Source organism: Plecotus auritus (genome assembly GCF_963455305.1).
Source record: "Plecotus auritus genome assembly, chromosome: 3".
Lineage (NCBI taxonomy): Eukaryota > Metazoa > Chordata > Mammalia > Chiroptera > Vespertilionidae > Plecotus > Plecotus auritus.
Genome location: NC_137772.1, coordinates 163,105,981 through 163,231,861, shown reverse-complemented (window position 1 = coordinate 163,231,861; position 125,881 = coordinate 163,105,981). Strand labels below are relative to the sequence as shown.

General features: G+C 45.0%; 2 protein-coding genes across 6 annotated transcripts; one reads left to right on the top strand and one right to left on the bottom strand.

Moving 5' to 3' along the window:
• The first annotated feature begins 41,800 nt into the window (after positions 1 to 41,800).
• On the top strand, positions 41,801 to 125,382 carry RASSF3 (Ras association domain family member 3). 5 transcript variants are annotated; one of them, XM_080660033.1, is made up of 5 exons: positions 41,801 to 42,068; positions 114,085 to 114,192; positions 117,364 to 117,601; positions 119,545 to 119,654; positions 122,695 to 125,382. In XM_080660033.1, exons 1-5 carry the CDS (start codon positions 41,958 to 41,960, stop codon positions 122,842 to 122,844), a joined length of 717 nt encoding a protein of 238 aa, XP_080516159.1. In that variant the 5' UTR covers positions 41,801 to 41,957; the 3' UTR covers positions 122,845 to 125,382. The 5 variants fall into 5 exon arrangements, with proteins under 5 accessions (XP_080516159.1, XP_080516162.1, XP_080516160.1 ...); XM_080660036.1 differs by lacking the exon at positions 41,801 to 42,068 and adding an exon at positions 113,283 to 113,395; XM_080660034.1 differs by lacking the exon at positions 41,801 to 42,068 and adding an exon at positions 113,390 to 113,442.
• Positions 57,806 to 58,261, bottom strand: LOC308244429 (large ribosomal subunit protein uL24-like; the record flags this gene model as incomplete). The annotated part of the gene is made up of 1 exon (XM_080660390.1): positions 57,806 to 58,261. The coding sequence occupies exon 1, from the start codon at positions 58,229 to 58,231 to the stop codon at positions 57,806 to 57,808; it is 426 nt and encodes a 141-aa protein (XP_080516516.1). The 5' UTR covers positions 58,232 to 58,261.
• Positions 125,383 to 125,881: the final 499 nt, after the last annotated feature.

The following is a 125,881-nucleotide window of genomic DNA, read 5'->3' as shown; positions in this document are numbered from 1 at the left end:
AAAAAGAAATGAAAGGCTGGTCCAGGAACAGAGAAACATTTCAGTTTGGGGTGCGTTTTAGGAGGGCACTGGGGTGCATCTTTTTGCACTGATCCCCAAAGACTGAAGAGTCTTGCTGATAGAACTCTATCCCGAATAAGAGAGGAGGGAAACTTCTCTAAGAATGCTCACCATCTTAGACACTTCTGCTTTTTTTCCCTCCAAGGAATGTGAACCATCATGTTTTACATTTTTTATTTTATCATTTAATCCATTTGCAGGGCACTGTTGCAAAGCATCCGAAAAACATTCCAAAGCAGAACTCATGGGAAGGAAGCCCGTTGGCCTCAAACCTCGGTGCCCAGCGGTGCGTCGCTCCTCATGAGCCCCTGCCGGTGTGTTAACCAGCCCCAGACCCTGACAGGGTCCTGAAAGGAGACAGAGCCCCAGTTCCCAATGGCTGCGGCAGGAGGCTCATTGCCCATGTTACCCAGAGTGCAGGTAAAGGTGGGGGGGCTGAGGTGGTAAAAAATAAATCCTAAAATGGCCACGCGGAGAGCTCTGGAACAAATACACATTGAGGGATCCACATGCAGCCACTCAAGAGTTCTCTAAGGCAGCGGAGCACAGGCCATTCCTACCAGAGCTCATGGTGAGACTTTTTAAGGATGGCAAACAAGACCTCTTACTTCTCTAACCACTCCGTGTCCCGTGCATCTGTGAAATGGAGATGACTGTGCATGCCAGTCCCTGTCTCCCCCGGGGGCTAGGGGTTTCTAGACTCCGGGAGTCTGAGGTGCTGTCGCCAGGTGGGGACCCCAGGGCAGAAAGCAGTTGTTGATGTGATTAGGTCCAGATTAAGTAGAGGCCTCAGGGCTGGGGCCGAGGTCTTGAATCCTATCCCTGGCAGATCAGCACACAGCGCCATTCACGAGGGCAGGGATAATTGATTCTCTCTCTGCTGGCGGAGGAGGAGAGGAGCAGCTGGGGTTTGCAACTGTTGTGGCAGATCGATTTCAAGCGGCCCTGGTGAGAAGAAGCCTGCTGCCGAGCTGGGCTGAGACAAAGGCGTGGTGCACAGCCTCGCCCCGCGGGAGGAACCTGGGTGGGTGCACCTGAACCCGAGAGGGTGACAGCCGCACCCTAGTTTCTCAGTCCTGCCTTATCAGTCCTGGCTGCGGCAGCCTCGCCTGAGCAAGCACAGGTACAGAGGGAAGGAAGGAAACCCCTCCCGAGTGGCTACACCAGCACTTCCTCTCTGTGGAGAGCAGCAGCGGGCAGCTCTCGCTTCTCCATGCTCGCTCTTCCCAGGCTCACAGCTACGTTTCCAGGCTCCCTTGCGTTAGGTGTAGTCATGTGACTGAGTTGAGTGCACAACCATCCCTCTCTCTCCTCACCCACTAGCTGAATGGAGACAATTTAAGGAATTTATTCTTTTCTTAAATATATTTTTATTTTTTTAAATATATTTTTTATTGATTTCAGAGAGGAAGGGAGAGGGGAGAGAGAGATAGAAACATCAATGATGAGAGAGAACCATTGATTGGCTGCCTCCTGCACTCCCTACACTGGGTATTGAGCCTGAAACCCAGGCATGTGGCCCTGACCATGAATCCAACATGACCTTCTGGTTCATAGGTAGATACTCAACCGCTGGGCCACGCCAGCTGGACGCTGTTTTTCTTCTGTTACAACAGAGGGCTCTGGGCCTTGGTGAGGGTCACCAGTCCACCTCCAGTTGGGATGGGCCTTTTCCCAAAGCTGCTTTTCCTCACACGCCCACACAGCCCATGGTGCCATGCCTTCTCTCCCTGTTTCCAGAACAGCCTCTGGGCTCCACCGGAGCAGGTCGGCACTTCCTCACCTGTCTGGGGGGCCCACTTGACAGAAAAATCTCAAAAGGTATCTCATTTTCATTCACCCACTGGTCCCAGCCCTAAGGTGTCACAGACCTCAGTGAGTTGACTGTGGTCCCCTCCCCGCAGTAGCCAGGTCAACCAAGGGTCCCCATGTGGACCGCGAGGACAGTGGGTGAGGAGGACCCAGTTTTGCTTGCAGAAGTTTCGGTCGGGACAGCTTTGTTTATAACTGCTTGAGTGTCCAGTGACCCAGAAACGGAATGTGGATGTGGATGGCTGCTTCTCTCTCGCCTCTCCCCCAATAATATCCTCTTCTGCCAAAATGACGTCCTGCTCTTTTAGAGAAGCCCTTTCTAGAAAAGCCATAACCCCTTCTAGAAAAGTCACCTTTCACTGTTGCTATGGCAGAGTTCCTTGGAAGACATAGTTTTCTAGACAAATTAGAAAAAGTCTCCTCCTCAGGCAGCCACAGCGCCGCCTGGAGCCCTGGCCTGGCTGGTGGTGGTGGTGGCGTTGGGGGGGGGGGGGGGGCGGGGTGCAGGCGGGCAGGCTGGCCTCCAGCGGGTGCTTGTGCAGAGCGTGACCTGCACACGTGCAGGGTAGCCCCTTACCTGGCTGCTGCAGTCTCCCCCACAATGTTCCCATCAGCATAACAAGTCTTCCCCCCTCAGCTCATCACTGTCACTCCAGGGGCTCAAAGGCCAATCTTGAGGATCTTAAGGGTGACTGGAGGTGCCTTTAGTTACACTGAGCCAAATACAGTTCTGTGGACAGATAAGAGGACACAGCTCTCTTCACATCAGTGTTCCTGTGGGGAAACTTATTCCTCGGTCTTTTTAAACAGCCAACTTAACAATTAGTCTTTAGCTCTGGCGGGTGGCTCGGTTGGTTGGGGCATTGTCCTGTGCACCAAAAAGGTTGCGGGTCGATTCCTGGGCAAGGCACATGCCTAGCTTGTGGGTTTGGTCCCCAGTTGGGGTGCATATGGGAGGCAACCAATTGATGTTTCTCTCTCACATCGTTGCCCCCCCACCACCCCTTTCCTTTCTCTCTAAATCCAATAGGGAAAAAAACACACACATATCTTGGGTGAGGATTTTTAAAAAACTATTTGAGGGACCATCTGCCCATTAAAAGCACAGGGCCTGCCTATCATTGACTGCCTTCCTCTCACCCGCAGGCCTGGGAATGTCTGTCACTTACTCTAACGTTGGCCTTAGCTGGCTCGGATTCAGCCTTGGCTCTCAGACTTTGCCCTACAAGTTGCACAAGCTTTGGAGAATAGGTTTCTGCATGTAGTCATTTCTTTGAAACTTGAACCCCAAGCACACGATGTATCTTTGCAAATGATTGAAGTAATTAAAAAGTGGACAGACGCTATGTATATGCATTTCTCCCCTCCAGATGTTTATTTTGGTGCCGTCCTAAAACTAATGTTTAGTGGCTGATGGGTTAGACAGTGGTCGGCAAACTGCGGCTCACGAGCCACATGCGGCTCGCAAGCCGCGGTTTGCCGCTCTGTTGACTAATGAGTTTGCGGACCACTGCCTTAGGGAAAAACACTTAAAAAACATTTTAATAATGTACTAATGTCTTTAACCTGAAGTCAAAACTTCTGGGTAGGGGTAATGCCTTAGCAGTGGTCGGCAAACTCATTAGTCAACAGAGCCGCAGTTTGCCGACCACTGGTTAGGAGCACAGATGTTTTAGGTCAGACTTTTCCCTCTGATAGTTCTCATCTGGGCATCATAATAATATCAAGGGACAAACAAAGCTGAACTCAACACCATCATTTGACCTCATTCCTGATTTATAATTCTCCCTGCGACCATGCAATTTGAGCAGAAGGCCATCTCTGAAGTGTGTTTTTAATTTTAATATCTTTTTGTACTAGCCTCTTTGTCATCCTCCATGTGTGCATCTGGCTTAACTTGCTGATGAGAAAATTGAAACATACTTCTAGCCGGCAGCGAGAAACAAAGGGAAAAATTGTCTGAAGAGCCATTTAGCTGCTTGCATTCACCGCCCCCCCGCCCCCCACACACACTCCCTTGCTTATATGAACAACCCCCACAAAAATCTGAGCTGTTTTTATATTAACATCAGCCATGACGTTTCTCTCAGGGTGTGTTTAGCATTGAAGAGGCGAGGGCTCTGCAGGTTCAGCGTGGTTCCTCACAGCCCAGCCAAGGGCTCTGCGCAGCCACGGGAGGGACTTGAGGGGCCTCAAGCCAGCTGGCAAGGAAGATTCTGGGTTAAGAGGTGTCCAAAAACCTTGCTCAATGTATGTCCTTTTAAAAGTAAAAAATATATATATATACTTTTTTTATTGATTTCAGAGAGGAAGGGAGAGGGAAAGAGAGAGAGAAGCATCAGTGATGATAGAGAATCATTGATCAGCTGCCTCCTGCACGATCAGAGCCCGCAACCCAGGCATGTGCCCTGACTGGAATCAAACCGTGACCTCCTGGTTCATAGGTCAATGCTCAACCGCTTGAGTCACCACGGCTGGGCATTGGACATCCTTTTAATTCTGCCTGCTTCCCAGCTTCTTAAGAGCCGATCAGAATGGTTTCAGGAAATTGGCAGCAACTTCATCTGGAAGCATTTTCCTGAGGCATGTAAATATTTGTACTTCAGGGGACTGTCCGACTCCAGGAAGGTTTATACCAATGTGCACTCTGTGGAGGTTAAGCAAAACCCACAGGACACTCTGAGGAGAGACCAAGGTTTACCTCACCCGTGAGAGAACTGAATTCCGGGGACAGGAGTAACCCATCGCAGGAAAGGTCTGTGGGAACAGGCAGTGCCTGAAAGTCAGGCTTCCAGCTGGAAACTTGCTCGTGGAAGTGGCACCAGGAAATGCCCTTGAGAATCATCATTTGTCTCCCAGCTTGTCCTGCGCTGGGCTTTGTACAGATGCACTGCAAATGCTGGGCCCAGACATGGCAGCACAGAGAAGGGAAGCTGTTGAGATTTTCAAGACAAGGGCTTCAGAGGACTGTGAGGCCACTGGGCAACAGGAAATGGGAGCCCCCTCCCCCAAGCCTCGTGCAGCTGTGGAGCCTCATTATTACCTGGCAACGGTGGAGAAAGCTGGCAATCCGACTATCTGGAGATCCGCCGGGAGGGGCTGAGGTTTCCTGATCGTTCAGCACCCTCCTGTGTTTTCTTTAAGACACCTGTGTTTTTTGGCTGCCACACGGGGAAAGGAGCCAAGCGTTGGCAGCGTCCTCTGATCTGGCATCAACAGCATCACACTAGCCATTTCCAGCAATTACCTCCCCATCATAGATGTGCTGTGCAGAGATCGGGCCTTGCTCTGTGGGGTGCCAGTGCAGACGTTAAAATCAGGAGATGAAATCTGTTCGGATGGTCTGTCCTCTCTTCTCCTCGGACTCCCTATGCTGGGATGAACACACAAACCAAGGAGCGGGCAGGGACAGTGGGGCAAGTGGAGGGGATTTCTGAGATTCTGCTGCTGCAGGCATCCCTCCCTTCAGTCTATTCTTTCTGACAGCTAGAGGGCAAAGGTCCTTCCACCAGGCTCAGAGTTCATAGATGATGACCTTTATAAGCTTCCTCTTACCTTGGATTAGGCCGGGTTTCCTTCATGACTCACATCAGAGTTTACAACTATAGATTTGTCTGTGTGATTAATTACTTTATGTCTTCCTCCCATTGACCACATCAATTCTGCCCCTGCCTGAATCCCAGAGACTGGCATGTAGTTGGAGTCCAGTAAATAGTTATTGAATGAATGGGTAAGTGAATGAATGAATGGAGCTTGAAGAAACCAGAGACTGTGCCTTCACTTAATAGGTGAAGATACAGACGTTAAATGACTTGTCCAAGTCAATGAAGTTTTTTGTTTTTTTTTACATGTATGAAGACAGATTGAGTTTGTCAATTCCAAAGTATTAACTTGTTGTAAGTAAAACACGGAAATTAAACCAGAACACGTGGTTTTTCCTCTGGGCAGGATGCAAAGGTGATTTCCCAGTTCTTGTCCAGGTGGATGTGAAGAATGAAGCCACGGACAAAAGTTGGTATAGGACAGTGGTCGGCAAACCGCGGCTCGCGAGCCACGTGCGGCTCGCCAGCCGTGGTTTGCTGCTCTGTTGACTAATGAGTTTGCCGACCACTGGTATAGGAAAAAGTGGGACTTTTTTGGGAAACAAGCACAGACTCCCACGTGGGGAGGGGGAGAGACCCACCAAGTCCCTCTTCCCTAAGGTTTATAAAGGCTGCAGTTCTTTGTGTCCTGATATCCCCTCTGACTGGTCACTATTGCGGCTTCGGAGCTCAAACCCCACGTGGGGCTCCCTCTTCTTCTATTCCCTGTGGCCTTCTCCTTTATTCTGTGAATGAGCGTCTTCCTCTCCCTTTATTCTGTAAATGTGTACCTTTTGGCAGCTCCCAACCCCCTTATTCTGTGAATATATGTCTTCTGGCCGCTCCTAGCTTTGCAGCCCCGCAGTTCTCCCCCATGAACCCCTTAATTCCTAAAACTCCCTAAACCTGCCTTTTTTTTTTTTTTTTTTTTTTTTACCCCTAAAACTCCTTTCATAAGTATTAGGGAATTCAAAGACGAATAAAACTCAATTCGTACTTAAAAAAAACAGCAGTTAAACTATTAAGATAACAATAGTGATTCATGAAGTGCTTACTAATGATTATTTCACTTAATGTTCACAACAGTCCTATGAAATAGGTCTTATTATTACCATTTAACAGATATGGAAAAGTAAGCTCAGAGATAATATTGCTAAACTGTATTGAGCTTTCCCCAGAGCAAGGGCTGAGAGAGAGACAAACAGATTGAAGTTAAAGTCTTTATAACTTAATCTCAGAAGTGACTTCCCATCACATCATTGTTGCCATTTTTTATTCATTAGAAGTGAGTAGAAATTGGGGTGGTGAACACACAACGTGGTGCACTGACGATGTGTTGTGGAATTGTGCACCGGGGACCTGTATAATCTTGTTAACCAGCATCACCCCAATTAAGTCAATGAAAAGGAAAAAACAAAACAAAAACAAAGAAGTGAACAGCACGGCCCAGCCCATACTCATGGGAGGGTGTTACACAAGGCTGTGAACACCTGAAGCAGGGATCGCAGGTCGTCCCAAAGGCTGCCTACCACAACAAGGTTAGTTAAATCCCAAATCATCAGTGTAATCCAGCATATTAATAATAGAAGAAAAAGACATGTACCTCAATAGATGCAAAAAGAAGTATTTGATGAAATGTGACATCCATTGATGATAAAAACCCTGAAACTAGAACTCGAAGGGATTGATCTTGTTCAGATAAAGACATGTGATGGAGTGTATTGATGGCCTCACTTCCTAAACTAAACTAAAACAAAGATTCTAGAGGATATTGTAAGATGTCCCCATGATTTAGAGGCAGAAAAAATTTATTAAATAGGATGCAAAAAGCACTAACCATGAAGGACTGACAGACTAGGGACTGGCAAACCACAGCCCACAAGCCTAATCTGGCCACTTGGTTCTTGTAAATAAAGTTTTGCCAGGAGGCAGCCAAGCCCATTGGTTTACATGTTACCTCTGGTTGCTTTCACACTACAAAGGCAGAGTTGAGTAGTTGTGTCAGAGAACTTATGGCTAGCAAAACCTGAAGTATTTACTATCTGGCCATTTTCAGAATGGTGCCAAACCCTGAATTAGACTAACTTAAAATAGGAAATTTCAGGTGATCAAATGGCAACATTAAGAGAGTGAAAAGGCCCTGACCGGGTTGGCTCAGTGGATAGAGCATCAGCCTGCGGACTGAAGGGTCCTCGGTTCGATTCCAGACAAGGGCATGTGCCTTGGTTGTGGGCATATCCCCAGTAGGGCGTGTGCAGGAGGCAGCTGATCTGTGTTTCTCTCTCATTGATGTTTCTAACACTCTATCCCTCTCCCTTCCTCTCTGTAAAAAATCAATTAAATTTTTTTTTAATTTAAAAAAAAGAGAGAGAGGGTGAAAAGGCATCTCAGAGTGGGAAAAACATATAATTGACAAAGGTCTCCTATCCCAAATATGTAATGAACTCCTATAAATCAATAAGAAAAAAAACCTCAGTAGAAAAATAGGAAAAAGACACTCATGTCACAAAAGAGGAGTGACCAAAAAAACTTTAAGATGTACTTGACATCACTAGCTAGGAAATGCAGCTCAAGAAATTGCTAATTAAAACCATAATGAGATATCACTACACACTCATCTGAATGACAAAATTAAAAAAGACCAAAAATAACAAGTGATGACAAGAATATGGAGCGATGGGAACTCCCATTTGCTGCTGCTGGTTGTGTAGATTAGCACAACTACTTTGTTTTTTTTAAAATGTATTTTATTGATTTTTTACAGAGTGGAAGGGAGAGGTATAGAAACATCAATCAGCTGCCTCCTGCACACCCCCCACTGGGGATGTGCCCACAACCAAGGTACATGCCCTTGACCGGAATCAAACCTGGGGCCCTTGAGTCCACAGTCCGACGCTCTATCCACTGAGCCAAACCAGTCAGGGCGGCACAACTACTTTGAAAAACAATTTAGCAGTATCTACCAAAGGAGAACATTATCTCTTCTCCTAGATATGTACTGAATAGGTAAGCATATGTTCACCAGAATTCATGTACAAGATGTTGCTAACATCTATATTATAAAAGGCCAGTGGCCGTAACACCATAATGACCAAATATGACTGGTCACCAGGAGGTGCATTGATGGGTCCCACCAGTGCGGTGGGGGTCTGGGTCTGGTGTGATTTTGTGTGCTGAGCCTCTAGTTATTTATAATAACCAAAAACTTGTAACAATTCAATGTCCACTAGTAGTCAAATACATTGTGGTAGTCATACAACAAAATACAGCAATAAAAATAAGGAAACTGCTACACTTAACACTATGGATTAATCTCACAAACTGAGTGATTATAGAAGCCAGACTAAAAAAAACCCCAAAACAACATAATATGATTCCATTTATATTAAGTTGAAACTCAGCAAAACAAATCTGTGATGTGTGAACTCTAGTAGATTCCTTTGGGGGAGAGGAAGGGATCATGGCTGGGAAGGGGCCTGAAGAGCTTGATGCTGCCAATGTTCCATGTTTTGTTTATTTTTAATGTACTTTTATTGATTTCAGAGAGGAAGGAAGAAGGAGAGCGAGATAGAAACATCAATGATGAGAGAGAATCATTGATTGGCTGCCTCCTGCATGCCCCCTACTGGGGATCATGCCCCGACCAGGAATCAAACCATGACCTCCTGGTTCATAGGTCGATGCTCAATCACTGAGCCAGGTAATGTCCTATATTTTACTCTAAGTGGTGGGTATGTGGGTATATTTATTTTGTCATGATTGCATGAGTTGTACTCCTAAGAGTTATGCACTTTTATGTATGTAAGCTAGAGGCCCAGTGCATGAAATTCATGCATGGGGGGGGGGGCGGGGTATCCCTCAGCTCAGCCTGCACCCTCTCACAATCTGGGACCCCTCGGGTCCATAGGCCTGGCCGGCGATCAGGGCCTATTGGGGCTTTCCTTACCCCGGCTGCTGGCAGCTGGACCCGCCCCCACTGCTGCCACTGCTTGCCATCTGTGCAGCAATGCCCTCCCTTCCCCCGCACCGGTCACCTCCCTCTGCAGGCGACAGGCGTGGGTACCATTGCTTGGCTGGCCTGGGCCTCCCTCTGTGGGGCAATCGCTGGCTGGCCCCGCACACCCACCACAGCAGCACTGGCCACTGGCCTGGGCTTCCCTCTTTGGGGTAATCAATCGTGGGGGCCCCCAGATTGATTGCCCTGTAGAGGGAGGCCCCACCCACCCAGCCGGGGCTCCATGATTGATCGCTGCACAGAGGGTGGCCTGGGCCTCCCTCTTTGGGGTGATTGCATAGTCCTCTCGCCCCCAACCCCCCTTTTGATAGCCCCAAAGAGGGTGGCCTGAGCCTCCCTCTGAGGGGTGATTGTGGGGCGATGGCGGGGCCCCTTGACCAATCGCATCGCACCTGCCTTGGCTGGCCTGGCGCCAGTGTGTGTCATAGCAGGGTCAGCCAGAAGGTCGAGCAGATGGTCATTCTGCTGTTCAGTCGTTCAGTCAATTTGCATATTACACTTTTATTATTATAGATTACACTTCAATTAAAAGTTGTCAGTTTTGAGTTGCCAGGACTGAGTAGAGAGGAATGGCAAGGTCTGATTGGCTGAAGACTGGGTACCTGAACCAATCACTGTGGAAGGGATGATGAGACCGTGTGGATGGTTTGTAGACTGTATTTTCCTACAGGGGTGCTGCTGGCATTTAGAGAAGATAGTTCTTCATGGTTTCCATATGCATCCCTGGCCCCCTAAACACTAAATGCCAGTAGACACATCACCCCTCCCCCCATTTCCCAATTTGGTGGAGGAAGGACACATTCTGCTTTGTCTGAAAGCAATCTCTTTAGACTAATCAGGACCACTTTTGGAGCTGCAGTCAAGCCCACCAAAGCCACAAGCTGATATATAATAAGGGAGGGTGGAATGGCTTTGGGGAGAAACGCACAAAGGCCATTGCACACCCATGAAAACTGGGAAGGAAAAATCACTCACCCCTTCAGTCTGCACCATTGTTTTTCAATACTGTAGGGGGGATTCGGTTTTCTGAGGGAGGTAGTGTGTGCAATTAGGAAAATACTGATGTGATTGCTTTCATTGTGAGAAGTAGGTAAATGAAAAGTAATTGGTGATCTGGTAAGCCTTTCCTTATTTGCAAGTTAGTCTAATACCTTAAGTGTCAGTAAACTTGCTTCTGCTCACACAAAGAAGCAAGTCTGTTTGCCACACATGCTGTTGGGAATGTGCACCTACTTCCTGAAAACTGACTTAAATGACCAGACAGTAGGGACTGGTTTGGTAGAGGGTAGCACACTCACACAGTGGTCTTAGATGCAGCCATTAAAAATGATCTTGCTCGGCTGGTGTGGCTCAGTTGGTTGAGCATCATCCCATGAACCAGGAGGTCACGGTTCAACTCCCGAACGGGGCATAGGACCAGGTTGCAGGAACAATCCCCAGTAGAGGGTGTGTAGGAGGCAGGGCAGATGATAGATGTTTCTCCCCCTCCCTTTCTCTCTCTGAAATCAATAAAAACATATTTTTTTTAAAAAAATTACTCATAATTTTAAAAAATGGTCATTAGGATAAAATGTAGGAATGTGGGAAAGGATCTATGATATTATGCAAAGTACAGGATGCAGGATGCACAGAGGCACACACACTCTGATGGCAAATATAGCCATCATAGCAGGGTCGTCCAGAAGGTCGAGCAGATGGTTGTTCTGCTGTCCCCCAAAATGTATACACACATGTTGAATAATTATAAAGGCAGTGTTTATTAAAATAAATTTCATTTTCAAAATTGAGCTATCAGCTGTTAAAAGTATGTATGCATTTTTTGGGATACCCTGTATGTAAAATGTAAGTGCCTCTGACCAAGGACTAAAAGGTGTTTTGTAAAAACAAAGAGTTGAGCCTGGCTGATGTGGCTCAATGGTTGAGCATCGACCTCTGAACCAGGAGGTCACAATTCGATTCTGGGTCAGGGCACATGCCTGGGTTTCAGGCTCGATTCCTAGTAGGGGGCATGCAGGAGGCAGCCAATGATTCTCTCTCATCATTGATGTTTCTCTCTCTCTCTCTCTCTCTCCCCCCTTTTTTTCTCCTCTCTGAAATCAATAAAAAAAAAATTTCCTATACGTCTAAGAATATTCCTGGGAACACCAGGGTTTGAATATCCCAGTTTGATGATTTAAGAAATGAAAATTTACTCTGTGAAAATGTCTTTCATTTAAAAATTATCTCTAGAATAATTTATTTTTAAATATATTTTTATTGATTTCAAAGGGAAAGGGAGATGAAGAGAGAGATAGAAACATCAATTCATTGATCAGCTGCCTCCTGCATTCCTCACATTGGGGATGAACTGGGGCATGTGCCCTGACCAGGAATCAAACTGTGACCTCCTGGTTCATAGGTCAATGCTCAACTGCTGAGCCATGCCGGCCGGGCTCTAGAATAATCTATAATAATAAAAAGGTAATATGCTAATTAGACCAAATGTCCTTCCGTGCATCATTCTGGACAGAGCCGGGGCTGGAACGAAGCAGCCCAGGTCCCGGGTGACAAGGGAAGCCAGTGTTGGCAGCCAGGGGAAGGCAGGCCTACTCTTGCATGAATTTTTGTGCATCGGGCCTCTAATTCTATATAATAAAAGGCTAATATGCAAATAGACTGAATGGCAGAATGACCGGTCACTATACATGCACTGACCACCAGGGGGCAGACGCTTAACTCAGGAGCTGCCACCTGGTGGTCAGTGACTCCCACAGGGGGAGTGCCCTCAACCAGATGCTGGGCTTACGGCTGGTGAGTGCAGCGGCAGTGGCAGGAGTGGGTGATGGGGAGTGGTCCTAAGCCAGCAGTCAGACATCCCCCGCAGGGTCCCAGACTGCAAGGGGGCATAGGCCGGGCTGAGGGATTCCCCCTGCCCCTGCTCAACCAGTGCACAAATGTCATGCACCGGGCCTCTAGTCCTATCTAATAAAAGAGTAATATGCAAATTAACCATCACTCCGCTACACCCACAAGCCACGCCCACCAGCAAATCAGGAGTGAGTATGCAAATTAACCCAACCAAGATGGCTGCAGCCACTGAGGGAGCAGGAGGCTTGGGTTTCCCCGGCAATGGAGGAAGCCAAGCTTTCCACACATTCTGGCGGGCACAGGCCTCCACTCAAGGTTACAAAGTTTCAATTATAGAAGATAAATAAATCCCAGATACCAGGGCCTCCGCTTGGGTTGCTGGGGGGTGTGGCTGGCCTGCAAACCACCACAGGCCCCTCGCCCAGGCCGCCCCACACCCCAAGGGAACCCCCACCCTGATCCGGGACACCCTTCAGGGCAAACCAGCTGGCCCCCACCCATGCACCAGGCCTCTATCCTATCTAATAAAAGAGTAATATGTAAATTGACTGTCACTCCAACACACAAGATGACTGCCCCTATGTGGTCAAAGATCCTGCCCCCATGTGGACACAAGATGGCCACCACAAGATGGCCAGCAGGGGAGGGCAGTTGGGGGTGATCAGGCCAGCAGGGGAGGGCAGTTGGGAGGGACCAGACCTGCAAGGGAGGGCAGTTGGGGGTGATCAAGCCTGCAGGGGAGGGCAGTTAGAGGTGACCAGGCCGGCAGAGGAAGGAAGTTGGGGGCGACCGGGCCTGCAGGGAAGGGCAGTTGGGGGGGACCCAGGCCTGCAAGGGAGAGCAGTCGGGGGGGGGGGGTTTCCAGGCCTGCAGGGGAGAGCAGTTAGGGGCAAACAGGCTGGTAGGGGAGCAGTTAGGCATCAATCAGGCTGTCAGGGGAGTGGTTAGGGGGTGATCAGGCTGGCAAGCAGAAGTGGTTAGGGGCAATCAGGAAGGCAGGCAGGCAAGCAGTTGGGAGCCAGCAATCCTGGATTGTGAGCCTAAACGGGCAGCCAGACATCCCTCAAGGGGTCCCAGATTGGAGAGGTTGCAGGCTGGGTTGAGGGACACACACCCCCGTGCATGAATTTCATGCACCAGGCCTCTAGTATAAAAATAAAAATCAAAGAGTTGGTAGTGATCATTTTTTCTTTCCTCCCAAATAATCCCTATAATTTTGTTGCATGGTTTTCCCATGAATGAGAAAATTAAAAAGCCTTTCTTCCTTTTGAGAAATCCCATTTGCCCTAGAATTGTACCATCGTTTGTTAAGTTCCTCTTGGATGAGATTCTTTTCAGGGCTGTGCTGTGTGGCTTCTGTTTGCATCCCGGCTGACACACTAAATATGGAACTCACACAAGTCCTTTAACTTTTCCCATCTTTGAAGCGGAGAACAGTTCCCCTTGCTGCTGCCATTTCAATTAATGAGCTGCATTTAATGCCATGAAGTTCATTGTGCAATCTGAGATGATAGCCTTCCTTTGAGAAATAGGTGTTGTTTACAAAGAAGAAAGAAACAGTGGGAGTGCTGTTGTGTTGTTGGAAGTGAAATCCCTCAACCAATATAATTGTGCAACTCCAGTGTGCAAGGCGCTAGGCTCAGAATTAGGAGGTATATATACTAAGACGACTAAACTGCCATCATGCTTTCCAGGAGCTTACAGTCTTATGATGATAAAAATACCCAAGAGTTACTCAGGGTTTACAATGTGATAGGCACCACCCTTTATGGATTCTGTACTACTTAATTATTACTTGTAATTAATATTATTATGTATTAATTACTATGTAATGAATTTAATCCCAACAACAACCCCGGGGAGATGGGGGTTATTATCATCATTTAAAGAGATCAGTAAACTGAAGCTGAGAGAGACTCAGTAAGAACACAAAGTTGTGAACCTAAATCAATGGCCTTTCGGTCACTCTCCTGTACTGTCTCCCAAGCATTAGCCAAGTTGGGACGCAACTGTCTGTCTCAGCCTGCTTGCAATCCGTCAACCCTGAGGTAGGTTCTGATCCAGAAAATAAAGCCTTTTTGATGGAGGATGAGTCAAATCTACTGGCCAAATAACCAGGTTGAAAAATCTGTACCACTACTCAACTTCAGAGGCATTTGTATTGGGCTGGAATTGTCAGTTTAAAAAAATTTTTTTTTTAATATATTTTATTGATATTTTACAGAGAGGAAGGGAGAGGGATAGAGAGCTAGAAACATCGATGAGAGAGAAACATCGATCAGCTGCCTCCTGCACACCTCCCACTGGGGATGTGCCCGCAACCAAGGTACATGCCCTTGACCAGAATCGAACCTGGGACCCTTCAGTCCGCAGGCCGACGCTCTATCCACTGAGCCAAACCGGTTTTGGCAAGTTTTAAAAATTTTTGAGATATAATTGACATAACATTGTGTAAGTTTAAGATGTACAGCATGTTGGTTTGATACAGGTATATACTGAAATATGATTCCCACTGTAGCGTTAACTAATACCTCCATCAGAGCACAATTATCTTTTTTTTTTTTTTTTTTTTTTGTGTGTGTGTGTGGTAAGAACATTTAGGATCTAGTCCAGGGGTGGGCAAACTTTTTGACTCGAGGGCCACAATGGGTTCTTAAACTGGACCGGAGGGCCGGAACAAAAGCATGGATGGAGTGTTTGTGTGAACTAATATAAATTCAAAGTAAAGGAGCGGAGGGGAGAGCAAGAGAACCCTCCGCTCTTTCGGCTCCGCAGGCCGGATAGAACAGCTAAACGGGCCGGATCCGGCCCGTGGGCCGTAGTTTGCCCTCGGCTGAGTCTCTCAGCAACTTTCAAGGATGTCGTACAGTATTGTTAATGATAATCCCCATGCTGTGTCTTAGGTCCCAGAACTTATTCCTCTTCTAACGGCAAGCTTGTACCCTTTGACCAGCGTTTCTGTAATTGTCAGGTAGTCTAGGATGTTTTTAGGTTACAATTAGGTGTTGTTTGGGGGGGAAGGGAACTGTTGTTAAAAAACAATCTTAATATTATAATTTTGTGTTGTCTAATGTCAAAATATTTGTCTTTTTCCAGAATCTATAGGGATTTCAGGGTAAAGATTGGCTATGCTAGAATAGGATACAAAACCAGGTCATTTTTGTGTTCTGATCTATGTCCCATTTATGCCCCAGAGGGTCACAGACTCTCAAGTTTGGAAAGAACCTTAAAGCACATTTCTAGTCCAGTATGTTTCACACTGTGGATCACAACCCGTTAGTGGGTTGTGAAATCAATGAACTGGATTATGGTAAGCGTTTTCAAAAGAAAATAAAACTGCACCTGGTAAAGGTAAATACCATTCAGAAAACTTTTACTTATTGTCTTAGTTGCATAGGGCTGCCATAACCAAGTGCCCCAAACCAGTGGCTTAAAAGCAGCAGAAATGTATTCGCTCACAGTTTCAGATCAAGAAGTCCGAACTCAAGACGTCCCCGAGGCCATGCTCCCTCTGGAACTCTGGGTGGAATTCTTCCTTTCCTCCTCCAGCTCTGGTGGTGGCCGGAAGGCCTTGGCTTTCCTCGGCCTGTAGCAGCATCACGCCCACCTCTGCCTCTGTTTTCACATGGCATTCCCTTTCTCTGTGTGTCTGTGTCCACACTTCCTTCTTCTTCTAAGGACACCTGTCATACTGGATTAGGGCCCACCCTACTGCCCTCATTTTAACTTGATGACATCTGCAAAGAGCCTACGTCCAAATTAAGGCTCATTCACAGGTACTGGCTGTTAGACGTCAACGTATCTTTGGGGAGAAACACAATTCATCCCGTAACAATTATATACATGCAAGACCTGTATACTGAGTCAAATGTAAACTGTGTTTAATACTAGTTGTGATTTTTTTTTAACTTGGTAAATAATACGGCTCATCCATTTCTTGATCTTTCTGTAATGACCTGACAAGGTACTTGGGGCTACACTGAGCCCACCGACAAGGGGCTGATCATCTCAGGAGACACCCCTTGGCTCTATGGACAATGCTGACTGTCAGCCGGGCTTTCATCAGGGAAGAATTTGTCAGGACTGTAGACATAGCCCACAAGAGACCTAACAGCCCGTTTTTAGTTGCAGTGGGTGTAGGTAAAGTGCTCTTTGAAGCAAAGTATAATATGACTTGAAAATACTCAAACATAGTGATGGAGAGGATAAGGATTTGGAAGACCTCATTGCCAGAGCCTCATGAAGGATGCATTTATTAAAAAAATCTGAAAGCCTTTCTTTTCTCTCTCTCTTCTCTCTCTTTCTCCCCCCCCCCTCCCCGCCCTTTTCAGGGAAGGGCATACGGAGGGGTTGATTAGAAGGACTTGGGACACTTGAAAGCCTTTCAAAAGAAATGAAGGCTTTTTTCTTTTTCTTTTTTAGAAGACAGAGGAATGAACTAGGTCAAAGTTCCCCCAAACCGATAATCGATCAGGACCTGCTGTAAAATGGGGAAGCCTTACCATGCCACGTGTCTCAGCATGTTCCCGCCGTCTGCCCACCTCTCTGAAATTTGCCACATTCACTCAGACACGTTGATGCAAGCACCAGCCTGCCCACCCTAGTAGAAATGCCTTTCCCCCCGAAAAGGTTACCTAGACTGACCTTTCCTTAGGTAATTCCTAAATAAATTAGTATGCTTGCTTTTACATAGAAATGCTTTACTATTTTATTCACAGAATATAATTTTTTGAGTTTGAAGATAGACATCTTTTTTTTAACTTTAGCTCAGTTTGATTCTTTTTTTTTAAATATATTTTTTTATTGCCAAAACCAGTTTGGCTCAGTGGATAGAGCGTTGGCCTGCGGACTGAAGGGTCCCGGGTTCGATTCCGGTCAAGGGCATGTACCTTGGTTGCGGGCACATCCCCAGTAGGGGGTGTGCAGGAGGCAGCTGATGGATGTTTCTTTCTCATCGATGTTTCTAACTCTCTATGCCTCTCCCTTCCTCTCTGTCCCTCTCCCTTCCTCTCTGTAAAAAATCAATAAAATATATTTAAAAAATAAGTAAATAAATAAATAAATATATTTTTTTATTGATTCAGAGAGGAAGGGAGAGGGAGAGAGAGAGAAACATCAATGATGAGAGAGGATCACTGATTGGCTGCCTCCTGCACGCCCCCACTGGGGATCGAGCCCCCAACCCAGGCATGTGCCCTGACTGGGAGTCAAACCGAGACCTCCTGGTTCATTGGCGACACTCCACCCCTGAGCCGCACCAGCCACGCCAGGCAGCCACCTTTTTTCTTGTCTACATGACTTGCAGGTTGGAACCGGTGCTACCAATGACAACTCGTTTGGGGGGTGTCCTAGAACGAGAGGAAAGAAGGCATGGGGTTTGAAAAGTTCTCATTCTGAAACAACCTCCCCTAACGCCCACCCTCACGTTTGTTGGGGAATCAGCAACCCCTCGCCTGCTCCTGGGAGGGAGACACCAGGCCTGGGCCTTCTGGGGCTCCCCGCTGGGCTTGGGGCTTCACACCACGCGGCTTCTGCTCGCAGTGTCCCTCTGATGTTGACCAGCTTGTACAGCCCTCTTCCCACACCTCCCGCACGAGGCCAAAGTGTGGGAGCCACTGCTCATTGTGAAGCGCAGGACCACAGCGAGCCCACAGCGGCGTCCACCCCGGGCCTCTGCGCACGCATTTCTCAAAGAGCTCTGTTCCTTCTGTCCATTTGCAAAACAAGCGGCCTCGCCCCTCCAGAGGCCTCCTCCCCGCACCCCAAGGCCCACCTCTCTGCAAGCACCAAGGCCACGGGAGGTACTGGGGAATGCCGATGTTTTGTTTGGCTCTTTCTGAAATTACAAAAAAAGAATCCCCCTTTTTAGTTACCGTTAAGAGGGTGGAAAGCTCAAGCGTTCTGTGTCAAGGAGGGGCAATCAGATTTGTGTTTCACATAAAACCAGCGGCTCAGCCATCCACAGGATCTCTGCGGGCACCGGGCACAGGCTGACGGCCTCCGCCGCCTCCGCCGCCCGCACTCACTGGCCGAGAGGAACCCAGGCTCCTGGGTGGAGTGTGCAGCCTTCTCGTCCCCAATCACAACCGCTTCCTGTTTTCTTCTGAGCCTCACCGGCAAGGTCCCATTTTGCCTGAGAAACACGGTGGGTTTACCTGTGCTCTGTTTCTGATACCTCTGCTCCTTCGTTTCTGTGGGCCAGTGTTCCAGCGCTAAGCTTGCTGAACCGGCGCTGCACAGCTCTAGCCCAGAAGTGGTGCCGTCCAACGCAAAGCCTGTATCCAGGCGGCGGTTTACACTGAGACCCTGACCTTCAGCTACGCGGCTGTGCGGTAATCCAAGCCATCTGCACTTGACAACAATTAAAACCTTCAGATCTCCCAGGCGTTTCCTTCCTCTGATTATAACGTAGGGGTTGCAGCAACACTCTGAAGGGAAACAGAGCAGGCTTTGTCGCAGCTTGATTTCTGCAGGGCACTTCTGACAGAGAAACCCCCACTTGATGAAACAGCCTTTTTTTCTCAGCTGAAATCCAGGTACTTAACATCTAACAAACCCTGAACTTTTAATTACTCTGCTTGCCTCGTTTGCCCAGAGGGCCAGAGGGACCTCTTGTTTATGGAGCCAGAGTGAGGAAAATTATGAGGTAAAGTTTGTTCTGGAGATCACCTATCTCCCCTGTTTCCCACATCTTCCTTTAGGCCTCTTCAGCCTGCTTTCCATACCTCACAGGTCTTGCTGCCTTCTACTAAACAGGCACAAACAAACAAGCAAACAAACAAGCAAAAGGAAAGAAAGTCAGTGTTGCATTCCTTACCTCCTTTCTCTCCCCTCAAATTCCTACATCGCTGCCTGGATGGTGTGGTTCAGTGGTTGAGTGTCGACCTATGAACCAGAAGGTCACGGTTTGATTCCCAGTCAGTGCATATGCCTGCGTTGTGGGCTTGATCCCAAGTAGGGGCCGTGCAGGAGGCAGCCGATCAATGATTCTCTGTCATCATTGATGTTTCTATCTCCCTCTCCCTCTCCCGTTCTGAAACCATATATATATATATTTAAAAAATTTCCACATCATTATGGTTGTGACCTTGCCTATGAATTATAAAGGAAATGCACACAATAAATCAGCTGTGGGCAAACTACGGCCCGCGGGCCGGATCCGGCTGTTCTATCCGGTTCTCTTGCTCTCCCCTCCGCTCCTTTACTTTGAATTTATATTAGTTCACACAAACACTCCATCCATGCTTTTGTTCCGGCCCTCCGGTCCAGTTTAAGAACCCATTATGGCCCTCGAGTCAAAAAGTTTGCCCACCCCTGCAATAAATACATTCTACCAAAGTGTCCAAAGATACACTGTTGCCCTCAGGAGGCAGAGGTGAGGAGTGGTGAGTTCAAGTCCTTTCAGGGAATCGATTCCTAATGGACAGCATCAAATCCATGGCATCCTTGGGGTGAGGAGCTTTGGCTGGCTGGAGCTAGGGGACCACACTCTCCCTCCTGCAATGTTATTCTACACAAGCTCTCTGGACAAGTACAAAAGGGTTCTTTGACTCGGGTTCTCCTGCAGAATGGAGGCTGCCAGCCTCAGTCTAGGACACCAATGAGGATTGCTTGGGTGACCACTGAAAAAGTCAAGATCATAAAGATTTCATTTTCTGACTGGGCACCAGGCTGGGGAGAGAACTCTGGGGATGTAGAGCTTTTTCTCAAGCACTAAGATGTGACAGAACAGCTCCTAACAGATACCAGTAAGTGAGGAAGGGGGAAAATGAAACATTTCTTTCCCTTATACTTAGTCAACACTCTTACTGAGTTTTGCTAGATGTATCTTTAACAGTAATCATGGTAGAGCATTGGTGTCTACAAAAACTTTTACATTCATTGTCTCACTTAATCCTCTTTAAAACCTTATGAAATAGGTTTTTCCATTCTCAAAGAAAGAAAATTAGAAAGTGCCTGGCCAGTGTGGCTCAGTTGGTTGGGTGTTGCCCAGTACACTGAAATGTTGCTGGTTTGATCCCCCACAGGCACATGCTCAGATTTCGGGCTCCATCCCTGGTGGGGGCATGCAGGGGGCAGCAGCCCATGGATGTCTTGCTCCTGCATCAGTGTTTCTCCCTCTCCCTCTCCCTTCCTCTCTCTCTAAAAATCAATAAAAATATTTTTTAGAAATCTATAATTTAATTTAAAAGGCCTGGGTTTTGATACGTGGGTCACCATCCATAGGATGAATATGTCTGAAGCCTGCTGGTATCACAGTCCCCCTCCCCCTTCACTTGTGGGGTATGACAGATGCTTCTAGTGGAGGGGGTGGTATTCTGCTGGTATTTGTCAGGTGGCTGAGCTGCAGTTGTAGCTTCTATACTAAGATACCAAGTCCTGGTTGGTTTTTATCATTCCAACCACTTACAACATGCAACTGAAGAATATGGAAACTGTAACAGTTCTATTTTTATTCCAGTTAAAAATACTTCACCATGCCCTAGCTGGTTTGGCTCAGTGGATAGAGCATCAGCCTGCAGACTGAAGGGTCCCAGGTTTGATTCCACCCAAGGGCACATGCTTGGGTTGCGGGCTTTATCCCCAGTAGGGGATGTGCAGGAGGCAGCCAATCAATGATTCTCTCTCATCATTGATGTTTCTATCTTTCTTTACCTCTCCTTTCTTCTGTGAAATCAATAAAAATCTATTTTTAAAAAATATTTCACCATACGCTATGTCAACATAGACAACCCAGTATTTTTTCAAAATCATAATATTTGTTTGTTTCATGGTATTAACTAAATGAACACCACCCCCTGGCTGCATCTTTAGGTTTCTATATTTTATCAAACCCCATTTGCTAAATTAGTACATCAGAAAAGAGCAAGTCATTCCATTTTTTTCTCACATGATTACTGAAAATATAGAGGAAATAGAGGGAAAATGTCACAGGGAAATATTTCTTTGCATTTGGCTTGTACTGCTGGATTGGATGAAAGATTGAAAAAGTGAATTGTTGAACTGTCCAATCACTGTACATTTCTTCATGTCCCAGGCTTGCTGAGAGCTATGTATAATCACTATTAAAAATACCCATTATTGTGCATTAAAACCTGGGATAGAAAAACCTTAAAATGTATTTTTTCTTATGATAACAGTAAACATATCTATTTTAGAAAATCCATTTCAGGTTCACCCCCAAAAGCATGGTGTAAGAGGACACTTCTGTAAGCTGAAACAGTGTAAAGTGAAGAAGCAATTGCCATTAATTTATAAGGAACATTCCCAGACCCCAGAAATCACCTGTCATAGCATACCCACTAACACACATAACCAAAAATAACACTAAAGTATAGCGCTCAGGACTCACGCCGCCTCTGTAACAGTATAGTGGTTCATTGCAAAACAACCACTAAATGCCATTTTCACTTTTCGTCTTTCTTTTGTGAAAGGAAAAATCCTCTTTGGATTTCTTTCAGTTAGTGAAAACAGGTACTAATGTAGATATTTTGTAACAGCGGAGTGGTATAACTAGAACTTTAGAAAAGCAGGAGAGCCCTTGCTGTTTTGGCTCAATGGACAGAGCGTCGGCCTGCGGACTGAAGGGTCCCAAGTTCAATTCCGGTCAAGGGCACATGCCCAGGTTGTGGGCTCAATCTCCAGTCAGGGAAGTGAAGGAGGCAGCCGATCAATGATTCACTCTCATCATAGATGTTTCTATCTCTCTCTCCCTCTCCCTTCCTCACTGAAATAAAATAAAAAAAAAAATCCTATATAATAAAAGCCTAATATGCAAATTGTCTCCTCGACCGGGAATTCGACTGCTCGCTATGATGTGCGCTGACCACCAGGGGGCGGTGTGGAATATGGCGGGCATAGGTGACGTGGCACTGCCAGCCCCAATGGGCCCTGACGAGAGCGGATCACGGCAGGATGGTGGAGCAGGTGAGCGGGTGGTGCTAGGCCAAGGCGGGTGCGACCAGCAGCAGTGATGGTGAACAGGGCTGCCACCCAGCTCCCAGGTACTGAGGGAGCTGGGCGGGTGCCTGGTGACTCAGGCAGAGGGGGGGCGCACAGGGGCCTGGAGGCCCAGGTGCTGCCCAGGGCCCAGAGGTCAGCTGGGACCTGCCCTTCCATGCCAGATGCTCGTGCTTCGATAGCCGGCCAGGCCTAGGTACTGCACCCATGCATGAATTTCATGCACCGGGCCTCTAGTATGTATATATAAAAAGAAAAAAGCAGGAGATACCTGTAAATGTAGAAAAAAGTAAATAAGAAAAAATGACCCATAATTCCACCAGGCTAAAATAATGTTTATAAACATGGTGTTTTTCCTTTTAGCCCTTTTTCTATGCATAAATTATTTTTAGACAAAATTGGGGTCATGCTGTATATTTAGTTTTGTATCCTACATTTTGGACTTGCTATTAAATCATCAATATTTCTCCATGATATTAAATAGGATGATTTTAATGTCTACATAATATAAAAACTCATTTCTATGTAACTTTAAAAAAATATATATATATATTTATTGATTTCAGAGAAGAAGGGAGAGAGAGACAGAGATAGAAACATCAATGAGGAGAGAGAATCATTGATCGGCTGCCTCCTGCACACCCTACACTGGGGATCGAGCCCACAACCTTGGCATGTGCCCTGACTGGGAATCAAACCTCGACCTCCTGGTTTATAGGTGGACAACCACTGAGCCATGCTGGCCAGGCTCTATGTAACATTTACTGTGTTGAATATTTTAATGGGGTCAAAATACATACCTTTCATTCCTTTAATTTTTCACATATCTTCATTTTAGTTTCTAATATGCAAAAAGATGCTATGACCCAAATTAAAGAAAACTTGAAGGAAAAATAAGAAATCATTACACTACCTTTTGAAAAAATAATAGAACAAAATATTCAAAAATACCAAAGTGCTACATAAATCAAAGAACAAAGGCAACATGAGAATTTATGTTGGAAGTTGCTCCTCTTTTTCACATTAAAAATGTCTGAATAATCTAATAGTTACAGATGACACTCCACAGTTAAAGACTAAAGATAGTAGTTGTATAGTTATGGTCTTTCCACATGCCAATATTGCTTCAACAAACATGAACATAATTTTTTTTGTTAATCCTCACCAGAGGATATTTTTTCTATTAATTTTTAGAGAGAATGGAAAGAAGGGAGGGAGGGAAAAAGAGGAAGAGAGAGGCGGGTAGAGAGAGAGAGAGAGAGAGAGAGAGAGAGAGAGAGAGAGACTTTGAATCAACATCAATGTGAGAGAGACACATGGATTGGTTGCCTCCGCACGGTTCCCAACTGGGGCCAGGGTGGAACCTGCAACCTAGGTACATGCCCTTGACCAGGAATCGAACTCGAGACCCTTTGTTGTGTGGGCCAGTGTTCTAACCGCTGAGCACACTAGCCAGGGCAAGCATAATTTAAAAATATTCAAAGGTGCTATTTTTTTTAAATATATTTTATTGATTTTTTTACAGAGAGGAAGGGAGAGGGATAGAGAGCTAGAAACATCTATGAGAGAGAAACATCGATCAGCTGCCTCCTGCACACTCCCCACTGGGTATGTGCCCGCAACCAAGGTACATGCCCTTGACAGGAATCGAACCTGGGACCCTTGAGTCCGCAGGCGACTCAAACCAGTTAGGGCAAAGGTGCTATTTTTAAGTCAACTTTTTTTTTCCAATGAAGAAAAGGTGTCCAAAACTTAGGCTTGCCCTGTAACAATGCATTCTGTGACTATTTGATGAACTTATTAGCTTAATTCTTCTCTATAGGAAGGAATGGGGCCAAGATGGCATAAACACATTCAATAACTATGTGTTCTACCATGATTACAGACTTTCAAATAAAGGAAGGGATTCCCTTGACTTCATAGTAGTGTTGAAAAGAGAGACAGGTGGATAAACACACACACACACACACACACACACACACACACACACACACACGCAGTAAGAGCCCAAATTCATAGTAAAAATTTTCACTTGTTCTAGACCAGCCGTGGGCAAACTACGGCCCGTGGGCCGGTTCCGGCTGTTCTATCCGGTTCTCTTGCTCTCCCTTCCGCTCCTTTACTTTGAATTTATATTAGTTCACACAAACACTCCATCCATGCTTTTGTTCCGGCCCTTTGGTGGTCCAGTTTAAGAACCCATTGTGGCCCCGAGTCAAAAAGTTTGCCCACCCCTGTAAACTATCCATTTCATAATGAAATTTAGGGTATTAAGGTGATCTTTCTAATATTTATACTATTTAACCAGAGGTCTGAAGTAAAAGATAAAGTATTGTGAATTTAATTTCATCTCTTTTTGGTAATCTCCTCTGTAGTCTGAATTAAATAATGTAATAGACTGATAGGAAACCTAAGTCCCAATGCTGGTTCAACTGTGATTACAGACACATTGCTTAATTTCTTCGAGACTCAGTTTCCCATCTGTGAAGTGGCAGTAATTACAAAGCCCTCAGGTGAAGCTGAGATAACTATGTGAGAAAGTGTCATGAGTATTTAAAAAGCATTCCCAAGACACATCAGGCTATTATTACTATACTCCTGTTATTAATTTCCCCAGGTAGAAATGCAGCTATTAACTGAATACCACTCAATGACACAGTGAAGGTCTATCTTTAAGATTTTTAAAGAGCTTTGGAGATGAAAGGATGCTAAGAGGTTTCTTCCCAGGGGTTCAGATCTGGTCCCAGTTGAATGTGTTTTAGTGTAAAGGGTGGTGATTGTGTTCCAGTGGAGTCACTAAAAATAGAGATCTTATGCTTTTTTAAAACACTTAAGAAAGATTTTTAATTATAAAATGTAACATGAGAATACATCACCATAGATCCATCACTAACATTCAACAGTTGTCAAGATTCCATTCCCTTTTATTTTCTTATGCTCAAACAACTCCCAGACAGCATGTCCTCCCATCCATCCATACTTTAAAATTTATTTCTAAAAAATATGTACATAAAAACAATGCCATTAGTTTCACTTAATTACTTTATCCTACAATCCTATCTAATAAAAGAGTAATATGCAAATTAACCATCACTCTGTTACACCCACAAGCCACGCCCACAGGTCACGCCCACCAGCCAATCAGGAGCAAATATGCAAATAAACCCAACCAAGATGGCTATGGCCACAGAGAGCAGGAGAGAGGTTTGGGTTTCTGTGGCGATGGAGGAAGCCAAGCTTTCCGCCTGCCCTTGCCGGCCTAGGCCTCCACTCAAGGCTACAAAGTTTCAATGATAGAAGATACATAAATCCAAACAGAAATGGCGGCAGCCATGGAGCTGGAAAGAGGAGGAGGCTAGGGTTGCCCGCAGCGATGGAGGAAGTCAAGCTTCTGCAGCCCTGGCCGTCCCAGGCCTCCGCTTAAGGCTACAAAGTTTCAATTATAGAAGATACATAAATCCCAACAGAAATGGCTGCTGCCACGGAGCAAGCAGAAGGCTTGGCTCCGCTCCAGGCTACAAAGTTTCAATTGTAAAAGATAAATAAACCCCAGATACCAGGGCCTCCGCTTGGGTCACCAGGGGGCGTGGCCGGCCTGCAAACCACTACAGGCCCCTCGCCCAGGCCACCCCACACCCCAAGGGAACCCCCACCCTGATCCGGGACACCCTTCAGGGCAAACCAGCTGGCCGCCACCCGTGCACCAGGCCTCTATCCTATCTAATAAAAGAGTAATATGCAGATTGACCATCACTCCAACACACAAGATGGCTGCCCCCATTGGTCAAAGATCCTGACCCCATGTGGACACAAGATGGCCACCACAAGATGGCCAGCAAGGGAGGGAGTTGGGGGCAATCAAGCCTGCAGGGGAGGGCAGTTAGGGGAAAACAGGCTGGCAGGGGAGCAGTTAGGCATCAATCAGGCTGGCAGGGGAGTGGTTAGGGGGTGATCAGGCTGGCAGGCAAAAGCAGTTAGGGGCAATCAGGAAGGCAGGCAGGCGAGCAGTTGGGAGCCAGCAGGCCTGGATTGTGAGAGGGATGTCCGACTGCCCATTTAGGCCCGATCCTACCGGAATCAGGCCTAAATGGGCAGTCGGACATCCCTCGAGGAGTCCCAGATTGGAGAGGGTGCAGGCTGGGCTGAGGGACACACCCCCCATGCACGAATTTCGTGCACCGGGCCTCTAGTCTACACTAATAAAAGAGTAACATGCAAATTAACCATCACTCTGCTACACCAAGCCACACCCACCAGCCAATCAGGAGCGGGTATGCAAATTAACCCAACCAAGATGGCTGTTGGCCATGGAGCTGGAGCAAGCAGGAGGCTTGGGTTGCCCCGGCAATGGAGGAAGCCAAGTTTCCCGCCTGCCCTGGCTGACCCTGGCCTCTGCTCAAGACTACAAAGTTTCAATTATAGAAGATAAATAAATCCCAGATACCAGGGCCTTCGCTTGGGTGGCGCGGGGCGTGGCTGGCCTGCAAACCACCACAGGCCCCTCGCCCAGGCCACCCCACACCCCAAGGGAACTCCCACCAGCCAGCCCCCACCCGTGCACCAGGCCTGTATCCTATCTAATAAAAGGGTAATATGCAAATTGACCATCACTCCAACACACAAGATGGCTGCCCCCATGTGGACACAACATGGCCACCACAAGATGGCCGGCAGGGGAGGGCAGTTGGGAAGGACCAGGTCTGCAATGGAGGGCAGTTGGGGGCGATCAAGCCTGCAGGGGAGAGCAGTTGGGGGGGACCAGGCCTGCAGGCGAGGACAGTTAGGGGTGACCAGGGCAGCACAGGAGGGAAGTTGGGGGTGACTGGGCCTGCAGGGGAGGGTAGTAGGCGGGGACCAGGCCTGCAGGGGAGGGTAGTAGGGGGGGACCAGGCCTGCAGGGGAGGGCAGTTAGGGGTGACCAGGCCTGCAGGGGAGGGCAGTTAGGGGCAAGCAGACTGGCAGGGGAGCAGTTAGGCATCAATCAGGCTGGCAGGGGAGTGGTTAGGGGTGATCAGGCTGGCAGGCAGAAGCGGTTAGGGGCAATCAGGAAGGCAGGCAGGTGAGCATTTGGGACCCAGCAGTCCTAGATTGTGAGAGGGATGTCCGACTGCCCATTTAGGATCAGGCCTAAACGGGCAGTCGGACATCCCTCGACGGGTCCCAGATTGGAGAGGGTGCAGGCTAGGCTGAGGGACATCCCCGCCCCCCATGCACGAATGGCAAGGTCAAAGGCAAATGACAGGACCTGTTGGTCTAAATCTTGATATTGGTCATGGTGAGTTACACAGTTGTATACATTTCTCAAAACTCCTTGCACTGTGCTCTAAAAAGGGTGAATTCTGCTGTACATAAACATCCCCTGATTTTTAAAATGAGGGAAAGGCAATTAACAAACCAAGAAAGGGTGTTTGCAAATTTTGTCACAAACAGCAAATATCTATAATCCATAAAGTGCTCCTAAACTTCAAGAAGAGCAATAACCCCCCAAAAATGGACAAAAGATAAGGTCACAGAAAAGTAAATGAAAATAGCCCTTAAACACAGAAAAAAGATGCTCAATCTCATGCAAATTTAAATTACTGCAAGATACCACTCTTTTCCATCAAATTGGCAAAAATTGAAAACTTAGATCCTTTGTTACTGAGGTAGCAGGGAAACAGGCATTCTTGCTTATGGTTGTTTGAATGCAAAATGGTCCTACTCAAGAGGATAATCTAGCAATATCTAGTAAAATTACACATGCATTTCTTCTTGTGGGAAACAATTTCAAAGGCACACTGGCAAAATTATAAAACATCTTATGGCCAAGGTTAAGACTGTACATTATTTATAATAATTTTTTAAATATAAACAATCCAGGACTGATGGCTCCCAACTGCTCGCCTGCCTGCCTTCCTGATTGCCCCTAACCGCTTCTGCCTGCCAGCCTGATCACCCCCTAACCACTCCCCTGCCAGCCTGATTGATGCCTAACTGCTCCCCTGCCAGCCTCTTTGCCCCTAACTGCCCTCCCCTGCAGGCCTGGTCACCCCTAACTGCCCTCCCCTGCAGGCCTGATCGCCCACAAACTTCCCTCCCTTGCAGGCCTGGTCCCTCCCAACTGCCCTCCCTTGCTGGCCATCTTGTGGTGGTCATCTTGTGTCCACATGGGGTCAGGATCTTTGACCAATGAGGGCAGCCATCTTGTGTGTTGGAGTGATGGTCAATCTGCATATTACTCTTTTATTAGATAGGATAGAGGCCTGGTGCACGGGTGGCGGCCAGCTGGTTTGCCCTGAAGGGTGTCCCGGATCAGGGTGGGGGTTCCCTTGGGGTGTGGGGTGGCCTGGGCGAGGGGCCTGTAGTGGTTTGCAGGCCGGCCACGCCCCCTGGTGACCCAAGCAGAGGCCCTGGTATCTGGGGTTTATTTATCTTCTACAATTGAAACTTTGTAGCCTGGAGCGGAGCCAAGCCTTCTGCTTGCTCCGTAGCGGCAGCCATTTCTTTTGGGATTTATGTATCTTCTATAATTGAAACTTTGTAGCCTTAAGCAGAGGCCTGGGCCTGCCAGGGTATGTGGAAAGCTTGGCTTCCTCCATCGCCGGGGGCAACCCTAGCCTCCTGCTGTTTCCAGCTCCGTGGCTGCTGCCATTTCTGTTTGGATTTATGTATCTTCTATCACTGAAACTTTGTAGCCTTGAGTGGAGGCCTAGGCCAGCAAGGGCAGGCGGAAAGCTTGGCTTCCTCCATTGCCGGGGAACCCAAGCCTCCCTCCTGCTCTCTGTGGCCGTAGCCATCTTGGTTGGGTTTATTTGCATATTCACTCCTGGTTGGCTTGTGGGCATGGCTTGTGAGCATGGCTTGTGGGTGTAGCAGAGTGATGGTTAATTTGCATATTACTCTTTTATTAGATAGCCTTGATTTCAGAGAGGAAGGGAGAGGGAGAGAGAGATAGAAACATCATTGATGAGAGAGAATCATTGATCAGCTGCCTCCTGCATGCCCCCTACTGGTGATCGAGCCCACAAACCAGGCATATGCCCTTGACCAGAATTGAACCCGAGACCCTTCAGTCCGCAGGCTGACGCTCTATCCAGTGAGCCAAGCTGGCTAGGGCTACAGCCATGATTTAATGTAAACAGATTCTTTCAACAAATAGCTCATAATTCTCTTGCTGTGTTTAAAACAAACAGATTATATAGCCTGAGTATACATTCTACCTGGGGAGATGAAAACACATGTAACTAATAAAATACTTTTTCTGTTCTGTTAAAGGAACTTCTAAATTTAGAAGTTGGAAGTTTAGGAGTTCCTTTAGCAAAGCTAAATAGAATTGCTCTTTTTCATTTGAGGGGCTGTGGGTAAGCAGTGGTTGAAGAAGCGAAAAGGAGTGTGACAGCCTCTAAAATGACTTCTGGTTGTTGTGCTATTTTCAACATATTACTGCAAGGGACCAAGATATACCTACCCCTCCCCCTGCTCCCCAAACATGCGCTTTGACATAAGGATTATCTTGAGCTGAAGGTAACTGAGAAACAGCTGACTTAGGAAAAGCTTTAAAACCAGAGGATAGGCCCTGGCTGGGTAGTTCAGTTGGTAGAGCATCGCACTAATACACCAAGGCTGTGGTTCGATCCCCACTAATACACCAAGGCTGTGGTTCGATCCCCACTAATACACCAAGGCTGTGGTTCGATCCCCGGTCAGAGCACATACAAGAAGCCACCAATGAATGCATAAATAAGTGGAATAACACATCGATGTTTCTCTCTCCTTTCCTTGGTCTGTAAACATCAATAAATAAAAACATTAAAAAACCCCAGAGGATATAAGTTTGCCTTTTGTAAGGGAATTTTTCATTTATAGAGGGGTCTTTTTTTCCAGTACCAGAAAGAGGAGACTGACGCTGGAGACAACTCATCTCCTGAGATGACTGGCAAACCCTACAGCCCTCACTCCCCACTCATTTCCTAGTTACCTCCCCACAGCCAAAGTCCAAAGCCCCCTTCTTCACCTCTTTGAGTTTTCACTCCTTTTCTGTGAAACTCCCATATTCCTATGTAACAAACCCCTTTCTCCTTTATTCTGTCTTTTGTCAGAGTAATTTGTAGGGTCCCAGATACGGGACCCAAGGAAATAGAAGTTTCTTCCTCCCCTCCACTTCCCACGTCACTTAACATTTTTTAAAGTAGAAAAATACTTAATTAACAATAGGCAAATGCATATTCAAAGGAAAAAATTTAATATAAAAGATTCAAGATTCATATTATGATAAGTGATAAAATTAAATATCCTTGCCCCCCTTTTCCTATTTGAATTTTTTCAATTTAGTGGGAGATTGAATTTTGCTTGACTGTTTTTTTTTTTTTTTTAAACATATTGTTTTTATTGATTTCAGCGAGGAAGGGAGAGGGAGAGAGACAGAAACATCACTGGGGATCAAGCCCACAACCCGGGAATTGAACCGTTCATGGGTCGACGCTTGACCACGGAGCCACTCTGCCGGGCTGCTTGACTGTTTGTGACAACAGCAATCAGTGATTGAGTTCAGGATTTGGAGTTATGTTTCCCAATGTCCAACCAGCAGTCACCCTCTGCACTTTGAGTCCCTCAGAAAACCACAGGAAGTTTCACAAGACATGGTCAAGCTTGTTTGTCTGCTTCTCGCAGTTGTGTTACAACACAGCCCCCACCTCCAACACTCTTGTCTTCATGTCATACCCTGCCTGGCAGTTCCCACATTTCTGACAGGTACAGTCTTAACTCCTCAGCTTGTGTTTTAACAGCAGCGTGGCCATCACCTCTTAGGTCAGCTTTTCTTCACAACTTTAGGTGTTGGCTGTGCTTACGTTTTTTGCTGACCCCCTTTCCCCTGTTCCCTGAACTTCCTGTCGTCTTCCTCTCTGCCTGTGTCTCTCCTTTAGGACACACCAAATCTCTTGACATTTTCTGGTCTTGGGTTTACATTTTGATGCATTCTTCCTAGGTTTGTTAAATGCCTAGTCACGGTCTGTAACTGTGGTGTGACTGCTCCATGGAACATGTTTTCTCGCTGACTGTATTAGAGCCTTTGGGGAGCAGGGACCCTATCTCATGCTTCTTTTATACTCTCCCCAGCTTCCCCGGCAATGAGGTCTTAATGAGCACGCACTGTTCACTAAAGCCTGGAGGTTGCAGAGCACCAGACTGCACCAGAAATCTCCCCATCAGCAACCTTCTCCCCTTAGATATGGTCAATGTATGCAGCCCAGTTTAAAGCCGCCCTTAAGAGCTCCTTCATAGAAATTCTGAACCCACCATTAGGTTTCTATTTGTATTTATTAAGAAAAATCCCCGCCCTACCCGTTTTGGCTCAGTGGATAGAGCATCATCCTGCAGACCGAAGGGTCCTAGGATTCCGGTCAAGGGCACATGCCTGGGTTGCGGGCTCAGTCCATCAGGCAGGAGGCAGCCAATCAGTGATTCCCTCTCATCATTGATGTTTCTATCTCTCTCGTCCTCTCCCTTCCTCTCTGAAATCAATAAAAAATGTATTTAGAAAAATCCTAGTCTCCCTGGAATAGCTTTCCTGAACAAGAAAGCATTTCTGTTTACCCTAAGCTGAGTCTTAAGACACAGATTTCAAAGTCAGATACCATGAGCTCTTGGCGCAGGTACTATCTATTGATAAACAGTCTTCAGATCTCTGCCTTGTGTTTGTGGCAAATGTGTCATATTTAACCACAGGATGCTCTCTATTTCTCCATTCCTCCCTCCACCTCTCAGCTCCCTGAGATTATTTAAATCTCAAGAAAATTTTGCAGAAAAATGCTCTTTTATTCTTCATAGGTTACAAAATAAGTATGTCCTCAGTGGGGACCCACTTGATAGGGTTGCCCAGTTGTGGGTAGTGACTCCTGACTTTGAGCATTTATCTCCCAGTCACAGCTTTGCATTTAGACCCCTGTGACAGACAATGGCGATGTGAATGAATGGGCCATAATAATGGTGACTACTCGGTGGCAAAAAGAATGCAGGTTTTCCCCATCCCTATCCTATCTAATAAAGAGGGACTATGCTAATTGACCCTCATAAAATCGCAAAGATGGCGGCACCAACAGCCAATAAGGAGGGAATATGCTAATTGACTGCCCCACCCTCAAAGATGGTGGTGCCCACAGCCAATAAGGAGGGAATATGCTAATTGACTGCCACGCCCTCAAAGATGGCAGTGCCCACAGCCACAAGATGGTGGTGCCCAGTTCCCTCAGCCCCGCCGGGGCGGCAGGCGTGCGGCGGGCCTGGCTGCTCGGTGTGCCTGCCTCCAGAGTCCCCCAGTTCCCTCAGCCCCCCAGCCGCCCAGGGCCGGCCCAAGGCACAGGCAAGCTTTGGATGGTGGCTGTCCAGCTGCCCAGCTGCCCAGGGCCGGCCCAAGGTGCAGGCAAGCTTTGGATGGTGGCTGCTTAGCCGCCCAGGGCCAGCCGGCAGTGGCAGCAGCAGAGGTGTGATGGGGCGTCACCTTTCCCTGATTTCCTGGTCACCACCTGCCCCTGAGGGCTCCGGGAATGTGAGAGGGAGCAGGCCAGGCTGGGGGACCCCCTACTCCAGTGCATGAATTTTCATGCACCAGGCCTCTAGTGCAAAATAAGAATCAGAGAGCTAAAAGCCCCTTAGCAGAGGTGTGAGGGTGGGGTGAGGACTTAAATTAGTTGGCAGGATTGGTCAAAATAAATATTAGGAAGTTCAATGTCATGGTCAGTTGAATAAAAACAATCTTCTCTCATTTAAAAACTTCAAATAACAAATATCTCTCCCAGGAATACACTCAATTATAACACATTTCAAATCAATTCACTGATACCATTTCTGGCAGACTGAAACCTTCTGGTTTTTCTCTGAGGAGCCTGACTCTGCTCTCACCCTTGGCTGGTGGAAAGCCAAAGGCAGTGTATTCGGTGGGTAGGAGGGTGGACTTGGGAGCCACTTCACCACCAGGTAGCTGTAATGGCTACCCCACGCTTCTCTTTCATCAGGGGAAAATTAGGCCTGCTGTGAGTTAATACAGACCAAACCTTCAGAATAATGCCTTGCACATAGTAAGAACATTAATAAATGTTCAATAATTTATTTTCCCCCCCTTATTTGAGGGAGCCTCTTTAGGAATAATACCTTAGAAATTAAAAAACACACAATACCAGTTATTTTAGCTTTTTTCCCCAAAGGATTTCTTTCATTGGACATGAATAAACTAGTACTTTAATGAAGGCAAACAAAGTGTGTTTACTCAGTAAGATTTCCAGCTATTTGAGGAACAACCCATCTAATTAAGTTTTAGTTTCAAATGCCTTTTGGAATTTCTGTATCGTTGCCAAAATGATTCAATGTTTTTGTGTGTGTGTTTTTAAACTCATTTGAGGGAAGCTAGAGTTCTCTACAGTTTCTCTTCACCATGTATACATCCATCTTTTTAGCTTAGCTTGTAATATGAATTTTTAACGGATCTATATGTAGTTAACAGTAAGTGGAAATTACCAATGAACATCTTAGACCCCAGTGGTTTCGTGTGGTGTTTGTTGGATTTTTAAAATTTATGAAGCTGTAACCTAAAAGTTTTATTGTTACTATCTTTAGTTTTTCATTCTTATGTTGATTTTTACTCTGAAATATTTTTTATTGTTTTCCGTTTAGATTTCCACGAAAAAGAAATTTTTAGACGTAGAAGAGCTACCTTTTATCCCTTCTGTCTTCACAATCTTCTGTTAACACCACTGCAACCCCCAAAGTGCCCAAAGAATCACATTAGATTTTTATCCATTTGGATTGCATTGAAGCTATGCCGCCCTAGCCGGTTTGGCTCAGTGGATAGAGTGTCGGCCTGCAGACTGAAGGGTCCCGGGTTATAGCTTCTGGTTAAGGGCACATGCCCAGGTTGCAGGCTCAATCTCCAGTAGGGGGCATGCAGGCAGCCGATCAATGATTCTCTCTCATAATTGATGTTTCTATCTCTCTCCAGCTTCCTTTCTCTCTGAAATCAATAAAAATATATTTTTAAAAAATTACAGGATTTAAAAAATAATAAAAAATATTTTTTAGAGAAGAAACTATGCTAGTAGTTAATGCCATTTTAAAACAAAATATTTTTCACAGAATTGTAGAGTCTGTTTTACTATCATGACTTAAGTTTCAGATATTTTAGGGCTGAGGCCTCCTGCTCTCATTCTATAATCTATGGATGAAGTCCCTTGTGGTGTTAAAATGTAATTGTTTTAAATATTTCAGTTATCATCTGTACTTTCGTTTCCTTTTAATTTTATAAAATTAATAAATATTCCAGGCATACAAAAACGGACAATAAAAAAAAATCTGTGTTCCAATACCCAGCTAAAATGCACGTTAACATTTTGTCATATTTGCCTGAGCCTTTTAAAAGAAATAAAATGCCACAGCTATGGTTAGAGATTGCTCCCTATTCTTCTTGCCTTCACTCTCCTAAATTTGGGGTGTAGCCTTCCCATCTCTCCTTTTTAGTTCTTTATCTTTAAAAGGAGATGAGTAATTATCACTTGATGGGAGTTAGTGTTAATGTCAAGGGCTTTGAGGATCTGAAATAGAAGGTAACACGATTAAGTATCATAATGATGCAGGACTTTTCCATCAGATATGTGCTTTCCCATAGCCAGTTCTTATGAGCGCAATGAGGAAATGCAGAAGCCGAAGATGAAATCTACCAGACACAGACATCAAACTATGTGGTTCATGGAGTTCTCACACTAGGTAGCATCCCTTGCATAAACCATTTTGGCTCATTCTAGTAGGTCCCAGATATTTGGGGTTGACAAGTCTACTTATGAGACAGACGATTTATTTTCCTCCCCCACCTTGTCTTGTACTCCTGGGTAACCCCCAGGCTCACAGATAGCATATCATTTTCTTGGGTATGGAGGATGTGCCCAAATATGGAAAACTTATCCTTGTATGTAATCATATAATTTTATTTGATTTAATCCCTGTAAGAACTCTTCAAGGTAAGTACTATTAGCCCCCATTTTTCAGATTGGAACTGAGGCTTAACCAGGGGAGACAATTTACTGTGGGTCACACCAGCTTGGCCTGCATTTCAACACTGGCAGTCTGATTTCCAATCCCACAACCACCAAACATATTGCCTCCCAGTTATTATTTATTTCCATTACTGTCATGAGCAAAATGGAAGTAACCAGACTGACAGTCCATGCCGAGGGACAGAGAGGCAGACTGTGCTAGTCTAACTACCCCGGTGCACAACCTCTAAGCACAGCCCTGAAATAACCAACTTCCATCATCGAGCTTGAGTTCATAGAATTTCTCAGAGAAATTTCAGCACATCTCTTTTCCTTTTTTAATATATTGTTATTGATTTCAGAGAGGAAGGAAGAAGGAGAGAGAGACAGAAACATCAATGATGAGAGAGAATCATTGATTGGCTACCTCCTGCATGCCCCCTACTGGGGCTCAAGCTGCAACCTGGGTATGTGCCCCTGACCAGAATCGAACCGGGAACCCTTCGGTCCACAGGCTGACACTCTATCCACTGAGCCAAACCGGCTAGGGCTCTCTTTTTCTTTTTTAAAGCCATTTTAATTACCATCTTTTGGAACAGGTGCTGTTTGTTTAAATGTGAGAGAATGCCCTTTCTAAATTATTGTAAGGGGACCTATTCAATTATCATTTTGAAATCTTATTTCTGATTCTCTTCTGTTGACAGAGGAGAACAGAATTTGGCAGAAATATGATGAAAGGGACTTTCCCATCAGAAAATAAATAAATACCTATTACCTAACCTACCTACATAAATAAGTAATGGTAATATATAGGATGATATGGGCTGACTCATCTGGCTTCTACAATAAAGTACATATATTAACTCCATAAAAAGGCATCCTAATTAGGGCGGCTTCGGAGTTGTTTATTTCAAGGACCCATGCCAGTGCCTCGCATTATTAAGCTTTGCTGTCTTTAGACTGTCAGTTTTTTCCATAAAATGGCCACAGAATTCCCAGGTACCACATTCAGGCAAAAAAAGATCCATTAGGAGAAGAGACAGTCTTTTTTTGCCAGCATTTTTTAAGGCGACGAAATTTGTCCGAAAGCCACCCAGCAGACTGTCCCTTAGGTCTCAAAGTCTCCGTGGCCAGGGCTGTGAGACCTGTTCATGCCTAAAGCGATGGAGATGGAACCCTCAAACCTAAAAATCAGGCCTTTCTGGTGGGATGGGAACTCCTTACCTGAAAGAGAGGATTCCTGAACAAAGTCCTTGTTTGGTTAACAAGGATGTGGGTAATGGATGTTGAGTATGCAAAAAGGTCTAATATTTGGGGCACAAAGTCTAACAGTTTTTTTTTGTCCTATGGATTCTCTTGCTTTTAAACCTTATAGTAAAGTAATGAGAATAAAATGGAACATTGTTATTCCCATCTTACTCATGATGAACCTGAGGAACAGAGAAGCTAATTAAATTGTTTCAGGTCACACAAGAGTAAGTGACAGCGTTATTATTCTAACTCATGTCTGCCTGACCTCCAAGGCCATTTCTTTTTCCATATGACATAGGTATCAAAGTTGTAGTTGTCTGTCAACATGACCTTTTTTATAATCTCCCTGATAAATTATCTTAGTTCCGAGTACATCGTAAGACTATTACCCACGATCATGTTACACAAATGCAATCACAGTGTGCATGGTGTTTTATGACCTGCTTTAAAGAATGCTTGCTGCTAGCCTTGGCAGAGTTGCTCAGTTGGTTAGAGCATCATCCCGATACGCCAAGGTTGTGGGTTTGATCTCCGGTTAGGGCACATATAAGATACAACCAATGAATGCACTAATACATGGAACAACAAATCAATTCAAATATTGGGGACAATCATGCCGGCAGGGGAGCAATTAGGCATCAATCAGGCCAACAGGGGAGTGGTTAGGGGGCTATCAGGCTGGCAGGCAGAGTGGTTAGGGGCAATCAGGCAGGCAGGCAGGCGAGTGGTTAGGAGCCAGCAGTCCTGGATTGTGAGAGGGGTGTCCAACTGCTGGTTTAGGACATCCCCCTAAACCGGCAATTGGACATCCCCCAAGGGGTCCCACATTGGAGAGGGTGCAGGCTGGGCACCCCCTCCCCCGCCCCGGGCATGAATTTTGTGCACCAGGCCTCTAGTACTGTATAATTCCCTTATTCATTTTGCCTGTTTCCCTCCAACCCACACTACAATATATGCCAAGGATTTTTATGTATTTTGACCAGTGATGTATCCCTTGTGCTGAGATCAGTGTCTGGTAGATAGTGTGTGCTCAATAACTATTTGTTGACTGAGGGACGGTTTTATTGTATAAATGACTGATAAGTTATAGTTCTCCTTTTATGAATAAATTGTCATATCCTTTGGTTACTTTTTTATTAGGTGTTCTAAGTTTTTATTGATTTGTATAAACTCTTTATATTTTGAGGATATCAATTTTATGGCACATATTCCCCCTCAGCTTTTTCTCCTTTTACCATTGTATGTAGGTATTGTGTTAAAAGTACTTAAACTTTTAGTCAAATCTAGAAATATTTTCCTTTTTGATACTGTGTTTTATAAGGACAAGTTGACAAAAGAAAAAGTTTACTTCTAAATAATTTGAGTCAAAAGGTGAGCAGTGCCTAATTTTTTCCTGCATTTATTATATTTGAATTTCTACTATTTGCAGATAATGATTTAAACTTGTTAATATGTAGCCCTAACTGGTTTGGCTCAGTGGATAGAGCATTGGCCTGCAGACTGAAGGGTCCCAATGTACCTTGGTTGTGAGCACATCCCCAGTGGGGGGTGTGCAGGAGGCAGCTAATCAATGTTTCTCTCTCATTGATGTTTCTAACTCTCTATTCCTCTCCCTTCCTCTCTGTAAAAAATCAGTAAAATATGTTAAAAAAGAAAATTAAATTGAAAAAATAAACTTGTTAATATGTAATCACATTTATACAATTATTTTTCTCCTAGGTGGCTTATCTGGTAAGCAAGAAGGGTAAACTGTTGCTAAAACCTTTCCTTTTACTTTAAGGAAAATAATTTGATGTACAGGATAATTAAAATTATAAAACATTTATGTTTATAATATTTGCATATATTTATTAAGTTTTAAATATATTCTCCATTCAGAGAAAAGGTTAGTAGCCTATGAATCTAAATCATTAGGCTTTTGTGTCACTGGAACATTTATGACAATTGAGCCCACATATAAATTCTATTCTGTGTTTGACAGTAAGTCTTTTCAAAACTGAACTTGGTTGCATACATTTATATATCCCACTCCTTCCCTGAATTTTAAATATTAAACATGTCTACTTGTTTAATGTGACATTTTGAATTTTTACAAATATATCATGAACCAACTTTTAAATGTGTAATATTTAAAATTAAGAATACTATCAGAAAAATATAGAAATATGATTATGATGCTGCTTTTAGGAAACAGAATGCCAGTTCTTTTGTTGTTTGCTTTTTGTTGTTTTAAAAGCAGTGCTTCTACTTCATTATCCAATTATGCCTTTTTAAAAACAAGTATTTTTTTATTGATTTCTGAGAAGAAGGGAGAGGGAGAGATAGAAACATCAATGATGAGAGGGAATCATTGATTGGCTGCTTCCTGCACGGCCCACACTGGGGATTGATCCCGAAACCCAGGCATATGCAACCACTGAGCAAAGCTGGCCAGGCTAATTATGCCTTTTTGTTACAACTGGTTCGATCAGGCGTCCTCAAACTACGGCCCGCGGGCCACATGCGGCCCGCCGAGGACATTTATCTGGCCCACCGGGTGCCACTGCCTGTCCTGCTTAGCAGCCGACTCGCCCGGGGCCCGCAGTGCTCATAGGAATTTGTTCATAGTTTTTTTTTTTAAAACTATAGTCCGGCCCTCCAACCATCTGAGGGACAGTGAACTGGCCCCCTGTTTAAAAAGTTTGAGGACCCCTGGTTCGATGGTGTATTGACAGATACAAAAGTTAATTAAATCCTTTGCAACCTAAAAAAATACCATGAAAAAATCCTTTCTATCATATGGTGGATCATAAAGTATTTTAATGTATTTTTCCTTCTAATATCTTTCTTCAAGGTATTCAAAAACTGTTTAAAATACTTTGTTCTGGGTGGGGTTATTTTCCCCTTCTCATTTACAATAAAACAAGTTATTTAAATTCTTTAACCTATGCATTACTCTTTTTTTTTTTTAAAAAAAAATATATATTTGTATTGATTTCAGAGAGGAAGGGAAAGGGAGAGAGAGATAGAAACATCAATGATGAGAGGGAATCATCGATTGGCTGCCTCCTGCACTCCCCGCACTGGGGATGGAGCCCGCAACCCAAGCATGTGCTCTTCTTGACTGGAATCGAACCCTGGGCCCTTCAGTCCATAGGCCGTTCTATCCACTGAGCCAGACCAGCCAGGGCACCTATGCATTACTCTTAAATTCAAGTATTTAATAAGAATTACTGCCCTGACTGGTTTGGCTCAGTGGATAGAGCGTTGGCCTGTGAACTGAAAGGTCCCAGGTTCAATTCCAGTCAAGGGCATGTACCTTGGTTGCGGGCACATCCCCAATAGGAGGTGTGCAGGAGGCAGCTGATGGATATTTCTCTCTCATCAATGTTTCTAACTCTCTATTCCTCTCTCTTCCTCTCTGTAAAAAATCAATAAAATATATTTAAAAAAAAGAATTACTTAATAAAATAATGGAAACCAAATCTATATAAGTAAATCATCCTATCCCTTTATACTAGGTTACGTGCATGGCATACACAGGGATCAGCTTAGGCTGTGCAAATCAATGTGGATTCCTGGTTTCTAACTATTCAGTAGCTGTGTGGCTGGTGTGGGGGAGGAAAAGTTATTTTCCTTCTATCCTAAATTCTTCTAGGCTGGACTAATAATCACATTAACATGAGACAAATTAACAGGAGAAAATGACCAAATTTATTATGTATGTACATACGAATGTTCCAATAGACTATGAGAGCAAGACAGGTTGAAGGTTTTTCCCGAGTCATTTTTAAGAATAACCGGCTTAAAATATTATCTAAAAAAGGTCACATTTTGGATTGGTAAACTCCGCTTCCTCTCACTGGGAAGAGCCTTTAATGTTGCAGAATCTTTAAAATGGGCTGCAGCTGCAAGGCCTGCCTTCTGGAGTTGCTGTGGATCAGCTGGGGCCATACTCCAGTTTACAAGCTGGATGTGTGGGGAAGCATGAGGACGGGAGAGCAGGTTGCAGGCCTCCTTTCTGCCCGGTTAGGATGGTTCTGGAGCCACGTCCCTCCTTCCCATTCTCTCCAGACCAGCTCTCCCTCCCACTAGTCCACAGATGACCTTGGCGGACCAGGGACCAGGCAGAGGACCTAGAAGGGTATCTGAAGAACTTCAGGCCAGAAGCCCAGCCCTGCCACCTGCAGCTACTTCTCTCTCTTTAGGCCTCAGCTGCTCCAGGTGTAAGCTGAGCATGGAATAGTACTAACTTACAAAGTTGTTCTTAGGATTAGAGCTATGCAAGAAAGTTTGGCTATAATAGGTGAAAATTCTGTTTCCTAACCCCTCTTTCCCTCCTAAGGAAACCCCTCCTAAGGCCTGTTTACCATAGCAGTGCTGAGGCTTCCAGAAACCTCCTTTCAACCAGAATCCTGCAAGGAAACTAGTGTTATTTAAATCAACCCAGTAAGAGAAAGGTGTAACTGACAGGCGCCGTACCACCGGTGTCTTGGAGGAAAAATTTGCATTTTAAAAGAGGATTACCTAACTGGAAGGATTTCAGAAAATATGGAACTTTTTGGTAGGACAGGGAATAAAATTCCTTCAACTCTTCCCCCCACTGAAACCATGACTTGTCGGTTTAAAGCGGATTGTGGGAGGGGGACTTTTAAAAAGCACGTTTCATTAATAACTCGAATTACAGACCTAGTTCACCCCCCCCCCCCCCCCCCCCCCGCCTTTTGCACCGAGCGGCTTCTGCGATTGTAATGACCTTGGCTGTGCTAATCTGGGAATGAACCCTCGCTAGAGAGAAGGGCGGCAGGGAAAGACCCGAAGCTCAACGGAACTAACAGGATGTTTTCATTTGAATAAACTCAACCCAGTTGTTACCTCCCGGCTCAACATCGCTAACTTTCAACCCTTCAGGAGGGGCGAGCTGCGGGAGGTCAGCCCGGGGCGAGACCGCCGCTGGAAGCCCGAGGGTCTGGGGGCCCCGCGGCCGGGCCATCCCCACCGCCACCCCGGGACCCCGGGAGGGGGCGGCGGGCTGATCGCAGAGGAACGGGCAGTTTCCGGGAGGTTGGGCAAACGACCCCGAACCCAGCCCCACCACTCGCAGCCACCGCACAGAGCTTTCCGGCTTCTACTCCGCGGGAAGGGGCGGCCGCCCGTCCCCACCTGCGGCGGCGCGGGGGAGCGTCCGGAGCCTCACCGAGAGGGGGGCGGGGCGGGGCCCCGGGAGGCGGGGTCGCCGGGCGCTCGGAGGCCGGGCAGCGCCTGGAGCCGGGCGGGGAGGCGGCGCGAGGGGCCCGGGCGGTTGGGTTGAGCGGCGGTCGCAGCTGCAGCAGGACGACCCGTCGGCGGCTCGGGGCCGCGCGCCGAGAACCTCGCGGGGCGGGCGGGCGCGGCACCCCCGGCCTGGCCGCCTGCGCCCCGGGGAGGCGGCCGGCGCGCGCCTGGACCAGCAGCATGAGCAGCGGCTACAGCAGCCTGGAGGAGGACGCCGAGGACTTCTTCTTCACCGCCAGGACCTCCTTCTTCAAGAGAGCGCCCCAGGGCAAGCCCCGCGCCGGCCAGCAAGTGAGTGTGCGCCGCGGCGCTGCAGCCCCGGCCCGTCGCGCCCTGGGGTCCCCGGACGGAGGGACCCCTGACGCCACGTGTGTGCGCGGGGCGGGGATGCTTGCCGGGTGGGAGGAGGGGGCCGCGGGTAAGCGGCTGCTGCCTTTTTGGATCCCGGGGTTCTGGCTTGAGTTTGTGCTTGTGGGCGTGCGGGCGTGCGCTGGGGGCGCCCGGGGCCAGGGAAGGAGGAAGGGCGGGGAGGCCCAGCCGGCTCCTGCCTTCCGCGCCAGATGGCCTCTGCGGCCCCGCCTCGGGCGGCCGGCTGCGGGGGAGCCGTTCTCGGCGGGGAGGCGTCCCCGGGCCACTCCCGGAGTTTTCCCTGCGACTCGGGACGCCCTCCGCGCCCCCGCAGAGTCAACGGTCAGGTCCTCGCTCTGGGCCTCTGGCTGGTCAACTCAGTGGCCTGTGGCCCCCTGAGCGGCTCGGAGGGCGGAGTAGTCGCTAGTGGGTGGCAGGGTGACCTGGCAGCTCGCCCCCCGCGCCTCGGGTGGGGAGGGAGCGCTAAGAGAAACGCGGGGCCCGACGGTAGTAGGCGCTCACGAAAATCTTGGTTGCGGGTGTCAAAGTTGGGCATTTCCTGTAAAGTCAAGCTATGGGTGCCTCAAATCTGTTTTGCAAACAAGTTCCTGTGATAGGTAAATACTAGCGGGCGAGAGCCGAGCCCTAGGCCGGTTTCTTCCTTTTTTGGAGGAAGCATGCCGTGGGAAGCAGGACTTGGGAAAAGATGGTCAGGGAGCGTGGGCCAGTTTCGCCGACCGAGGCCGTGTTTTGCAGAGAGGCTTTCCCCAAACGGGGCATTTGGGCTGGACTTCAAAGTGTGGCGCTTGAGCCTCCTGGTCCTGGAGCCACACCAGGAAGCCCTGCCAACCCAGCCAGGCTCACATCAGATTAGAGAAGGCTGTAATGGAACAAATTGGTTGCTCTTAAAACGACAGGCGTGCACCAAACATTGCTATCAAACTTAGTCCTGGAGACTAGAAACAAGGATGAGGACCGAGTAATGTGCTAGGGTTTCCTTGCCAGAGTTTTTCAGGTTCTCTAACCACTTTCCGAGGACAGATTTCTTTTTATGTTAGGAAGTGTTAGTCTTTTCAACCTCTTAACTCCCAAACCAGAAGAAGGGGGAGAGGGGCCCTTAAGGGCAGGAGTGAAGTCATGTGCCCTTACTCAGTAGCAGGTGATCCTGAGTGAAGCCTGGTGCATTAAGTCCTCCCCTCTTTATTTCTAAGGTTCAAGGCTGCACTGTTTACTAGTCACTTTGAGTGATGTCGTCTTGGGCTGCTGTAACAAATACCACGGACTAGGTACTTAAGGAAATACTTGCTTCTCACAGTTCGGGAGGCCGCAAGTCGGAGATCTGGGTGCCTCCATGGTTGGGTTCTTAGGGAGGACTCCTTCCTGGACTTCCTGGCTTGTAGACAGCTGACTTCTTACAGTCCCCTCACATGGAGAAACGGCTCTCTCTCTTCCTCTTATGAGGACACTAATCCCGTCGTGGGGGCCACCCTCATGACCTAATTACCTCCCAAAGGCCCCCCTCTCCAAATACTATCACATTAGGGCTCCACCATATGACATTTGAGGGGTCACAAACATGCAGTCCATAGCAGGTGATCTCTTGTTTTCAGTAGAGTGTATTCTAATGGTGAGAGTTTGCTGTGAAGTTTGGAAATCAGAATTACCCTTCTTTCCCTATTGGTTATGGAAGAATTGCATTTCCTTGTGCTTTTTTTCACTTTTTTTTTTCTCCTTCTTGCCTTCCCCTTTCTTTTCATTCTCCACTTTGTATTTTCTCCTTCCACTTATGTTGCTCTCACCATTTGACCTTTGGACTAGAGCTTGTCAGAGATGGTGCTGGTTTCAAGTCCATCACGGAGGGAGCTAGTAATCTCCAGAAAACTTGCTGGTTTTTGGGTTCTGCAGGTGTGAGATGCTCCTTCACAAGGGCCCAAGTATCTAGGTTGGAATGGTGTGAAGATGCTTTGGTGCTTTAAAAGTAAAAACATCTTTTCCTGGCCGGTATGTCTGAGTTGGTTGAACATTGTCCCATGCACTGAGTGGTCCCTGGTTTCATTCCTGGTTTTGAGCTTAAGTCCCAGAAGGGGGTGTGCACCAGGCAGTCAACCTATGTTTCTATCTCTCCCTCTTCTCCTAAAGTCAATAAAAACATATATTTTTTTAAAAAACATTTTTTTTCTGGACTTATAAGTCCAATATAATATTTGTGTTATACTCACTAATTTATGCAATATTCACCTAACATATATGTTATACTCATGTAATGTTACTTATTTAGCATTTAGAATTAGTCCAACATTACATGTATTTTGCTGAAAATCAGAATAAGACCTAATTCTTTGCTTGAAGAGTTTAATATGCGTATTCTGAAGCTATATTGCCTGTGTATTTCCCCTTCTAACATAACACATGCAAAGTGTGCTGAGTTATAGGACTTATTTGCCAGGTGTAGAAAATGTTCTAAACTCTGAATTTTAGTAGGTACTTCAGCTTATTTAAAGAATTGGTTGTCTGTTAAATTCCTGATAAGATGGAAGTTATGGAAGTAAACTTTATAAAGCAAGGCACTCAATATAGAACATTTTTTACCTAAGGTTAGATAAGCCTTTTTCATTTTAGCTAACTTGGAATTATAGGAATAAGGTAAGCATTCTGACAAATAGGGTAATTTTTCTTTTCTCTAGACAGTTGGAGAGGTGTTGCTATAGGCATCTATTATCGATTATAATGATTTTTTTTTTTTTTTTTTTTTTTTGGTGCTGAATCACCTGGTGTAAAAGCCAGAACATGTAGTTTTAGAACTCCTGAAAATGTCCAGAGAAAGCAAGATGTTTGTGGTAAATGCAGGATGGGGAGGAAGGGGGAGAGGGTGAGAAATGTCTTTCTTCTCTTGCCAGGCAAAGGAACATAGCCTAACTTTTTTTCTGTCTCCAACAATAACAAAAATTTTACAGATATAAAGCAACTGCTTACCATTTTATTTCTTACTTTATGTTGGTACCCTCTTTTTTTTTTTAATGGAAAAAGGTTAAAAACCAGTAGGAAGGATGTAAAGGGAATGAACATATATAGCCTGTTTGTGGCAGTTTGAATGCTACATTTATTACTGTATTCACAGAGTCCCAGTCAGTACCTGACACACAGTGGTTGGTCATTGAATGCAGTATTAGTTGAATGAATGAGTGCTTTTCCGGTTTGATAATAATGGGCTCTTCGAGGGTTTAAAGATCCTATCTTAAGATTCTCCCAAGGATCCTCTGGAGTATTAACATAATGAAAAGTAAGGCCTTGTTAATTGATTTGACTAAGGGACCACATTTAGGGGAAAGACTGGAAGTCATGTTTTCTGACACAAATTCCACTTTGCTTTTTGTTACTTCTTGGCTATAAAAACAATTTAAAATTTTTGATTTTCCCTTTGCAAAAATGGACATCTATAATTTAGGTGTTTCTTAAGATGTTGACCCCCTCCTTTTCTGCATGCCTCTTCGTTACAGTGTTGGTAATTCATACTTGTGGGTACACTCTATTGTTTCAAGCAGAACCAAGAATGTGGGCAGTTCTGTAACTCATCATTTTCTGAGTTTCCAACAAAATCAAACTATATATACAGGACACATTTAGACTTCCAAGAATAGAAATTGATCAAAATTATTAATCCGTTGGAGCACATCTTACTCCATATCTAAGGTGATCACTTTTCTTCCTAAGCCTTTGGTAGTTAATGGGAATAAGGAAATGAGACACTTGTTTTTGCTTTAGAAGTAGAACAGTAAAGAGATCTTTATCTTTTTTTTACAGTGTAATTGAATTAAAAATTTGTCTCCAAATTATATTTTATTTAAAAAATGTATTGAATAAAGTTATTTAGGTTTCAGGTATACAGTTCTGTAATACATCAGCAGTATTTTGTATTGACTTTCCAAAGTCAAATTTCCTTCCATCACCATTTATCCCCTTTACCCTCCCCCACCTCCCCCTACCCAAGAGGTTTTGAAAAACTTGAAATAGTCTTCTGAATCACTCACACTTTTTTAAAAAAAATGATTATATAGAAAGAAAAATATCTATTTTTATTGTTCCACTTATTTATGCATTCATTGGTTAGCCCTCGTATGTGCCCTGACTGGGCATCGAACCCACAACCTTGGTGTATCCAACAGCTATCTGGCCAGGGCTGGGCCCCTCTCACACTTTTTATTTATCTACTTTTTCCACTCACACTTTAAAAAAAATGTTTTTTATTGATTTTAGAGAGAGAGAGAGAGAGAGAGAGAGAGAGAAACATTGATGTGAGAGAGAGAGAGAGAGGAAGGAAGGGAGAGAGAGAAACATTGATGTGAGAGAGAAATATTAATCGGTTGTTTCCCGTATGTGCCCCAACCTGGACCGAACCTGCAACGTGGGCATGTGCCCTGACCTGGACCAAACCTGCAACGTGGGCATGTGCCCTGACCAGGGATTGAATTGGTGACCTGTTGGTGCACAGGAAGACACTCAACCCACTGAGCCACACCGGCCAGGGCTCCATTAGAAGTTTTGGTAATAGTTTTAATGTTTTACAACATCAAAAGTATGTTGGCTATACTAACTTTTTAATCCCTAGATTATAATAATTTTTTTTTCCATTTGTAATTTTGCTTATTTGGGTCCTCTCTTGTTTTCTTAATGAGTCTAGTTAAAGGTTTATCAGTTTTGTTTGTCTTTTCAAAGAACTAGCTTTTGGTTTCATTGGTCATTTGTATTCTTGTTTAGCTCTGTTGTTTTATTTTCACTCTGGTCTTTATTTCCTTCCTTATACTCATTTTAGGCTTTATTTTTCTAGTTCCTTTAGGTTTTAGGGTAGATTGTTTATCTGATATTTTTTTGTTTTGTTTCTTGAGGTAGGCTTTGAATTTTTCTCTTAGAACTGCTTTGGCTGCGTCTCAGATTTTTGTGCTGTTGTGTTTTCATTTTCATTTGTCTCAAGGTATGTTTTTACTTCTTTCTTGATCTCAGTGTTAATCCGTTGATTGTATAGTAGCATATTATTTAGCCTCCATGTGTATGTGCTTTTCAGGTTTTTTTCTTGGAATTGACTTCTAGTTTTATACCATTGTGATTGGAGAAGATGCTTGATATGATTTCAGTCCTCTTTAAATTTGTTGAGACTTGTTTTGTGGCCTAACATGTGGTCTGTTCTGGAAAATGTTCCATGTGCGGTTAAGAAGAATGTATATTCTGCTGCTTTGGAGTGAAATGTTCTAAAAATAGAAATGAAATCTGATCTAATGTGTCATTTAAGGCCACTGTCTCCTTGTTGATTTTCTGTCTGGATCATCTGCCTATTGATGTCAGTGGGGTGTTAAAAGTTCCCTACCATGACTGTTACTACCGATCTCTCCCTTTCTGTCCGTCAGTATTTGGTTTATATATTGAGATAATTCTACGTTGGGTGCATAAATGTTATAGCCTCTTGTTGGTTTTATCTCTTTATCATTATAAAATGTCATTCTTTGTCTCTTGTTAAATATAGTCTTTGTTGTTGTTTGTTTTTTAAGTATATTTTTATGGATTTCAGAAAGGAAGGGAGGAGAGAGAGAGAAACATCAATGATGAGAGGGAATCATTGACCAGCTGCCTCCTGCACACCCCCTCCTGGGGACCCAGCCCACAACCCCGGGCATGTGCCTTTGACTGGAATCAAACCTGGGACCTCCTGGTTCATAGGTCGAAGCTCAACCACCAAGCCATGCTGGCTGGGCTAGCCTTTGTTTTAAAGTCTGTTTATGTTTAGTCTGATATAAGTATTGCTACCCCAGCTTTTTTTCTTTTTCTGTTTACATTTGCATGAAATATCTTCTTCTATCCCTTTACTTTTAGTCTGTGTTGTATCTTTCGATCTGAAGTGGGTTAATTCCTATGTTATTGAATGTAAACATTCCCAACAGTCCTTTGCCTGGTGCATGGTGATTTACACATCTTGTCTTCATGTCTGGTATATCCTGTTCTTGCACAGTACTGACCCATTGGAGTTTGCGTTTGTGTGAGCAGGACCGACAAAGACTCATCCTTTAACTGAATTTCAAAAGAAAATTAGTCACCAATGCATATATCCTCATATATGAACAACACACTCTTTACTCTGTTTTTTTTTCTTCTGGCTAACTCGGAAGACTTAGAATTATTTGGAAAGCAGTGACACAAAATATTTATGAAAAGAAAAGCTAAAAATATCTAATAATGTGGTTATTCTTTTTAGACTTCCTTTGGCAGTCAGTGCATGTCATAACTGTAAACATTCATTTTCTGGGAGAAAAAATGAGGCCGACCAAATGCTTTGTATTGTGGCTCAATCACCGACTCTTCCTAGCCCTGAGCAAGCAGCTCTAGCTTACCCCCAGCTTCCCACGTAAAGTGGCTGTCTTTTGATAAAGGCCCCAGTTTGAGGCTTGCCTTTCACTTCTATTTGACCCAAGGCCATTAGCCAGCCGGCTCCTCTTCAGAGAAGACCCAAATGGGATATATGATAGATGCATGCTCATTTAATTAAATGTCTTGTCTTAGCTAACTTAGCCTGTTTGCGGCCTTGTCTCATTGAAGAGCTAGTGTATATAGGGGTGGGCAGAAATAGCTTTACAGTTGTGAGTACTTGAAACAGTTTATTCTTGTATTATTATTTAACTAGAGGCCCGTTGCAGGAAGATTCCTGCAATAGAGCTTCTTGCGGGGGTCTGCTTCCCTCCCTTCTCCCCCGCCCCGCTTGCTTGCTTCTCCGCAGCTTCGCTCCCTTCTGCAGTGCTTGGCTTCCTTCTACGCTGTCTTCAGTCTTCGCTCTGTGCCTGCATATGCAAATTAACTGCCATCTTGGTTGGGTTGATTTACATACTTGCTCCTGATTGGCTGGTGGACGTGACTGGTGGGCGTGGCTTGTGGGCATAGCGGAGGTATGGTCAATTTGCATGTTTCTCTTTTATAGATAGGATTATTGTATTATTTTCCACATGAGCAACTTTTTTGGCCATCCCTGTACATTGTCTAGTAGGAGGATTTATTCTCTTTTTTTTGGGGGGGGGGTGTTTAAAATAGAATATTTTATTAACCTGGTAGTTGTCTTTGTAACATGTGCACACACACTCGCACACTCAGAATGATCTGCTTGGGGGGAAAAAGACTATGTATGCCTAAGAGGAAAATGAAAAATTAAAAAATTTCTATAGGTTTTCATTATTGTAGGCAATTATGTCCACATCACTTACAAAGCTATTGCCAAATCTGTCCAAGGAAGCAGTTTGAGAGGGGAAGAAAAAAATACTGGGAAAAATTCAACAGTGACATAGCAGAGCTCTCAATATCAGAAAGCTGACATAATGTGGACTTTTGCTATGAATTTTGTCTTTGCAAAATATGGGGAGAGTTTGTCAATGGGCAGAAAATAAAAGAAGGCAGTGTGTGCCGAAACCGGTTTGGCTCAGTGGATAGAGCATCGGCCTGCGGACTGAAAGGTCCCAGGTTCGATTCCGATCAAGGGCACATATCTTGGTTGCGGGCACATCCCCAGTAGGAGGTGTGCAAGAGGCAGCTGATCGATGTTTCTCTCTCATCGATGTTTCTAACTCTCTATCCCTCTCCCTTCCTCTCTGTAAAATATCAATAAAATATAAAAAAAAGAAAAAAAAAAGAAAAAAGAAGGCAGTGTGAAGTAGGCTTTTGCAGTCAATTTTCCTCACAGTATTGTGCAGGGTCATCAAGAAAATGCATAGTCTTTCTCTGGAACCAGTTTCAGAACTTTTCCAATTACAATGGTCTTACCCTCATCTCTCAAAGTAAATCGACCCATCTGAGGGAAGTCTTTAAAGGTTTCAAGGCAGATGGTTCCTGCTGTCCTTAAGCGAGCAATGCATATACTTGACCTTGTTTCACAAAATGGGGTCGAGTCTTACTTTTTTCTAGGAGGATTTATTCTTGCTAAGCAAACACTGCCTGTATTACAAGGCCCCGCTCTCTGATGCAACCACTTTTAAGCAATAGCATGTAATGAGGACTTTGTCAATATTAGCTTTCTCTCGGTTCCTTTCTGAATCCATGTTATTCCCGCATCACAGAACCTGGACCTGAAATTGCCTCCCTAACTTTACCTTCGCATGTCAACCTACATACCTTCTCAGAGAATTCTTCCTGAACCACCAGCCCAAAGCACCTCTTGCTTGGTAACGCCCTGTGCTCTTTTCCTTCAAAGCAAAAATTATAATTTGTTGTTATATTTTCTTTAATGAGGATTGAGACTAGCATGTTTAACAATCATAAAATAAATGTCTGGTCCTTAGTAGGCAAATGAAAGCCTACTCATTATTAAAAGTACATACTCGGTACTCTTAATTTTCCTTTATACCCAGTTGTACACAATTTTCTGTCATCTCCCAAGTAGACCTAAGTCTCCACAGTACCATACATGTAGTAGTCATTTAAAAATGGATGAGCCCTAGTCACTTTGGCTCAGTGGATAGAGTGTCGGCCTGTGGACTGACGGGTCCCAGGTTTGATTCCCGTCAAGGACATGTACCTTGGTTGCAGGCTTGATCCCCAGCCCTGGCGGGGGCACGTGCAGGAGGCAACCAATCGATGTGTCTCTCTCACAGTGATGTTTCTCTCTTTCTCTCCCTCTCCCTTCCACTATCTCTAAAAATCAATGGAAAAATATTCTCAGGTGAGTATTAACAGAAAAAACAACAATAAAAATGGACGGTATTGGTGACGTTATTACTAGTTAGATATAGATCACTGTATAAGTTCCCCTTATTTTAAGAAAACCCATCATTCATTCGTGCATTCAGCAATTTTTTGAGCGCTTTCTCCGTGCCCCATACACATAAGCTTGGCTCTTGGAATAGAGCAGTGAACAAAACGAGGTTCTGGTCTCATTTAGTAATATTTTTAAAAAGCTTATTAAATAGACAATATATCTCTCTAATTTTCCTTTAAAGAACTTGTTCCTTTAGTGGAAAGGAAACTTTTCACTGCTCACAATTTTTCAGGAGCACACCCATTGGTAGAGTGTGGTGTGGAAATGTTGACTGAGAAGTGTATCTCTGAAAAACTAGTCACATTTCCCTGACACCTGCCCAAAATTGTAGATGGCTGCTCCAACAGAAACATAATCGTGCTCAAGGACATAAAATTCATTAAACAGTTAAAAGTCTAAGCAGAGTTTACCAAACTCTTGAACAAGTTAACTGTCCAGGTTTCTCTTAATAGTTCAGTTAGTTCTGGTTTGGCTATGAGTGGCTAATAGTGTTTTTTTTTTTTCTTCTTGTTAATTTTTTTTTTTTTTTTTTTTAGTGGAGAGGGACAGAGATGCAATAAGAAGGATGTTCGAAGGATGTAAAAAAAAAAAAAAAAATGATTAATGCCCAGCCAGCATGGCTCAATGGTTGAGCGTTGACCTTTGAACTAGGAGGTCACAGTTCGATTCCCAGTTGGGGCACATGCCCAGGTTGCAGGCTCAATCCCCAGCAGTAGGCCACCAATCAGCGATTCTCTCTCATCATTGATGTTTCTAGCCCTCTCTCCCTCTCCTCTCCTCTCTGAAATCAATAAAAAAATTTTTTTAAATGATTAAAATGTGAAATACATGTAAAAATGTTACAAGTGATTCTGAAATAGAAGTGACCATCATGCTAAAGCTATGCTGTCCAATATGGTAGATGATAGACATATGTGGCAGTTGCACACTTGAAGTGTGGCTGGCCTAAATGGAGTAATGTGCTGTGAGTTTGAAATGCACACTGGATTCCCAGGACAAAGGAAAGAGAATATATAATATATCACAATAATTTTAAATATTGATTACATGTTGAAATTATAATATTTTGGATATATTGAGTTAAATAAAATGAATTTTTACCTGTTTATTTTTTAATGTAGCTATTAGAAAACTAGAGGCCCAATGCACAAAGATTCGTGTAAAAATGGGCCTTCCTTCCCCTGGCTGCCGGCACTGCCTTTGCTCTAGCCGGAGCCGCCTTTCTCCCTTCCTACTCTACCTAGAGGCCCAGAGCGGCTGGGGTGGTGTGGAACACCTGTGTCCCACCCCGCCCCTGGCTGCTAGGCACCATCTTTGTTGGATTAATTTGCATATTCACTCCTGATTGGCTGGTGGGCGTCTCAAAGGTACGGTCAATTAGCATGTTACTCTTTTATTAGGTAGATTAGAATTTGCATAGGTGGCTAACATATTTCTGTTGGACATCAGTTTGCTAAGGCAGAACTGCTAGCTCTTGCTATTAGGGGTTTGAATTTCCATCATCTAGATGGCTGGCTGGCTGGCTGGCTGGCTGGCTGGTGAGGGTTGGTTTTTCTTTGTGAAAGGGAACTTGCCCTTTGCTATTGGGAAGGGTGTCTTCTCAGCCTATCTTGGATAACACATAGCAGCATTTTGGGGTTGTGAAATGTGTGTGGGGAACTTCCCTGTTTTTTCACGTTGAGCTGAAGGCTAAAACTATTCTACATTCAAACCGCAACTTCGCCCTCAGTTTACAGAGAATAGGGCTCATTATGTCGTAGAGTATTAAAACAGCAAAAGGAATATGCATTTTATGGCCTGTAATTGCTTACTGCTGGTACATGATTCTGTCAGCTAAGAATAATTTACTAATTATATATTGCAGCACTCAGTTCTTTTTCCAGATGCTAAACAAAGTGAGATAATTAGAGGACGAAAAAGAATGAATTTGGGAATTGGAGACCAGAAGAATAGATTTAGAAGATCTCGGATTTAGAGATTTAGGATGTAATCAGCAAAGTGTTTTCATGAAGTTAATGCTGGTTGGTGTGTGTGTTAAGATTGTGAAGGTAGTTTTCTAAATTCATTTCCCAAGTCTACTGAATATCTGTTCAGACTGGTGCTAGGGATTTGGTGAACCAAACAAATTGAAACGTGCTTTCTTGGAGCTTAGTGAGTAGTCAATTTAGATAATCTCTCATCTGTTGTAAAGAGCAAGACCTTAGTCAAAAATTTGGCTTCCATCTTTTTTGCTAAAATTTTTGAGTAATTTTTAGTAATATGCTAAAAAATTGAGTAATTTCTCATAAGCATGCCTTTTTTTTTGGAGGGACTTTAAGCTTTGGGATTTGGGTAGTTAGAGAAATATGTTCTTAAAAGTTTTTAAAATAACAAGAGTGCTATAAAAGTCACATCACGGAGTTTGGGGGTGGGGGGGGGGGAAATTGTCCATTATCTTACTATCCTAAGCCAAATACAGTTTTGCAGAATTGTTTCCTAGTATTTTTCCTTGGTCTGTTTTACATGAATATAATCGTACTGTACTGGTACATATACACTGGTGTATATACATAACATAATATACATAACAAAATTTGCCACTTAACCATTTTTAAGTGTACAGTTCAGTAGGGTTAAGTAAATTTATACGGTTGTACATCCAATCTTCAGAATCTTTTCATCTTGAAAAACTTGAAACTACCCATTAAACAATTCTCCATTTCTCCCCCACCCTGCTGTTGGCAACTACCATTCTACTTTCTGTTGCTATGAGTTTAACTATTCTAGTCATCTAATACAAGTGAAATCATACAGTATTGGTCTTTTTGTAACTGGCTTATTTCACTCAAGGCTTGTCCGTGTCGTAGTAGATGTCATAATTTCCTTCCTGTAATCAAGTCTGATTAATATTCCATTGTATGCATGTGACACATTTTGTTTGTCCATTTGTCAGTCAGTGAACATTTGAATTGCTGCCCCCTTTTGGCTATTGTGAATAATGCCACTGTGAACATGAGGTGTTGCTGCATGATGTCACCTATCATTTTCAGGTCCACATTGTATTTTCCCAATAGGCATTATTCTCCAAATATTGGAAAACTTGGGTGTTTCTAATTTTTGCTACTGTAATAAACATACTGAGTAAGAAATCTTTTCTATTATGGGTTAATTTTTTAGGACAGATGTACAAAGTGGACTTTTACTGAGCAGGAGGGTGTGGCCATTTTATGGCTTTCGGGCTACATTTTTAACTAGTTTCATGCAGTTTGCCTTTAGCTCCACTGGATATAGTCATTAAAATAGAGGGGGAAACTTTGTAAAGGCATCTCTAGGTTATTTAATTCGCATTCCCTTAATTAATAGTGAATGTAATACGTTTTCTAATTCCTAGTGGGGCTTCTTGGCGTGAGCATTGTTCATGCATGGCCTTGACCATGTGTCCGTGAGGTAGGCGGAAGTCCTGAGAGAGAGCATTGCTCTTAAGTCCTATGCATACATATTTAGCTCGGTAGATGCTTCTCCTTTTTGCGGTCAGCTGAACTTCAGGTTATTTTTTTTGCTTACTCTGTTTGTACCAAAGACACATATTCTGGCATTTTGAAATACCTTAGATTGTGTTTCAGGCTGACATCACTGAAACAAGGAACAAAATACTTGTTGCTCCTGTAATTACACACAGGAAAGGCATTGCTAAGAAAGCATCAGCGTCCTGTGAGATACACCATGGGATACAGAGGGTGGGGAGCTGGGTGATGTGTCTCTTACTAAGCGTGTAGGAGAAGGATGACTGGAAGTGCCTGTTTATCTTTGAATTTCAATCCATTTAGTGCAAGTTTCCCAACCACCATAGCAGAATTAGGAGGAACCTAAATTATCTAAGTAGACTAGGATGGTAGGACAAACAACTAAAATCCCCACCTACCAAAGAGGATATTTATACTATTTACTTATCAGCTTATTGTCTCTTGTTGACAAATTGCAAGTACATGGACTCTGTCTACTTGAAGGCTTGCCTCTGATGAAAATTGTTGCTTAATCTCTCTTCCTCTGATTAATTCCTAGTTTGCCCTGATTTAGTTTGTTCCTTTTTACAGAGTTGTTTCATAAAGTGAATCTTTTAAAAAGATATGAAGTTATTTCTGACTTTAGATAGATTATGAATCTTCCTTAATCATTCTAGTCTTAGACAACTCAAACTTACTCTGAAAATTTCCCACAAATGCTTGTTTTGAGGATTATTTTTCGCTATTTTGCCAGGTAAGGCATAGAAATTTATGTGTATATGATATAGTTCTCAAACAACATAACAAACAAAAACCAAAAAAATTTTAAGAAAACAGAAAACCACGTAGCTACACGTATTAGGGAGGAGGGGAAATACCAACACTAAAATGAAATTAATTTTCCCTAGTGTTTTACAGTTAATGCATTCCAAAGGAACTAAAATTCAGTTGATTTCTCGGACTCTAATTTCAGTGGAAGGTTTGAGATGAGAAATGAAACTAACAGAAGTTTTTTTTTTTTTTTTTTTTTAAATATATTTTATTGATTTTTTACAGAGAGGAAGAGAGAGGCATAGAGAGTTAGAAACATCGATGAGAGAGAAACATCGATCAGCCGTCTTCTGCACACCTCCTACTGGAGATGTGCCCACAACCAAGGTACATGCCCTTGACTGGAATCGAACCTGGGACCTTTCAGTCCGCAGGCCGACGCTCTATCCACTGAGCCAAACCAGTCAGGGCGAAACTAACAGAAGTTTTATCAGTTTAGGCCTTAAGCAGATCCACGTTCAGTGTGGCACGGCAGAGGTGAATTCAGGGGTCCTTGACTGTAGTTAGTGATTTCCCAGCTATGAAAATGTAAATATTATGTAGGTGGCTTAAAGAAACAACGTTACTTTTGCCCATGTAAGGTCTGTTTCTGTTAGTTCGGATTGTTTTGTTTTTGCCAGTTTTCCTTTGGGGGAAAGACCCTGCCCTTTTAGATCCCTGTGCAGTTAGAAAGGTGCTCTCCTGCTCTCCCTGACGACCAGTGGTGGCGACATGTGACCTGTGCAGTTGGAAAGAGGGTAGGGCTGCTGTGCGAGGTGGGCTCTGATCCTTGGCTGTCCTCATGGTCTCTGCTAGAGGAAATTTGTTCTATGAGCTGTACCCAAAGGGTGATTATTCCTGCCATTTGGTGGAGAGGATTTGGAGGTAGGTCATGTAGGAAAAGGGGAATAATTGTCAAAAAGGCAAACCTAGCATCTGTATCAGCAAATCAACTTAAAATTCATTCCCAGAGAGGTAGTTCTGTGCAGTTTCAAAGGTAACATTACAGTGAACCTTGATCTTTGAGGTGAGAGCTAAAAACTCTCTTACTATTGAGACCAAGAAAGGGAACTGGATTTTGTAATGGGCTAAAGGGTGTGTGTATTCTTAATTAATTGACAATTGACCGCAAGTAGCTGTATTAAGACAGCTTGAGTTACATCAGTGCTGTGTTATCTTGGGCAAGTCATGGCACCTCTTTAAGCCTCAATTTCCTCATCTGTAAAGTAGCAGCATGCCTGTCAATAATAGACAGTAATAAGTATTAGTAATTGTTATTTAAAAAGTTCTACTCTATATGATCATGTACTTTCCATTTCAGAGTGCTAGGTTTAATGGAGAACTGACGATGGTTGAGAGATTTGAAGTGAACTAATAATCCATCCAAAGAATAAAAGGAAATTAGGTGTATCTAATTAAGTGACCAAAATGAATTGGGAATCTCAGTGTAATTGATTAAGAAGGAGCTTTAGTCATTCCTGGATACTTAATTTTTTCTCTCTTTGTCTCTGGTCTCTGTGTCTCTGTCTCTCATCTCTGTGTCTGTGGTGCCTTTGTTTTCCGGTAAAGGGGCTGTTTCCTTCTGACCAAGCCTGAGGCCACCCATCAAAGTCTTAACCAACTTTCCGAATGAGCAGGCATATGAAAGTGTGGTTCTTTTTGCCCAATAGTTGATGTATAAATTAACACATTGTATGAAAGTTTTTCTTTTTTCCTTTTTAACTTCCTCTGTATTCTCTCTTTTATCTGCCCCTGGCTGTGGAATTCTGGCTGCAGTTTCTCCCAAGGCTGCTTGATTGACCCGTGACAAATTCTGCTTCCTCCCGGGAGCTTCCCTTTTTCCTCCAGGAGCTTTAGATCACCTTGTGCTCATTGTTTAGGGACTTAGTCACTGTCTTGTTTCTGGTTTGTGTAAGATCAGATCAAATGATGTAATTTGTGTGAACTGTATAACGCACTGCAAAGGGAGATGCTGTGGCTGGTGGGTCCAGCTCCACGGGCTGTGGCTGGCTTCCCAGCCCTCTGGCCTCCCACCCACAGCATGTCTATCTCCTCTCTAAGGGGGTCCAGCCTTGTTGGACACATCCGCAGCTCAGAAACAAGCTTGCTTATGCAAAATTTGAATGCAGGCATTAAAGAAAGCTCAGCGAGTCATGTGATCTGTTTGGCTCTTCCGAGTTCATTTATGCTCTGTAAAACTGGTGGAGGGTTGGAATCTGGTGGGAAACCTCGTCCTTTGGGCCACGTGAGCCCCCTGGGGTTTGCTATTCCCTCTTCATGCCAACCTCCCTTTCCTTTGCTTGTGTCTTACAATAAATTGGTTGTCTAAAACTGGCTTTATATTCTGAATGCCATTGTGAATATTTTTAACCACTTAAGTTTTTTTAAAATTTGACTGTAGTATTATTGATATACTCTTATGTAAATGATTATCATTAATTCATATAAAGGACTTGGAACATTATCTACATATAAGTACATATTCAGTATAGGTTAACTTTTATTATTTCTAGTGGTATTAACATTATTAATTAAAATCAGTTTGGAAAGAGCTTTTATTTTTTCCATTTTAATATTTTTCAATGAAAGTTGTATATAAGATTACTTTACTCCTGCATCTTCTCAATTGTTTCTTCCTTGTATTTGCCCTTTTCCTTTCCTACTTGGAGAGATTTGGCTTTATGTTCCAGCCTCTTTTTGGGGTCATTGTCCAGCTTCCATCTAGTGATAGCACCTTGCTGGGGCGAGCCCACCTGAGCAGTTGTACCTTTAGCTTCCTCCCGCTGCCCCCGTTCAGTGTAGATGCCATATTTCCTCCTGTAAACCCCACCACTTGGATGCCTTCTGTAGTGTCCTCGCACAACCTGAACTTCATCATCCTGTAGGACGGGCATGGATCGAACACCGTGCTTCTGTCTCAGCTCTTTGGAAAGAGGAGGTGACATAAGGTTCCTGCCAATGTGGGAAGGGGCACTGAAATGCCTTTTATGGTTCTTGCCCCCATCAGAAGTCACAAAGGGATTGAACTTCATTTTGGCCTTTGGCGCTTCAGCGATGGCTGCAAAAGGGAGGAGTTGGTAGGAGCTTTTACTAAGAGAGTGTGATCGGGATCTAGAAATGGGAGACTGTCTTGGTTTTGGGCCTGTCATTTACCAATTCTGGAAGCAGGAGCAGGTTCTTTAACTTCTTTGAGTATCAGGGTTTTGTTTTTTTTAAATATATACCGGACTACAAGGCTTTATTGATTTTTTTTTTGATGTTTTTATTGATTTCAGAGAGGAAGGAAGAGGGAGAGATAGAAACATCAATGATGAAAGAGAACCACCGATCGGCTGCCTCCTGCAGGCCCCCCACTGGGGGTTGAGCCCACAACCCGGGCATTGCCCTTGACTGGAATAGAACCTGGGACCTTTAAGTTCACAGGCGGACACTGTATCCACTGAGCCAAACCGGGTAGGGCGAGTATCAGGATTTTTTGTTTTGTTTTTTTTTTAAATATATTTTTATTGCTTTCAGAGAGGAAGGGAGAGGGAAAGAGAGATAGAAACATCAATGATGAGAGAGAATCATTGATCAGCTGCCTCCTGCATACCCCACACTGGGGATCGAGCCTGCAACCTGGGCATGTGCCCTGACCGTGAATCAAACCATTACCTCCTGGTTCATAGGTCGACACACCACCACTGAACCACAGCAGCTGGACGAGTATCAGTTTTTTTAATCTTTAAAACAGATATAGGGGGATTAAATGAGGTTATGTGTGTAGCAAGATTCCTAGATTATAAGTAGTTGCATAATGCAGTGTGACAGCATCACAGGTGTGTTTAGAGACTACTATACCATTTTCTCCTACTTTTAATATATATCTCATCTCTTGTAAATTGATTATACATTCTCAGCCTACAGTAATATTAGAGCTGACACTTATTTGATAAATAATTGTTGAAAAATGAGTTTAATCCCCTGTAGAGAGCGCCTGGGAAGGCACATGGGCATTTCTTTAATTATTGTCAGCTGAATCCAGTGGCGTTGGCAAAGTCACGTCCTGGAAACACACCTTGCCAGAGGCAGGAGTGTTGTCAGCTTGACCTTCAGCCCAGGTGTCGTGGTGTGGGGGGGCGTGTTTGTTATTTAAATCCAGCCATGAACCAGGAATAAATATGACTCGGGCCCACCAAGAATGCCCATAATCTCCTTTGTCTTGACTTTTAGTAAAACTTCCTGGTTTTTGCTGTATAAAATAAACACGCTGTATTGGCTCTGGGTCCCTATCTCTCCATCTGAGGACAGTGGTCCCACCCGGCCCCAGCTTTTTCCTTCCATCTCTGTGTCCGTTTCTTTCTTTCATTTTCTCAATCCCCAGCAGCCCCTATTCAGGAAACGGACCGCTCTCTAGATGCGCTGGACACGGAAAAGAGAGAAATATTTACAATCCCCCATCTCATTCATGTGTGTTTATTTTTATCCGCATAGTTGTGACTTATGTTTGGGACCTGAACAGTTATATTTAAGCAGCAAATTTGAATTACTTTATGAATCCATTGTGATGTTGATGAAGCCCTAAGATGCTTTAGAGGAAGATGGCAATCTAGCTCATTGTTAGATGCATCAGGGGACTTGAGCAAATTTTGTTTTAAGCCTTCTAGATTATCCTGTCTGTGAGCTTCCTGAGGACGGACCACATCTGTCTCACCTGGTCTCTTCATTGCTAGTGTGCCTGGTGCAGGGCACAGGAGGAGGCCATCAGTATTTGTTAATTGGCCACCTGATTTCCATTTGATCAAGTGTGCGGCAGAGTCCTTATCTAATAAAGAGGGAGTATGCAAATTAACAGTTACACTGTCACAAAGATGGCGGTGCCCACAGCAGAGGCCAGGTTCCTGTAATGAGCCTTAAGGAGCAATCAGCAGGGACCTGAAACTGCATGGCGCTGGGCCAGGAACCTCAGGGGACCTCAGGCCGCGCGCCCTGCCCCTGGCTCCAGGCTGGGGGACCTCAGGCTGTGCCCGCTGCCTGGCAGGGCTTGACGGGGGACCTCAGGCTGCAACCCCTGCCCTGGCACCTGGCCGGGGGACCTCAGGACATGCCCTCAACCCCGGCACCGGGCCAGGGCACCTGAGGCTGCGCCCCCCGCCCAACAGGGCTTGATGGGGGACCTGAGGCTGTGCCCCCCGCCCGGCAGGGCTTGACGGGGGATCTCAGACCATGCCCCCCCGCCTGCCGAGGCTTGACGGGAGACCTCAAGGTGCACCCCCTGCCCAGCGGGGCTTGATGGGGGACCTCAGGCCGCATCCCCTGCCCGGCAGGTCTTGACGGGGTACTTCAGGCTGCACCCCCCCACCCAGTGGGGCTTGATGGGGGACCTCAAGGCGCCCCCCTGCCCTGGTGCTGGGCCGGGGGACCTCAGGCCGCGCCTCCTGCCCCGGCACCAGGCCGGGGGACCTGAGGGTGCGCTGGGGAACCTGAGGCTGTGCCCCCAAGCCAGTGGGGCTTGATGGGGGACCTGAGGCTGCACCCCCTGCCTGGTGCCGAGCCAAGGGACCTGAGGCTGTGCCCCCCGCCCAGCGGGGCTTGACGGGGGTGGGGCCGGCAGGGTCTCGATCTCGCCCAATGGGGGTGGGGCCAGCTGGGTGTGGGTCTCGCTAGATTTTGAGGCGCCACGGGTGGGCGGGGACTTGACTCTGGGTCCCACGGCATGCCCCAGACTCTGGCAGGAGGAAGATTTTCATATACATTTTACTAATTTTCTTTCATTTCTGACACTTCTATTATAGAGAAAGGGCAAATAGCAATATTAAAATATTTTCTCTAATTCCCTTTTTTTTTAAAAAATATATTTTATTGATTTTCCACAGAGAGGAAGAGAGAGGGATAGAGAGCCAGAAACATCGATGAGAGAGAGACATCAATCAGCTGCCTCCTGCACGCCCCCTACTGGGGATGTGCCCGCAACCCAGGTACATGCCCTTGACCGGAATCGAACCTGGGACCCTTCAATCCGCAGGCCGACGCTCTATCCACTGAGCCAAACCGGTTAGGGCACTCTCTAATTCCCTTTTAATGTGCACGAATTTTGTGCACCGGCCACTAGTTATAATCAGAAAGAAGTTGGCTCATGGCAGTGAAGCAGATTTCTTTTGGTTTCGGGGGAGGAATAATAAAACAAACAATGGTAATAGATTCTGTATCATGTGAAAGTGAGACATTTAGGTGAAATGGAAAGCATTTTGGGCTGGGGTGTGGAGACCTGGGTCCTAGGCCTGGTCCTGCAGAGGTAACTTTGGAGAATTACTTTAATCACTTAACCCTTTGTATGCCATAAGTGTCTATAGATGCAAGGATGGTTTCCATTTTGAACGTGTGGCAGTTAACTGGTTAATCACTTTGGACTTGTTTCTTTCTCCAAGGCCCTGTCCAGTACTGTGACAGATTTATTCTAGACCTGAATTCCGGATTGGGGGGAAAGTAACCGAGACAAGGCTGGAAAGGGATTCAATGAAATGTATTAAGATGCCAAATGAATTAGTTTGGAAATAGCTAGCTTAGGCCACATCTGGTTGGGTGGGGTTGAACTTAAGTGAATTGATTAGTCATTGGTGTTTGAGAAATAAGTATAACATGTAAAATGATTTCTTTTCCTAAAATGGGAATGTCTTAGGAAAGAAATCAAGGGGGCATGAGTGGTGTATTGAATTCATCCCTGTATAGTACCAACAAGAATGGGCTTCATGCAAGCTAAAGGGAACACTTAATTGTTCTGAACGTTTATATTGCAGGAGTTATTGATATAATGTCAAGAAACATTTAAGAAGGAGCCCACCAGCAATGCCTCATTCCTCAGACAGGGCAGAATGGGTGTAGGAGAGTCAGTCCTCTGCTTGCTGAGAATGCTAGGGCATTTAGTCACTGCTTCCTGGAAGGCTAAGTGCTTGTGGGTTGGGGCAGCATTTGGGAGTGAAGAATTATTCATTTCCTTTGGAAGATTTAATTGTTTGTTTTTAGTGTCTCCTTTATTCCAACTGATCTGCACAAACCCTTGCCAGGTAAATGTTCTTAGACAACTTCTTTAGCAGGTTAAATTCTGTTACAAAACATCAGCGTCTGTTGTCTAATATAACGTATCCAAAGGGGAGGCTCCCAGAGGCTGCTGCCCCCCTGCCCACACTCTGTGTAGAGTGACTTAGTCTGTCTGTTCCTCGATCCCAGAATACCTACCCAGTTCAAGGCTCATTTCTTAATCATGTCTTGTCCTCTGATTGCTACATTTTAGAATTGCCCTCCTGACACGAATGAAAGCTCTTAAGATCTAGGGACCTTAGCTGTTATAAAGGCCATGTCGAATGATTCTTGAGTGTGATGATTAATTTGATTCATTATTAAGACACTAGAAATTCGTGCACAGGGAGAGGGGGGGCCCTCAGCCCAGCCTGCACCCTCTCCAACCTGGGACCCCTCTCCAATCTGGGACCCCTCAAGGGATGTCTGACTGCCTGTTTAAGCCCGATCCCACCGGGCTTAAACAGGCAGTCAGGGCACAATCCAGGTCTGCTTGATTCATGGTCAGGGCACAATCCAGGACTGCTGGCTCCCAACTACTCACCTGCCTGCCTTCCTGATTGCCCCTAACTGCTTCTGCCTGCCAGCCTGATCACCCCCTAACCACTCCCCTGCCAGCCTGATTTCCCCTAACTGCCCTCCCCTGCAGGCCTGGGTACCCCCCTAACTGCTCTCCCCTGCAGGCCTGGGTCCCTCCCAACTGCCCTCCCCTGCAGGCCTGGGTCCCTCCCAACTGCCTTTCCCTGAAGGCCTGGTCGCCCCCAACTTCCCTCCTCTGCAGTCCTGGTCACCCCTAACTGCCCTCCCTTGCTGGCCTGATGCCCACAACTGCCCTCCCTTGCTGGCCATCTTGTGTCCACATGGGGGCAGCCATCTTGTGTGTTGGAGTGACAGTCAATCTGCATATTACTCTTTTATTAGATAGGATTATCTTTCCTGAGAAGAATTATTTTTAATCTGAGCCATTTGTTTAGAACTTTCATCTGTTTTAAATTTCATGTATACTTCAGGGGCTATTTCAGCAGGACCATAAGGGGAAAGGTATTTCCTCAAAATTGGACTTTTAAACATTGGAAGGATTATTGATAACTTAGGATGACAAAACTTTAACTCCAAAGACATGGATTAGCAGAAATGGCTCCTTTTAACCTGAAGAGTCTGAGGTTTTCTACTATTCTTTTAGTTAGATGGAACACACTTAAGTGAATAATTATATGACATTTTTTCAGCCATGGAAATAATAAATAATTATTTTTCTAGTTAGTCTATTTCTTTAAATACATCGTAGTATCCCTGAAAAAAATGTGGTATGTTTTAGATTTGGAAAATGTGTGATGTGATAATATGAAGAGATGGCTGATGTAGGTAGCTTCTTACATTGTGTTCATTTGAACTTGAAATGTTGACCATATGAAAATGAGTATCATGTCAAAATGGTTTAGGTGAAATAAAGTATAATGTTAGTATTTTGTGTGAAACAAAGCACTGAGTGTCCAGATCCTAAAGTTATAGTTATTAACATTATTTGAATTCTCTCTGAAGTCATACATAGGTATTCTATTCATTTAGGCACTTACGGGTTTTAACAATTTTAGTGAACAGAAGGGAGAATGTGGGCTTAACTATAAAGTAATAGATTCCCCCAGATGTGTAGTTTGTCACCAAATAAGAGAGAAATGTAAAGTTAAAAACCTGTTTGGAAGTTTTGAGCCTTTCTTTGTGGCTATCAGCATATATCCAACCACGTCCACCTCAGGAGTAAATTCTAGCCAGTCCTCAGTGGCTGTTTAGTTGCTGGGGTGGGGAATGAAGGCAGTGAGAGTGGACATCAAGTGGAGGGGTGGCCAGGTTGGAGATATTGGGGAATTTGGTAACATTGAATGTGGGTGTTGGGGTGAGAGAGAGGAGTCAGGGATGAATTGTGGGTGTCTGGTTTGGGTGGCAGGAAGGATGATGCTGTCACTCACCAAGAAGGGGAATAGAGAAGAAATGTCAGGTTTGGGAGGGAGGATAAGTTCACACAATGCACTGATTCCAGGCAGTCAGTAAATAATGAATGAATGAATCTGGATGTGTGAATTGAGACGTCTGTAGGGTATAAAAGTTTTCTGGGTTTGTCTATAAGATAGAGAAGGTAGACCTGGTCTGGGGAGAGAGCCTTGGGATTTGTTGAAGCCATGAGGTTGTCAGAAGCATGGAGGATACTAGCATGCAAAGAAGAAGGGTGTGTCCCTGGAGATAACCAGGGTGAGTGGGTGGGGGTATGGGAAGAAAACCAGGAGAGAGTGGGTGCGCTGAGAGCCGAGGCAGAGGCTCACCTCAAGAACAAGGGCTTGGTCAGCAGGAAAAGTGCTGCAGAAAAGCCAAGAAGTTGAGCCATTAGGGTGATGGTATTTGGAGAATGGGGGGTGGTGGGGGCGTTAAATCCGACACATGTACATGATGTAAGGGGTGATAGGTGACTAGGAGTTTGATGAGTGGCAGGTAGACTTTGATAGATGAGGTGGGTGTGCATATGTGTGTGGAGAGAAACCTGCAGACGTGCAGAGGCAGAAGAGGGAGGGCTGCTTTTTCTAGAGAACCAGCTGGTGTTGTGGGTGGAGCAAATGACATCACCCTGTGGGTGTGGTCTGGGTAAGGAGGAGCCATTTAGGGAGAAGTAATATGGTCAGATCTATGCTTTTGAAACCGATAGCAGTTTATGGCAGAGTGAGAGAGAGTCAGGGATATTGTTTGGGAGGCTATTGCAGTAACCTGGGTGAAGGTCATCAGAGCTACACATGGCCCAGCTGCAGTGGGAGAGATGATTCCAGAAGTTGGGTGGGCAGATTAGCACCAGATTGACCAATGGGTGGACGGAGGGAGAGGAAGGAGAGGAGGGAAAAGGAGGAGAAGGCGGTGTGGAAGGTGCCTGAGAGGGTGGCATTGCCATTGAGGAAATAGAGGACACCAGAGGAGGAGAAGCGGGTGTAGTGAGGTGGTGGGACAGTTCAGTATTAGGCACCTTTATGGAACATTTGTGTAGCAATCAGCTGGCAACCAGAACCCAGGGTCTGAAGTTCGGGAGAGTGGTCATGGCAAGAGACAAAGATTTGGAGCATGAGCTCATCATCCTTGAATTGGAAGTAGTTGAGATTTATTTGAAGGAACGAGAGAAAAATAAACCTTGATGTGGCTATGGACTGTAAAAGTAAACTTCTCAAGCCACGTCAGTGAATTTTTAACTTTCTTAGAACAAAGTCTTTGATGACCAGAATGTGGACATGCCCCCCAAATAGCTGAAAATTAACACAGCAAGAAGATGTTAGGAAGTAAAGTCAATACGTTTAAATAGAAACGCTGTTATCTTAATGGTTTTTTCCTCTCCGGTTAAAATCTGTTTCTTCAATTCCTTTGTTTATTATTGTTGATAAGAGACGTCAGAAGACTGGTGGGGAGTCGTTGGTTGTATTTTCGAGAAGTCTTTGAAGATGAAATATACTGTGTTGAATATGGTATCACTGCATGTTATTTCCTGGCTTTGGCACCAGGATACCTAATAATTAGGTATTTTAATGTAATGTTCAGAGAGGAATGAAAAAGAAAACCCAAAGTGGATTTTATCTTTTTTCGGAAAATAGGCTGATAACAATTTATATTTAGCTAAATACTGATTTGTACAACCTTGCTTTGGGATTTCCCATAAAACCTTCATTTTTCTGCTTTCCTTTCTAAAATGTATAAGCAGGTAATACTGCTATTCTGTGGAAATGTTAAAACAGAAATGAGTATTTTACATCTGTGGGATTTCCAGCAGTTTGTTGGGTGTTCTAGAATTTGTGTAGGGATGTGAGTGATGGCAAGTGTTCTAACTGCCTGCTACTCTCTGTTGAACTATCTGTACTACTTTCATTAAAATTTTTTTAAAAAATTGATTACAGAGAGGGAGAGAGAGGTAAAAACATAAATGATGAGAGAGAATCATTGATCAGCTGCCTCTTGCATGCCCCACACTGGGGCTCGAGCCCACAACTTGGGCGTGTGCCCTGACCGGGAATGGAACTGTGATCTACTGGTGCATACACAGGTCAGTGCTCAACCTCGGAGCCACACCGGCCCGACCTTCTTCCATTTTGATTTAATGCTGTAGAAAAGAGATTACTCTTCCTGCTTTATTCCCAGTGCTTGGCTCTGGGGATTCAAAGAAGGATAAGCCAGTACTCAAGAGCATGCTGTGTGGTGGCAAGTCATACAGAACCATTGTGATATTGTGATTTATAACAAGAAATATATATTTGTTCCTGGAACAAAACTCCAAAAACCCTTGAAATTTCCTAAGTGGTAATTTCTATAAAAGTGACAAAAGTGTCTTTTGGTATTCACAACAAGCCCCTTTCAATCACACTTTAGTTTGTTAAATGAGGTGACTTTAAAAAAATATATTTTTATTGATTTCAGAGAGGAAGGGAAAGGGAGAGATAGAAACATCAATGATGAGAGAGAATCAGCAGCCTCCTGCACACCCTATACTGGGGATGGAGCCTGCAATCTGGGCATGTGCCCTGACTGGGAATGGAACTGTGACCGGAACTGCGACCTCCTGGTTCATAGATCGCTACTCAACCACTGAGCCACACCGGCTGGGCAAAGAAGGTGACTTTTGAAAACCTCTAAGTCAAGCATGTCAAACTTGCGGCCCATGGGCCACATGCGGCCAACAACGGATATTTTTGCAGCTCAGCCAATATAATGGTATGTAGGAAACGTTTTAATAAAAATTTCATAACTTAATTTTTACAATATCCTGTTATACATAATCTACACTAATAAAAGAGAAATATGCAAATTGACTGTACCTCCATGATGCCCACCAGCCAATCAGGAATGAATATGCAAATTAACCCAACAAAGGTGTTGGGTTAATTTGCATATGCAGGCGCAGAGCAAAGACTTAAGCTCCAGCCCGAGCGAAGACTGAAGACTGAAGACTGAGGAGGCTTGGCTTCTCCACTGCGGCCAGAGCAAAGGTCTGGGTCCGGGTGCTGGAGGAAAACTGGTGCCGGCAGCCAGGAGAAGGAAGGCCTATTGCACGAATCTTCGTGCAATGGGCCTTTAGTTATTAATAACGAACTACAATGTTCGCTAATGACTGATTATTATAATCGTGTTGCATGAATTTCCCTTACGCGCCGGCACACCACTTCTCTCCACTAATACTAGCAGCGAATATTTTAGCAGCTGATTGCCACATCGTTAGTCTTGCACTGATTTGTTTGGTGTGCACAAGAGGAAATATTTCACTTTTGGAGAACAAGAAAAATAGGTTTATTTGCATTAACGCTTATTAATTTGTGCAGTTATTCAGTGTCTGGTAAGTTAATGTTCAAGAAAAAATATTAATTTTTATTAAAATGTCCTATATTTTATGTTAACGATTACTCATTTATTTCAGCTTTTTGTATTCAGCATGTCTCTATCGAAATAAACCTACATTTCTATGAAAAGTGAAGCTTCTGTTTTTTTGTGGCCCACATAAACTTAAACCTTGTTTATTTGGCCCGTGTTAGCCTTTGAGTTTGACATGCTTGCTCTAAGTGTTTGGAGGCTGGTTGCAGGGGAACCAGACACGTGATAGGGACCAGAGATTGAGCTCAGTCACCAATGCCAGTGATTTATCAATTGTGCCTATGTCATGAAGCCTCCATAAAAATGCTGACTGATGGGGTTTGGAGAGCTTCCTGGTTGGTGAACACCTGGAGGTGCTGGGAGGAGGCACCCATGGAAAGAACATAAGACTCTGAGCCCCTTCCCATATACCTCATGCAATGCATCTCTTCCTTTGGCTGTTCCTGAGTTGTGTCCTTCGTAATTAGTGGGTAATAGTAAGTATGAAAGCACATTCTTAAGTTCTTGAGCCATTCTGGCAAATCACTGAATCTGAACTGAGGGACTTGGGACAGTCAGAAGCACAGGTGACAATTGGCATCTGAAGTGGGAAGGAAGTCTTATGAGACCAAGCGCTTAATGAACCTAGGGGGTCTATGCTAACCCCAGGTAGTTAATATTAGAATGGAATTAAATTGTAGAACACCCAGGTGATAATCTGCAGAGACTTGATTGGTGTGGGGCAAAACCCCATATATCTGATGTCAGAAATGAAGTTTTGTGAGTAGTGGATCAGAGAGTACAGAAAAGGAGTTTTTTGTTGTTGTTTTCAGCTAAAAAGAAACCATTTTCAACACAAGTGGAAGAGGCAACCTGACTGTTGCTAGCCATGATGGCTCATGTGTATGGTGCACTTACAAGGCATTTTACCTTTATAGGTTCAGCTCATCTTCACACCAACTCAGAGAAGTAGGCAAGGTTATTCTCTTTGCACAGAAGAGGCTCAGAGAGGTTAAATAGTAGCTGCTAAATAGAGGAACCAGGATGAGAAACTGGGCAGTCTGGTATGAGAACCCACACTTTTAGAGCTGGGGAAGTGACAGTCTATATTTAGGGTGACTGCCACATTAGCAAACATCAGCATAAGGACTCTGTGCTGAGTGCATGCAGCTTGGGCTTCGGGTTGGGGGACAGCGGGAAGGGAAATCATAAGGTTGAGGTTGAATTAAGTCTGGATGATCTAGTCTGAAGTCAAGAGGTGGATGGTGGAAAGGGGATGGGGACCAGATTATGAACATAGGCAGTCTCCTTTTACATCATGGTTTACCTTGAAATGCCTAGAAATGTACAGTTCTGCATATACTGAATATGTACTGTGAACATTCAGAAGAGGCCCATGACCTTTCAGTTTATAGCATTCTTATTTTCATACTGATTACACTCATTGTAAAGTTAAAAATGCGCATGTATAACATGGGTGGAAATTATGATAATTATAATGGGAGTGGCTCACAATTCCAAAAAAGTTAGGGATTTCTGCATGGTTTATTGTAATTTAAAGAGTAGTCTGTAATTGTAGGCTTTGGAAATTTGTTTTAAGGAGTGGTAAATGAAGGAATTCCAGAAGATGGTTGTATGTTGCTGCATTTTTGTTTACCTCTCAGATCAGAAAGAGAATTTAAAGGACGTGGGTGTGTTCCAAAATTAAAATAAGTGACTCACACCCTTGTTGGCACACGGACATTGCTGGAATGTTTGCAGTAAGTATCACTGAGCAGGGGCCATGCGCAGAGCTCAGGGCATACAGTTGGGTTTATTACGAAAGAGTCCTCCTTTTGTATAAGGAACTCTGGGATTACATGGGGAGACCAACATAATATGATGCCACTTGTGAACTGTAACAGCTCTGTAATGAGCATAGAGCAACCCAAAAAAATGAAGGTAAACACATTTAGAAGACCCATAAAAATACCCTTGATTTATTTATATGTGTAAGTGTTGAGCAGCCAAATTTTTTGAGAGCCAAATTTTTTAATTCCACTCTTTTTCTGTAGTTATCAAATCAGACATTTTTGCTAGAGTCCAAAATTATATTAAAAAGGAAATGAAAGAGAATTGTTTTTGAGCTATTGTCAAAGTAAATATGAATTTCTTGAAACAGGTCAAAATGTTAAAGAATTTTTTTTCAGTTTACTATTATAAAGTAGTTCAGAATATAGTAATTTTTAAATAATAGTTGGTAAATAGAGGTATTATGAATAGTATTATGAATACCCTTTTTGTTATATCTGGTTTAAAAGGCACAACATTATAGATACTTTTTTAAAAAATTATATTTTATTGATTTTTTACAGAGAGGAAGGGAGTGGGAGAGAGAGTTAGAAACATTGATGACAGAGAAACATCAATCAGCTGCCTCCTGCACACCCCCTACTGCGGATGTGCCCGCAACCAAGGTACATGCCCTTGACCGGAATCAAACCTGGGATTCTTGAGTCCGCAGGCCAACGCTCTATTCACTGAGCCAAACTGGTTAGGGCAGTGGTCGGCAAACTGCGGGTCGTGAGCCACAGGTGGCTCTTTGGCCCCTTGAGTGTGGCTCTTCCACAAAATACCACGGCCTGGGTGAGTCTATTTTGAAGAAGTGGCGTTAGAAGAAGTTTAAGTTTAAAAGATTTGGCTCTCAAAAGAAATTTCAGTCGTTGTACTGTTGATACTTGGCTCTGTTGACTAATGAGTTTGCCGACCACTGGGTTAGGGCTATAGATACTTTTGAAGCCCCTGGAATCACTTCCTGGCCCCATTTTTCTCTTTCCCTTTCTTCCCAGTTCTTTAAAAAAAATTTTTTTTTATTGATTTCAGAGAGGAAGGGAGAGGGAGAGAGAGCTAGAAACATCAATCAATGAGAGAAAATCATTGATTGGCTGCCTCCTGCACTCCCCTACCCCCTTTCTAGGGAACGAGCCCCCAACCCGGGCATGTGCCCTTGACCGGAATTGAACCCGGGACCCTTCAGTCCACAGGCCGACGCTCTATCCACTGAGCCAAACCAGCTAGGGCTTCCCAGTTCTTTTTGGGTCTTTGCCGCCCATGTATTTTATATTTCTTCTCTGTGTGTCTGTGTAAATAGTTGTCATTAGTTAGTGTTATTTTACTGCTATTAAAACATATTTTCTTCTGTAGGTCACTTCTGTTACTCAACCTTGTTTTTGAGCTTGATCTTCGTTGTTCTAGTTTATTCTTTTAAACTGCTCAACACACCATAGTGTATCCATTTTCCTGTTGATGAACATTTAATTGTTATTTCCTTCCATTTTTCTCTATAACAAATGACATTGCAATAAACATCTTTATGTGTTTCCTTTGGTGCATGTGTAAGACTTTCTGTAGGTTATGACCTCAGGAGTTGCTTGGTTATGGGGAAGGGAATTAGCTTCATGTTCATTGGCCTTAGGTAGCACCTGCCTTAGGTGCTTCAGAGCCATCTTTAAAATGGGAAACTTGAGGATTAAGAAATTATTTCTTTTTAACTTGTATGCTAATATTTTATTGGAACTATAATGGAACTAACTGTGAAAACTTGTGGTTTGGGGGGAAATGGAATATAGAATAAGCAATATACCTGTTAATGGTTTGTAATATCAACTGATTGTCATTGGTGCCAGTTAAGTATCAACAGGTATCCCCAATTCAGAGTGTGGTGAAGAAGGAAACTACTCAGTGCAAACAGCTCAATTATGACACAGCAAGGCTGTGGTGCAGCTCCATTGTGGAACAGCACTGCTGTGGAACAGCACCGCTGTGAGGCAGCCCTGGGGTAAGGCCCCTCTAGCTAGACAGCTCTGCTCTGCCCCAATCTGGTCTGTTTCCCTCTGCTCCTGCAGAACATCTCCAGCCAGGGAAATGCAGTCTTCAGTGGAAAGGGAAAGTGTGCCCTCCACGGCAGAGAGAGGGGAGCTGACTTATGTAGAGAGAAGTCCCCACTTGCTCCTGGTTTGTCCTCAGGTAAATGAGGACTCCAAATCCCTCCAATTTGATTGGTCCCAAAAGTTCTATCCTGATTGGTCTCAGTGGAACCGCTCTGATTGGTTGGTGAAAATGCTAATGGCCTATAGCTGCACAGCTCTGATTGAATGGGGAAAGTCTCAGTCTTGATTGAAATACAATTCCAGGAACTCCTTTATAAAGAGGCTGACTCAGTCACCAGGAACACAGTGCAGGAGGCAAGCAGTTCAGTGCAGGAAGCAGGCAGTTCAGTGCAGTCTTCTCCCTGAAGCATGGCTAATGTGAGAGGCTCCTGTTTAGAAATGGCTACTAGGCTCTGTTGTTTTGTTTTGTTTTTAGTTTGAACCCAGTTAACCACCAGACCTTCTTGGTGTAGGTATCTTCTTAGGGTTCACAGTGACTTGTGACTTAATACGTTTCTGTTTAATTGGAAAACATGTGGTTAAATATCTTCTAGAACCACAAGGAGAGATTCTATAAAATGAATTTCCTGCTGAAACCGGTTTGGCTCAGTGGATAGAGCGTCGGCCTGCGGACTGAAGGGTCCCGGGTTCGATTCCGGTCAAGGGCATGTACCTTGGTTGCGGGCACATCCCCAGTGGGGGGTGTGCAGGAGGCAGCTGATCGATGTCTCTCTCTCATCGATGTTTCTAACTCTCTATCCCTCTCCCTTCCTCTCTGTAAAGAATCAATAAAATATATTAAAAAAAAAAAAGAAGAAGAAGAAGAAGAAAAAAGAATTTCCTGAATTGTATTTCTTTGATTCTCAGTGCTCACCTGAAGTTACAGTGAGGGAGGCTTGGTGGGGTGGGGAAGATTTTTGAATAGATCGTATTTTTGTGGCATTTACATTTTCTGTACGCAATTTATCTGAAAATCTTTTAAACTCTCATTATGACTCAGGGTGACCAAGTAGAAGGGAACAGGTGCCTGAATTAAGAAGAACGGCATAAATGACAACAGGATTTGGTGTGTTCCCTTTGGGTGAGAGAGGGTTCTGTTTCTGATCGTAGTCTTCCTGCTCAGGCTGCCCAGGTTTAGTGTGCGGTTTCCAAGATACCTGTTGGACTGGCTTTAGGCAGACAATAGCTGTGCCTTCATATTTCCTCCACCTCTTTTTTCTGAACTTTTATGTAACTCTTCAATAAGATCCTAAACCGTTTGCTAGTACAGTTTAGTTGCTTCTCCAAACATTTGTTTCCTACTGGCAGGCATTAATAGGAGATCTACTTCTCATGGAGCTTAGCCATAAGTTCTGCAGTGTGTCACGATTGACAGACCTGTTGAGGGACTGCAACATGGATGATCTCCCTGTCATCTTATCATGAAGAAATAAGGGGTAAACTTTGCATTTATGTGGATTTAATAGAGATCACTGACTGATTCACCTGAGGGCCTTTCATATTCTCCATTCACTCTTCTACTAATTTGGACTTAGAATGTTAAAGCAGGTGATGGTTAAAGTTGAGAACAAATGGGAAATCGTGCAGATATGGGTTCCTATGCGGCTGTACAGTTGTTGAGACTGGGTTTGAGAAATAAACGACTCCAAGGGATGTTTAAGCAGTTAATCTGTTGGTAAATACCAGCATTTCTTTAATCATGTGTAGCCAGCGTCCTGGTCCTGCATGACTCTGCAGTACCTAGTGATTCTTGTCCCTGTGTTTGAAGCCATCCTATTATAATTATTTGTTGCAAATGATCTTTTCAACTGCATTAGGCTTGCTTGTAAGCTGATCCAAATGAGCTCTGGTTGACAGCTCACCTGGTTAAATTGTTCGCTTTATCCTCTGACCTAGCAATTCTGTTTCTAAATATTCTGAAAAAAACAACAACAAGGATACATGAAAAGATCTCTTACAAGAAGGCTCATCAAAGCATTGTTTTAGAAATAGTTTAAAGGCCCAACATTAAACCTCTCAGATATATAGACATAGAACTGGAAATTATTTGGAGAGTTCAAAGTACAGGTTCTGGATGCAGATTATTTGAATTCTAATGCTGGTGCTGCCACTTTGAGCTATCTGATATTGGGCAAGTTTCTTTTGCTTTTTTAAATGTAAAATATACATAACATAAAATTTATCATTTTAACCCCTTTAAAGTGTATCATTAAAGTGGCATTAAATGCATTAATATTGTGTGAGCAAGTGTCTTAATAAAATTGGTAATTGTAACAACTACCTTTGGGTTATTTTGAATATCAAAGAAGTGAATACATGTTAAAAGCTTAGAATGTGCCTGGTCGATAGTAAATACTCAATAAACATTAGTGATTTTCTGTATGTACATATGTAGATATATACATCTATATGTTTAAATGAAAGTTATGTATATTTAAAATACATATGATGCTTGATATACATATGCATAGTGAAATGATTATTACAGTCAAGCTAATTAATGTATCTCTTTATATAGTTATCATTTATTTGTGATGAGTGTACCTAAAATCTACTCTTTTAGCATATTTCTAGTATTCAGTATTATTAACTAGAATCAAAATGCTGTACAATAGATCTCTAGACTTATTCATCCTACATATCTGCAACTTTCTACCCTTTGACCACAAACATTAGCTATTGTTAAAGTATTCAATACATGGGTATTCATGAAATTTTTAAATGGAAAAGATTAAAAATAGCATGCATGCATAGTTTATCATTAAATATAAAAATAGAAAAAAAATAGAAGGATCTACCTCTGGTTGATAGGGTAATCTCTTTTAGTTCCTGTGTTTCTTTTTTTTTTTTTTTTTTTTTTTTTTTTTTTTTAAAATACATTCCATTGATTTTTCACAGAGAGGAAGGAAGAGGGACAGAGAGCCAGAAACATCGATGAGAGAGAAACACCGATCAGCTGCCTCCTGCACACCCCCCACTGGGGATGTGCCCGCAACCAAGCCACGTGCCCTTGACCGGAATCGAACCCGGGACCCCCCAGTCCACAGGCCGACGCTCCATCCACTGAGCCAAACCGGTTTTGGCTCCTGTGTTTCTTTTCTTTCCTATAATTGCCCTGTTTTGCTTTTGTGATTGAAAAAAAATTTTTTTGTATACAAAAAGCACCCAGCCATTATTGGCAGGTTATCCTAAAAGTAACAATTTGATTTTTCGCTTTATCTCAGAGTTTCATTTGTTCTCCTTGACTAATTATTCAAATAATTAGTTAAGATTCCTTGTGGCATGCATGCAGTTGTGTCAAAAATACACTTTCATACAAATGCAAATTCCTAAGGGTATCCTTAAAATATTATATAGTTTGTTCGTTTTATTGTGGTATTTTTGTTTTTCTTAACTATGGTTTCCTGTTCATTCAATTTTGCATTTAACATTGCTGAAAATAAATATTTTGCTCAGCAGGGTAGTAAGCCAGATGGAGTGGTGTTTATAATTCAAGGAAATAGCCTAAACGGTCATCAGTTAAAACTGCATAAAAGCCAGCAGTACTTTGGTTAGAGTTTTATAAGGTAGAGAGCCAGGAATTTTACATTTCCTGTGTCCATGCTGTTAAAACTATTCCTGAAATCGGGGTGGAGAGAGGAAGGAGTACATAGGGTGGGTTTGGGGGGAGGTACTAGAGAGCAAAGCTTGAAGTGACTGGCAACCTGGAAGCTCAAGATTTCTCTGCAGTATCATGTATTATCTTAGCAGGTGTTGTAGTTTTCTTAATATCTGTTTAAACATAAACATGTTTTCTTCTAAATTTTAAGATTGCCTCAGGTATACTGGTATGTGTCGTATTTATTCTTACCGCCAGTATTCTGTGGGGTGTCTAGAAGTCTGTGTATACGTTGGTGTCAGAAGCAGGCCTGGACAGCTTGGGTATTATGGATTTAGGTGGGTTGTGTGCTTGAGAGAGCTTCTCTGTATTTATTGACAAATATTGAATGTCTTGCTGGGTTGAGAGTTTTTGTGGGTTGAGTCGAAAGGGAATGGATAAATAATTATGTCAAATATATTAACTATACAGCTTAATGCGTTTCTCTCTCTCCTCTCCTTCTCTCCCCTACCCACTAACCACCACCATGAAAACACAGTTCATTTCTGTCACCCCCAAAGGTTCTTTTGTGTCCATTCCTAATCAGTACTCTTACCCCTCGGCTAGAACGAATATTCTAACCTAGTTCACCATAAACCAACCAGCCTCTTCTTGAACTTCATAGAAATGAAAGCATGCAGTACGTAGGGTGTTTTTGTTTTGTTTTGTTTTTTACAGCTGACAGCCCTGAGAGGTTAAGTAATTTATCCAGATTTATCCAGTAGTAAGTATAGAAGCTGGAATTTTAATCTAAGTAAAATCACAAAGGACAGAATTGGACTCCCTCCTTATGATTACTAGGTTGTCAATAATTAACTAAATGATAGCTCTCCACAGGGTTTTGATTTACTAACACAACTTCTCTTTTACTGAGCTTTCCCCTCCGTCATCCCTATCCTGCCAAAGATAAATGAAGCTTAGAGTTTTGTTTTATTCCCAAGTTTGTTTGTAGTACCTTTGGAGAGCATAAAAGCAATGAATGGGAAGAAGATCTAGCCTTCAAGAGTGTGATCTGTAATTCCAAGGTTAGAAATGCAGATGGCCGGCCATGCATAGAAAGGTCCTAGGAAGTGGTACCAGGCTTTGTGTTGGAGGTATCTGACCTTTGCCTTGAAAAGTGGGCACTGGAGGTTGGGCCATGGGGCAGAGGATGGCATCTTTGCCTCAAATTGCAGATCCCTGCGTTTGGTGAGGCATGAGATGTGTGACAGGCATCATCTTGGCTGGTAGGTGCCCCCCAGATCCCAGCCAGGTCAAGGAGGCTCACTCTTGAATGTCTGGCCCCGCAGCCTTTGAGGTGTTTCTCGCTTTGGGGAGGTTAGTTGGACAGTGGTATGGCATTTGGTAGGCTATCTGCCAGGGGGGACCGAAGGTTAGGGAGATCTGGGATGGAGGAAATAGACGCATAACTGGTTGTAGGAGCAGTGGGAGTGAATGGAGGCTCCTGGCTAAAGATCTCGAGTTGTGGGGTTAACCCAGGGTGGGTGTCAGAATCACTAGTAAAACTCTTGAAAATACACCAACCTCAGAGCTTCTGACTGGTGGTTCACAGCAGCCATATGGATTGTAAAAAGTGCCTTGGTTTATTCTAATATACTTTCCCTCTCCACCTGCAGGTACCAGTCAGAGATGAAAGTGAGTCCAGGGTACCCCTCCAGGACAATTCTCAGGCTGGAGAACCAGAGGCAGAAATTGTGCTGTCTTAATAGCCAGGAGAGCAGTGTAAAATGGCTCCAAAAGGTCTTTTTTTTTTCAAAGTGGTCTTGCTGTCCCTGCTTAAGCCCTTCCAGAGCAAAGAGCTTGCCAACTTCCCAGGCAGCCATTTTTGGACAGCTTTGAGGATCAGAAAGCTTTTTGGTGAAATAAGCCAACCGTCTGCTTGTATAGAGCGTCCAGAGACTGGGCCTTACTGGGTGCACAAGGCTAGTCCTCCCTACGTGATATTCTTTTTGCCTCTAAGGACAGTTTTCACATCTCCCACACTAAACATCCTCAGCGTGCTCTGTGTAGTTTTCAGAACCTTCATTCTGATCCCCTTGAAACTGTTCCTCTTTGCCACCATTGCTCTTCAAAGAAAAATCCCCAAATTTAGACATTTGACCAGCATAAAATAGAGTGGGACCGTGTCGTCCTCTCTGTTGTAGAGAATACACTTCTGCCTGTGTTTTGGAGGGAGAGTGGAGGCACCCCGGGTGTAGACCCTAAGTGTACCTTTAATTCATCTTGGATGCACCCTGTTCTTTCAGCCTGTGGGCCTTAGCTGTGTTAGCTGCCCACCCTTTCAGGTGTCATTTTGCCAGTTTGGTAAGCAAATCTGATCCTGTCCAGCCAAAGGGGAAATAGTGTCTGGACGCCAGGCTGAGGTAGCCCTGCCCAGATGTCTCTAGCATACGACTCTCCTGCGTTCAGTTCTGAGCTTACAGATCAGGCCAGGTCCTCAGTGCCCTCCTGATGAGTTGTCCTCGGCATGCTAAAATAAAAATTGGCCTTTTCACCCCAGGAGATGTTTACTAGGAAAGGGATTTTAGGGGTGCCTTTTCCTGCACCCTAAGGCAGCGGTTGCACTAAAGAGGTTTGTTGGTTTGGATGTTTCATATTGATTCTTACACAATTTTTACTTAAAGTATATCACACTCATTGGAAAGTCCCTGCATTGAGTATTCACTTTTAGTCACACTGTTCTGCAAACTTCAGGATTGGGCATGTGAGACTGTTTTGCATGGCTGTTCTTTGCCTTCTGCCTCTAAGGCCACTAACACTGGTTCCTTATATGCTTATCGAATAGCTTCCAAGCAGCCTTTGCTCTGTTTTGTTGCATTTGATATAAATAGATTTGAGGTTGGTGTTTGAAAGTGCCTTATAACCAGATACAGAGCTAACTTACTAAGGCTATGTTACTGCATTCAGACCCTTCAGTCTAATAATAGAAAAGGCAGTCTCTTACTGGGCTGTGCCTCTTTCTGGTGCACCCCTCCGCCCCCCCTCCCCCTTTTAAAAAAATTTTAAGTGCTGACAATATCAGGAACTTTGGCAGCTTACCTAATTTAAGGGTAGCAGAAGGTAAAGGGGGGTAAATGGTGATGGAAGGAGACTTGACTTGGAATGGTGAACACACAATACAATAAAAGTTTTAAAAGAAATATTAAAACACACACACACACACAAAAACAACCCCCCCCCCCCCACTATATTCCACCCGGAACAAATTCACCAAGATGGCCTTCTCTCATTTCCAAGTAAACGACATCAGCAATGCTCTCCTTTGCTATTGCATTAACTTCTGGGAGAGCTATGAAAACAACACTTACGCTATGATTTACTGAATATTATGAACTAACGAGAGGCCTGGTGCACGAAATTCGTGCACGGGGGAGTGGGGGTGTCCCTCAGCCCAGCCTACACCCTCTCCAATCTGGGACCCCTCGAGGGATGTTCGACTGCCCTGCCCGTTTACAGGGATCGGGCCATGGGGGTGTGGCCTGGGTGAGGGGCTGAGGGCTGTTTTCAGGCTGGCCACACCCCCTTGAGGGTATAGATCCATAGAGGTTTTCAAGTGGACATAATGCTCACAAGGTTTTTATTTAGTATTTAGCTCTCTGAAATCATAAATAAATAATTCCCCCCCCCCTTTTTTTTTAAAAAAAGCTTGTATTTATGTTCTATTGTTTCGTATAAGAGGACACAGCATCTGAATTTAAAACACACACACAGCCAGTACATGTTTTTTTTAAAATTTTATTTATTCATTATAGATAGACGGGGAGACAGGGAGAGGGAGAAAGAGAAAGAGAAACCATCGATTTGTTGTTCCATTTATTTATACATTCATTAGTTGATTCTTATATGTACCCTGCCTGGGATCAAACCCGCAACCATGGCATATCAGGGTGCCTCTCTACCCACCCTAGCTACCCGGCCGGAGCAGTACGTGTTGTTTCTGATGGGGGAGAGGCAGGAATCTCTGTAGAACAGGTGGGCAGATCTAGTCTGGTGGTGGTGAAGCAGGAAACAGAGAAGGGAGGCTCTTTCTGGAGAATGTTACTGGTTTAGGAACACACATCTAGATTTTTTTTTTTTTTTAAGAATCATGAAATCTTTTAATCCTAACTGGAATCTGAAGTATGTGAGGAGGACGAGACCTTGGGATATGCCTCGGAACAAAATTTCTGAACACAGTGTTTACTGGAAAGAATTATTTTCAAGGTTATTTATGGCATATGTATATCTGCATTCAATGGTAGTGGACAAGTTATTGGGCTTTTAAGTACTTGCTACATATTTTGGGACATGTAGGAGGAGTGTAAGACTTTCATGTCAATTAGATGTAAACTTTAAAATGGTATTAATGGGAAGGAGAGAGGTGTAACTACTCATGGGGTTCTTTTTAAATTGATGAGAATGTAAACTTGGGTGGTGGTAATTGTTTGACAACTTTGTGAACTAAAACCATTGAATTGTACACTTCCAGGTGGGTGAATTTTATGGTATGTGAGTTATAGCACAGTAATGATGTTTAAAGAAGAGATCTTATTAATGAATCTGCACTGTAGAGAAGATTCCAAAATTACTTCTGATTCCGTGTTCCTTTTTCTGTTCTCCAGATCTCCCAAGTAGTTGAAATGAAAGATATGCCAACACTGTTATCTCCTGGTGGTGGGGAAATGCTGAGTGGCCCGAGGTAAAAGCTGTTTACACAAGCCTGAGTCTGTTAGCCCAGAGATAAGAAAAATCAGGCCCAAGGCCCACTCAGGCAGAAACTGACCAGAGAAGTGGGAAAACCTGGAATTTCCTGATAGTGGTCCCTAATTTATGGACCATTCTAGACTGTTGACAAAGCAGTAGTCAGTCTAAGGGTAAAATCCTGACATGCTACAAATGGATGAACCTTGAAGACAGTAGGCTAAGTGAAATAAGCCAGTCACACAAGGAGGGATATTGTAGATTCCACTTATATGAGCTACTGAGAGGAGTCAGATTTATCGACAGAGAGTAGTAGGATGGTGGTGGCCAGGGGCTGTGTGGTGGGGGCCGGGAAGGGAGGAACGGAAACGGAAGAGTCATTGTTTCAGGAGTAGTTTCAGTAAGGGAAGATCAAGTTCTGGAGATGGATGGTGGTGCTGGTCGCACAACTATGTGAATGTACTAAGTGCCACTGAACTGTACACTTAAAAAATGATTAGAATTGCCCTAGCTGGTTTGGTTCAGTGGTTAGAGCGGCAGCCTGTGGACTGAAGGGCCTCAGGTTTGATTCCGGTCAAGGGCATGTACCTCGGTTGCAGGCTCGATCCCTCGCCCCCCTCTCTCACATCCATGTTTCTCTCTCTCTGATTCTCCCTCTCTCCCACTCTCTCTAAAAATCATTGGGAAAAATATCCTCAAGTGAGGATTAACAAACAAAATGGTAAGAATGGTAAATTCGATGTTATGGATACTTAACTACAATTAAAAAAAATAAAGTAAGAGTAGAGTCATTTAGAGGTGGTTTGGATTCTCTGCCAGACTGGGCACCTTTTTAGATGGCCTCGCGTCCTGAGTGTGTGTGAGGGACAACCAGGATGCTTATCGAGGTCCCTACCTGCTCCCCGTTCGTGCTAGTCCTTCCAGCAGTCACTCACGGAGCATCTCCTGTGTTCCAGAAACGGAGCTTGGCACTAGGGAAGGAGAAAAGTGTGACCCCCCCAGGCATTTATAACCAGAGGAAGGTTGGGAGGGATGTACTCGCTTAAACATTTTTTTCACATTGTATTATATGCTCATCTGTGGTAGGAAGTGTGGGTGGCACTATTTAGGTGGCAGTACTTGGTGGGGGACAGCGTCATGTCTGGAAGCCTGATTTAAAGTGGTAAAATCAACATGTGGCTGAAATCTGATGCCAGCAGATGTACTCTTTAGAAAGACAAAGCATCTCTGGAGAAATAAGACTTGTCTGTACCCTAAAAATTCTTCATGGAAAAAACCCTCTTGGGGCCAGAGGAACTGTGCTGTCTTCATGAGGGGCTGCCAGGATGAGGATGGGGTTAATCAGTGGCTGCTGTTTCCTGAGGCAAAGGAAGAGAGAGAGACACATCTAGTTCCTAAGGAACTGCTGGGCTGGTCAGTGGAGGAGAGACTAAAATACAGACGTGTGTGCCCTGGCTGGGTGCCTCAGCTGGCAACAGGTTTGATTCCCCATCGGCACATGCCTGGGTTTGGGGTACGATTCCGCTGTCGGGGCACGTATGGAGGCAACTGATTAATGTTTCCCTCTCACATCCATCTGTGTTTCTCCCCCTCTCCCTCTTTCTCTCTTTCTCTAAAAATCAATAAAAACATTGACAGGTGAGGATTAAAAAAAATAAAATAAAATGTGTCTTTTGTTTGTAAATGAAATGTCATGTTTACAGCGTCTCAGTTCTTTGGGCTGTTATAACCAAGTACCATACACTGCATGGCATATAAACCACAGAAATGTATTCCTCACTTGCCGGGAACCAATTCCAGCATGTCATAATTACGAGAGTTTCACCAAAAGGTTGGTGAAGCTTGGGGAGCTCAACAAGGGCTGAGCCACAAATGTTAATTACCTGTTGGAAAATGGTTTCAGGACATTTCCCCAAACCTAAAGATTTGTTTATATTATTGTCTGCTGCTAGACAGCTCAGGGCATCTTAAATCTGCATGTTACTGCCTCCTGTTGGCCAAACACCTGAACAGCTGTAGGCTATTCCCCAAACTGACAATGCTTCTGTACCCTACCATTTGAAGTGTATGTCTCCACCTTGCCTTAGGACAAATTGTGTTAATAAAAACAGGGTCCTGAGTCAAGGAGGTAGTCTTCAGTTCCTTTAGCTGAAGCTCCTCTGACCCCCCAATGCCTTTCAAAATTATCTTTCTTCTTTGGACTCCTTCTTGATCATCTACGCATCAGCCCCTTTCTCCAGAATGTAGGCACCCCTTTGTAAGTCTGGGACAAGAACCCCGGCACTCACTGTTCTGGAGGTTTTGAAGTCACAGATGGAGGAGCCAGCAGATTCGGTGTCTGGTGGGGTCCCATCCCTTGGTCACAACAGCCTTTTTGCTGTGTCCTCACATGGTGGAAGGTCTCCGGGGCTCTCTCAGGAGGGCACTAGCCCCCATAACCTAATCACCTCCCATAGGCCTTCCTCCTCATCCCACCCCCTTGGGGGTTAGGATTCAATGTATGAATTTTGGGAGGACACAGACATTTACTCTGTAACAGAGAGCAGTCTATAAATACGGAAGGATTAATTTATTAAATAAATTAAGGACAAGAAGCATGATGTCAGGTGAGTTAGTGACCACGACTCAGAGACCGTATTTTCAAAACACATGTCACAGTGCTGTTAATGTTTTCAACAGCAAGCTCCTTCTCAGAGGCAATCTTCTGTTAAATAAATTCTTTACTGGGAGGAGGAGGAAGAGGAGGAGGAGGAGGAGAGGTGAAGTGGGGGCAAGGATGTGATATTTTTGGAATAGTTTGAGATCCAAAGCAAATTTCCTGATAAGATTTGTTTTCTCCTGAGTTAAACCTGAGCTGGGGTCATTCTCTAACTAATGGAAAAATAAAAAAGCAAAGTGGATGAGCTTGGAAAGACGGAACGGGTCCTAACTGCTGTGCTGAATTCGGTCTGGGCTCCAAGCACGGTAGAAGAGTGGGCTTTAGGATAGGGAGGGAGGGTTTTCCTGGAGCACCTTTTTTTTTTTTTTTTTAAATAAATCTTTATTCAGATTATTACAATTATTTCTCCTTTTTCCCCCCATAGCTCCCCTCCACCCCTTTCCCACCCCACCTTCTGCCCTTACCTCCCCCCCACTGTCCTCATCCATAGGTGTATGATTTTTGTCCATTCTCTTCATGAACACCCCATACCCCTTTCCCCCTGAGAATTATCAGTCCATTCCTTTTCTATGCCCCTGATTCTATTATATTCACCAGATTATTCTGCTCCTCAGGTTTTTAATTCACTTGATTTTTAGGTTTGCTTGTTGATAGATATGTATTTGTTGTTCATAATTTTTCTCTTTACTTTTTTCTTCTTCCTCTTCTTTAAGAATACCTTTCAGCATTTCATATAATACTGGTTTGGTGGTGATGAACTCCTTCAGCTTTTTCTTATCTGTGAAGCTCTTTATCTGCCCTTCAATTCTGAATGATAGCTTTGCTGGGTAGAGTAATCTTGGTTGTAGGTTCTTGCTATTCATCACATTGAAAATTTCTTGCCACTCCCGTCTGGCCTGCATAGTTTCTGTTGAGAAGTCAGCTGACAGTCGTATGGGTGCTCCCTTGTAGGTAATTAACTGTTTTTCTCTTGCTGCTTTTAATATCCTCTCTTTGTCTTTTGCTCTTGGCATTTTAATTATGATGTGTCTTGGTGTGGTCCTCTTTGGATTCCTTTTGTTTGGGGTTCTGTGGGCTTCCTGGACTTGTAAGTCTATTTCTTTCACCAGGTGGGGGAAGTTTTCGGTCATTATTTCTTCAAATAGGTTTTCAGTATCTTGCTCTCTCTCTTCTTCTGGCACCCCCATAATTCTGATGTTGGTACGCTTGAAGTTGTCCCAGAGTCTTCTTACATTGTCTTCAACTTTTTGGATTTTTTTTTTTTGCTTTTTGCTTTTTCGGTTGAGTGTTTTTTGCTTCTTTGTATTTCAATTCTTTGACTTGATTCTTGTGTTCCTCTATTCTGTTTCTGGGTCTCTGTATTATATTTTTTATTTCAGTCAGTGTATGTTTAATTTCTAGTTGGTCCTTTTTCATATCTTCGAGGGTCTCGTTATATTTATCGGCCTTTTCTAGGATATTCTTAAAAAGTCTTATAACGGTGGTTCTGAATTCTATATCCAGTCGTTTGTTTTCCTCCATTTCTTTCGTTTGTGATCTGATTCTTTGACCCCGCATTTTCATTGATTCCCTGAGTTGGTAAGGTAGATATTTGTGCTAGGTTTCCAATATGGCCCAGTGGGTCTGCTTCCCCAGTTAACCTGAGGTGGACACTCTTGGTGCACCCCTTTGTGGGCTGTGTGTACAGCCTTGTTGTAATTAAGTCTTTATTGTTGTTGGTATCACTGGGAAGAATTGACCTCCGGGTCAGTTGGCTGTAAGGATCAGCTGTGTCTATGCTGGGAGAAGCCCGGTGCTGGAGACAGCCCTATAGGATTAGACTTGCCAAATTGCAATAGCCTCTGTGCTCAGCTTGGATGGGGTGGAGCCTCAGTCTTGGCTTCCTGTCAGCCCCGCCCCTGCGCGCACGTGCGCTTTCAGTCCTCCGCCTTCCCCAGCTCGAGTCTCCGCCTGAGAGTCCAGACTCCCCCCACAAGAGCGTGGGTCCCCAGGGGCTTGCCTGGAACCGGGGTTCACTGCAGTCAGAACTGGGGCACAGTGCCGTCAGGAGCCTCTGACTCCCCTCCACCAGGGAAAGCCCGCGGCAACCTCCGCAGCCCTTGTGCGCACCGGCACGGGCACACTTTCAGTCCTCTGTTTTCCCCGGCTCCCGAGTCTCTGCCCGAGAGTCCAGACTCCCCCCACAAGAGCGTGGGTCCCCAGGGGCTCGCCTGGAACTGGGGTTCACTGCTGTCAGAACTGGGGCTCAGTGCAGTCAGAATCCTCTGACTAACTTCCACTAGGGAAAGCCTGTGGCAACTTCCGCAGCCTTTGTGCGCACTGGCGCGTGCACATGCGCACTTTCAGTCCTCCGCCTTCCCCGGCTCCCGAGTCTCCGCCCGAGAGTCCAGACTCCCCCCACAAGAGTGTGGGTCCCCAGGGGCTCGCCTGGAACTGGGGTTCACTGCAGTCAGAACTGGGGCTCAGTGCAGTCAGGATCCTCTGACTCCCTTCCACTAGGGAAAGCCTGTGGCAACCTCCGCAGCCTTTGTGCGCACTGGCCCGCGTGCGCCTTCAGACTTCTGCCTTTCCCAGCTCGAGTCTCCGCCCGAGAGTCCAGACTCCCCCCTAGAGTCCAGACTCCCCCCGTAAGAGCGTGGGTCCCCAGGGGTTCGCCCGGAACTGGGGTTCAGTGCAGTCAGAACTGGGGTTCAGTGCGGTCGGAGGCTTCCTTCCCCCTTCCGCCAGAGAAAGTCAGCCCGGCTCTCAGCCGCCCTTCCTCTCTGCGCGCACAAAGCCCCTTTGCCGTACCTCCAATTCTCTGTGAGCTATTCTCTTTCCTTCTAGTTGTAGAATTTTCACTCAGCCAGCTTTCCTGTGGTTCTGGATGGTGTCCGTTCTGTCTTTTAGTTGTAGTTTTGAAATTGTTGTGCGAGGCAGCAGTTTAGGTGTTTACCTATGCCGCCATCTTGGTTTCTCCTCCTGGAGCACCTTTTTTTGATTTGAGGTTTGTTTGTGAATTTCATAACGAAACCAAGTCAGGGGTTTTCCGTTTTTGTCACTTTTCCCCTGCGGGACGGGAGAGGATTGTACCAGTTAAGAATATACAGATTTTGAAAGGAAGCTTAGAAAAATCAAATGCTAAGAATTTATTAACAGTGTGTCTGGAAACAGATCCTCTGTTTGTTTGTTTGTTTTTTCTGAAGAGGAAAACTAGAAAATAATTGCACTACCCTGGCCAGTGTGGCTCGGTGGTTGAGTGTTGACCCATGAACCAGGAGGTCAGGATTCAATTCCTGGTCAGGGCACATGCCTGTTATGCCGGCTTCATCCCCAGTAGGGGGTGTGCAGGAGGCAGCCTATAGATCAGTGGTCAACAACCTTTCGGACCTCATGGACCACCAGTGGTCCACGGACCACCAGTAGGCGGCCGCTGCTATAGATGACTAGAGGCCTGGTACACGAAATTCATGCACTGGTGGGGGGTCCCTCAGCCCGGCCTGTGTCCTTTTGCAGTCTGGGACCCCTCGGCAGACATCCCTCTTGCAGTCCAGGACCCTTTGCTCCTTACTGCCCGCCTGCTTGCTGCTCCTTATCATTCAGCTTGCTGTTCTTTAGCACTGCTGCGGAGGTGGGAGATGCTCCTGCCACCACCGCTGTGCTCGCCAGCCATGAGCCCGGCTTCTGGCTGAGCAGTGCTCCCCCTGTGGGAGTGCACTGACCACCAGGGGGCAGCTCCTGCATTGAGCGTCTGCCCCCTGGTGGTCAGTGTGCATCATAGCGACTGGTTGTTCTTGTTGTTCCGCTGAAATGGTCGCTTAGGCTTTTATTATATAGACCAGGGGTGGGCAAACTTTTTAACTCGAGGGCCACAATGGGTTCTTAAACTGGACCAGAGGGCTGGAACAAAAGCATGGATGGAGTGTTTGTGTGAACTAATATAAATTCAAAGTAAAGGAGCGGAGGGGAGAGCAAGAGAACCCTCCGCTCTTTCGGCTCCGCAGGCTGGATAGAACAGCTGAACAGGCCGGATCCGGCCTGCGGGCCGTAGTTTGCCCACGGCTGATATAGACTAAAGCCCTGGTGCATGAAATTCGTGCATGGGTAGGGTCCCTAGGCCTGGCCAGTGGTCAGGGCTATCTGTGGGGCAACCAACAGGGTGATTGGGGCCCCCCGCTGGCACCTGCCTTGGCTGCCCTGGTGCCGCCCACTCACCGGCCCCACCCCCTGCCGCTGCCGCCTGTCACCTCCCTCTGCAGGCCCCCCCCCCCCCCCCCGCACTTGCACCCGCCTTGGCTGGCCTGGGGCCTGCGGGCTGGGGGCAGCTCCTGCATTGAGAGTCTGCCCCCTGGTGGTCATAGTGACCGGTTGTTCTGCCATTCGGTCTATTTGCATATTAGGCTTTTATTATATAGTATTCTCATCATTGATGTTTCTATCTCTCCCTCTCCCTCTCTGAAATAAATAAAAAAATATTAAAAATAAATAAAGGAAGTAACTGCACTAAAAGTGATACTTATTTTTTCCACTTATTCATAATTCCATTGTCATTAACAAGTGACAATTAGAAGCCACTGTGATAGGAATTTTAAAGGAAACTATTGGAGAGCTATCTCATTGCATTTAAGGGTGTGAATACTGGGGGGTTTGTGTTGGCCAGTATTTGTGAGAAAACTGCTTGAACCTGCCTTGGTCATATTAGGAACAAGTGACAACTTCACATTTCATAAATAAGCTTACTATTTTGTCCATAAACTAAGTTCTTGACCTTTAAAGAGTAGGTCACGACTTTCTCTTTTTTTAAAATATATTTTTTATTGACTTCAGAGGAAAGGAGAGGGAAAGAGAGATAGAAACATCAATGATGAGAGAGAATCATTGATTGGCTGCCTCCTGCACGCCCCCTACTGTGGATTAAGCCTGCAACCTGGGCATGTGCCCTGACCCGACCGGAAATCTAACAGTGACCTTCCCTGGTTCATAGGTCCACACTCAACCACTGAGTCACGCTGGTCGGGCAGATTTTTCTTTTTTAATAAAGTTAGTGGCCCTGGCTGGGTAGCTTAGTTGATTGGTTACACCAAGGTTGCGGGTTGGATCCCCTGGTCAGGGCACATATAAGAATCAACCAATGAATGCATAAATAAGTGGAACAACAAATCTCTCTCTCTTTCTCTTTCTCTCTATCGATGAAAAAAAGTTGCTGACACTGTCATTTGTTTTTCCTTATAAAAGCAGGGAAATTTCTTTCAAAATTATATTTTTCCCAATGACTAAAATAATATATACTCAATGTGGAAATCTTGGAAATTTGAAAAAATGGAGACGTTTCTGGAAAACCTCTTCCTTTTAGGAAATCCCTGTCAAGGTGAATGTTGGTTCTGTTTCGAGCAGCTCTGTCCCTGTGACTTGCCTTTAGCCGTTGTACCAGTCCACCCTGGTTTGGAGGGCACTTGAGGAGGGCTGGTCAGGCACGGTGGAGGCCGGCCGACCCTCCCCTGCCTCCTCGCTGGTCTTTTGTATTTGGAGGATTTGGGAGTCCGTCACCTGGCCTTCTCACCCATGAACTTTCTATCTTCTTCACAGGGAACTTGAGTTTTGTTTTGAATCTGTTACACATTGAATTCGTAGTTCTACTTAACAGAACATCCTGCGGCAGCCCCTTTCTTGGGAATGTGTGATCTCAGGGTTTGTGTCTAAGTCAGGGTCTTGACAGATGCTTTTGTGTGGTGCACGGGGTGCAGATTCTGACCCATGACGCAGGGAAATTGTAGCCGTGACATGTTCAGCTGGCTTACTTGTGTGCTTGGTAATAACGTGTCTTGGTTAAAATGATCTGAGTTGCCTGATGCTGAACAGGCTCTCAGAAAGAGCTCTCTCCATAGATGCTGTGCACACAAACGTCTGCTCGTTTCCTTTATTCAGGAGTGTTCTTGAGCCCCAGCTGTGTGCCAGGCCCGGCTCTAGGTGCTGGACGCCAAACAAAACAAAAAATTCCCTGCCCTCAGGGAGCTCAGATTTTTGTGGGGAAGGCAGAAATAAACAAGATAAATGCCTCGAATATAAGATATACTAGTAGTAAATAGGGGTAAGTACAAAGGAGAAAAAAAGGAAAGCATGGAGGAGGGTCTGTGGGGTACGCCCACGTGTGTGTCTGTGTCTGGGAGATGGAACATCGAATCATTTAACCTGCAATATAACCGCATATAGTTTCCGCATGTGATGGGTCTTTCCTGCTCCAGCTGGAGGCCAGAATCCCCCTGTGTTGGTGAGGGCTGTCCCTGGTGTGGTGTTTTTGGGAGGAGGTGGGTTCTGGATCTTCCCTGGCTGGGAAAAAGGGCTCCAGGTTTGAGCGTGCGTGCGTGCGTGTGTGCGTGCGAGTGTGTGTGTGTGTGTGTGTGTGTGTGTGTGTGTGTGTGTGTGGTCTTTGACTATACAAGGTGAGTGTTTAGAATAGTGTCAAGCATTCAATAAATTTTAGTGATCATATGTTAGTACTGTTTAGCTATTATATGTCTTATGTTATAAAACTGAAAGCTTTAAATAGAAACCGGAGGGGCCACTTTCTTGGAAAAAGTGCCCAGGGCTAGAAGCATTAATTACATAAGCACCAAATTTGGAGCATAGACTAAATGTTGACCACCCTCCCCAAATCTTCCCAGACTGGTATTTCTTTCTTCAAATCTCTCATCTCCTTCGCTCTGCCCCCTTTCATACTCTGGAGCCATTTGGAGGAACAGTTTTTAAGGCAGGAACCAGGGAAATGTATGTAACAAAAACCATCTTGTGTTATTATCTAGTGACTCCAGCAAAAAGAAGAAACACATTCTCAAAGCATAGTCAGGTTTCTAAAAATGTGCATGGATAAAGGGGGGAGGATAAGAAATCTGGTAAAAGTGTGGTATATACTCATCAGTGGGGGAAAACATACAGTGCTTTCCTAAATTCTAGCCATATCTTGTGTAGTGACTAAATTTGGGGTTTGGAAAATACAGAAATTCATTGAGGGATTCAAGCTTATTCTGTGTGGCTTACACCTGAAATTTCTCATTACTTCCCAGTGATGCTTTTTAGTTTAAGGAATATGGATTTCATTACTGGCATTAAAAATTATACTTCAACAACTTTACTGAAGCTACTGTTAATTATTTCACTTCCCTGTACAGTATATGAACCTCATTTTAACAGAGGTCACTGTCACTTTAATAGTCGGTCTCCAGTGAAAATATTAGAATTATCTCCCGTCCCTAAAAAATATCAGAGGTCCAGAATTAAAAGGTATAGGGTTTTCTATTGGTTATGGTATTTTGTGAGCTAAGTCAGAAAAGCAATGAAGTATACTGGGAAGTTAGTATGGATCTGCGTTAGAATGTCAGCCTTTTTCAACCAGTTATATAAAACTTGGATAGATGTCTCTCCATGTCAGTTTTTGTCACATGTAAAATAATTACTATTATCTCACAGTGTTGTGATGAGTAAATGGATTAATATATGTGTCTGGCACAAGGTAGATGCTAAAATTAAATCTGATTTTGCTTCTGTCAGAAATAGTCTGTACACTCCTAATAATTGATTTTGAGAGCCCTCAGTCAGATTGCCCAGTTGATAAATACTAATTTTTAGTATTAGATTTTAAGTTTGTTATTATTAAACATCAACTTTAATAATAATACTAATAGTAGTGAGACAGGCTAGTAAGCCAGGATAGGTAGAATAGGGAAACTGAGACAGATAGTTAAAAGGCCAAGCAGTAAATTGCAAAATCCTACCTTCCCTAACCAAGGACACTTAAGAGTAAATGGTTCCAGGGGTCCTCAAACTTTTGAAACAGGGGGCCAGTCCCTGTCCCTCAGACTGTTGGAGGGCCGGACTATAGTTTAAAAAAAAAAAAACTATGAACAAATTCCTATGCGCACTGCGGGCCCGGGACGAGTCGGCTGCTAAGCAGGACAGGCAGCGGCACCCGGCGGGCCGGATAAATGTCCTCGGCGGGCCGCAGTTTGAGGACGCCTGGTTCTCCCCAACCAGAGGGTAAGTAGCTTAAATCACCCTACTCAAGGAGATTGATAACAAAAGTACAATTAGTGCCATTTGTGCCAACCACATCCAAGGACTGATGAAGTCAGGGGAGTGAATCTCATTTTGGCTCCTCAGCATAAAGCTGATGACTGTTCTGTTGAGATCCTTCCCTAAGACCTTCCCTTAACCCCAGCCTTTAAAACTCTCCCTGTCTCTCCGGGGCAGGCCTGCAGCTTTTCCTTCCCCCACTTCCCCCTAGGAGTGTTACCTTTGCCTTTCTCCCAAGTCCAAGGGCCCTTCTTTTGCTTCTGTAACTTGTTTCTTGAGCCTACCCAGTCCAGCTGGCTCACTTCTACTCTCTAACTTTCTAAATAAACTTTCTCTTGTAATTTGAGTTCTTGGTTGAGAATTCTTTCTTTGCCAAACTCAAGAACCAAGGTCCAACTTTGCTAGTAACACCTGGTAACAGTAGTAGTATTAATGATGATGATAGCCAGGCAGATATTGTAAAGTTCTTTATGTGTGTTATCTTGGTTACTGTGTGTGGGGGGGTGTGTGTGTGCATGTGTGAGGAGAATTCCCCCTTACTCCTCTGAGTTCTTTTGGCTGGATTAATAATAAAATTGATGTAAGACAGATTGACAGGAGAAAAACCAATTTAATACACGGGAGAATATAAAATGATGCTTAGTAAGTGCCCAAAGTAGGCAACTTTTATTTTTTAAAATATGTTATATTGATTTTTACAGAGAGGAAGGGGGACAGATAGTTAGAAACATTGATGAGAAACATTGATCAGCTGCCTCTTGCACGCCCCCTACTGGGGATTGAGCACAAAACCAAGGTACATACCCTTAATCAGAATCAAACCCAGGATCCTTCAGTCCGCAGGCCGACGCTCTATCCACTGAGCCAAACCGGTTAGGGCAAGCAGGCAGCTTTTATATCTTTTACATAAAGAAATAATAAATTTGACTAATTGACAGATTTGGGTGCTCATCATTGAGGAATCTAAGCAAGGTTTGGGCTTGGGTATTAAATTACTAAAGGAGTCACACATTTTGTTTATATATGTTTTATGGCCCCGAATTCCCTAACTCTGACAATAAGGATGTCTCTTGTCCGCTTCCAGGTACAGGGAGGGCACCTTTCACTTGGGAGATTTATCTCTTGCTTTCAGAGGGTCAGAAAGAGGTCAGAGTGTTCTTCTTGCGTTGGCAGATTCTTAAGTAACTTTAATTAAAAATAATCAATAAGCCATTATGAAATATTTTGGGGTGGCCTGCCTTGGGCCCTGACTATTTTGAACAAGGACTGTCTGAGGGCAGGTATTTTTATTATGTTCATTCTGCTTACTAGAAACAGAAGCTTGAGTGAGATTAAGAGATTTAGAAAGTAATGAAAGAAAAATGTTATGTTAAAAAGATCACTTTTTTTGGTCAAGATAACATGATTTGAAAAATCATGGGAGGTTGCTTATAAAAGATAGCAGTAAGAGCTTTTCCTTTTGAACCAGTTCAACGTTTTGCAGGACAGAAGGCAAGTCTATTATTGAATTTAAAGAAATGGACAATCAGATATTTCTCCAGCAAAACGGGCTTATTAGGGAACAACACAGAATTGCAATGGGGCACATACAGTCTCATGGCAAACCATGCCAAGTCCAGAGAGCAAAGGAGAGGAACCTTCTTTTATAGAGGAAAGGGGGAGTTCAGAGGAGCTGTTGTAAACAGAGAGTCCATTGGAGGCATCTGGGAGTTTGAAGTGTAGTGGCTTTTCATTGGTCAGGTTTTAACTCTTTCATTGGCTGAGTGGTTGACAGGTGAGGAAAAGATCCTCCTCCCTTCTGTCAGAGTAATAGAGTAGAAAACATATTCCTAACATTGGTAATACTTTCAACAATAAAGATTAAGAAAAAAATAAAGAAAAACTTAACCCTAAAAAGAAAAGGAAAACAGCTTCCTGTCAGAGGTGGAAAGTATATCTCTTCCTGTTTGGGGTAATTGGCAATGAGTGGTAGGGCATGAGAGCTCCCCCAACTGGCCCTCACAGCTCTAATTTAAATGAGGTTTCTGTTTATTAATCTTCACACCCTCATCCTTCAGTTACTACATCCAACCATGTTTCATGAATATAGTAATGGGCCCTTTGAAGGCTGATTGAATAGGATCCTGAAACTCTGGTGTCCTGTCATGCACTGTATAAATGACATTTTGTCAACGAAGGGCCACATCTATGAAGGTGGTCCTATCTATATATAAAAAAAGCTAATATGCTAAGTGTCCCTTCGACCGTCTGACTGGTCGCTATGATGTGCACTGATCACCAGGGGCAGATGCTCAACACGGGCTGCCGAGATGTGCGTTGGCCATTTACAAAGAAATGGCACCTTGGACCTGGCACTGACAAACCAACACTCGACTTCCCCCAAACGGGACACAGGCCCTGCCACCACCCCTGAGTGACACCCCACCAAATCGCAGCCAAAGCTGCCAAGACCCCATGGCGCAAAATGTGGCCCACAGCCCAGTGCAGCCCAGCCCGGAAACGGTCGCTGTGGGCTCTGGGTAATGACATCATGTAGCAACTCCCGGCTTCCTCTCCCTAGTGACTAGCCTCCTTGCAGTTTCTTCAGCCCAGGAACCCTACTTGCTTTATAGCCAGGTGCAAACATTTCACACTTTAACCAAATGTCTGTGAAGTGTTTACACGTACCTCATCTCATTTGATCTTCACAGAAGTCCTGGAGTAGGTAGATAGGAGACTCGGTAGAATCCTATTTTCTTTTCATTGGCCGGAAGACGGAGATTTAGAAAGTTTAGAAACTTGACCCGACTGAAAAGAAGTAAGAAATGGTGGAACTTGAAAATGACTTAAGGTTTTCTCACTGTGCAGAATATAGTCAAACACTGCTGCAGTTAAATATTTCACCCTTAGTTCTCCCTGAGTGATCTACAATAATAATCTGCTTCGTGTTGATATTTACTGCTGTGTTGCTGACTATTACCTGAAAGAGAAGTTGGGGTGCTTCACTGGGCTGGAAAAAGTTTAGCTAAATCAGAAAGCAGGTCTAATTAAGCAAGTTTATCTATGTACTAGAGGCCCAATGCACGAAATTCGCATCCCCGGCTTCGTCCGAAGGTCAACTGGATGGTCCTTCTGCTCTTCGGTCTAATTAGCATATTAGCTCTTTATTATAAAGCTCTCGCTAGTGCCAGTCACATGCATGTGTTTCCATCTGTCATTGTCGATCGTGAATTTGGTTGACACTTCTATTATAGAGAAAGGGCGAATAGCGATATTAAAATATTTCTGCTAATTAATTTCAATGTTCATGTATTCGTGCAGCGTGCCTCTAGTAAGATTATGATGGAGCTGAAGCATTCCTAGTCATGTTGTAGAGCAATGCATTATTCACGTGTGTGTGGTGATGCTGATGTAAACAAACCTGCACTGCCAGTCAACTTAAAGCATAGCTGATATAATCATGTACTGTACAGAATAGTTGGTAATTATAATACGTGACTATGTTACTGGCTTATGTATTTACTGTGTTATACTTTTTGTCATTATTTTAGAGTGGAGTGTAATCTTTCTACTTAGTAAAAAAAGTTTGCTATAAAACACTATGCTGTGTTGTGCAGGCAGCAGCCTCATGCATCTCATGTTTACTGTCTCTCTTTTTAAATACATTTTTATTGATTTTAGAGAGAAAGAGGAAGGGAGAGGGAGAGAGAAACATTGATGAGAAAGAAACATCAGTCTGAGAAAGAAACAGACTGCCTTTTGCACACCCCCTGCTGGGGATGGAGCCTGCAACCAGGGCGTGACTGTGTCTCTTTGATTGCATCATGTTGCCTGGTGATTGACGTAATCATGTGTTTTGTACAGGCTTGTAGCCCAGGAGCAATAGGCTATACCAGTGGTCGGCAAACTGCGGCTCGCGGGCCACATGTGGCTCGCAAGCCGCGGTTTGCCGCTCTGTTGACTAATGAGTTTGCGGACCACTGCCTTAGGGAAAAACACTTAAAAAACATTTTAATAATGTACTAATGTCTTTAACCTGAAGTCAAAACTTCTGGGTAAGGGTAATGCCTTAGCAGTGGTCGGCAAACTCATTAGTCAACAGAGCGGCAAACCGCGGCTCGCAAGCTGCAATTTGTCAACCACTGGGCTATACCATCTAGGTTAGGTGTGTAAGTCGGCTATACTATCTCGGTTTTTTAAGTGTGCTATTTGATGTTCACACAACAACAAAATTACCTAATGATGCATTTCTCAGAACATAGCCCTGGTTAAGAGGCACTTGACTGTATTTGCATAGTCTTCTTGAAGATTCCCAGGAAGTTTCTAACTTCGCTTTCTTCAAAGTTGATCTGTTCACCTGGGAAATAACTGGTTTACTGCTGATTGGTTATTCTTAGTTCCTACAGGAATGGGAGTCCAGCCAGTAATCTCTGTTTTGCAGGGAAGGAAATAGGCCAGAAAACCACAACAGATAATGTGGTCATCAATACCCTGGGTGGGCTGCGAGATGTTTGTGATTTGTATTGCATCCACCTTTCCTTTGGGATTCCTGATGGGAGGTGCTATAGGCAGCTGGGAACTTGTGGTGGGTGAATCAGCAGTTGGCCATCCTTACACTTAGCAATTCAGAATTTTTGATATACCCAATACTCCAGTCAACTGGAAATGAAAAATTAAGTTCTAGAATGCAACATTACTTCCCCTCCCTTATATTTGTGCTTATTTCCTCTGAATGTTGACATTTTAGTGAATTCAGAGTGAGTTATATTGATTTCAGTATTTTGTTTACTTATTTAAATATTTATTTTTTTAATCCTCATCCGAGGATATTTTTCCATTGATTTGTAGAGAGAGTGGAAGAGAGAGGGAAAGACTTAGAAACATCTATGTGAGAGAAACACATCGATTGGTTGCCTCCTGCACGTGCCCTGATCAGGGCCGGGGCTGGGGGAGGAGCCTGCAACTGAGGTACGTGCCCTTGAATGGAATCGAACCCGGGACCCTTCAGTCTGCAGGCTGACATTCTATCCACTGAGCCAAATCAGCTAGGGCTGACTTCAGTGTTTTAAAATAAGACCAGAAAGACTTAGCAAAACAACATAAGAACTTCGATGGGTCAAAAATCTATGAAATATATTTTTGGGATGGATAGGGAATACTGAATATGGGAAGGATATTGGATGATATTAAGAAATGAAATTTGGTTTTCTTAGGTATGATAGGGGTGTTTTGATGATGTGGAGAATGTCATTTTTTAGAGATTTACGCTTAAGGATCTAGGGTAGAGTTTTGTCTACAATTTAGAAATGGTTCTGCAAAAGTAAGTAAAGCTCACTCCTTATACAGGGATGGGTTAAACCCACTGAAGGCAAGAACCACATGTACCTAGTGCCTGACACACAGTGGCAACAAGTGTTTGCTGAATGGAAGGCCGTTAGAAAGAACCCAGCCAGCCTTTATCCCTGTCCTTTCCTCTGTGCTTGTTACCCATCAGAGTCCCTGTGCCGGTACTTCGAAAGGCCAAAACTCAAAAGGTCAGTTTGGAGTAAGTAAAGGTTTATTGGTTAAGAAGCCACCCTCCCAGAAGATAAGAGCCCTAATTCTCAAATCCATCTTTAGACAGTACAGAGTTCAGGCTTCTTTTATATCAAGAGAAGGGGAAATGGGAGGAGCTGTTTTTTGAAACCCCAAGCCAATTCCTTTAATGACTTGCATGTCTAAAGCAAGAGCTTAGCCTGAAGGCTGAAGGAACTAAGCAGCCTTGAACAAGATGGAATCTGAGAGTCAGAGAGACCCAGCACTTCAGTCTGTTACACATTGAGCTCTTTAAGGGCAGGGTCTGTCCCAAAGCACCTTGCACAGTGCCAGGTACTCATTAATCTCTGTTGAATGATCAGGGAAAATGTGAACAGCACAACTAGTGTAATAGCATGAGCATCTATCTGAAAGTGGGATGTTTGCTTCCCTTGCAGACTTGCTGACTGGCAGGAATCCAAGGATGAGGAGGAATCTGGTTTCTTGGGGGTGCTTTCAGGAAAATGAGGCTGAGTTAGTAACAGATCTGAAAAAGGAGTGTCAGGGTTCTGGATGGTGTAGCCAAGATTTCCAAGACCGATTGATGGCTTTTTGCAGAAAATAAGTAAGTGCCATTGTGTATAGTGAAAGCTGAACTTCTGGATCCTCCCACCCCAAACTTTGGAATGGTCTCAGGCTGGGCAGTCAGAGTTTGTAAGAGACTGGGGTAGCCCGAGGTTCCCCTTAAGCTAGGAAATGTTGGAGCAATCCTTGGTGGTACTGGGAAGGGAAGGAAACTTCGGTTTTGTGTTAACTTACTGCCTGTTGCTCGTGTGTGTTTCACATTGTTCCATGTTTTCTCAAGATAGGCAGTGAGGAATAGCAGCTGTAGGCAGCTTTCTTCCCGAAGTACAAAGCAAATACTTATGGTGTTTAGGCATAGGATGGAATTTGTTATAGAATGTCAATTGTTTATTTTTTGTTTTAGGATGAAAAAAACGAGGCAAAGAAGGAAAACCATTTTCTCTTGTAATAAATTTGAAATCGTTTTTTCTTTTTTTCTTCCTTTCTACTGAGAAGTTAAGAGTGGTTAACTGAAACAGACTAAAAATACCCTTTGTAGCATGCTACGGTATTTTCTCTTTGTCTAAAATTAGCTGATTTGAGCTGTGTACTCTGGTTTTCTAAAGCCTTCCATTAGTTGCTCTAGCTACTTCTCTCTGGTTTTGAGACAGGCTGGTGAGCCAGGACAAGCAGAATAGGGAAACGGAGACAGATAGTTAAAGGACCAAGCAGTTTACAGCCTCTAGTAAATTGTAAAACCCTATATTCTGTAACTAAGGACACTTAAGAGTAAATAGTTTACATTTCTTCTTATCCAGAGGGTAAATAGCTTAAATCTCCCTATTCAGGGAGATAGATGGCAGAAATCCAATTAGTGCCATTTGCCAGCCTAACCCAAGGACAAATGAACTTAAGGGAATGAATCTCATTTTGGCACATCAACATAAAACTGATGAATATTCTATTGAAATCCTTCTTTAAGACCTCCCCTAAATTCCCAGCCTTTAAAACCCCTCAACATGAAAGTCCTTTCCCTTTCCCCCTACTCTTCCCCCACAGGCATGCATCTCAAACTCTAAGGGGCACAGCGAGACTTGCAACCAGGGAGCCATGGGCAGCGGCTGCTTGTCCCTGGCAACCCCCCCCGAACCTGTCCCCAAGGTCCCCTTTTCTCTGACTTCTGAGTGAGCCACAGCAGCCCAGTCTAAGCTCATTTCCCCACCTAGTCTCTCTCCTGCTGCTGCTTCTATCCTAGGCTCTTCCTTGTTTCCCTGTCCCCACCTGTAATAAATGTCCTCAAAAAATCGCCTGGACTTGTGAAATCTTTCTGCATGAAGTCACGAACCCACACACTACCGGCCGGCCCTAGGCAGACCCGCTCAGGGCCTGGTCCCCTTTCCAGTAACATTGTCATGAGCTCTGGATAACGTGTTTGATGGGGAAGCAAACTGGGAATGACTATCTTTTTTTCCCCTCCATTGATTGTTTTTTAGAGAGAGTGGAAAGGAGGGGGAGATAGAGAGAGAGACAAACATTGATATGAGAGAGACACATTGATTGGTTGCCTCCCTCATGTTCCCTGACCAGGGCTGGGGATTGAACCTGCAACCGAGGTATGTGCCCTGGACTGGGAATCGAACCTACGACCCTTTGTTACACCAGCCGACACACTCTAACCACTGAAAACATTGGCCAGGGGGGGACATGACTTTATCTTTCACAGAAGAATTTACAAATATCTGAGGCAGGTTCCAGCCTACCTCTCACCTCATCCAGAGTGCCTCTCTCTCTGCTGTGCCTCCCCCTGTACCACCTGTCGCTTTATCCTCCATTTAGCACCTTTTCCTGTCCCATGGTTGCCCTGAAGGGCAGAACCTGTGCTCTTAGCCCAGTGCCAAATATTTAGGTGCTTAACAAATACTTGCTGAATGCCAAAATTGGCCTATTTCTAGGCAGAAAGAAAGGAAAATATAATTTGTTAGTGGTGTACACAAAGAGACTTAATCTTTTCTCGAGAAAATGAAGGAATTGGGAACAGAAAAGGAGTGGAGAGAAATTGGTTGAGATGGGCGTGGCTGGGAAGTATTGACCGGTGTGGATGCAGAAGCCCTTGGTCTAGAAGCCAGATGAGAATGTCTCCACGGAGGGGAGGGCAGCCACCGCCAGCCTCCCCTCTGCCTCAGCCGTAGATGGCATTGGACATTTCTAAGGCACGTTTTTGTTTTTAAAACAGTATCTGTGCTTTCAAAAATGTGTACCTGCCTTAGCTGGGGAACATTTATTTTTGTGAAAGTAGGTGTACTTGTTAACAGTTTCCATTGGTTAATGTCTGAAAATGGTTTTCAGCTTTGTGTGTGTGTGTGCTTTCTATTACAAGTTCCTTAAGGGAAGGGAGTCATAATGTTGCTGGTGGACATGAGGCTCTTTGACGGAGTCGCAAGGAAAGCATTTGAGGGACCCGCAAATAGGAGGATAAGGTTTAGCGGTCAGGTGATGTTGGTTGAAATGGAAGGCTGTGCCCAGGTTCCCGAAGGCTCATGTCTCAGTCCTGCTGTGGAAGTAGTCCAGTCCTGTCTTCACTAAGCCCAGAAGGACCAGGATCCGGAGATTCTGCGCCCTTGCTTCAGAAGCTCAGTCCTGCTCAGCCCCTGTTCCCATCTGGCTAACTTGATTTCTGCATTGCTGTACCCAGGTTCACGCTCGGACCCGGCCTCAGGCGGCTGCTAGGGGTCGCCTGGCTAAGAAAGAGAGAGAGAGAGAGAGAGAGAGAGAGAGAGAGAGAGAGAGAGAGAGAGAGAGAGAGAGAACAGCCAACGGGGCAAGCGCTACCTTATCCCGGGTGTGGGAAGGACCAGGCGCTTTTTCAAACCAGTCAACTTCCCAGTCCTCCACAGGCTTGCAAGTTGGATACTCCCCCTAATCAGTGCATTTCCTAGATCTTCTGGGTCCTGTGTCCCAGTCCAATCCATTACTCAGGCTAGGCTCTACCCTTTATGGTCACTGTCTTAGTTCCTACAGCCCATGCCCCAGAGTAGAAGGACCTTCCCGGCACCATATTGGCTCCTACTGGGCATATACCCAGCAGAGGCCTTCCTCCTGCTGTTTTTATTTCTCCCCTGGTAATAGCTGGTGGCACGCTTCCTGCCCACGGCGGCGGGGATTAGTCCCGATACAGCGGCCTGCTGGGGAGCCTGTGAGTGATGCCGCTTCCTAGTGAAACAGGCCCGGTGTCTGTTCAGCTCCCTGTTCCTCAGGCTCCGTAGTCCCCGATTCCCTTTGCTCCCTTTCGTTATTAATACTAGCTGCCTACGCCAACGATGACTTCTGTTTTGGATAATAGAGTTCTGTCAGGAATGTTCTCATGTTACAGGTGCTGGGGTACTCAAGGAGGAGCGGACTTACTGTTTCCCTGCTTGGGTGTGAGTCGGTTGAGAAGTCAGGCGTAAGGAACACGGACAGCAAAATTTACCTTTGTTGCTGATAACAGACAAAGCTGAGAGGGAGAATGTGGCCTTCCTGAGATTAACCTCCAGCGCTGCCCTGGGGCTGGCCCCCTACAGGCTCAGGGCCGAATGTTGGCCCCCAAGTGAGGACAGAGGGAGGGGCTGGCTGTGCTTCATGCCTCCTTTCTTCTTCCAGACTTACTGATCATATCCTTGTAGGGGAGGGAGACTGATGGGTGGAACCTTCCCTCCCTATTAAGAGGAAAAATAAATGACACCTGTTATATACTTCCCCGCGGTCACACAGCTCGTTGGCAACAACAGCTTTTTCTCCTGGGCTCTATGAGTAGAAAGGGCAGGCATTGGAGTGGGCCCGGCCTCGTGTTCACATTCTACTTCTGTGATGTTACGTGTCTACTTGGTTTATGCACCTGTACAATGGGGTTAAGCTTTCTGTCTCGAGGGCTCTTGGGGCGGTCGCATTCGATCTGACCATTGTTGAATGACCTGGGCCAGTATCTGGCCTCCATTTCCTCATCAGTCATGCCAACCTGGGGCACTTAACAGTCCCTTTGCTCATTCTTCTTCATTCAGGCTGGAGCTGCAGAAAATTTGGTGATGGGGTGGTTCTCAGCAGAGGGGTACTTGGTAGCTGATTATTTTAATTTTGATCTTTTGGGAGGAAAAAAAATTGTTCCTGAGGAAGTAAATTCTTAAGTTGAAAGAATTTTACATGCCGCACATACTCTAGAAAAACTTGCGTTACACCTGGAATTGATTTTATAATCGGGAGTTAAACAATGTGGCCCGTGTAACCTTGGGGAACAAATACCTTTCAATTTGAAATATTCTCAGTTCTTTTCTAGGACATTCTTCAAGTGGCTATTTTTAAAGTTTTGTTTTGTTATGCAAGTTAGAGGACTTGATGAAAAAGTTCCTGGGCAGCGGAACTGGTGGTCTAAACATTCACGGTTTTGAGTGAGGGATGTGGCCCAGAATTTGAAAATGGGATGGAGACCTTGCTTTCAGACTTCCTTAGATGTTCTGGATAGACGGTACCGAACCCTCGGGAGGGACGCTGTTGTTTCAGACGACGCCCCTGTGGGGCTGTGGATGCAGCTCCAAGCAGGCGCACATCCTGTGTGAAGCACTGTGTGTTGACTTCTCTTGGAGTGTCTGCTGCTAGCTTCCCGTCCAGATCTTCAGTTTAGTGAAGTACAGCTGTGAACAATGTTGATCCACATGTTTGTTTCAGACCCCTAGTGCTAACACGTTCGTGAAATTAGGCAAATCAGATTTTACTTTTACACTTCCCAGCTGAGCTACCCCTCTCCTTGTCCATGCCCGCCACCTCATGGGCGGGACTGACCTGGCCTGGCCCTGGTAGTGGGGGTGGTGCCGGCCGGGTCGGTGACCCACAGCACTGAGGAAAGGTGGGGCGCGAGGGCACTTCCTCCGGCCCTTGGACTTCCTATGCACGCCAGGAGGAAAACAGAGCTGGAGGGTGTGAACCCTTAGGTTAAACCAGCAACACAAACACTCCTGTACAACAAAGAAAATGTGAATTGTGTAAGTCACCCCGACCCCCCCCCCAAAAAAAAAAAATTACTGGCAGATCAATTTTCAGGACAACTGTAGAGTGGCTGTTATCTATAAATTGGTGAACTGATACGATGATATTTTAAAAACCTATCTTTGCTGGCAATAGCAGTATGGTTTTAACAAAAGAAAAAAAGACTTTTATTTCCCAGATGACAAGGGCCTGTTTTTATGTTGGAGGTCTCTCTGGTTTGCTCTCCCGCCCTTCCATCCGTTGGTCTCTGTAAGTGCCATTGGCTGTCAGCCTGGAGGAGAGGTATAGCTTTGCCACCTCGATGCTTCTGTTCTCAATGTTGGCGTTGTTTATCGGTGGGGGTGCCCCCCCCCCCCCCCCCGTACAGGCGGCACTTCAAAGGGTGTTCAGTTATCCTGGCAAAGTGCTGAATTGCTTTGTGTTTACTTTTGTTTCTAAGGCTGTTGTTTAATTTTATTTTTTTATACATGAAAGTCTTCCCCCCCCCCTAGATTTTACTTTTTTTCTGATTCACAGTCATACAGACATAGGGGAAGTTTGGTACAGAAAAAAAGAAAAACACCATCTCAAATCTCTCCAATCAGGCATAAACACTATTAGCATTTGGGAATAGTTCTTGTCTTTTGGCACATAGTTTGTGCCATATTAGATACACAGTTTCTCCTCGGATTTTTCTTTCCAGTTAAAAACCTCTTCTGGCCTGGTCGGCATGGCTCAGTGGTTGAGCGTTGACTTATGAGCCAGGAGGTCATGGTTCAATTCCTGGTCAGGGCACATGCCTGAATTGCGGGTTCAGTCCGCAGTGTGGGGCATCGCAGGAGTCAGTCTATCAATTATTCTCTCTCATCATTGATGTTTTTATCTCTCACTCCCTCTCCCTTACTCTCTGAAATCAATAAAAAGATATTCTTTTTTTTTTTTTAAATATATTTTATTGATTTTTTACAGAGAGGAAGGGAGAGGGATAGAGAGCCAGAAACATCGATGAGAGAGAAACATCGATCAGCTGCCTCCTGCATGCCCCCTACTGGGGATGTGCCCGCAACCAAGGTACATGCCCTTGACCGGAATCGAACCCGGGACCCTTCAGTCCGCAGGCCGACGCTCTATCCACTGAGCCAAACCGGTCAGGGCTAAAAAGATATTCTTAAAAAAAAACAAAACCTCCTCTGTAGGCTTCATAGTTTACATGAAGCTCCTGTACAGGCCCCACCTTTATAAAAAATATATTTTTTTATTGATTTCAGAGAGGAAAGGAGAGGGAGAGAGAGAAACATCAATGATGAGAGAGAATTATTGATTGGCAGCCTCCTGCAAGCCCCCTACTGGGGATCGAGCCCACAACCCAGGCCCTTGACCAGAATTGAACCCGGGATCCTTGTCCGCAGGCCGGATGCTCTATCCACTGAGCCAAACCAGCTAGGGCTATAGGCCCTTTTAAGATCTGAATGTATTTATCTATTTCCTTAATGCTGGGCATACAATTACTAATTGTTAAACTAATTCTTTGTGGTCCTGATGCGTTAGTACGTCACCCTCCAAAATTCAGGTTGAATACCGTATATCAAAACAACTTAGCCTCCAGAGCCAGCCGCGCCCTCACTGAGGGTCCGGCCACCGTCACTGTTCCTATCCAAGGTTCTTCCTCCTCTTGCTTTCTTGGCTTAATTGGCTTGGAATCAGACAGACGACCGACCTTACTCCGCCTCTGACCTACCTGCAGCTCCTTGGGCACATCAATCCTCCTAAGCCTCCATTTTCCTATTCACAAAACAGAGATAATGGTAACACCCAACACAGGGTTATTGTGAGGCCTGTGAGTCAGGTTGTGAAGGGTGTGGCAGTGTCTGGAACCGGCCACGATGAGAGTCTCTTAGAGCAGCGTGGTCACCTTCCTCCCAGGGACTTGGGCTGGCTAGTTCTGCCAGTCCTGGTTTTGGAAGAGAGACCAGAAAGGAAAGGGAAGCCAAATGGGGGAGGTGCGCTGAAAGGATATTTTTTCCCTCTTCTAAGTATAAAGTTCAAGTGTTTGTTTTGGGCATTGCCTGAACCCTCCAATGTCTGGGCCGGGGAGCGAGCCCCTGACCGCGTTCAGGGAGGTGGGCGGTGGGCCAGGGGTGCTAGGCCCTTGCAGCTCTGCCAGCAGTGGGTCTGCCTCCTTGGTCTCTCTCCTGGTCTTCGCTTGTTGCCTGACTCACCCCCAGCCTCTGACTGAGCAACCATGTGCTTCGACATTCTCCCTCCCCGTGACTTTTGTCTTTCTCACCCCGTCTACAGCTAAGCTGGAGGGCAGGACAGGATTTCTGTAGAAAAGAGTATCTTTAGAAATTGCTTATGTGGAGCTCTTAGGGTCCTAATCCGCCTGACTTTTATTTGAATTGCTCTACCCTATCTTTTAAGTACTCCAGAGTGCTTTCATCTTGGTAGGAAGGAGAACGGGATTCCTCTCAGATAAACCCCACACCCTGGGCTGCACTTGGGAAAGAAATGGCCACTAGGGCGGAGCTGGCCATGCAAGCGTTCTCCCTGCACCGTTCTCTGCATATGTCTTGGAGGGCAGCCGGCGGTGTCTCCCTTTGCTCTTCGTCATGTATTGCCTGTGGCAGAAGAATGAGTCCTTGTACACTTGGTACTTCAGCTATGCCTTTTAAAGGCCAGGAATAGACTTAATCTAAAGAGCCATCTCGAGTGGCGTGTGGGGCCGGAGAGGAGGAGAATTCAGGAAGAGGGGGCGGATTGGATTAATGGGAACAAGAGTGATATGAAACAGTTTAACTTCTTATGTCCCCCTTCAGACTTTCAAATTTGTCTATTTAAAAGAAAAAACGTTCATGGTCTGGACATCTGGCTTAGAAGTGCTGTCTACGCCTGTGGTGCCGTCCCTGGACCTCCGATGGTATGAGAGAGCAGCACACGTGTGTTTGGACTAGTGCAGTGGTAAGGCTGCGATGAGTGAGAATCGAGGATTTACAAACCCAGGCCTCAGTTTAAATGTGACTGTCTCCCTGGACATGGTCATCCTGAACAAGGAAGTTGTTGTCATCTACACTTTTAAACCCTGTGTTGCCTGAAAATAGAGAGCCCAAGGTGCTACTAACTCTTTTATTATGTGGTGGCATCTTAGACTCCGTATTATAATTGGCAAGGAAGAAGACATCAAATAATCGGAGAAGCTTGCTTTTGATCATTTTTCTTGGAGTGCTGGTCTACAGACATTTCTAATTCCTGAGACTGTCCTTTGATCAAATTAGGTTTCAGCTTGCAAGGTGGTGTGTCAGTTTGTTGCAAGCCTTTGCCCTGACTTTCAGATTCCTGCTGTTGGTGGAGCTGGGGCAGCCCGGAGCCTGCTGAGTTTGCCCAGATGGGCCCCACCTGCCTGCTCCTGGCTGTTGCAGCATTCCTTGGCGCTTCCTGTCTGGCTCACCGCCAAATGAGCCTGCTCATTTCCTTTCTCCGGAAAGTCCCTTATTGCCCAGGTTCAAAGGTTCCAAGGTTCCATAAAGGATACGGTGGGCCTGACCTTCAAACTCTGACCTTGGTCAGAGCCTCTCATATCCCGGAGCTAATCTGAATTAGTGGGCTGTGGCTCCAAAGTCACCGTTGTAGTTGCTCTGAGCCAGAAGACGTGGGCGGCTGCCGGATGACCTGCAGAACCTGGGGCTGTGAGATGCTTTTATCTAGAGTTTAGGGTGGGCATTGTGTACGTGCCTGGCATTGGAGTGCCAGTCTCATTTCCCTTCTGGCTTCTCTACAACCTCTATTCTTACTTTTCCAGTTACTTTTCCTAATACCCAGTGGACTGACTTTGTAGGTACTTGCTTAGGGTAGTGTTGTAGATGGTATAGAGCAGTGGTTGGCAAACTCATTAGTCAACAGCGTTAAATGCGAGCCGCAGTTTGCCGACCACTGGTATAGAGCATTAGAAAACTTATTGCTGAATGTCCAAATCCTGTCATTTAAAAACATTTATTGATTGGAGAGAGAGAGAAAGAGAGAGTGAGAGAGAATATTGTTCCGTTATTTATGTATTTATTGGTTGAGACTTGTATGTGCGTTGACCAGGAATAGATCCCCCAACCTTGGCATATTGGGACGATGCTCCAACCACCTGAGCTGGCCAGCAGTGGGTCTTAGTGCTACGTGGCCAGGGCCTTAGTGCTCTCTTAATAACCAGGGAAACTGAGTCCTGGGGAACATGCCTGACTTTTAAAAGCTAAGAATTCATCGCTCCCGAGACCTCGAGAGAGGTGTGCTGAGGCAAGAGTGCTGACTCGCCTTTGGCCACATTCTTTCTCTAAGGATCAGAGCTGATTGGCTGGACTGGGTGTGCTTGGCTCTGAGGCCTGTAATAAGCTTTCTTTGTTATCTAGCTCACCTAGAATTGGAAGAAAGTTAAACCAGTTGTGAAATGTATCACCTTTCAGAGATGAATAGCATCTTAATTGACTCCCTTTGGAAACATGTCAAACTGAGATTTCTAAGTCTGGTGTAATCTGGTAAGCCTTGAGGTTGGGACCTCAGGCAGGGGCACTGGGGAGACTGGTCCACCTCCAAGTTTGTTTTCTGGCTCCAAACAAATGAGTGGCTGTTTGACTACTGGCACGCGACCCAGTTTTTAAAGTACAGCCATATAGGGTATGGCGGACTGGTAACCGGGGGGTTTGAAAAGTGAGGTCATGGAAGGCCCAGATGAAACTCTTTTAATGTGTATCACAACGGCAATTAATCTTATTAACATGCTGGGCCCGTGCCTGCTCTCACTGCCCCGGGTGTGCGAGGGTATTGAAGGGGCATGCTTTGAAGGGCTCTCTTCTTTGATGGTGCAGATGGATAACAGAAGCGTATAAAACTCTGTATCTGCTGTTATAAAGGCCTTTTGTGTGCCCTTGCAGATTCATTCAGTTTGGAGAAGCAAGCAAAAAACTTCATGCAGATTGATAAGATGTACAAAAGGGGATTGACCGTAAATGCTGTCTTGTAACTGCGGGCTCTGTGAGCAGACAGAACCGTGGAGAAGGAGTGCAGCGCCTCCTCTGTGCCCAGCGTCCAGCGAGTTCCAGCCCAGTATTTGGAAGTGAGAGATTTAAAAACACGGTTGGTTTGTTGGGAGGCAAGAGTAAACATAGAAACAGCAAACATTGAAGGTGCTGTGGATGCTATATCTGCATTGATGGAGCACCATGGGGGTTCCTCAGATAGGTGAGTGAGGGCTGCTGTGGTTAGGCCTGCTTCCTGGTGGGGTGGGCCTTCACTAGGAGGGTCACAAGGTGACGAGCAGGGTGAGGGTGCACAGGGTGCTCTTAGGGGAGGGTCAGGTATGACGGAGTGGAAGGCTTGTATGCGGTAGGGGACAGGTGGGCCTTCACTAGGAGGGTCACAAGGTGACGAGCAGGGTGAGGGTGCACAGGGTGCTCTTAGGGGAGGGTCAGGTATGACGGAGTGGAAGGCTTGTGTGCGGTAGGGGACAGGCTGGGGGAGTTTAAAGGCAGTAGATGGCACACTTTGATCTGCCTCTCTCACCAGTACATGAGACAAGGCTAGTACCGCGATGCGTCCTTATAAGGGTGCTGCCTGGTTCTATTCTGGAAGTCCATTTTTTCAGAAGTTATCTAAATACCCACCTAGACTCCCTTTTGCTGCTCTCTTTGTTATTTAACAAGTAGCCTTGGGGACAAAGAGGTTATTTAAAATTGTCAAGTTCAACAGATGTGGTTTGGGTGTGCTAATGTCCTCTAATGAATACAGAAACTGCTTATGAAGTGAATAATTACTAAGAAGAGAAATAACTGTTCCTGTATAATGTACCCATTTGCTCATAGTTAATAAATGCCACACTTGTAACATTATTAAGTCTGTTCTCCTAAAGTTTCCTTGCTGTGTGTTTACACAGGGTTCTTACCTGCAGGACTTGTCAGAGCCTTTAGCATTCTAAATTACTTTGGGCCCAGCCGGTGTGGCTAAATGGTTGAGCATTGACCTGTGAACCAGGAGGTCACAGTTCATTGTGCTTGGGTTGTGGGCTAGATTCCCAGTGTGGGGCATGCAGAAGGCAGCTGATCAGTGATTCTCTCTTATCATTGATGTTTCTCTCTCTCTCTTTTCCTTCCTCCCTTCATCCCTCCCTTCCTCCCTCCCTCTCTCCCTTCCTCTCTGAAATCAATAAAAATATATATTAAAAAAAAAAATACTTTGGGCCCTAGCCGATTTGGCTCAGTGGATAGAGCATTGGCCTGCGGACTAAAGATCATGGGTTTGATTCTGGTCAAGGGCACATGCCCAGATTGTGGGCTTAATCTCCAGTAGGGGGCATGAAGGAAGCAACCGATCAGTGATTCTCTCTCATCATTGATGTTTCTATCTCTCTCTCCCTCTCCCTTCCCCTCTGAAATCAATAAAAATATGTTTAAAAAAAAAAAACCACACGAACTTTGGGAAAGGAGGTGGGAGTGCCCTTTCTGTCCGTAGAACACCATGGGGCACCCTGGGAATGTGGTGCTCTTCTGCTTGGCAGTGTTGTGGGCACTGCCCTCCATTTGCCCTTTCTGCCCTGACATGACAGTGATGCTCTCTTGGTTGAAGGAAGATGAGGGGGCTGTTACATTCCTCCCGTCCTTTTTCTTTGGCAGTATGAACAGCAAACATCTTATATGGCTGCATCGAAGAGTTGCTGACAAGCTGAATTTGGGCAAGTTGAATCTCTGAATCCTCACATTAATAGAAATAGAACCCCAGCTCTCTACATCCTGCCATTAAAAAAAAAAAAACCCTTCCCATCTGGCAGGGCAAAACACCCTAGAGTGGACAGGATGAATCAGCTGCCATGGCTGGACACCAAGATAAGCGTCTCCAGACATGGCACCGGCTGGCGGTCAGCGCTGGTACCGTGAGAACACAGCAGCCAGCAGCACATGTGCTTTTAAGGTCAAGAACAGCAGCACCCTGCTCCCCAGAAACAGCTGTTCTGATCTCTTCCCTTTAGGGGTAGAATCTTGTGTGCTCTAGGACAGGTGTCTTTTCTTGTTGTTGTTTTTAATCCTCACCCAAGGGTATGTTCATTGATGAGAGAGGAGGGAGAGAAACATTGATCGGCTGCCTCCTGTACATGCCCTGACCAGGGATCGAACCCGGAACCTTTTGGTGTGTGGGACAACACACCAACCAACGGAGCCGCCCGGCTGGGGCTAGAACAGTGTCTTTCCACCTTAACGTAGTATTTGATGTTGCTTCTTCTGGGTCTCTCCTTCCTCGTTCTTCATCACACCCGTGCACATGACATTCTCGTTCACACTGTCCAGCCAAGCACCGCGAGCCCACGTGGGAGCGCAGGTGCAGCACGTTTCCATCACTGCAGACACACACGTGCTGCTGGATAGCGCCGTGCGGACCGGCGATGCAGATCCTCACCCGGGAACTTTCTGGGCCTCAGTTCCCCTATCCATTTTAATGTCTCGTGGTACCAGAATTGTGGAAATTAAACAATTTTAAATGCAACAAAATAAAATAAAAATCTTATGGTACCGGAAGTGAAGAACGTCTGGCAGACATCATGGCTGTCCATACAAACCTGTCCGCCGTGGCCCTTCCCACACACAGGCATGAGGGCTGAGCAAAGCGAACTCTCGGCCTGAAATACCCGCCCTCTTAGGGCTTTGCTGGTTGAGCTCTCTGTGATAGCCCTTCCTGTATTCATCACAGGGTTTCCACATCTGAAATACATGGCAGGACAGCTTTTCCTGCCAGTCATATTTTGAAATCTAACTCAGGAGTGTTTAACCTGACTTGGTGAAGGTTTCTTTTGAGTCCCCAAACAGCCTGCTCTCAAGCTCCTGGAAATCACTGGCTTAATACCGCGCTGCAGCGCAGACCTGCACTGGTGTGCTCCGAGGCCCCTCCCTGACTGCAGTGGAGGGAGAGGTCTCTCCCCAGGAAGACTGTTCTGTTTTGGTCGGTCCTTCTGCTTTAGGGTGTCTGTTGGAACAGAGCCTGGAAGGAAGACCTCGAATGGCATCATTGCGGAGACTGCATTCCGCTCAGGCTGTCCCTGAATTCCATTTGCAGGGAGGGCCCACTGCTCCCAGGAAGTGCAGGCTTGGGATGAAGGGTGCACAGTATAAGACTGGCACATGTCCTGTCCGTATTGCACTGGGTACCAGTTTGAGACATCAGTAGGTGATCGCCTATTTCCACAACTGCAAACGAGATGGAAAGTAGGAATCCCTGAGTTTGGAACCTAGCCTCACTTAGAGAAAGCACAAGCATCTGTTGGCCTAGTACATTTCCCCTTCTCCACTGACCTGGGCTGGACCCCAAACCTAGCCAGGGTCAGAGCAGCACCTGTGAGAGCCGTGGGATCATCATGGAGAGATGAAGACACCAGTGACTGAGTGTCTGCCTCGCCCCTGTCACCAAGCACTCAATTGGAGAACCGAGGCTATTGGCATTTTTTTAAAAAAGAGGGTCAATAGAGCTCTCTTTGGCAGCACATATCCTAAAATTGGGACGATACAGAGAAGATTAGCATGGCCCTTGTGCAAGGATGACACACAAACTCACGAAGCATTCAATTTCTATAATAAATGCGTAATATGCAAATCGACCGAACAGCAGAACAACTGTTCGGGTGACGTTCCGGACGACCATGCTATGACATGTACGGGTGCCAGGCCAGCCAAGGCGGGTGCGATGCAATTGGTCGGGGGCCCCGCCATCGCTCCACGATCACCCTGCTGAGGGAGGCCCAGACCACCGGCCGGCAGGGCAATCTATTGGGGGTGGGGGTGGGGTGGGAGGGCTCCATGATCACTCCGCAGAGGCAGGCCCAGGCCACCCTCTGCATGGCGATCGATTGCAGAGCCCTGGCCCGGTGGGCAGGGCCTCCCTCTGCGTAGCTATTGATCGTGGAGTCCCGCAATCGATCACCCCGAAGATGGAGGCCCAGGCCATCCGCTGGTGGTGCTGTGGTGGGTGGGCAGGGCAATTGATCTGGGGGCCCTGCGATCGATCGCCCCGCAGAGGGAGGCCCAAGCCAGCCAAGCTATCGCACCCCATGCCTGTTGCTCACAGAGGGAGGCGACTGGTGGTGGGGGAGGGGAGAAGTAGCACCGCACAGATGGCAGGCAGTGGCGGGGCGGGGCCAGCTGCTGCCACCTGTGGAAGGAAAGCCCCGATAGGCCCTGATCGATAGGCCCTGATCACCGGCCAGGTCTAGGGACCCTACCTGAGGGGTTCCGGATTGCGAGAAGGCGCAGGCCAGGCTGAGGAATACCCCCCCCCCTCGTGCACCAATTTTGTGCACCAGGCCTCTAGTTTTAAAAGAAAGGTCAGTAGCTTTATTTCATAAAGAGGTCTGTGATGCAAAAAAAACCCCATAAAAAACAAAAGACCAAAGGGGGTGGGGAACCCACAAGGGGGTGGAGTGGGGGAAGTAAGACAAACTTTAGTAGGCTGTCAGCCAAGAAAGGCAGAAAGTCAGGGGCCACAACTGTCTTCCCAGCCTTAAGTGCTTGGCACAGAGCCAGGCTCCAGTAGGCACTCAATAAAGAGTTGTTGAATAATAGATTGTATTGTATTTTCATAACATTTTAATGAGATGAGTAAACAGGCTCAGAGAGGTTGAATAACTTGCCTTTGGTCACACAGCTGGAACATGGCAGGCCTGTGACTCAGGCCTCGTTATGTGTAAGCCACGGTCCACGTGCCTCCAGTAGGCTAAAACAGGGAGTGGTAGGGACGCGTTCATCTTCTAACTCATTCCCTCTCTTCAACACAGTCACTCCCAGTTGCTCTGTATTTTTTTTCTGTTATATTTTTAACTTGCAATTTTTTTTAAGTTTCGACATAATTTCAGAATTACAGAGAAGTTAGCAATGAGTATAAATAATTCTCAGACCCTTTGCCCATGTCTGTAGAGGTATATTCTTGGGAGATACTGTGAGCCGTTTTAACATGAGATCGGGCCACACTGCGTAGGGATTTCCAGGTGTCTGTGAGGTAGGGTGTGTCCCTTTGAGAATGTTTACGGGGGGGAGGGGTGTGTGTGGAAAAAACAGCCATGTGACCCCACCCAGGAACTGAAGCTAACCCAAGAGCAGCCCTCAAGGGCTTGCTGGGTGAAAACATGAGAGAAGAGTCTAGGGTTTATAATTTTGCATGGAAGAACTCCCCCTCTGAGAAACCGGAGGATTGGGGGCATATAAAAGTGGCTCATGAAGAAGATGACGTCAGCTTCCCAGTCGGACACCCTCGGGGGTGGATCAGACCTCCCGGCTGCCAAGAACAATACGCGATGGGTTCCCAGAGGGCTGCGCCCCATGCCCTTTCCTCTCCTCACTGTGCGATTAAAGATTAATGTTTACACTGTGTTATCTGGTCCACGCCTCCGCACAGGTTGTTTTAACCCTCTCCTTGCTTTCACTCTTGGCACCCCGTACCTCCTTTCTCGCTCTGGTTTCCGGGGTTCCTCCTTCCTGCTAAGACAGCTGCACTCCCGAAGGCATTGTATTTGGAGGACATGTGCGGGTTCTTTGTCTGAGAGGAAAGGGGGTCTCCTTTAAAGGGGTAAACAGTCTGAAAGTTTTTCAAATCAGGAGAGTTTCTCCAGTTCTGACATTAAAGAAACCAGTGTCCACTGCTGGCTTTAAGTTTCCTTGGAAACACTCATTGAAGCTTCTGCAAAGTTATTTTAATAGACACCTTTTCTTTTTTTCCCTAACCAGGGACACCAAACTATAAGGTTGCTTTGGGTTTTACATTGGCAGATAGAACGCTCCCAAGGGAATGTGAGGCCGGCCCCTGAAACGAGGAGAGGACCATTCTGCCTTGGTATTTATTATCCAACGTGGGCCAGGACAGTACTGACACGGAAATGTTTCCGAGATAATTTATAGTCAGCACACCCCTCTCAGGGTCTAGAATCAAAGCACCTGAACAGATCAGGAGCCATTTTACGTCTTAACAGCATCTGTGCAAGTTCGGCACTAGCCCATCTGTGTGTGTGATCCGGTGAGCGGTGGGACAAGTGCCTGCTTGGGTAGTCTCCAGCCGGGAGGACGGTGTGGTGGATTCGGCTGGGACAGCGGCCTCTCTTCAAAGGTTTAATTGCGTGGGGGCGGGGGGTAAATAATTTGATTTTAAGTGCTCTTCCTCTTTTTGTCTTGGAGATTGCTAGTTCCCTTCTTCTTGTCTGAGTTGCTACTCTGGTTCGGACGTGATTATACAGCCTTTAACTTTTCAAACACCCATGTGGGAACAGTGGGCACCTGTTCGGGTGGTGGAAATAGCACAGAGGACCTGGATTAAAATTGAGCATGGTCTCTTAACTAGTTGGTTACCCCAGACAAGCCACTTGACTTCTGTAAGTCTCAGTGTCCTTATCTGTAACGTGGGGGTGCTAATTAGTTCTTTGTCAGGAGGATCAAATGAGGACACCCTGTGGAAGTACTTAGTGTTTCAGTAAAAGGGGTGTTACTCTGGGATCTGACTTCAGATAAGTTCCATCACTTCCACAGAATTAGTTAAGTTCCTATTGGCAGGTTAATTTAGTTCTTAGAACTTGATCTCATCTGGAAACTGGAATAGTAACACCTACCTGGTTAAATTGTTGGGAAATGGGAATAGTAACACCTGCGTGGTTAAATAACACCTACTTGGTTAAACAAGGCTTCAAGGGGTCACAAGAGCTTGGCCAACTGCGATCACATGGCAGCCTTTGCATGATGTCATACACTGGCTGAGCTCTTTGAGACAATAAAGGACTAGTGAATTCTTCACAGGGGTAAGCGCATTTAACTGGTATTATCCCTGCAGAGAGTGAGTGGGGAGGTACGCGTAGGGGATGAGAGTGGGTGGGTAGGGGAAGTCTGGCTACTTGTATCTTGACATGAGGATTTGTTTGGAAAATAAATTTCCTTCTGGTAATTGTATATAATGTGACAGGTCGGTGATTAGTGCCAGTTAACTTTTATTAACTACTGTACATTATTGTAAAGCTGTAAGATCATAAAGGTCATAAAATTTGCTAAAGAGAAGATTTTGATATGTCTTTAAATAGTGTTTAAATGAAATAGGCAATCTAGTAGGTACTTTTAGGGAATGGTGTTTTTGCAGAAGGGAAAATTAGCAAAGACAATTTTGCAAAACAATATTTAATGAAGTGTTGCTTTTAGCTGCTGACAAATTAGTTTTTGATATATCCCTCAGGAAGACTGAAGGAATGACAACTGTAGTTGGTGGATGAGAGTTTGAAAGTGAGAGGAGGAAGAGGAGGAGGAGGAGGAGGAGGAGGAGGGGGAGGGGGAGGGAGAGAGAGAGAGAGAGAGAGAGAGAGAGAGAGAGAGAGAGAGAGAGAGATTCCAGGTAAAGTGTCTCACAGTTGGTCATAATGGTCTCATGTGTCAAGAATTCTGAATTATCTGCATTTTTTCTCTGATTGCTCATGTGTGGCATGGTTTGTTTTTCTTCTAGGATGTGGAGAAAGAGAAGGAAACCCACAATTACCTCAGCAAAGAGGAAATCCAAGAGAAAATTCATAAATACAATTTAGCAGTCACAGACAAGTTGAAGATGACCTTGGTAAGCGCCCATGATACACTTTAGGTTGACAGAGGTCAAAAACAAATATGAGTTGTTGCTGTTACAATCCATCTGTATGTTTTAAAGTCTCTGAGTCACAGTTGCAGAAGGTTAATGGTCCAGGTATGTAGGACAGGAAAATGTTTCTGCGTCTTTCAAATTATTTTGAAGTAGCTTTATCTCAAAATCAGTTAAATAAAGTTAAATTTTATTTTAAAAGATTCTGTGCCCACCAAAGGATTTATAGCAGGGAGTGTAATCTTGGCCTGTTTAACATACAGGCGGTAACTCAGATTCTAATGAGGCCCTACATACGTTTATCTTGTGTAAATAAATTTGGAAGTTTCAGGAAAAGGGTTTGTGCCAATGGATTGGAATCTGATTGAGCTCGGACTTTTCTTAGCTGGTTGTCAAGAAGAAGATGCGGTATGCAGTATCCGCTCCCTGTGTGTTGTTGATTCAAGCTCCTGCCACAGTGTACCTACAGTGTGAAGCGCGGAGGGGAGCACGCGGCTTGGAGAGGAGAGGAGCGCTGACTACCGAGCTGGAGTATTCCTGTTCCTTTACTTGCCCCCCCGCCCCACTTGGGGACTTGCCTTGCGGCACCTGCCATCCCTTGGTGCCAGTTTCCAGGGCCCTTGGACCCCTGCCTCTCAGTCTATTGACTGAGCTGACAAGAGTTCAGCAAAGGACAGGGTGACCTGTTTAGAACAGGCCCTACTGAGTTCTGTGACCCCAGGGGAGGAGCTTTTAAATATAAACCCTTGTGATAAAAGATCCCTCCCTAGTGGGACTCTGCCAAAAAGGAGAGAGGGGCAGATGAACTCAAGGCTACTCTTCATCACTCCAGCGGTGATGTTCTCCTTTTTCAAACAGTTTTCATCCAAGTAGAGAAATTCCACCCCCCCTCTTCTGTAGAGTTTAATTAAAACATGCAAATGTCCATCTTTCATAGATGAAAATTTTGAGTGTTGTATACTACTTTCCACGAGACTGAACAAGTGAATTAGTATTGTAAAGTGATCCTGTGGAAAGGAAGAAAAATAACCCTATATAATAAAACCTTAATATGCAAATCGACCGAACGGCGGAACAACCAGACGCTATGACGCGCACTGACCACCAGGGGGCAGACGCTCAGTGCAGGAGCTGCCCCCTGGTGTGCTCCCACAGGGGGAGTGCTGCTCAGCCAGAAGCTGGGCTCATGGCTGGTGAGCGCAGTGGTGGTGGCGGGAGCCTTTCCCGCCTCCACTGCAGGTGGGCGGTAAGGAGCAAGGGGTCCCTGGCTGCAAGAGGGCACAGTCTGGGCTGAGGGACCACCCCCCCGCCTCCCGCCCCCCGCCAAGTGCACGAATGTCATGCACCAGACCTCTAGTGGGCCATAAAAGAGTTTTTTAATGTCCTACTTAAACTGTGTCATTTATACATAATACCTGATAACTTATTTAAATAAAACATTACAATATTTTTTTTTTGAAAAACACTGAATATAAAATAGAAAGTGAAAACAAGACTGTTATTACCATTTTTGGCAATTAAAAAATAGTAATTCTGCCATAAGTTAAGATAGGTGCTAAAACTCATCAAATTGTATATATTAAATATATGCAAGGGTTTTTGTGTAAAAGTTATACCCTCACTAAAGCTAGTAAAAATATATGTACAGGCAGTCCTCAGGTTACGCCAGAATCGACGTACGTCGTTTCGTGATTACATTGCCATCTCCCATTTATTTTTTTAATTTATTTTAAAAAATATATATTTTATTGTTTTTTCACAGAGAGGAAGGGAGAGGGATAGAGAGTTAGAAACATCGATGAGAGAGAAACATCCATCAGCTGCCTCCTGCACACCCCCTACTGGGGATGTGCCCGCAACCAAGGTACAGGCCCTTGACCGGAATCGAACCCGGGACCCTTCAGTCCGCAGGCCGACGCTCTATCCACTGAGCCAAACCGGTCAGGGCTTAAATTTCTTTATTGATTAAGGTGTTGCATGTGTGTCCTTATCCCCCCATCCCTCCCACTCATACCCCTCTGTAGTCTGTGTCCATTGGTTAGGCTTATATGCATGCATACAAGTCCTTTGGTTGATCTCCCACTACCCCACCCCCGCCCTTATGGAATATAATGAACAACATAAACTGATGAACAAAAATAGATCCAGAGACAGAGAAACATCGATCAGACCGTCAAATCTCATTTATTTGTATAAAAAAAAAGTTCCATCATTTTGACGTATGTGCTTTATGTTTTTTATTATTTATTTACCACAAGTAAAGGTCAGGAATTGTTATCTTTCTTTTAAATTTTTTTTACTGTGTCACTTCATTACTGCTGTGTATGTGCTCCATGTGAGTGACATAGGTGCTTATGTAGGTGGGTTCTGACTTACGGTGAAAATAGCGTTACGTCGCCATAGGAACGAATCTCCGACGTAACCCGAGAATCTACTGTATATATAGAAGGAGACAAATACCATGTTAAATAAAAAAAGACAAGTGCTTGTATTATAATATCTATGGTTCACACTATGGCTTAAATTTGCCTTAAATATATTGTTGCTTGAGGTGCCTGAAACCCATCGCATACCCTGTGCTCCGAGGGATGATAGTGTAAGAGTTTCAGTGGAATTGGTAACCGGGTACCTGTCGTAACAGCCAGGAGCACTGAGCAGAGCTTGTTTCCTTACTGCCTACTCCTTGTTGACTTAGGTATTTCAAAGCTGTTTGTGGCCTTCCTTTTCTGTGTCATAGCTGGTCGCCAGGTACAGATGTCGCTCCTTCGTGCATTGGCCTAGACCTGTGCCCCAGGCCTTAAGGAGCCCTGTGGTTTGGCTAGCATCTGCTCCAGCGGGCTGTACCCTCGCCGGGGGGCCCCCGCGCAGCTTCAGAGGCGTGGGTCTGGGCTTCAGTCGGCACTGTGTTGGGAGGCGTCTCCTGTCGCCACATCTGCCCTGCAGACCTTGCCTCTGGAAGCACTTTGCTGGGGCTGTAACCTCCCTCAGAGGTCATGCACATAGCAGTGCTCCCTAGTGAAGTGTGGCCACAGAGCTGTACACGGAAAGAACAAGTGAAGCAGTGTTGCGCCTTCCTTGTATTGTTTCGATCTGACCCTTCCCTCAAGTGCCACCATCAGTGCAGCTAAGAGTGCGCTTTTCTTCCCGCTTCAGAATCCGAATGGGACTTACACTGGCTTCATCAAGGTGCAGATGGAACTCTGCAAGCCCCCGCAGGCGTCTCCGAGCGCTGCAAGGCCCGCTCCCAGCAACAGCGGCTGCGTGAACACTCTTCACATCAGCAGCACCAACACCGTGGGGGAGGTGATAGAGGCCCTGCTCAAAAAGTTCCTCGTGACCGAGAGCCCTGCCAAGTTTGCACTTTATAAGCGTTGTTACCGGGAAGATCAAGGTACATGGCACGCGTAGGATGGACGTGGTCTCTGCTTTAATTTTGTCTCCTGTGCTCATTGGCAGAAGGAGGGCTAGTGGGTGTGTCTGTCCGTTACGTTGGAGCCAGGACAGTTCTGGAGGGCGTGTGGTCATGACCTGGGCTATGCTTGCTGGCTGTCCGTAGGTTTGAGCTGGACAGTGTGCACCTCGAGAGCTCAGGCATCACATGTGATAAGCATTTTTCTGCAGGGAGATGGCTTTGATTTTCTTTGGTAACTTCGATTTTAATGCTCTTTAGGACAAAAAGCATGCCCCGTGCTTGAAGTTTGCAGTAGCACATCCCAGGTTAGGTGCGCAGCTGAACGGGGAGAGGCCTGGTGGATTTGCGTTCCGAGACCCTGAGGCTGGGGAGGCCCGTGTGTATGACCGCACATCCAGACCTACTGGTGTGCGTGGCCAGCCTGTGCTCTTCTCTCTCCCTGGCTTGCCTCTCTAGCCATTACACTGGGGCATTTTGGCACCCAGTCCTCCAGAGGCACTTACACTCTGAACTTAATACCCACATTCAGTGGATAGAAAGAGAATATTAAATTTCTGTGTGAAATGGAATAAGATAGTCCAGGTCAGGTTCTCGGGCAGAAATTGATACCAGTCTTGGACAACAGTGATTGAGTGATTGACTTAATAATTTGAAAATGGTGTCTGAGAGCTCAACTATTTATTTATTTATTTATTTATTTATTTATTTATATTTAAAAAAATTTTAAATATATTTTTATTGATTTCAGAGAGGAAGAGAGAGGGAGAGAGGGCTAGAAACATCAATGATGAGCGAGAATCACCAATTGCCTCCTACACACCCCGCAATGGGGATTGAGCCCGCAATCTGGGCATGTGCCCTGACTGGGCATCAAACCGTGACCTCCTGGTTCATAGGTCAACGCTCAACCACTGAGCCATGCCAGTCAGGCAGAACTCAACTATTTATTTTCTCCAGTTTTTCTGGGGTAAAGCCTAAAGCAGCTCTAGAAAAAGATAATACTAACATGATAGGAATGCCCTCAGTTGCATGAGGATGGAACCCGGCTAGTTGCTGAGTGTATGCACATTTTTGGAATGGGCTGGGCCCTGCAGAATACAGGTATGAATGGACTGAGGTTCCCATCCTCGAGGCCACAGGTTCAGTGAGGGGGGGCAAGTTCACCTCTGTAGGGAAATGAGCACCTACAGTGCAGTTGTACCCGAAGTGCCAAAGGAATGTAGATAAGCTCAGATGGCATTTTTATCTTGCCAGCTTATTTGCTGGCTCACCTGGACTTCAGCTGTGCAGTCCTGTTGAGATATTGCCTTCATGGCTGCAAATCTTTTAACATTACAGGCAATGCCAGTTCTGTGTGTGTGTGTGTGTGTATGTGTGTGTGTGTGTGTGTGTGTGTGAGAGAGAGAGAGAGAGAGAGAGAGAGAGAGAGAGAGAGAGAGAGAGAGAGAGAGATGGGGCATCTAGCTGTGCTTAAAGTCACCCGAGCTCCTATTCCGACTCTGTTTGTGGCTGCAGATCCTAAATTAATCTGCAGAGAGATTTGCTCCTGGAGCTCTGACTTCATGTTCTTTGGATGGTATATTTTTATTGTTTTTAAAGGGGTTGTAGATCCTTTTTAAAGAAGTTTCTTATCTTGCTTTCTAAAGCGAGAAGCAGAATTAATTATAGGCCCATTTTGGGGAGGATTACCCATTTAAATTCATTCTTGAAAATTATTTCCTTTTTGATCAAGGCGTAGTTTATATTGTGCAGCTAGAAAGAAAATAGTATAGCTTTCATCCCACTGTGGGCTGTTGGTAATACGATGAGGAGGGTGGTGACGGGGGCTGTTGCCTTGACCTGGAGGAGGGTGGTGAGGGTGTGTGTGGCCCGGGGAACGATGCAGTACTCGCCTGTGACCTGCTCCTTGTTTTCTCACCCAGTCTACGCCTGCAAGCTCTCAGACCGGGAGCACCCACTCCACCTGCGTTTGGCAGCAGGGCCCAGAACAGACACACTTAGTTTTGTTCTCCGTGAACATGAAATTGGAGAGGTAAGTGCATTACTGCTTTAAACTGTACACACCAGCTGGTCCTGTTTTATTGCTCTAGTCTAGTGAGTTTACCATTGGAAGAGGGAGGGGTGTCCTGCGGAGGGCAGCTTTCTGTGTGTTTTTGAATTGTTAGAAATGAACCCAAAGTTAGTCTACAATATACTTCTTTTACAACACTCGTTACATTGGTCTATAGTTTCCAGAGGTAGAGGAAATAAAGTTTTAACTTGATCTCCACCCAAAGAGTCATTCTCACCCCCTCCACCTCTAAATTCCTCTAATCCAGCTGAACTTTGAAAGTTGACACTCTCCATATGGTCTCGACGAACAAAGTCTCCAGGCTAATTCACTCCAAAGGGAAATAAAAGGGAATTCAATCTCTTTACCAGGAAAGACATTTAACTTTGTAGAATCTTTTTTTCCTCTTGGCGCAGATGATTAGGAAAGTATGTTTATGTATGTACCATCATTTGCCATTTTCTCTCCAGGGAGGATTGTATGTAGGCCAGTCACTTGAAGGAGAGAACACTTACGACTGTCCTTGTAGATCAAGTGTCACCTTTAAAAGGACACTGAGCAAGTCTCTCAGGCTCAGGGTCTCAGTCTTTTGTCTGCAACAGGAAATGGTATGAACTGTCCAATTTGTGATGCAGTGAGAATAGGGTTTCTGGGTTAAAAAGTTAGGGGACCAGGACTCCGCTCTGTTAGATTAGGAGCACGACCTTGGGTAAATCTAATCTTTTCAGTTCAGTTTTAACATCTGAGAAGTGGGACTAAGGACTTTAAAAGGTGGTTTTAAGTTGCAAATTAGAAATGTATGTAAATATGCTTTGTAAATAGTATGTTTATGTCCATCCATGTGAACTGGAACTTTATTTGGGCACTTCTGAAGTTTCTTTTGATTCTAATGTTCTGAAGGTTTAAAATTCACTGTCATTTTGGGGAGAAAAGTGGGCGTGGCTTTGGTTTGACATGTGGCAGCGTTTCCTCTGTAGGCGGACATGTCAGCCTCGCCTTGCTAGTGTCTTATTTTCCTGGCTATTGTCCTTGACATACTGCACAGAGTAGTGCAATTAGAGCCACATTTATTGGCTGGGAGGGAGTTATGGTTTTGAAATTTACCTTGTGTTTTAATGCTCTGAATTGCTTTATTAGACTTCTGAATGGTGTTCTTATTTCTCCGTGTTTTAAGGTTGGCTAAATTCGGGGAAGAAATCCATAGCTGTCAGGAAGAGGGAGGAACTTATTTTATTTTGGAGAACATACGTGAAAAGTAAAATGTTAATTTTTAAAATTTAACAGAATATTCCAGTGTAGGAAGTTTTACTCTCCTGTTCCATGTTTCTCATTTCCTTTAATAATGATCTCCATCTCCGGGACCCTTCTGCCATGGAGCCACTGGGTGGTTTTACTCTGTCCCCCTCTGTTCACCATATTGGATTCTCTCCAGCTTTCCCTGCCCCACGCCCCTGGGAATTCCCATCGGGATTGGCCGTGGCAGCAATCGAGCCAGGACCCAGGGCCCCCTTTTGGGAGGGGAGGATGTCCGGTTTGAAAAGTCCTCCCAGCTGATGCATATACCCTTCTTGATATTTACTGTTCTACTGTAAAAATGAAAAACCACCCCACAAACGTTGATTTTTGTGCCTTCTAAGTACCCAGTGCTTTTAGAGAAGCAGAACTCGGAAACTCAAGGGCAAGAGACAAAGCCCAAATAGTGAGAAGTCTGATAGCTTGGTATAGGTGAGAGGAATACTCAGCAGATAATTACAATAATTTCTATATCTTTTTTGATCAGGGTTACCAGTGCTCAGTGAGAGCTTTCTAATAGACTTAGTCCTGGGTGGAAAGGGAGGGAGGAAATCATGGAAGGCTTCTTAGAGAAAGTGGCATTTAAGCCAAGACTCGATGGTTGAGTAGGAGTTCGCCAGGCAAAGTGGAGGAAGGGAAAACATGTGCAAAGCCACTTGGGGTCGTAAGTGAGGGGGACAGTGTGAGAGAGGTTAGGCTCTTTCACACTTAGCAGAAGCAACCGAGGGAGGCCATTGAGTGATTCCCAGGAGGGGCGGGTCATCACCAGATTCGCGTTTTACTGAGTGTGGTCACCCTCCCTAGTCTGTAAGCCCCCCAGTGGATGACTGAAACCGCGGAGAGTACCAAACCCTTTTTACTTACAGGAAGCACTTTACTGAGCTGCCGGCGTCACTAGTCTTGTGCTGTAAGATAAGGGTTACTTGAGCACCAGCACGCCGACGGGGACACTCAGTCTGAGAACTAAGGTGCTACTGACTAATGGGCAGGGAGCATACGCAACGAGGAGGCGCTAGACAAAGGGGTGGTTCCATCCTGGGAGGGATGGCGTGGGTGGCTCCAGATTTCTTCATGCTACTCACAATGGCGCGCGATTTAAAGCGTACGAATTGTTTATCTCCCGAATTTTCCATTTAATGTTTTTGGACCATGGTTGACTGGGGTAACTGAAACCCCAGGACAGGAATCGCGGATAGGGGCGGGGACTTCCGTGTTCAGGCTGGCTATTTGGGGAACAGATTGGGGAGCGAGGAGTGGAGTGAGGAGGCCAGGGAAGGAGATGGCGGTGGCCAGCACAAGGGGCGGTTGAGATGGAGAGAGCCGCAGATTGGAGGACCGTTTGGGAAATGATCACATTGCCTGTGGGAGGAGAGAAAGAAGACAGTGGCAGTGACGACGCCAAGGAGAGAGGGCACGGATGGAGGGAGTGTGGAGTTGTTTTTAATGCTCTGGGGGTCGGGTCAGGAGTGAACGTGTCTGATGGATGTGGGGCCCTGCGGTGCGGGCCTCAGTGAGGCCATGGGAGGACGGTGGGCCATCAAGCAGCCAGGGTGGGGTGGGCGTGGTGGGGCTGGTAACGAGTGAGGCTCTTGGAAACCGAGGCCCTGGAGGCACGGGGCTGTGAGTGCCCAGGCGGGAGCCCGCCACACCTTGGGGCGCTCATGGACGGCATCCTTAGTCCTGACAGAATTAAACACCTGGCATTTTTCGTTATTGCCTTCTCTCACAGTGGGAAGCCTTCAGCCTTCCAGAACTGCAGAATTTCCTGCGTATCTTGGACAAGGAAGAGGATGAGCAGCTGTACAACCTGAAGAGGCGCTACACGGCCTACAGACAGAAGCTGGAGGCGGCCCTCAGCGAGGTGTGGAAACCCGGTTAAAGGCCGGCCCCCGTGCTCAGGGCGCTCAGGGACTGCGGACAGACCAGCAGCGAGTCTTGAGTCTCGTCTCGGAGGGCTGTTTCCTGGCCCCGTGATGCGAGGGTCTTCCCCCTTTTATCTCTAGAGTTAGTTCTCCAGACCCGGCAGCAGCCCCTGCGCCTGGCATCCTCTGTCCGGGATCCTGCGAGCGTGTCTGTTACAGCTGCGTGTCGCGCCCCGCGAGCCGTGGAGCTGGGCCACGCGAGTGCTTGGAAGCATGGACTCTGGGTTTTGTTTTCTCATTTTCTTTGTTATTTTAATTATTTGATGATGATGTTAAGCTTAAGGATGTGCAAATGGTTTTTTAAAAGCTTAACAAGGAATCTATCTGAATACTTGTCCTCTGTTGAAACTACCTGTCTTTTTTTTTTTTTTTTTCCAATATCAGAGGGAACATCCACGTGAATGAAAGGCACAGGAAGCTGGGGACTCTGAGGAATTTGGGAAGGATTTTGGAGGAGCTTGACATTTCAAGAAAGTAAAGAGCAAGTTTGGAAGAAGGCGTGGGTGGAGTTGGAGGAGCTCTGAGTGAGGGTGGTTTGGGTGATGCGTTGATGGAGGAGAGAGAAAGGTGTATTTGTTTGTAAAGGAGTTAAAAACATTCAGTTTTGAGGTGTTAGGGCCACTGTAGTACTGCTTGGTTTCTTAGTGAATAAAATATGGAAACAGCACCAAAGAAAGTAGGAGCTAGACCAAAGAGAGGGATGGTGACAGGCCGACGGAACGTCGCCTGCCGGCAGGTGATGACCCAGAGCCGGGAGCGGGAGCCTGCCTTCCCGGGACCTGGCCTTCCCAGATCCTGCCTTTTCAAGTGGAAGGTGCAGCTTCCCTGGGCCGGTGGAGCAGGGACTGTTAGCTAACGCCTGCTAAGTTATTGCTTTTCCCTGAGGTTGTTTTCAAAGCTGAAAAGGAGTCTGGGTAGGGCCCGTTTCTCCAGATTGTTGGCTGGGAGATTTGTCCAGGAAAGAGCTCCCTGCACACTTTGTGACAATCACTCCTCCGTTTCCCTTTTCCTTCCCCTCCCCTTCCTTTCCCTCCTTCCCTTTCCCTTCTCCCTCCCTCTTATGAATGGAAGTCCGTTCTATGTACTGGAGAACAGGGCTATGGATGAAAGACCCAATACTACCAGAGCCTTGGTTCGGAGGAGGACTTCACTGAGGAGGGCCACAGCAGGAAGGGGGAGGGCCCACCCCCACCCCCACCTCCATCCCTACCCCCACCTCCATCCCTACCCCCACCCTCACCCCTACCCTTGGTGACCACAGAGGGACAGTTTATGGAAACATTTTACCAAAAGTGCATGTTCCTTCCGACCAAAGAAATGCATGTGCAATGGAAGCCTTCTTTAAAGCAAGCTAAATAACCTCATTTTATGCAGCAATTAATCTGAAAACGATGGGAAAGGTGTACTGTGGTTCTAGAGAGGGAGGGATTTACAGTCTATTATTTTTGTCTAGATATTTTTTGTTTTTATAAATTCCCAAGGAATTGTTAACGCTTTGGTGACACCTACTGGATTCTTTGTGAAATTCCAAGGTGCTTCAGCTCTTTGCCTTTTATGTGAACTGTGCCTTTTATTGCATTTGTTTCCCTCCTGGGGGCTCTTCTGACTGACTGTCAGAGAACTCCCTCTCGGAGGCAGATGAAGTGTTGGCGATGCTGTGCCACACGTTACTGAGACAATCGTATCTTCCTAAGCTTTTCAAGGAAAGATGGAAAAAAAAGTAGAGCTAGCTATAAAATATGTGTGGCACATCTTGTTTAATTTTGCATGTAACTTCTTTTTAGTGCATTGATGAGGTTTTAGTGTCATTGTCATCCAACACTTTATTGTTCAGGGAATGCCTTCACGGTTTTTATACTGGTTTTACTGTTCAGACTGTGGATTGGGTTTGAGTATAGTGTTATCAACCACCTGCTCTTTTCTTTACCCATCCCAGTAAGCTTATATTTTGTGAAGCATTTGTTTCTCAGATTAAGACACTGTTAGAACCTAATGTAGTAGCTGATGGGTATCTGTGAATTTTTTTTTTTTTTTTTTACTTGAAGTAGATTGTCTAAAATAGGCACCCTCACCTGTATCATCCAGACCCTGTTCATTGTCGTGTGCACTACAAGTTGCAATTCGGAAAATTCTTGCTGTTCTTAAAGATCGATGCTCTCTCCAAGACACTGGTTACTGCAGCGAGGTTAATGTATAAAAGAGAAGGGCCAGTAAGGCCACCGATTTTTAAAAATCATTTTACAAATTCTTACGTTAAATTAAACTAAGCTTTGCTGTAATACTGTTTTCTCTTCACTATGTGATGGTACAGGAATGATGTCAAATGAAGGGGGGAAATATTGCAGGGGAGCATTTTAAATCGCAAACGTAAAAAGTTATAATATTTATAATTTTGAGGAGTGTAAGTTTATTTTTATAGGAAACATTTTTCTTCCCTAAACTTGTTTTTGGAATGGCAATTTGTTTCCATTATTAAAAGCTGATGTTGTCAGTTGACGTTTGTGTGTTTTTACTTATGGCACTGCACCCGGTACAAGAAGGTCACAGGAGTGGGAGAAACTTCTTTCGCGGATACGTGGGGACACATGCTAGAGGGTGACAATTTTTACTAGGTTTGAGTGGGGCACACCTGTTCTCTCAAATGTCATTTTTCCTTTGTCTTGGGAAAATAACCCTAGCTGAGAGTCTGCCCATATAATACATTACTAAAGCCATTATTTTAATTGTGAGATAGGCATGCATGCAAAGTGTATAAAGCCTGGGAACAGTTTAGAGAATTATTATAAAGTGGGACACCCTGTGGCTACTACCAACATAGAACATTGTAGGTTCCTTAGATATCTTCTCCCTCTACGCACCCCTCACACCCCCCGTTCTTACCCCCGAGGCCTCCCATCCTTGAAACGGAACGCTTTCACCATAAAAGCATTTGAATTTTGGTCAACATGACTGTCTCACATGGGTGGGGAGTGTTTGGTGGTCAGCAGTGGTGAC

What these genes read in the sequence shown, in the direction of transcription:
- RASSF3 (XM_080660033.1), top strand. Translation starts at nt 41,958, where the DNA reads ATGAGCAGCGGCTACAGCAGCCTGGAGGAGGACGCCGAGGACTTCTTC. An exon ending in AGCCCCGCGCCGGCCAGCAA is followed by an intron (nt 42,069 to 114,084) that starts GTGAGTGTGCGC and finishes TTTTTCTTCTAG; the next exon opens with GATGTGGAGAAAGAGAAGGA. An exon ending in GTGAACATGAAATTGGAGAG is followed by an intron (nt 119,655 to 122,694) that starts GTAAGTGCATTA and finishes CTTCTCTCACAG; the next exon opens with TGGGAAGCCTTCAGCCTTCC.